The following is a 143,862-nucleotide window of genomic DNA, read 5'->3' on the forward strand; positions in this document are numbered from 1 at the left end:
TACATTAATTGACACCTATACATTAAATATATATATTTTTTTTTTGTAGTTTTACATTCATCATTTGGATATTGAACACTGCCACTCCAGCCTCAACATTTTGTTTAGTGAACAGATCGATGTCTAAGCTCACAGCCTCCTGCTCTTTTTCATTTCTTTTTTACTTTCGTTTTCTTTTATATTATTCTGCAGAACTACCTCCCTATTACCTTCTCCTAGTGCCAGGCGTTTTTATGGGTTTTAGTTTAAACAAATGACTAGACTTCCACTGGAAAATATATTTCCTAATGTATAGTGACAATGCAGCTGTAAAAAAGCTCTGTTTGATGCCTTTGGTTTGTTGTCATGTCAACATTCCTTTAATTCTATTTTGAATGTATTGGTGAGATATTTCTTTCAGCTCTGTCTTGGGTTGCTTTACTCAACGTGTTTGTTGGTGGTTATATCAATTAGCTTGAATTCACTAACTCAGACTCAAATACAAATACGTTTACTGGCAGTATTGTATATCAGTAAATCAAATCACACCCCATTAGGAAGCTACTGTATTCTGTGAAGTAAAGGTACTATAATACTCACCTAGCCTAAGTGATGTAACGATCAGCTTTGTCCCTTGGCCAAAGATGATCTGCTCCCCAAATCCCGCATTCACACACTGCTGTTTCTTCTGTCAAAAACTCTCAGTAGGACAAGTCACTGGACTTAACCGTAGGATGCGTCACAAGTGAATATGTTTTTTTGAATAGATTATTTATTTTATTTAATTAATGAATTACACAACATTTTTCTATTTCAGCGACCACCCAATGTCATGCAATTAAGGACAAACTAGGATTGAATAGGTTGCTAAAAACTGCACATAGCATGTATTCCTGAAGTCTCCTAATATGTATTCTTTAAGTTCTCGAAACGGAATTATTTTGAATTAGTTGATCAACTTCTAATTTAAATCCCAAAACCAACTGCTGAATATGGTCCTATGTGTGTAGATAGCATTCATGTCACGGACATGAATGTGTATTCACTATTTATACATTAAACACACCTCAGGAATCCTCCTTGTTTCAAATGGCTCTGAAACAAGGAAGTATTGCTGACAGTAAAGTCATTTTTAAGACATTTTAAGAGCATTTTAAAGGCACTTTCAAAATCCAAAAGCCATTTTTGCTCTATTACCAAAGGTGGGTCTAAGTTATCCTCATCCTCACATTCTCTCATGCACACTGCTTATTACATGTTTAAGATGAGAAAACCTGTTTAAAAACATGTTTTCTAGCTATTCCAACAGTCTATTAATTAATGTAATTTTTTGAAGAAAAACTATACTCACGTGACTCAACAACCAGCCTGGTTCCTTCACCAAATGTTACTTTATATTGTCCAGTGTTCACACACTATTGGCTCCCACTGCAAAAACCTCCTTTTTGCTCTTTCCCTTAGCTGAATTGAGGTACTGAAATGCGGTCTAAAAGTACGTTTATTTAACGTATGGCTGTATGTTAAAGATATGTCTGTTATCACTGACCACTTTGATTTTGATCTGACCAAATTCACCAACCAAATAATTTAACCAAAAATTTAAAACCCTGGAGGCCATTCTTCTTTCAAAATAGGGAAATTACTATGAATTCTTTCCCAATGTGTATCATATTGGGATAATATAGCAATATAGCAAGTACTTATGCATGAGCAATAGATATAAGATAATAAACAAATTGAATAAGGTTTCTCACTTGATTCCACAAAGAGATTTGTTCCAGCTCCAAATATCAGTTTTCTTCCCCCGTCATTCACACATTCATATAGAGCCCAGCAAAAACCAGGGCAGAATACTGACCTCCAGACAGAGTGAACAGCCTTTCTGTATGGATAACATACATCACAATGTACTAATATTTTTGTATGTATGTACTTACTGGAGCTAATGACTAAGGTAGTTCCATGTCCAAAAGTAAATGAACTTGCTCCGTATGTCACACATTGTTTCGTACCCAATCAAATATCCAAAGTGCCTCTTCAATTTTTACTCTGCTACTGAATTAGTAGTTCTTGTTCATAGAGAATTTAGAATGTATTCTGGCGTGTACAAATGTTTTATGAATGCTCATTAAAACGTGATACACTTGAATAATTGTTGGCATTCATAATAACACTTTTGCACAATCTGAATCATTCCCTATTTCTTGGTAGAAGTAATACATGCAGTGTTGACAATTTGAAACACTTACTTGATTCTACAATCAAACGTGATCCCTGTCCGAAGATTAGCTTCCAATTTCCAGTAGTCACACACTGAAGATTACCTTTACAAAAACCTGCATTCTCTACATGGAACTACGTATGTATAGGTGACACTGATATAAATGATGTTATGGTTTAAATGTAGACATTCTCAAGCTGTCTACAAGGCATTGTCATTACTTACAATTATATTATGAATCATAATTAATATTAGAATGTCGTTTGCGTACCTGTAGTAATTAATAGCTTGGTTCCATTTCCAAAAATCAGCTTCCCCACTCCCACTCCAGAATTCACACAGTGCTAATCAGCATGACAGAAAGCTAGTGTCTGAATAAGACCCCTCAGAAATAACAACACAGTTAGTCCTGAAACCAATCTTACTTTTAACATAATAATATACCTTGACTGAAGCCAGATGAGTTAATAAATTAATATCACTGATCAAACCATATCATTAATATTGCATCAAATGATTTAAGACAGTGTATCTCACACAAATACGCCTGATATAAGCTGAATTTTCTTTATAAAATTCTGGACAATCTTGGAAATGGACATTTCTAGCTAAAATGCAGCTCTGACATTTTTCCATGTTGTTTTCTCACCAGAGCTTATGATTAACGCTGTCCCCTTTCCAAAAATCAGCTTCTGTCCTCCTCCAGTATTCACACAGTGCTAATCACCCTGACAGAAAGGTAGTGTCTGACTGGGGTCCCTCAGAGTTACAAACACAGCTGTTATTCCCAAAATACTAATGGCTCTGACACAAGGAAAAGGTGTCTGACTGAGATCCCTAAATATACTGTAATATAAGCCCAGCTATTAGTCCTGAACCCCATATTACTCTGAAATCAGATTGGAGTTACATGAATATCATTAGCCCACTAACTGATTGAAAACAACCCAGGGTCCTCAGGCAAATGTTCATGTCTTCAGTCAACATTTTTCTTTACAGATATGAATATAATCAAAGGCAAAGTTTGTTTATTACTTAAATTCGGTTTTAGCATTTGTTTAGCATTGTTTGCTCACCTGGACTTACAAATAACTTTGTTCCCTTTCCAAAAATCAGCTTCAATCCACCTGCTCCAGTATTCACACAGTGTTAATTAGCATGACAGAAAGGTAGTGCCTGACTGGGATGCCCCCGTGATTACAAACACAGCTGTTATCCTTATTACCAAAGGTGGGTCTAAGTTCTCCTCATCCTCACATTCTCTCATGCACACTGCTTATTACATGTTTAAGATGAGAAAACCTGTTTAAAAACGTGTTTTCTAGCTATTCCAACAGTCCATTGATTAATGTAATTTTTTGAAGAAAAACTATACTCACGTGACTCAACAACCAGCCTGGTTCCTTCACCAAATGTTACTTTATATTGTCCAGTGTTCACACACTATTGGCTCCCACTGCAAAAACCTCCTTTTTGCTCTTTCCCTTAGCTGAATTGAAGTACTTGAAATGCGGTCTAAAAGTACGTTTATTTAACGTATGGCTGTATGTTAAAGATATGTCTGTTATCACTGACCACTTTGATTTTGATCTGACCAAATTCACCAACCAAATAATTTAACCAAAAATTTAAAACCCTGGAGGCCATTCTTCTTTCAGAATAGGGAAATTACTATGAATTCTTTCCCAATGTATATCATATTGGGATAATATAGCAATATAGCAAGTACTTATGCATGAGCAATAGATATAAGATAATAAACAAATTGAATAAGGTTTCTCACTTGATTCCACAAAGAGATTTGTTCCAGCTCCAAATATCAGTTTTCTTCCCCCGTCATTCACACATTCATATAGAGCCCAGCAAAAACCAGGGCAGAATACTGACCTCCAGACAGAGTGAACAGCCTTTCTGTATGGATAACATACATCACAATGTACTAATATTTTTGTATGTATGTACTTACTGGAGCTAATGACTAAGGTAGTTCCATGTCCAAAAGTAAATGAACTTGCTCCGTATGTCACACATTGTTTCGTACCCAATCAAATATCCAAAGTGCCTCTTCAATTTTTACTCTGCTACTGAATTAGTAGTTCTTGTTCATAGAGAATTTAAAATGTATTCTGGCGTGTACAAATGTTTTATGAATGCTCATCAAAACGTGATACACTTGAATAATTGTTGGCATTCATAATAACACTTTTGCACAATCTGAATCATTCCCTATTTCTTGGTAGAAGTAATACATGCAATGTTGACAATTTGAAACACTTACTTGATTCTACAATCAAACGTGTTCCCTGTCCGAAGATTAGCTTCCAATTTCCAGTAGTCACACACTGACGATTACCTTTACGAAAACCTGCATTCTCTACATGGAACTACCTATGTATAGGTGACACTGATATAAATGATGTTAGGGTTTAAATGTAGACATTCCCAAGCTGTCTACAAGGCATTGTCATTACTTACAATTATATTATGAATCATAATTAATATTAGAATGTCGTTTGCGTACCTGTAGTAATTAATAGCTTGGTTCCATTTCCAAAAATCAGCTTCCCCACTCCCACTCCAGAATTCACACAGTGCTAATCAGCATGACAGAAAGCTAGTGTCTGAATAAGACCCCTCAGAAATAACAACACAGTTAGTCCTGAAACCAATCTTACTTTTAACATAATAATATACCCTGACTGAAGCCAGATGAGTTAATAAATTAATTTCACTGATCAAACCATATCATTAATATTGCATCAAATGATTTAAGACAGTGTATCTCACACAAATACACCTGATATAAGCTGAATTTTCTTTATAAAATTCTGGACAATCTTGGAAATGGACATTTCTAGCTAAAATGCAGCTCTGACATTTTTCCATGTTGTTTTCTCACCAGAGCTTATGATTAACGCTGTCCCCTTTCCAAAAATCAGCTTCTGTCCTCCTCCAGCATTCACACAGTGCTAATCACCCTGACAGAAAGGTAGTGTCTGACTGGGGTCCCTCAGAGTTACAAACACAGCTGTTATTCCCAAAATACTAATGGCTCTGACACAAGGAAAAGGTGTCTGACTGAGATCCCTAAATATACTGTAATATAAGCCCAGCTATTAGTCCTGAACCCCGTATTACTCTGAAATCAGATTGGAGTTACATGAATATCATTAGCCCACTAACTGATTGAAAACAACCCAGGGTCCTCAGGCAAATATTCATGTCTTCAGTCAACATTTTTCTTTACAGATATGAATATAATCAAAGGCAAAGTTTGTTTATTACTTAAATTCGGTTTTAGCATTTGTTTAGCATTGTTTGCTCACCTGGACAATGCTTAATTAGCATGACAGACAGGTAGTGCCTGACTGGGATGCCCCCGTGATTACAAACACAGCTGTTATCCTTAAAACACTAATTGCTCTGACACAAGAATGCTCTCTGAGTAATATCAGATGGGAGTTAATTAGTAAAATAATAACAACAGCCCACCTGACTGACTTCAAACAATATTCTTTGGATGTATGGATCCAGATTAAATCATAAAAATGCTTCAAATTATTAAGATAATTATGGTCAAAGTTGCTTCTTGCTGTAATGTAGCTGTAGTTTATGATAGTATTGTTTGCTCACCTGGAGTGATGATTAAATTTGTGCCCCTTCCAAAAATCAGCTTCCATCCACCCGTGTCAGCATTCACACAGTGCTAATCACCATTACAGTAAAGTACTGCCTGTCTCCGAGTTTCTAAAAAATGATATAGACACTGTTCTCCAAGACTTTGGTCAGTCATTAAACTGAATCAGGTGGATGGGTTATTAGTTTAAATGAATGTAAGTTGAAATAAATTGAGACTGGAGTTAAAGAACACATTTGACCCACTAATCATCTGCAAACAGTAGACATCCAGACATTACCTGCAGCATTTTCAGGAATTGCTATTTAGCTCATAAACATAGACCAAAAAAAATAAAAGTCATATTTAAAATAAATTTTATATTTAAGATCTTGTATTTTGTATATGTGATGATTACTCTATAAACTACAGAAGGAATTTATTTAATAGCCTGATATCATTCACCAATGAAGATGACTGTCACACATTTCAACAAGCGTCCTTAGGAAGAAGCTCTCCTGTACTTGAATGCTGAGCTCACCCTTTCCCTGCTCTTTTTTTTACTATTTAAAATTCCATAAAACCAAAGACCATGGGTTCTAGATTTTTTACTAACTCAAGTCAATATTCTGTTCACTTTGATCCTCTCACAAATTTCAATTAAATTATGCTAAGCAGCAGAATCTATGGAATAGGCTTCACTTTACCATGCTACAGTATGCATCACCAATTGCAAACTCTAAACTTGGCAATTGAAATCAGTTCAGAGGTCATCCTCTGTTCCACGATAGAATTTTTAAATACAACATTGGCAATTTTTAACACTTACGTGATCCTACAATCAGACTCGTTCCCTCCCCAAAGAATAGCTTATAATTTCCAGTAGCAGTCACACACAGAAATTAACCTCCACAAAAACTTGCATTATCTACGTGTACTGAAAATTGTACAGGTGACACTAATACACTTGTGTTTAAACATACACACTATCAAACTCTACAATGAGTTGTCATTAAAATCATATGGTGTATAATAATTCATATTAAAATCTTTTTGCTTACCTGTACTAATTAATAACTTTGTTCCCTTTCCAAAAATCAGCTTCCCTACTCCCCCTCCAGCATTCACACAGTGTTAATCAGCATGACAGAAAGCTAGTGTCTGAATAAGACCTCTCAGAAATAGCAATACAGCTGTTAGTTATAAAACCCTACAAACACTTAACATAGTTATATCAGAGGAGTTCAATAATAAACTAATATCATCGGCACACCAACTGATTTCAAATGGTAAATCTCAAAAAATACCCTCACATTCCATCAAATAAATATTCCTTACAACAATTAGCATAATATGGAAAAGGTAATTTCTAACTAAAATATAGCTTTAACATATTACCATGTTTTTTCCTCACCTGGACTTATGATTAACTTTGTCCCCTCTCCAAAAATCAGCTTCTGTGCACCTCCTCCAGTATTCACACAGTGCTAATCACCATGACAGAAAAGTAGTGTCTGACTGGGGTCCCTCCAAATTACAAACACAGCCATTAGCCCCAGACTTTTAGAATAGTTCTGACATAGGGTGAAAGGTTCTGAATGAGATCCCAGATAAATATTATAATATAGACACAACTGTTCGTCCTGAACCCCTAATTACTCTAAAATAAAGATAAACTCTGGCTGAAATGAGACTGAAATTAAATGATTAACATTAGCCTACTAACTTATTACAAACAACGGAAAGCCCTCGGACAAATGTCCATGTTTTCATCTCCCACGTTTCCTTTTCAAATGTTAATATAATCAAGGGCAAAGTTAGCTTCTTACTAAAATGCAGTTTTAGCATTGAACCATAGTGTTTGCTCACCTGAACTTATGAATAACTTTGTTCCCTTTCCAAAAATCAGCTTGAATCCACCTCCTCCAGCATTCACACAGTGCTAATCACCATGGCAGAAAGGTAGTGTCTGACTGGGATCCCCCAGAAATACAAACATAGCTGTTATTCCCAAAATACTAATTGCTCTGACACAAGGATAAAATCTGCCAAATAATAGATGGGAGATAAATAATAAAATAAAAATAATGAAAATAACAGTGGCCCACCAACAGATTTCAAATAACATGCTTTGGATATATAACTCCAGATTAAATATTCATGCATGAAATTATGAATATTAACAGTGTCACAGTTGCTTTTTTCCATGATGTACATGTAGTTCATGATAGTATTGTTTGCTTACCCGGAATTATGATTAACTTTGTACCCCCTCCAAAAATCAGCTTGCTTGCACCTCCTCCAGTATTCACACAGTGCTAATCACCATGACAGAAAGGTAGTGTCTGGCTGGGGTCCCTCCGAATTACAAACAGAGCCATTAGCCCCAGACTTTTAGAATAGTTCTGACAGACGGTGAAAGGTTCTGAATGAGATCCCAGAGAAATATTATAATATAGACACAACTGTTCGTCCTGAACCCCTAATTACTCTAAAATAAAGATAAACTCTGGCTGAACTGAGACTGAAATTAAATGATTAACATTAACCTACTAACTTATTACAAACAACGGAAAGCCCTCGGACAAATGTCCATGTTTTCATCTCCCACGTTTCCTTTTCAAATGTTAATATAATCAAGGGCAAAGTTAGCTTCTTACTAAAATGCAGTTTTAGCATTGAACCATAGTGTTTGCTCACCTGAACTTATGAATAACTTTGTTCCCTTTCCAAAAATCATCTTGAATCCTCCTCCAGCATTCACACAGTGCTAATCACCATGGCAGAAAGGTAGTGTCTGACTGGGATCCCCCAGAAATACAAACATAGCTGTTATTCCCAAAATACTAATTGCTCTGACACAAGGATAGCATCTGCCAAATAATAGATGGGAGATAAATAATAAAATAAAAATAATGAAAATAACAGTGGCCCACCAACAGATTTCAAATAACATGCTTTGGATATATAACTCCAGATTAAATATTCATGCATGAAATTATGAATATTAACAGTGTCACAGTTGCTTTTTTCCATGAGGTACATGTATTGTTTGCTTACCCGGAATTATGATTAACTTTGTACCCCCTCCAAAAATCAGCTTGCTTCCACCCGTTCCAGTATTCACACAGTGCTATTCACCATAACAGTAAGGTAGTGTCTGATTCAGATCCCTCAAAAGCAATATTAACACTGTTATCCAACACTTTTGTCTGTCACGATGGACTCTCTGACTTGTTAGCTTAATAATTTCAAGATATATTATTATGTAAATTGAAATAATTTGAGACTGGACATAAATAGCACATATGACCCACTGATCAGTTGCAAACAGCAGACATCCAGATAATACTTGCCTTATTTTCTGGTATTTCTTAGTTGACTCATAAGAAATGCCTGATAATTTCAGTAACAGTGAAATACATAAAAACATGAACCAAAAAAAGATCATATGCTTATAATAAAAGTCATATTAAAAATAAATGTTGCATTTAAGATTTCTTATTTAGTAACTGTGGTCAGTGCTGTATAATCTGCAGAATAAATGTATTAAATGGGAGATCACTGTCACACCATTTCTATAAGTTTCCTTAAGAAGCTCTCCTGTTCTGAATGCTGAGCTCACCCTTTTCCTGCCCTTTTCTTTTAATATTTAAAATTTCATAAGGCCAAAGACCATGGGTTTCTAAATTTTTTACTAATTGAAGTCAATATACCGTTCATCAATTTGTGCTTGTTACAATGTTCAGTTAGCGTTGTGCTAAGCTGCTGACTATAGAATAGACTTCATTTTACTAAAAATGCCACACATCCCCAGTTACACAGAAAAACCTCCAGTAACTTCCACATAATTTCTAGTACAAATCATTTTCATGTGAAATGTATTTCACAATTTGATGATGATAATCTGAAAGAAAATTTACTTAAATTTACTAGCTCTACAATAATATGATGACTTCCAGCACCAAATGTAAGACGGCAGTGGAAATCATTCAAAAGGGCATAATCTGTTCCTTGGTAGAAGTTTTAAATGTAACTTTGGCAATTCGAAGCACTTACTTGACTCTACAGTCAGACTTGTTCCCTGCCCAAAGAATAGCTTCAAATTTCCAGCAGCAGTCACACACTGAAGATTACCTTCACAAAAACCTGCATCATCTCCAAATAATATAATTGCAATGACGACACATTGTTGACAGCTTAAGAATGTGTACTTTTAAACACAGGTACATTCGCATCACCAAAAAATGCAAAGGTGATACGAATATACCTGTGTTTAAAATAACATATTCTCAAGCTGTCAGAAATGTGTCATCATTGCAATTATATTATGTATCATAATTAAAATTAGAATGTTTTGCTTACCTGTAGTAATTAATAACTGTGTTCCCTTTCCAAAAAGCAGCTTCCCTGCTGCCCCTCCAGCATTCACACAGTGCTAATCAGCATGACAGAAAGCTAGTGACTGAATAAGACCCCTCAGAAATAACAAAAACTGAGTTGTTAATCTTGAAACCCTCCTTACTGTTAACGTAATGATAAACTCTGCCTGAAATCAGAGGAATGCAATAATTAATTGATAACGATGACACACCAACTGACGGCGTATTTCCAACAAATACCCCAAAATGTAATCACAATTTTCCTCACAAATATATGCATACTCTTTAGAAGGCCATTTATAAATATCATGTAGCTTCAACACATTACCATAATGTTTAGTCACCTGACGTATGATTAACCCTGTCTACTTTTGATTACAAGCAACACAATGTCCTTAGATGAATGTCCATGTCTTCAACCCACATTTCTCCTTTACAAAAGCGAATATAACAAAGGGCAAAGTATGTTTCTTACTAAAATGTAGACTTGGCATCTTACAATATCGTTTGCTCACCTGGACTTACGAATAACTTTGTTCCCTTTCCAAAAATCAGCTTATTTGCACCCCCTCCAGTATTCACACAGTGCTAATCACCATGGCAGAAAGGTAGTGTCTGACTGGGATCCCTCAGCAGTACAAACACAGCTGTTATTCCCAAAATACTAATTGCTCTGACACAAGGATACTCAGATGGAATATCAGATGGGAATTGAAATATAAAATAATAACAACGGCCCACTAACTGTTTTCAAATTAAATACTTTGGATATATGCCTCAAGATTAAATAATAAAAAAAAACTTTCAGTTATAAGATAATCAGGATCAAAACTGCTTCTTCCTATGATGTAGCGTTAGTTTTGACAATATTGTTTGCTCACCTGGAGTTATGATTAACTTTGTGCCTCTTCCAAAGATCAGCTTCTGTGCACCAGCATTCACACAGTGCTAATCACCATGACAATAAAGTAGTGTGATTCAGATCCCTCAAAAAAGATAAACATTAGGATGGATAGGTGCTCTGGTTTACTAGAATGATTTCAAGATATATTAATACATATTACGTAAACTGAAATACATTCAAACTGGAAATGAATAGCACGCCTGACCAATTGATCAGCTGCAGACAGCTGACATTCAGGTAATACCTCCAGTATTATCTAATGTTTCTTATTTGACTTGGAACAAATACCTGATAATTGCAGTGACAGTGAAATAAATAACAAAACACAGTCCAAAAAAGACTATATGCTTGTAATAAAACCCATGTTTAAAGTGGATGTAAGATTTTGTATTTAGTATCTGTGAGCAGTACTCCACAAACTGCAGACGAATGTATATAGCAATATCATTCACCATTGATTATCACTGTCACACCATTTCTATAAGTGTCCTTAAGAAGAAGCTCTCCTGTACTGAATGTTGATCTCACCTTCCCCTTTAAAATTATAATTCCATAAAGCTTAAAATGAAGGGTTTCTAGATTTGTCACTCAATTCAGCTCAATTTAATAAATACTCTTAATCAATTTGTGCCTCTTACAAAGTTCAATTATCATTGTACTAAGCTGCTGACACCATAGAACAGACTTCACTTTACTAGTAATGTCAAAAAAAAAAAAAATTAATTTCTAATGAATTAATTTCATGAAAAGATATGGTTAAAAATATCAAAATCTGAAAATAATAATAATAATAACTTACTGTTATCTGACTCCACAATTAAATGTGTCCCAGCACCAAATATAAGACGATTATTTCCTCCAGCATTCACACAGTAAGAAAACATTCCACAAAAACCTGACTCTGAGATTATCTGTATTCAATCGAATCAATCAATATTTGTCCTTAACCTCGTCTCATAATTATACTCAAGTGTTTGTTTTATTTCTTCAAAAACACACGTTGGCATGTTAAGGAAGAAAATGTAGTCCATGCAAAAATGTTAGGGACAATGTCGATTGAGTGTCTGAGCATTTATCAGTCAGTCAAACAAGGGCCAATCGTGACCAAGTCTCACAATTTACAAATCCCCAAAGGAATTAATTTTCTTTAATGAGGCAACATTCCTAATAGTCTTAAATTGGCACAGTCTTGAACTTTGATAAGTCTAATTATCTTAAATTCAGGCTCAGTCTGTGGCAATGCTGGATACTAGTTTAGAGCAGAATGTTAAGCATTAATTTCAGGAGTTCACAAGTCCAATTGGCAACAAAGGCAGTCCATCAGAATAAAAAAGTCACTATCAAAGTTGTTTCATAAATGAACAGTTTGCTGTGTTTTCACACAGTCCAGCATGGCAATACTCCATCTGATATAATTCCAATACCCCCTGAGATCATAATATCACTTACTGGTAAATAAACAGCCATACTGTGGGTACAGTGACCGTTCATAAATTGGGAGCGAAAGAAATTAAAAGTTAAAAATTGAGCATGAAATTAAAAGTTAAAAAATTTAATAGTTCTTTTTTTTTTACCTGACTCAACTACAACTTTTGTTCCTCTTCCAAAGTAGATTTGATTCGCAGTCACACAGTATAATCATCCATGTCAAATACCATGAGTCAGGTAGTGTGTAATTGATCATTCATTAAAGTTTTTCATCTGCAATTCTGATCACTTTCTGTCTATTCAATATTTTTTAATCCCTGCAGAATTCATATGTTGCTTGTAAATATTAACATTCCCAGCACAGAGTAGGCCAACAAATATTAATAGCAATAATAAGTCACTGAATATGCAAAATCCATGTATTTTTTAAAAATCACTGATTTAGCAAAGATCTTAGCAGGTATTTTATCATCAACAATTTTAAATTAGGTGAAGTTCCCAGCAGAAGAGAAAACTAAGAATAAACATATAACTCACTTGACTCCACAAGCAGCATTGTTCCAGTCCCAAATAGAACTGGATCAGCTGCACTATTCACACAGTGTGTACACTAGGCACAAAATATGTGACGCACAAAGAACATGACTGCTGTTACCTCACTGAGAATGCATTTAATGAAGATATAGATTAATGTCTAATACCAAGATGTGCACAAAACCCCTCATTAAAGCCAAGCACAAGAAGAAAATATCATCAAAATGCTGTATTCATATTGGAAACCAAGATTCCAAATCCATTATAAATGGCAATATATATTGTACCCCTACAGCAGATATAGTAAGGTTATACCATTACCATACACATTCAAATGGCCAGTATTATTTCGATGCTTGATAAACAACATTTGGTCCCACATTCCAGAGCGGGACCAAATGTTTTCTGTCAAGTGTTGCATTTACACTGTAAGAGTTGAATTAACACTGGACATTATACTGTGTACTATCACACCATTAAATGTATTGAATCCAAACAAATTGCAACATACCTGCAGTGACAAAAACCTTTGTCCCCTTTCCAAAGTAAAGTTTGTACCCGTCATTCACACAGTATTAATGCTCATATCAAATACCCCGTACGAGGTCTTCCTGTTTAAATGATAATAGTGTCAGGCCAGATCATCTCTCAATCATTTTCATCTAACTGGGCACCTAATAAGTTTACATAAAGGACATAACTAATAGAAGAATAAACACTTTTATCTCTAACTTTTAACTCTTAAAACTCATACCTGGAAGTTTTAAGTGTCTATTGCATTTTATTTAACTAAATGGGATCTGTTCATTATCAGTCCTCTGTGTGCTATTAGGTTCCGGAATGCCAAATTAATTTACAAGTTCTTCAATGTTCTTCAATGTCAATTTATGACGTAAACAGAAAAATACTCACAGTGTTGAATAATCAGTTGTGTGCCTTCGCCAAATATCAATTTTGAACCAGTAACACCCACACAGTATTACAGAGCAATGTAAAAACTCCAGTCATTAATAGGAAAAGCATTGCACTTTGCCACTATGATCTACAGCTATGCATGCAGACTCATTGCATCTAAATCAAGTTGTCTTAAGTTTGGCTAAATTCAAATCCTCTCAGTAGCTGTAATTATACTATAAAACTCAGAACGTGCCCAATTCATAATGTCAGTATGGAAGTAGTCTGTTAATTGCCTAAAATGAACAAAATGGCTAAATGTTTCCTGAATATTGATATCAGCAGTAAATCAGCTGAATTATTTCATTTCCAACGACTGATTTAGTTGTCTGCTTCTAATGAAGTTCATAAGTATAGATTTCCAGTTGTTATACCTTCCTGCAAAGCCTAAATAAATGCCCTTATTGCCTCACTCTTTCCATTAAAATATGGAATCCTACAATCAGCTGGGTGCCTGTACCTGAAGTAATTTAATAACAGTATTCACACTGTATTATAGTACAATGCAAACAGAACAAATCTAAAGTGAGAGAATGTACTGTCTTGTAGGGTTGCATATATCCATGTATGGCTATATTAGGAGGACTCAAGTCAAAATGAATTTCCCTAAAACATCATATGTACATGGAGTTATACAGCACAATAGAATAACAAATTGGAAAGATAATTGATTGATTTGCTTAAGGTGTTCACTTACTTGTTTGAATTAACAGCTGAGTTCCTTCCCCAAATATTATCTTGTCAGCACCACGATTCACACAGTGTTGCAAGCCATTATGTTAACATCCTCAGTTTAACCATTTACCAAGTATTTAACTAACACTGTCATTTGGGCATTTCACTTGGATTCAACCAGGATGCTCCCTTACTTTTGAATTACGACTAAATCTTTTCCTCTGTTTCATTGGTTTTGTTTCTCACAGTTGGCATGTTAATTTTACATTTGATCACTTGATTTTGCAAGCTGACTTTGTGAAGAAAGTAACCAAGAAATGCATTAAGAAATATTTCTCGAGGAATATTTCAAAGATAAGAACATTTGCTGATTTATCCCGACCATTTGTCTCTTATTCACTGGAAGCAATACCACATGAATGGACCAAACATTTTTTTTAAATATCTACACTTTCACACAAAAATGATTCATTGCAAAAATGCAAAATTATTTACTCTGATCACTTTTAACATAAGTTACGAAAATATGAGTTACTTACAGTACTGAATTACTAGCTTTGTGCCTCTGCCAAATATCAGTGGATCAGTGCCAGTCTTCACACAGTATTTTGGTGCAATGCAAAAACCAAATGGAGAATTGGGAGAATGCCTACACTTCTAGGAATATAGATCATAAACATGCAAGGTTAAATTACACAGATTCATAAAGTCTAAATGAATTTATCTAACGCTTGAATAAATTTCAGGGTTGATCGTAAACTTACTCTAAAAAAGTAACCGGTCTGAGAAAAGACAAGTAAAAAAATATTTCATTGGTTTGTGGAACGTGAACAAGCACTTAGCACTTACTTGTGTGAATTAACAGCCGAGTTCCTTCACCAAATGTCAATCTTCCACCACTGCTATACACACACTGTTATAGCCCAGTACATTTACAACCTCAGCTCAATAGTTTGGCATGCATTCGATAAACTCATCTGAGTTTATTTGCTCATTGCTGTTTTTCTACTAAATTTGCTCTAACCACTTAGTAGGACAACACAAAGTTTAATTTGTAATACCAAATTGATGGAGTACATCATATATATAAATTTCCTTCATAGGTAATAACATGCCACATGAGCATTTCACTAAAATGCATTTTGGGAATTTTGAGTGGGCAACTCCCCACATTGAACAATTATAGGGGTCAAATTGCACGTAAAAATTTAGAGATGAAACTTACTAGATTCCACATTCAACCGTGTTCCTTGTCCAAAGGTTATCTTCTGGTCATTACCATTCACACACTTAAGAACACCTCTACAAAAACCTGCACCATCTGCAGGAACTTACTAATGTACAGTACAAGTAACAATATTTTGCCTGACAATACTGATTTAATGTCCTCATTGCTCAAACGTGTTACACTCTGCTGTCAGTGCACTTTGTCATGAATTACATTTCTAGAATGTATTATAATTTGCCTGTATATTTCGATATTGTTTGCTCACCTGGACTTATGATTAACTTGGTTCCAGCTCCAAAAATTAACTTCCCTCCTGCCCCACCAGCATTCACACAATGTTAATTCCCCTAACAAAAATGTTTGAGATCACCCATAAATTATATAACCATAACTCCAACACATCCGTCAAGGCAGCTCCTACACCTGTTAATATGCTAAATAACTTTGGTATGATAGAGCACAGTTTTGAAATGGAGTAGAATAGTCTTGCATGGAGCATCTTATTATTCAAGGCAAACCTTGATAATAATGATCAGTTATGAGGACAATTCCCATACACGTTTCCATCAATTTGAAAACTACCGTGAGGGAGGCATTTTATGCTACTATAAGGGCTTTTCAAGATTTTTTTCAAGTGCAGCCAGCATATTAAATGCACAATAACACATTTTTTTAATTACTTTGATCTACTTATGTAATTATTTTACCTGTAGTTTCATTATGTATTATAATTTTACATGTTCACAGTTGATATTAAGATTCTGACAATGAAGTGCCATTGATGTTTTTTGTTTTTTGCTCTCTGTCTGTCTGAAGATGAATATTGACTGTTAATGCCATTGAGAAATTAAAAAACAAGAAAATCCAGGCATGGCCTCTTAGATACAGAAATGAAAATCTGGAAGAATTGATCAGCTAACTCACTTCCTCCTGACATAATGCAAAAGTGTCCCAGTTCCAAATATAAGAAGATAATCTCCTGCCCTCGCATTCACATAGTGTGAATACATTCTACTAAAACTTAACAATAATAAATGCCTCTAAATGTCAGATACACATGTATGTTATGCATAGATAGATCTACATAAAATCTTGCCATTCACACTTTTCAGGAAGGTTCCAGAAGTTGGAAACATGGATGACAGTCTGGCATATAATGACCTACAGCTACCCATTGTACAACAAGAGCCACAAGGGCCATTTTCTATTGCATAGATCCCCAGTATTACAATCTTTTAATGCTGAATGCAGAATGACCTACCTGCTGTGACAACAACTTTTGTCCCCTGTCCAAAGTATAGCTTATTCCCTGCACCTTCCACACAGTAGTAATACCCATGTCAAAAACCCTGTATCAGGTTTTCCTGTCTGATACTGTTTGCTTATATCACCTACCAAGCATTCAATCCTTTTAATGTCACTAGTCTCTCTTCGTCATCAATAATCTTTAGTTATCAGTGATAATTATGTTTTTTAAAAAAAACAGTGGCAGAAGCCTTTGTGTAGCACAGCTGTATTCCTATCTCAAATAGACAATGTTTTCAAAAATATTAATTTAATATTATAGCGAAGTTACTAAACAGAAATTTACTTCTTGCTTAATATGAATTAGTTTCCACGGGAAGCTCAAATCAGGTTTTACTCAATTTCAGTATGCCCTGTACAATATCAATATACACATATTGCACTTAAATGACTGAATTGTACAATTCTTATAAAAGTATGCATATTTAAATTTCATAATATGGCAAAATATGAGATATTGCAATAATGATAGTAAATCACTGTTTCTGAACCTTCGTGGGAATATAATGATTTTCATTTCAACTCCTTTCATTACAATTAGAAATTTCACATGTATCAGCCTTTAATCCACTGTAAAATTTTACTGTGTAAGGAGTTAACTGTAAGATACAAGTAAATACTGCCTTGCTATTTTCCAACAAAGAAGCATATTTATCATTTGGTTGAAAGTGAATTTCACTTACACTCATTTAAAAGGCGCAAACGATTAAAATCATTTAGAATAAATACATTTACTTTACTTACTTGTATGGATTAACAGCCGAGTTCCTGCACCAAAAACCATTTTACCACCAACTCCAGTATTCACACAGTGTTACAGATCATTACACTTACATCTTTAGCTTCACAATCATCAAAGCCTTTGTCTCTATATTCAAAACCTAATTGTACATTATCATAAATAATCACACTATGGAATGATAATTCCAAAAATACCAGACTATACTTACTGTGTTCGATTATCAGCTTGGTTCCACTGCCAAAGATCAACTTTGTACCACCACCATCCACACACTATTACAGTGCAATGTAAAAACCTATATCTAAAGGTGGAGAATTTCCTATTTGTAGGGTGGTATACATCCATGTACTGTATCATCCAGACTATTAAGATTATAATTGATCTAGGTAAAACTGGAATAACTGGAAAGTATTTGTTTCAGGATTATAATGTCATATGTTATTGAATTAGTATTATGTAAACTAACAAGTAAATGTCAAGTAAGTATTTCACTGCTTTGCTAAATCCGCGGAAAGCACCAAGCACTTACGTGTGTGAATTAACAGGCGAGTTCCTTCACCAAACGTCAATTTTCCAGCCCCAGTATTCACACAGTGTTACAACCCATTATATTTACATCCTCAGCTTTACAGTATTACACTGATCTAAAAACGTGATCATCTGAGCCTTTGTCTCTACACTGAAAAGAGGATAATTCCTCATTTTTTAATTAAATTTGTTACGACTATATTGTTTTGGGTTATCTTAATTGAAGTCTATGAAATCTAAAAAATTTCAGTGGAGAAACTTAATGTTTTTCAATGAAGGATTTTTTTTTTTCAGTGTACTTTGAAAATATCCTTACAAGAAAGTTACATATTATCATACATTCTGACACAACAATATGCAGGTAGTAATCCTGAAAATACCAGATCATACTTACTATGTTCGATTATCAGCTTAGTGCCTGCACCAAAGGTCAGCTTTGTGCCACTATTATACGCACAGTATTACAGTGCAATGTAAAAACCCCATATCTAAAAATGGAGTCTGTCCCATATTGTAGGCTGGTATATGATTTTGAACTCCATTATCCAGACTTATCAAATGTTAATTTAACTGCAATTCATTGGAGCTGGAATAAATAGCAAGTAAACATATAAGACTGCTTATTTCATACACAACCAGACCTCAGATCTCTATACAAATTGCTAAGTAAATGCAAGAAATAGCTGACTACTTTGCAGAATGTGTGGTAGAACTAAACACGTACCTGCGTGAATTAACAACTGGATCCCTTCACTAAATGTTAATTTTTCAGCCCGTGCCAATATTCACACTGTGTTACAGCCTAACATATATAAGTTTAACCAATGCCATGTGTCTAACAAACACATCATCTTATCACTTCCTGGCATATGCTATAATGTTATATAATTTCAGTGGACTTATCTAACTCAGACTCATCAAAATAGCTTCAGAGAATCAACCATTATGTCCAAAATGTTAAATATTAATATAATTTTTCCACCAAGCAGAAAGTATTCCAATGTAAAGAAAAGAAGTAGCTTCGATATAACACACACATTTTACTTCTCTGTTTAACAGGTTAACATGCAGTATTCACTTAATTCCCTGTCTATTTCCCCTCTAGCATTATGCTTTGTATTACACTTCACCAAAAAAGTGATACAAATAGAATTTGTTGATAAGCAGTTCCAGCTATATATATTAAGCATTTTAATTAATTTTTTCATTGTGTAAGTAGGTTATCTCGGAAACTATTGAAATCCATATATTAATACAAGTCAGAAAATATTGAATCTTAATATATGGCCAACACTCAAAAGACTTAAAAAGTATGTACCAACACTTACATGATTCCACAACCACTTTAATTCCACTTCCAAAGAGAAGCTTGTATCCCCCTTGAGTAGCCACACACACTTATGCTCCATACCGAATACTAGCTACACTCACAGTTATCTCTACTTTCATGGGTAATAAAATTACCTAGCGGAAGACTCATTCACTTATTTTTATTTCAATTAAAGTCATCTTAAGAGAGTTCCACTTGAGCCCAATCATTGATTTTTGTCTGCTCTGAACTGAAATCAGGACTACTTATAAATACAAAAAGATGACAATGTGATTCAACAAAATGCAAGGTGTCTTTAAAATGATAGGATACTTACTAGAATTTACAACCAGCAGGGTTCCAGATCCAAAAATGAGTTTGTACCCTGAGTTACTCGACCACAGTGGTACATATAATGACATAAATCTACTTACTCATTTGGGGACGTAGCCTTGCCAGAAATGCTGCTTTAGTTTGTTTGGTTTTACATTGCTCAAATAAGCTGATCACTGTCCATGTGGATTGCTTTTTGAACAAATAATGAATGAAATATTTTGCACATTATTTGGCAACGTTTTCTTAATTTGACATATCTGTATGTATAATACATCTAGAATGGTATCATCAATGATAAGTCATACTATGTGAATATTAGTTTTTAATCATCAACCATTACTTAATAAACCAAGACAGAATATTTCCCACTTTTTACTTACTTGATTGTACAATCAGACTTGTTCCCTGCCCAAAAGTTATCTTGTTATTTCCAGTCACACATTGACTTTTCCTTCACCAAAAAGTATCATCTACATGCACTCACTAGTATACATGGAAAAACGCAATGAATCACACTCGCACTTTAATGTTGAGATCATTTACATCTACAAATTATTATTTATATCATTTTCCATGATTTTGAGTTTTTTGCTTACCTGCAGTTATGATTACGTTAGTTCCCTTTCCAAAAATTAACTTCCCTACTCCTGTCCCAGTATTCACACAGTGCTAAGCACCATGACAGAAAGGTACAGTATGAATATAAATGTCAATGTACATTCATGCCCATATATTAATGGACTTTGTCCATTGGTAGAACTTTAGAAAGTGTTGGAAAATCCTGGAAACATTGTTATGGCTAAAATAGACTTAAAATGTTAATTCCTTAGACATACTAAATATATAAAGTATGCTACATTTTCATTGTTATACATACTGTACATACCAATACCTGTATTCAGTATTTGCTACCTAATATATCATAATTGGAAACATACTTACTGTGTTGTATTATGAGCTTGGTGCCTATGCCAAATATTAGTTTTCGGTTGCCACTAGCTTCCACACAGTATTTCAGAGCAATGTAAAAACCCCTAGATCTTTTTAGAGGTGTACGTACCAATGCATCATCAAGTCTAAATCGATTTATCTAACGCTTGACCTAATCTGTCTGTAGGTGTAATTATTGTAAACATGATCACATTTCAGTTGTCCAATAAGAGCGCATAAATAATAAGCACTTACTTGTGTTAATTATCAGCTGAGTTCCTTCGCCAAATGCCAGTTTTCCACTACCAGCATACACACACTGTTATAGCCCTGTATAATTACTTCCTTAGTTTATCAGTCTTGACTCTAACAAACAAATTCACTTGGGCCTGACTCTGCTTTTAAAACGTTTAGAGAAACAAATGAATTGTGCAGCACCATCAATGCTGAAAAATAGCTGAAAGCTTTTTTAAAGAAGCCTTGTATTCTTTGTACTTGAATACTCTTACAAGACCGTTCATATCTTTCAATATTGATTCGACAGTTCTAAAATATAGTTATCATAAATTTGTAGGTCTCAAATAAAATAAAAATGTTATCATCATCTTTGCACCAATGGGGTGATGATGCTTTCTGAGGTGACATACATATAACATACATACAGTAATTTAGCATATCACTATGAATTACTAGTTGTAACTACACTGTTGGTAATTTTATTATACTTACTTGGCAATATAAAAAGTCTGGTCCCCTGTCCAAAGATTAGCTTGTCGTATCCACCAGTCACACACTAAAGAATACCTCCACAAAAACCTGCACTGTTCACAGCTAACTACAAATATTATAATCATAAAAATGACCTGAAATTTAAGTACGATGATATTTGAATATCCGGAAAATTATCATTAAAATGAATATTCTGTTCATGTGTCAGGTTGTGAACCCAGCAGGCAATAAAGATACAACTCACTTGATTCCACAAGCAGCATTGTTCCAGTCCCAAATAGAACTGGATTAGCTGCACTTCCAGAATTCACACAGTGTGAACACATTGCACAAAAACACGAGTATAAAAGTGTTGATCATCTGTTCTTTGTAATGGGCAAGGATAATAACTGAATGAAATCCATACTTTAATACTTTAACAACTTGAAAGTCATATAAGCAAGTAATGTCAGCCAATAGGATAAATTGTGCATTTATGTTGAATTTATAGCACATTAAATATTTTACACAAACCAAAACATGACTTACCTGCTTCAACAATAACTTTTGTGCCCTGCCCAAAGTAGATTCTAAAACCTCCGTCATTCACACAGTATTAATACCCATGTCAAATATTTCATATGCGTCTTCCTGCCTGACAATTCAGATCACCTGCTATATTCTTCTAATTTCCCTTCTCTTCTAATTATCAAAACATTTTAAACACCAGGCAAAACATTTTTTAGGACTGTAAGTTGCCCTAAGTAGACAATTCTTTGTAAAATATGAAAAATGATCTTTTATTTCGCAGAAAGACACAAATAAAGTTATTTCCTATAGTTTAATAACACGTTTACTTGTATCTTTCTGTTGGTCCACAACCTTAAAAATGTTTCATTCGCAAAGGAATTTCTTCTTATTTTAGTTTGTATGCACAGTTTGGTTAAAATCTTGGTTTAAGTTTAAGTTTCATTATCTAAGTTCTATTAATTCTTTGAAAAAACATACAAGGGTATACTTCTACCATGATGATTGACTCTTTGTCACTGTTACTTAAGATTAGTCATAACATAGATATCAAAATGTTTTAAGCAGCATTGTCTGCAACACAAAATGCAACAAAAAATATGTATATATATATATGAAATAATTATGGCTTCAGCATGTTCATTATTTAAACATACTTCTGTGCAGTAATTTTAATAGAATTAAGTCCTAATTATTATCTATGTGTAAGATTCTCTCAAATTTTGAAGTGCAGAAAATCAAACTTGTTTTCTTTATCACTCTGAACATCATACGACTTAAATAAACGTGTACTTACAGTTTTGAATTACCAGCTTGGTGCCTCCGCCAAACATCAACTTATCATTGCCAGTATTCACACAGTATTAGAGCGCAATATAAAAACCCCAAATCTAAAGAGGCAGTCTTGTAGTCTATGGTTATGAACAATGTACAAAACAAATCAGTTTGTACCTTACAATATGAATAATTTAAGAAATGCCAATGATTAAAATAAGAAAAATATTTTAGAGTTTGAAAGTATACAATTTGCAGTTTTTCAGACTTACTTGATTCTAATATCAACTGTGTTCCTTTTCCAAAGGTGATCTTCCTGTTATCAGTATTCACACATTGACGAATTCCCCCACAATAACCTGTGCCTTCTGCATGCTCTTAAAAATATACCAGTAACAACATGACTCATTTACTGTATTTTCATTTGTACCAAAGCAAACTTTACCGGAAAAAAGCTGAGTATATGCTTAATAATGATGGTATTTGGAGCATTAATATTTTACGATGAGAGGCATTTCACAGAGCAACTGGTAAATACAAATATTTCTATTTAGATTTCTCCATTTCTACTTACCCGACTCAATTAACAGTTTTGTGCCATCGCCAAATATGAGTTTGTCTGCTGTAGTCCGCACAGTGATCCCATCCTTTACAAAAACCTGCCGTCCTACATTACCACTCTACATTACCTGGTTTATTCTGACCGAATCATTATCCAGTCTTACATAACTTCATCTTAAGTAAATATCTTATGCACCCAAGAAAGATTTAGTTAAAAGCCCATATCCAATATAAGCAGCTTTGATTTAGCACAATACATTTACTCCATTGCTTGATGAAATCTAAAACATTTACTGTTAACACTTGATTGACATGTTCAAAGTTGTACATACAATACAACCTGGTGTCTGATGAACATATATTTTGTCATAATACTAGCATCTTGTAAATTACACAGACAAATCATGAACACTTTCTTGACAGCATTTAATGTAGTTTTAAAAATGGACAGTACTTACATGATTCCACAACCACTTCAGTTCCTCTTCCAAAAAGAAGCTTATATCCCCCATCAGCCTTCACACAGGGTTACGCTCCATATCAAATACCTGCAGCACTTTCAGATGAAAGAAAATCATCTTTTCATGCTAATTTTTCACTTTAATTCTCCATTTCAGCCCAAAACATCTGTTATGCATTCACTGGCATTGTTTATTTTTATTAATTTGTTTTATCTGAACTGATATAATTACTATATTCAAAACAAATACAATAAATTCAACAAATATATCCTTAAAACTGTATGATACTTAGTAGAACTTATGTCTATCATGGTTCCACATCTGAAAGTAAGTTTATACCCAGAGCCAGATGTCTACAGCAGAGCAGATAGTGACATACAACTACTCATTCAGTGCAGTGCATCCCCACATATACTTTAGCCCTTTTTTCAGCCGGTTCCACTTTGCAAAGCAAATATTCCATTTAAATTAGCTTTATATGAATAAATCATGAATACAGGTTTATTATCATCTGCTTTCATAATAAAGCCCCTTTCCTTAGTACACCTACCTGCAGTAAGTCCAACACCAAGTCACTATTTAGCATATTCCTCATTTTAGGTCCTGTACTCTGCGGAAAACAGCCCATTTCTCCTAAAACAGCACAGACTACAGGTGCCCCAACGGCCCGCCCAGTAGCCTACATCTACAGCAGCTCTGTACTTGAGAACTATGCCTATCACAAATACACCTGTGCCCTCAAAAGAGTGATGCATTTTAGCACATGCACAGCATAAGCAGGGTAAAGCTTACTAGAACTCATAGTTGAAACACCCTTGCCTTGAGTTGTTTAAGACCAGACTTGACACCATATTGAGTACTCGTGACATTAGGTTAATTATTTGGAAATGTAAAAAATGTTAATTTAATTCAGTATACATTTATTGATTTAAATACAAAACTGGGATGTAATCTGAGTGAATTGGCAGTGATATATGCATATGTGGTGCACTTTAAAAAATAGTATGCACACTTTGGTATTGCTATGGATTAAATATGACCGTGTAAAAAAATAATGATATCACAATTATGATAATGGGCAAGTAAAATTTTCTAACAGATGGTTTCTGATTTATTACATGTGACTATAACGTTCAGGAGACACTACACTAAGTTAATACACAGAATCTTGGACATGGGACAACTGAAATATTCAGTATTTATTCAAATCACTGTTCTTATAGTACCTCCAGTTTGTAAAATGGTCTTGCCTCTCCTCTTGAAGTAAGTTCACAGACAGAGGGCGCTCTAGTTATAATATTGTTATTGTAATAAGGTATTGTATAATCTGTAGCAGTATAAGTATGTGAATGGATTCCATCTGGAATGATGTACTGCAGAACATCAGAGGTGACTAAACCGCAGATCGAGAGCTTCATCATAAGATGCCTGCACCGAAACAATGAGATAAGGAAGAGATCATGGTGTAAGTGGCTTGCACTGTAACTTCCATGTTCACTTTCATCTCTTCTACTCTGTCATTATTGTAAACACATGACCTAAGCAGGGAAGATTTTTGCTCTGAGTGGTTCCGATCCTCTCTGTATTCAGCCAGATATTCTTTTTCATTCGTGTAGATTCTCAGTAAAAATTTGAGGAAACTTCAGCAGTCATGTAAACAATATAAAAGTTCCACTTTTTATTTATTTATATATACAGTCTGTGTGTGTGTGTGTGTGTGTGTGTTTATTTATTTTCATACATTAATTTACTCTGTAAGCAACTAAGCTGAGCTATGCACCTGAGCCTTTTAGGTTTAGACTTAAAATTGGTGTTCTACTAGTTCATTCATACCAGTATTATTTCACATACTGTAGTTACACTACCTCAAGACAACCACAAGGGGGGACTAGATATTGTCCCCAAGAAGGGGAGTCAGCCTTGACTGTGTTGCAACATGACTGAATAGAATGTATCCATATTCCTGAAAAGGTTTCCCTTCATTGGTCTTCCTCAAACATATTTTTACCTCTTTTGAGTCATGGACTCAGGGGCATCTCAATTTATTTGCATTACATTTAGATTGTATACAAGTCATTCAGCTTATTTGACAGGGACAGTGCATTATCATTTTCAACAGATGTATCCAACAGATGTCCCAGATTTAGCTAAATGCATCATTTTTTACATGGCTTTTATTCGTTCCGATTTTATACAGATAATAAATATTCTTCCTACATTGTAAAACATCATGTACATCTTATGCTGACTTCTCAGCATTACAAAATCCCCACATGACTGGCTTATTAAAATGACTATGAATTAGAGTGTGTTTATACTGACATACACATAGGTGTCGTACGTGCATGCATTTGTGTACTTGGTTGGTGTATTTGGTACTGGCTCCTGACATGTGCAAATGCATCTCTATATGCATGCATGCATGTATTTGGTACTGGCTCCTGACATGTGCAAATGCATCTCTATATATATATGCATGCATGTAATTGGTACTGGCTCCTGACATGCATTCCTATATGCATGTATGCATGTACATATTTAGTGCTGGCTTGCACATATGGTGCAGCTGCTCATTTGCTTTGAGAAACTTAACCATAAATGTACTGTTATAATAAAGGGCTGTCATTTTTACTAAACAAAAGCAGTTTATTCATTTATTGGACTGATGAAACAGGTCGTATGTATTGTAATGCTGGGCCAATTCTGACACATTACGTAATGTGTAATACCATACCAATGCCAATGAAATTCAATATGTGAAAATAAATATGCTAATTGCTGCATGTGCAGTTTTAAAGATACAGTGTGAATAGACTGGCCTTTATCTATCGTTATAAGAAAAAAGCCCACCACTCTGCTCCATGTTGCTGCTTGTTTTCTTTAACACATAATTCATATTGTGTCCTTGGGGTTTAGAAAGATGCTATGCTGATTACATGTATATGTACATGTGCACTTAAACTATTTCCAAACTAAAAGCAAATGATTTGCTGATTGTGAAAAGTTCAACTTATTGCGTGAACTACCAGATTCAAAGTGGGTGTTTTGCAGAGAATGTTTCAGTTCTCTTTCACAAAATGGCTGTTTTTACCAGCCATACCGTACAACATCCATTTGTTTAAATGCTTTGGTATAGAGGTGTTGCAATGTGGTTTTACTGTAAATAGCGTGTGACTGCTTCAGGGCCCTGACTAAAGCTGAAACCACCACAGCAACGGCTGCCGCCTTTTCTAGGAAACCAAGATATGCTGCAAATGCTCCAACTGTGTCTCAGTTCTGCGACCCACACATACAGTTTACGCGCTCAACTGCCTACAAGACATCACTTTAAGACTGACGTTTTATGATGAAATGAAGGTTAAAATGCCATTTGCTTTATTGTAACACACATTAATATGTTCTGCACAGGCTCAGCAATACAAATACAGTGAAGCCATTCAACATATAATTCTGTAAACTGAATTGCAACTGCAATAACATTTAAATCATGCATTTGGTTAATCGTGGTCATTTTCATCTGGAACTTTTGTGTAAATACTATACGCTGAATTTTTTAATGAAAAAAAATCATTAGATTTCATTAGATTTTTCAATGAAATTTTTAAAGGGCTTTCATAAAACGTATTTTCCAGTACAGACCATGGGCAATCTGCAGCAATAAAAACAACATTTACTTTATAATTACGAATACAAATACATCCATTTGGACAAACCATACATTTTGAATTAAATCTGGTCATAAAAGTTGGCATGGAACTAATTCATACAGAATGCCACTCATTATTGTTTGTCCTCATCATTTTCAACTTTGTAAAATAAAAGTAGGCAAAAAAACATATTTATTTGTATATATGTGGTATATATATCCCAATGACTATTGTCGAATAGGAAGCACATTCAGCTAATTTTATAATAATTCTGGCCTTACCAGTAAAAAAAATATATATTTTAAAATTGTATGTACATGTTGGTGTTGGTATGAAAAAAAAGTTACATGATCACAATTAGGATTATGGAGAAGTAAAATAATCAAACAAAATACTTCTAAATGTACAAACTTATATGCAAAATTCGGGGGACACTACACTAAGTTAATTCCCAGAATTGCATTCATGGGACATCTGAAATACTGTGGACATATTCCAATCAGTCCTCTTATTGAAGCAACTTAAATGAACAGAACAATTACACACAGATGGATACAGTAATACCGCATTGCGCTGAAGAAAGCTTATGAATCGATATTGCTAAAGCGGTCATTTCAAACAGGCGCGGGCATATCCAATGGTTCTGCTTCAGAAAGCATCTGTGAGAAAGAAAAAGATAAATTTGCACATGCCTTTCTCGGAGACAAATGAATTTATCAGCGAATATTTCAGACAGATGGAATAAGCAGACAAATTTCAGGAAAAGAAAAAGGTCACTTCTGAATCCTCTTGTGAGGTCCTAATCACGCAAAACACCAGGTCTGAATATCTCTCTGAAAGTCATGTTGAGCACTAATTGCACACATCAAAACACACATTGAGACGCTCGCTCAAGACAAATATATGAATAACGAAAATATGCGATTAAAACGATATGAGAAGCGTGTCACACATACCCTTAGAACACCACAGCCTTCAGGGTCATCAGCATGTTGAAAGTCACAGTTTTAGCAAACAATATCCTCAAGCCATTTACTGCCAGTGACATGAAGTTCATCTTTGGGTAATCTGGAACACAAACACTCAGCATCAGCCACCACTGTAAACTGATTTATCGAGACACGTAGCCTTCGGATACTCAAAAACACTAACACTCAAAATCAGTCGCAATTCAAATTTTGTGGACATTGTTGCATCATTTTTTAAACTGTACTGTGAAAAAAAGACCAAGATAGGCCTTCTGGATAAAAAGAAGGCATTAATATGTTTTCTCAATTTTCATGTTCATGACACAAACAGCAAATATGGCAAGCTTTGTATGTTGCTAGTACACAAGGACCACTGCCATATTGAAATGCCATTTCCATCCACACACAACGTTCAGTGCAAAAAGCAGGTGATAGACATTTGTTTCATAATTACACATGAATAATTTCAGGTCAACTTTTAGATCAAATTTTGCCATTGTTTGCTATTGTTCGCTATACCTTTTGCTTATAAAGTAAAGGAGTGGATGCACACCCTATTCAGCTCAGTATCCCCAAACCCAGAGAAAAAAGAAAGGAGCCCCACCATTATGTTTGGTGCTGATTTCTGTAACATTTTCAGCTGTTGGCGGCACACACTGTCTCTCTTGGGTTTCTGTGTCGCTTTTCTTATCTGAAAGAAAAAAGAAAAGCCTAACTAGTTGGATTTGTATTGAGATTTTGTCACTAGTAAATCTGCCCATATATCTTTTAAATAAATCAGTAAGTTTAAAAAAGAATTCAATGTGAAGCAAAATGTAGCCATCGGATGACTGTCTTGGACTAGAAAGAAAGCTCATGCAACTCCAATATGCTCATCTCCGCATTGCTATTCCTATCTGTGCATTTTAGAATTAATTTTAGATTCCATTTGTTATTTTTAAAGTACAGATGGGTTTAGCACTGACATACATTTCTACTGTAATGTACTACACTGTTACCAGTCACAATGCTTAGTTCTCTGGCCATCCAATTGCAGTTGGCTCAGTGCTACATATATCAACTGCAAAAAAAAACTGGCGTCTATGGAACACCCTGCCATTAGATATTAGGGATATCTAATTTCCAAAAAAAATTTTTAAAGCAAGCTGAAAGCTGACTTTTTAGGGTGGATTTTTGAAGACTTGATTATAGTTCAGTATTGTATTGTTTTGTTGGTTTTATTTATTTTTTTAATATATTGTCTTCAATTTCCATACAGATTATGAACAAATTATCTCTTGATTTTGAAAAGCCTTGATTTTTAATAAGCTTCAAGCAACCTGTCTTTACTATTAATTATTTTATTTAATAATTGTATTCGGAATTATTATTACAATGTATAAATCTATAGTAATAAACAATATTATATCAATGGAAATCTGATTGCACATGAACAATGAGCATGCAATAAGATGTATGGCTTCGTTGTTAAAGGCATCCGTGTTCTTTGAGAGACATTTAGAATCTAAAAAACTCAAGTGACTCACATTGTAATGTAAATCTGATCACTTGTTAAACAAACAAAAATGTCCCCTTTTAATAGGATGTATGTAGGTACAGTAATGAAAGATCAGTAATAGAGATTAGATAATAGAGGCATCTTTGTTGTCTGTTATGGTTATAAATGATTGCAATATAATGCAATTGACTTTAGCAACTGTTCTGTGTAAGGATATATTAAATTCATAACAATTCTACCCTTTGGTGAGTTGTCAGGACTCAACAGGCTAACAGTAACTGTACATTTGGAAAAAGGCAAAATAATTGCTTTGTGAAGTTTGCACATTTAGCGACCAATAAAAATAATTTTAGTAGTAGGCAAGCTCCCAACTGCATCTGACATTTGTCTGCCACGTATTGTACTATACCGGAACATAACACAGTAATACTGGGTTCATTATGTTTGTGTAAAGATGCATACAAGTAAGATAAATTGGCAAGTGCTCCCACAGAAATTCTAAAACAATGATTAAGTACTAAACTCCCAACCTTCTTCAGTAATCCGTGGCACTTCCTTGTGTACAGTAACACCATGCAGGCTGCAGTTTTCGATGGGCCCTTCGGACAATCCCACAAAGAAGTATGTTTTGTCGGAGGACAGTGTGGCATTGTCTAAGGGAATCTGGCTTTTCTGGCCCTTATCAGACGTCAGATCCATTTGACCGTTTTTCGGGAAGAACCCCGTGGCCAGGCAAACGGGTCGGGCCGCAGGTTCTTTGCTCTCGAGGATCGACAACATCGGCTCCCTGTTATCTCCCTCTGAAAATATTGATTATGATATTAGTTATGTTACATTTATTAAAGCCTCAGTACATTAATTATTGGTCATTTGCAGACATGAAATTCAAGGTTCATGTCTTTCCACCAAAATCGCAATTGGATTAAATCCAAGTGAAGAAAGTCTTAACTTTTTGCAACGCAAAAATATTTACTTTTCTTTAATCATTAATTTTGGTGACCACTGAACTTGCCAAAATAACAATTGCCCTCAGCTGAGAGACAAAGCAATAAACTCTGAACTTCTTTAAGAAACTGAATAATCAACAATGGACATTTTTTAGCGATCCACAACACAAAACCAAAGCCTACAGGATACACCCATCAATCACATGCAATTTTTTACAGTGAGATTCAAGGCATTCAGTATCCAGTTTTAAAACATTGATCGCATAGGACACAGATCTTAACAGCGATCATATCACAGAGACATATCATATCACAGTGTCATGATCATTTGCACACAATAAATACAACAATTAAATGAATGTATAAAAAGAAAGGAGGTTTAGAGTTATGCATTCAACACCAGTGACACAAGCCTCATCAGATACAAATGTACACCTGTGTTTATTCCAACTGTTCTGTGGTTTCAATTCGCCTTTAAAACAGACTTCATTTAAACAGGTGTTGATGCTCCCTTGGACTGAAAATGAACTGCTAAGACCTGTACATAACTCAGAAACAAGTTAAAGCAAGTCAGTTTAATTCATCCATTTTTACCGACTATAATGCAGACTGTGTTTGCTGAAATAAAACAACAAACTTGCTGGAGAATGATAATATGGTATTAGGTTACTGAGACATGATCCAACTACATAAAATCACAAATGGTTGCAAGAGTACATAGTGCTGCTTAGAATGAAAGTGTTTCAGTCAAATTCCAAATTATGCTGGACTGTGCAATAGTCTTGAATAATAGGAAGCTATGAATAATTCTTGGAAGCAGTTTGAGTTTGTGTTTCCAATAAAATATTTGTTTCTATTTAAACTATTGTAATACCAATGATGATTATGATGATGGTGATTATTATCATTAATATAATAATAATAATTATTATTATTATTATTATTGTTATTATTATTATTATTAGTAGTAGTAGTAGTAGTAGTAGTATTTGTTTGAACAGGTTATATTTATACATTTAATGAAGCTACATTATTGTCCTTTTTAAAGTGACTAAAATCTGAAGGAGCATGCACATTTCATTTTGATCTGTTTTTCTAATCAGTTCACCTAATATTACTACTCATGAACTAACTTGTGGACTTTGAAACATTGTTGATGTGGCACTCACATTTTTCTACATATTTAAGAAAGATGAGTTACCAATAATTTGACTGATTATGCAATGCAAATTCAATTCACCATTTAAACTATATAATACAACTACATCAGTGCTTCTCAAACTTGGTCCTGGACCCCATTGTCTGCTGGTTTTCATTCCATCCACAATTGCAATTCTGGATTTTTAATGAGCTGTGTTATTTTTTCTTCATTACACAATGAGCACAATGTGAACATGGGATTTAAAACCAGCATACAACGGGCTCCCCCAGGATTGAGTTTGAGAACCACTGAATTACATCACTATAAGACTATTTTCTACTGTGTGACATTAACACATTAATCACATTTTTCAGTCTCCCCATCAAAAACAACATAGAAAATGAATAAAGGTAATATCTTACTTGGTTTCACGGATAAATCAGTCCCTTTTCCGAAAGTAAGGGCAGCTGATGTATCAAAGCTATCACAGCATTTTACTATTCGTCACAAACGTCTCAATAACGATATACGTCTTACAGCACCACTTTAAACCCGGGGCAGCTGATTTCAATACAAAGCTAATCACATTCAATGTAAAAAGAAGAGAAAATGATACTCCACGACCAAAACAATTTACCAAACATTGACAGGTTCACGTTCTCAGCCTGTTCAGAAAAAGATAGGATGTGTAAAAAGGTAATGTCTTACTTGGTTCCACTGATAAGTAGGTCCCTTTTCCGAAAGTAAGGGCAGCTGATCTATCAATGCTATCACAGCATTTTACTATTCGTCACAAACGTCTCAATAACGATATACATCTTGCAGCACCACTTTAAACCCGGGGCACATGATTTCAATACAAACCTAATCACATTCAATGTAAAAAAAAGAGAAAATGATACTCCACGGCCATAACAATTTACCAAACATTGACAGGTTCACGTTCTCAGCCTGTTCAGAAAAAGATAGGATGTGTACAAAGGTAATGTCTTACTTGGTTCCACTGATAAGTAGGTCCCTTGTCCAAAGGTAAGTGGAAGTGATCACAGTGTTTTAACATTCGACAGAAATTGCCTCATACTCATGTTTCATCTATGCACATATAGCAGTATTTTATGTACATTAACAATGTTTTACTTACTTGGTAGGACAGTGAGGCGGGTGCCAGTCCCAAAGGTTAACTTATCAGCATACACAATGAAAGTTCACACCTCAGAAACACTTTAATTTTAATTTAAGTCTAATTTAGATTTTTTTTTTTTTAATGACTGCTCTGTGCGGTTAACCCATACAAATTGTCAACACATCTGTTCTCTGAATGCATTTACGTATAAATTAAAACAAAAACACAGCCAAAGAGATAAACAAAATAGTGTTTACACTGTATTGATTCAATTTAAAAACATTTTACTCTGCGTATAAAGAAATATTTCAGATAAATTAAAAGAAGCATTTAAAATATTAAATTAGGAATTACTTACCAGACATGCATATTTTCTTTGGCAATTAATAAATCTATGCTTTTTTTAACAAAAAATCCAAGTGTTTGGTTTTTGTGCAGCCCTATATATACATTTTATCAAGGTGGTACCCCAAGAGCACAGTGATAAACTGCTGAACAAAAACCCTCCAGCATTATGTCTGAGACATTACTGAGCACTGTGGTGCCAATTGCATTACATCCTGTTCCACTTCCTGTCTGAGTCTCTAAGGGACAGGAGTAGTGGCTATCCCTACTTTTAAGCCTGAAGATGTAATTTCTGATAACACTTCTCAAATGTCCTCATCAATCCCAGAGTTTGCACAAAGGAGCCTGGCTTTTCTGTGACATCACATTCTGAGATGTCAAGAAAGCCTGAGGTTAATGCAAATCTTAATACAAAATTACCTTTAGTCACTTTTGTTTTATAGCAAATAGTGTATGTCTTGAGTTTGGGTGCCCCAAACATTATAGTGGCATGCGTTGGTATTGTATTAAAAGTACTGTAATTTCCTGGTACCACAGTGCCATAAAATATAAATATTTGATTTAAAGTTCTTCATTCATTCAGTGGAAGGTTTTTGTGCAGCGCTGAACAGACAGTTTATCACTGTGGTATCCCAGTTAGCACTATGATAAACCACTGAACAAAAACCCTCCGGCTGTATGTTGGTATGAAACAGCAGTTGTCTTTCCGTCCTGTTTGACTTTGAGCCTGTGAGTGCCAGGAAGCGTTTCCAAGTCTGTGGTTTTGCAGAAATACTGAGGAACATAAAACGTGTCTCAGCAAACTAGGCTAGTTTTTAGAGCAAATTATGAGCCAGATGTGGGTAGTATTATAACCCAGTAGCATGAGCAATTGATAACTCACCCTGACTGATGCTACTGACTTGAACGTCTTCTTCCATTGAAGGACAGTCGACAGGCCCGGCCTTAAGGCCTGCATGATAACCTGCTGTTCCCTTCTATTTGTTGGGTGTTATTTGTGCACAATTTCCTGAGAGTGAAAATATACTAAAACAAAATGATAAAATCAAAGCCATGGGCAAGAAAATCTCTGCTCTACAGATAGCACTGACTTTGCAACTTTAGCGACTCAAGTTACTTTCTATGAATATCACTCAAAAATAACTGTACTGGAGTTTTATATTCAAAGTGGACAAAACTGCCTGGAGCACTAAAATACATATCGACCACTCGTGCAAAAGTAATGATGAACAATACTTCTTTTGCAATAATGAAATTACTGTCAATGTTTTGTTTGTTTTTTCACACAGAGAGTAGTCAATGTGTAGAATAGCATGCCAGCTCATGTAGTAGAAGCAGAAACTCTGGGGGGTTTTCAAGACCAGGCTTGATACAGTGTTAGATATTATATAGCTTGTAGGTAATCAGAACACTAAGCACAATGTAGGCAATGACAAGCATTGGTGGGTTGAATGGCCTGTTCTCATCATTACATTGTGCTATCATCATATTAACCCTATCATGTCATATTCACCCTTCCATTTTAAGTCAAAACAACCCCACTTCGTGCTTGGTTTTCTGTGTATGGAAAACTATTGGGTTAAGAATGAGGTGGCAACAATTACCCCTAAACTATTGTCCCCGTTTTTCTCATTTGTGGAAATAAAATACATTTAACAAATCTTAATGGCTTCCGTCTCTCATGCTTATGCTAGCTAGCTCACTAAATATGAATTACCAAAAGATGAATACAATTGCTTTTTTAATTACTGCATAATCTCTGCACACAGGAAAACTATGTTTCTAAAATGAAGTTCCCATTATTTCATGTTTAAAACATTTTCTTGTGACTCCAACAAACCCCTCCCTAAAAGTTTTTGGTATATGCAGTGTGGAAATCCTTGGCATTTTCTTTATTGCGATTATTTTTATTTATGCAGATGCCTAGTTGGTGTACAATAATTCAACCATTCCAGTATATAAGCCAGTATAGAATGACAAGTCGGCTGCCATTTGGATGGATGTAGAAACAAGCTTCAAGTTACATGGACTAATGTAGAAAACAAGGGGTAGCATTGTGGTGATATTTAAAAAGTCATCCATTTAACAAGCGTAAGTAATGGCTTGGTTATCATATTGGTATGATTGCATGCCATTGTTTTGTCATTGACATATTTATGTATAAAACAAATAGGGTAATATATAAAATTTAAATTTATTTAGCACTGTTTTGTCAATGATGAATCTACTATTCTTAACTTAAGAATTTATTGTTTATAATAAAGATGATTTGTGCAACCATTTTTTGTATGAGCTTAAATGAGTTTTCATCACTGTGTCGCGTCCCACGTTGAAACACAGTTGTGCAAAAACTGTTCAGTTCAATTACAATAGTGTTTTGCTGAGGGAAGAGAGACGAGGAGTTGTGGGTACAAGCAGCAGCTAAGCCACAAACCACAAGAATACATCAAGATATTTCCTGTGTAAAAGATAAGGAGGTGTGTCAGTGTGTATGTGTGTGTGTGTGTGTGGGTGATTTAATAAAATAATTTTAAAAAACAATGATCCCATGGGTCCTGCAGCCAATTCATGAATTTGCATCTGAGGGTTAAATTTAAAAGTGAGTGACATAAAAATTGAAAATTAATTTCCACCCAGGTTGTTTTTGTTTTGCAGAATACTTGAAAATGGCCTTCAGATTGAACATTTACTTTTGTTGTTTATTATTTTATTGATTAACATTAACATTTGTGACAGCTGGAGTGTCTATAGAAAAGTGTAACATATTACACATATGTTATTTTGCATTGGAAGCTCACATATTAACTACTATTCGTCGGGGTGCGGGTGACCAACGCGAGTAAATGAAAATCAAATGGGAAAAGACTTAATAATAAGGGAACAAAGCTTAGCAATTAAACAAACCTCAAATTGAAACAATAACCAAACAGAACAGGCAGTAGGCACGCAGCAACAACAGTAGGAACGCAGACACGGTCCGAACAACGATGGTAGCAAAGCAAGATTCAGCGCTGAGTGGAGGAGACTTAATGAACCTAGACACCAGGGGCAGATGACTAAGCCACAGAGGGGAACCGGACAGACGCAATATATTGGATAATGGAACCATAACAATTACAGAACACAAACCGAGGCGCCATCTGCGGCAAGAACCACAGGAACCAAACCTTACAATTTCCTCATCGGTGTCCATTTCATTACTGTGGGAACACTTCTGAAGTCACTATTTCTGGTACCATTTTTTTAACCATTTTTTTTTACCAAGTCAAAGACTGATGGGAATCAAGAGGCTCCTAATTGGTGAAGGGGACACATGGCCACTAAAACTAACCATTTGGTAAGTAATGAAGAATTCAAAGGCAGAGCAAATTATAACGAGCCAAACCTGCATTGTGTTATTAAGTTTAAGGGAAAAATATGATTTACTTAAACACATAGTCAACAACCTAATAATGAGCCCATTTATTCCTGAATTTGATCAGTTTAAAATTTCCATTACCTCCTTTATGTAGCTCTTCGCAATACAGCACAATGTTAACATGGGGCTTCTATGGTAATAGCATGCAGCGATTTCTGACATAATCCCTCTAAAAATGAAAACCACCTCATTAAGAAAAATTAACAGCTTGTTGAAATTCTGGGATTGCAATTGAGGATCGCTGAAATTAAAACTAACATACACAGAGGGTCGCCAGGACAGAGTTTGAATCATAGACTGTATAACAAGACCACGTTAAAACCTAGCATATGGCTGGACCTAACACATATGATTCGGCCGACCAATGGTGTGACTTCATAACTCAGCCAACCAATGGTGTAACTTCATCAGTCACTCACTCAGTCAGTCACAGACAGGGCTGGCCCCGCTGTTGCGGTCCAGCCAAAAATTAGTTTGAATACATAGGAGGTACATCTCCGGCAGAGTGCGCTACAAAGAGTATGTGAACCTACTGACAGTTCACCATAGAAGGCAATCTCTGATATAGATTTGACAGCATTATTCCAAGATGGTGGTAAGTGATTTACTGTCACGTATACAATTAACCAGATATATTACAACGCAGCATAATATCGCACCTAACTGATTGTTTATTTTGTCGTTCAGAAATTTGGGTTGCAATTTAAAGCAACACTAGAGAATATCACAAACTTGCAACCAGTTGGGGACGACTTCCGCTGGTTTTTGAAGGTAAGTTTGCCAAATTCTGCAAGCAAATGTCTTGTCATTTAACTTGCAAGCTAAGGTAGGCTACCTAGCTAGCCTAACGAAAGTGGCCAGTGCAACGTTTTTTCGCATATAGCTAATGTAACGAAGTTGTCGATTAGCATCCATGTTGGGATCCATTTGCTAATGTGAGTTAGTTTGCCACCTAGCTAGTGTTATATAGCCATTTTTTGTGCTAAACTAACTCGGCCTAATGTTACCCACTAGCAGCTATTTGATTGAACAGCTTTCCGTGCAATCGACGTAGACTGCTGCTGTATGTACAGCTAGTAAAGTAGGTCGTTTTTGATTACTCCCAGGGGTGTTTAGCTGTCTACTTATATTGAAGCAGAAGCGCAACCTTTTGGGGAGATTAGGTGATTTTTGAAAATATAGCCTAATATGTGAGCTAAGATATCAAAGCCGTCAAAAATGGAAGAAATAGAGTTCAATTGAAATGAGTTTGAAACTAATTTGTGGAGAATGGCATTGTATTGGCCCTGGGTGCATGCAGTATCAACTTTGACAGCTACGAAAAATAACCTTTTATTTATTTCCCACATATCACAATATTGTTATCGACAATCCAGCATTCCAAATATTGGTTATTGTTTTAATTTGTAGTATTAGCCACAAGTTTTTATTTTTATTTTATTTTGGTGCAGTACCCTGCTTTAGCCCTTAAGTTCTAGCCTAATAGTGAGTAATTTCTAAAAGACTCATAAAAAAATATTTCACTGTGCGTTCTTTATTCATAAATTAGGCTTATTTTTATTCTTTGTACAGCTTAAATGTGGAAACTGTGGGGAAATCCCGGACAAATGGCAATACATCAACTTAATGGTGAGAATATCTATGAACTTTGCGTTGTCACGTTCTGCGTTGTTACGCAGCTAAAGGAGACACATTTAGGCCTGTTGTGATAGCATTGCCACATCTGAAAAATGTTTTTAACGTAAATTATTGTAGCCAATGTTATGCCTGCCACTGATCGTAATTGTTATGCTCTTGGTTAGCCTACATAAAATGTATACGTGTCCATTACTCATTTTTCTTTAAGCCAAAATATAATTTTATTTGACTTTAAATATTGAAGAAATGCAGCTTTACAAGAAAATGATGCTGTTCCAAAAGCTTTTCTACATGCTGCCATACTTACAGCCACCACAACCAGCTTCAGGGCAGGCGCCTGTGCCACTGAGTTACTGTCCTGCTTAAAAGTACCATTCCACCTGAACTGTTTCATATTTATGGTAAAATATTATTGAAGCTGTTCTGGCGTTGTCTGCTACACTGTGATTTTGCTTCATTGTTGACCCAAGAAGAAACCAACAATCTTTTGTTCCCCCAGTCCAGATTTTATAAAACGCGATGCAGTTCTCGAATAAACAAATGAAGTCTGCACACAATTCTGTTGTAATTCTGTTTAATGCAGCATTTCAGTCATAGACTTTATAGATTTCAGTCCGCAGGTACCTTGCAATTGTGTGCAGGAGGAATAATGCAGTTTGATGATCAAAATGTACACCCAGTTCTTCTGATCCTCTCTGACACTAGAGGAAACCCACTGTTTTCCATGGCGCTGATAAAGGCATTTTTGTCTGATTCGTTGAATATCCACCTATTCAACATACATTAAAAATGAATGCATGCAGATTTAATTAATCATTTTTGTTTTTGCAGGACAGTGTGCCTCTGAAAGGTGGAAGAGGAAGTGCCAGCATGGTGCAGAAGTGTAAACTGTGCTCCAGAGAGAACTCTATCGGTCAGTCCTTGTAGTGACTTGTAATAAGTGTTTGTGACTGTGTCCTTAGGCCTACATTACGCTGATAAATGTGACACTGTATTCATTTGGACATTAATGAATCAGTGTGTCGAACTGCCGCCAAAAAAAAAAAAAACTGATATGCATTTTCATTTTTGAATAGATATCCTAAGGGATACCATCACTCCATATAATGTAAGTCACAGCATGGTTTTATCTGGGTATCTACAATCAGCAGAGAACATTTATTTGCATGATTTTGAATCATGCAGTCTTTGCTCTCATTTATATTAAAAAGACATTCACTTCAGTCCAAGATACATTATTTCTTATTTCAGTTTAGTCTGAGCTGTTTGCCCACAGGAAGGGTGTTACAAACTGTAATCTGATAACCTGAATCCATTTGTCCATCTTGGTGATACAAGACACAAGACAACATCTTATAAGTGAGTGTTTATACTCCCCTGAGCCCTGTAGGAACACTTGGTAATCAGTATCTTATGTCTTTCTTGGGATTGTGTGCTGTGTTTGCCCTGAAGGCAGAAGACAGCGACAGATTCAAGACCATGGTGCAGTTTGAGTGCCGAGGCCTGGAACCAGTCTCGTTCCAACCTCAGGTGAAACCTTTCTCCTATATGTTTATGCACACTTTATAATGGAGCATTATAATGGAGCAGTGTTGAACACTGTAGTTGTGCACGAGCTTGAGTGTTTAGCTTTCAAAGTCCAGGTAAGGCTTTACTATAGAACTCAGAGTTCCATAGTAAATTTCAATTCTTGGGCCAATAAATATTCACCTGTTGTATATTGTCAAATTGATAAATGGCTCAACATTACATTACAGGCATTTACCAGATGCTCTTATCCAGAGCGACTTACTGAAGTTTTTGCATCCATTATACTACACTGCCACCCTTCACCTTCAACAAGGTGAAGCATTTGGGTCAGTACATCAGTGTTAGGATCTTATGACGCATAGTGTAACTGACTTCCAGCCTATGTAATGATGTGTGTTTATGATTGTGCGGCGTTTGGATCTTACTTTCCTGCTGCAGGCCGGATTTGCTGCCCAAGGAGCAGAATCCGGGACTATGTTCCCTGAAATCAACCTACTGGAAGGAGTGAGTCTTTATGCCATTAACATTCCTTCTTTTTCACTTCCATTAATATGAGTCATTACCTCTACCACTGCCCTCATGCTGTTTTATTAACCTCGAATCATTGGTGTCGTCAGTGGCTGTTTCACACAAGTGATCTGCTGAGAGCATGTGTAGTTCTACCTGTTTCTGGTATCACAAACTGCACTCCCCAGTACTAATTTGGGGCTTGATATTTTAAATAGCCGAAAAGTTCTGAAGAGGATACGAGCATGCGCTGATACACCTATATAATGGTATTAATCATTTTTCAGTCAGTATAACACAAAGTAGAATAACATGCAAATTCCAGTCAGACCTTTTTATTTTTGTTATCATGTTTTCTAAAAAGGTTGTGATTGCTGCACTGTGGCACTGCAAAGCTGCTCATGTTCATAAAAACTGGCACCTTTTTGTTTTAGGACTGGACCGACTATGATGAGAAAATCAACGAATCAGTTGGCATCTATGAAGTCACTCATCAGTTCATCAAGTGCTGAGCTGATGTAAACTCTATAAAGACTGTGGCTGATGCTCCAGTGAGTTGCCGGACCTTGAAGACACTGAAGCACTGGCTTTGAATTGCTCCAGATTCAAAATGGCAGTGTTGGTAAATGAGATTCATGACGTCCCATCCCTCTTGTCATACATGGAAAGGAACGGAACGGAATAGAACTGAATGACTGTGAGGTGTAGCGCCTCTGCTGTCAATAAAACTTGAGAGGAAAATGTCCAGTGTAATTGTCTTGTCTGCTGATATCTGAAAGATATCCATGTTTTTTCATCTTCAGCAGGAGTTATAAGTGACCATAGGCATTTCTGACAGTTACAGTATCGTACTCCTTGTGCAGCACTTTGGAAGGTGTAAATTAGTACAGAAGAAATGTGCCTGAATTAACTTTCTCTAATTTTAATGACATACAAAATCCCGACCACAAATTGTAGTCTTATCCCTATGGCATTACTTAATTTGTTACATGAATTTTCCATTATTGAAACACTCTGAGAGGTCTGATGTCTTCCATTCTTGTGACATGGCTAGAGATGATACTGATAATAGCCTCTTACTGAATATGTATCTACCTGCTTGATATCCCAGTTGGTCTGTAGAAGAAATTTCCAAATGGCTTTTCAACTTTAAAAATATTTTGGCAAAATATGAAAATTTGTATTTATATTTTTCTCATAAAAATCCATGATACATATATAGACCGATAAATCCCAAATTTGGACATGGTCTGGGCATAACAAAATATAACCACTCATTATGGAAACATTCTGTTACTGTTTTGGATGTCTCTCACTTCATTGTCAGTCACATATGCATGGCGGTATAATATAAAATGCAAGTTAATCTCATTCTTCCAAATAAAAAACTGTCTTCAAATGGTGATTTGGTACCTGTATAATTACTCTTCTTTCTGCTGTTGCATTTGATGTGGAAATCCCTTTGGACAATGGTATCAGGAGGGAAAGAAGCACAGTAATTGAAGACCTTTTTGAGAAAATTCTTAGAGGGCTTAATCTTTTTGTCATTTGAAAAGTAGCTTTCACATTGGTTTGGGAGAATGACAGTGTAAGCAAAGGCTTACAAAAAGTTTACACTGTACCCCAGTGGTATTTCCCTCACCTTACAGGTATATAAAGTGTTATGGATGAATGGTGAGAAGTGGCTTTTTACCTGCTGCTGGGAAGTCATAAAGCAGACTGGTCCTAAAAAAATCACCTTCACCTCCCTCCTCCCAAACTGCACTTTCTCTGCATCGACAGGGGAGGAACCTAGTCTGGAGTTGCAGGGTGGGGTCATGCTGTCCACTAAGAATTTCCACATCCGTGTGTTTAATCGCTGATCTCTCTCACAGAAACCACACCTGCTATACATGATGACTGCTAATCAATAATAATAACCAATCAAACCATATACAGCAAACAGCAGCACAACATGTTATTTATAAGAATGACCAATCAAATCACTTGCAGCTACCACAAATGCTATACCAAACAATGGAAATCATCAACAGTGCCTGATTACAGAACCAATGAAAAAAAAAAACATTTGTGAAGAACAGATTTTCATGTATGGTACATTATGATAATTATGTTGTTTTGTCTTTTGAATAAATCTATCAAATTATAGAACAATATACACTGTTCCTGTTGAACCTACAATAAAAATACCAGGTGGCCAGTCTCTGTGCAGTATTTTAAGTGAAGCAAGAGTTCAGCCAACCAAACACCCTGCCAAATTTGGTAAGAATAGCTGACTCTCACCAGTTTAGGCTACTGTTATTGAGAGTGTAAAGGAGAGAAAAGGTAAAAAAAATAATCATAAGTAAAACAAGGTATTTTCAAATGAAAACCTGCGTGCATTTTGCTCAATAGTCTGGACTTGCAAGAGCCTTTAAATGATTTAAAACATAGTTTGTGAACTGAATAATCACTTTGGAAACGTACGGTCGTTAGTCTGGTTACCTTTTATGCACAGTATTTGTGCCTCGTACATAAAGTTCAAATTCCTCAGTTGGGACCGCCTTTTTTACAGTCTCTGGTTGGGACCGCCTCATAGGAAACCCCTATACGGGAGGGTAGGATTAATGTTTACTGCGACTCTTTGCCGAATTGCCGATTGTTATTTGGACCTGTGGCTAATCTTAATCATGTGGCAGTTATACTCACTAAGTGAGTTTGATGTAAAGGGACTGTTGCTCTTCCTTTTCGTCTTTCTACTAATCACAGATGTTCTCAAGAACAGGAAACCCTCCAACTTTCCCCCAGGGCCGCGGGGTCTGCCGTTCGTGGGAAGCATTTTCAGTTTGGATGCGAAACTACCACACGTTTACCTGATCAAGGTGAGCTCATACGACTGCCGAGCACAGTTGTTGTATAGTGTTGATGTGTTATTCAAAACATGTATAACCTAGCTGAACGCTCGACATATCCGTACCTGGCTGGAAAAGTGTTAATATGAGTTAGATAAAACCATAGATTGTAACGGAAGGCTTTCCTGAAAAAAACGTTTTTTCTAAATGTATTTTTTCTTTGTGGAGTTCTAATCCCTGATCCATTTCGTAATAATTCTGTCCATGTAGAATTAATTATTATACTGTAAATAGCCATGCTAGCGTGTAGATTGAAAGTTACACGAAATGTTCCCGTGCAGCGGGTCCACTGTTGTCAGGTGGCTCTGGTGGCGGGGGTGTCACTTTATTTGGCATTCTGTTAAAACACGGCAGAATAACAAATCGTAAGTAGCTAGCTTCAACTTGTTACGTATTGTTTAAGTATGCGCGCTAAAATGTAAGGTACTTAAAACATACAGTAAGCAAAGTGCTTTGTGAATGTATGTGACATCTTATATTGTAAGTTTTTCCGAGTCACATTCAAGTCTGTAAGTGTTAATAACGGTGTCTATCAAGGAAGTAGTTTGAATATGACAGAAGTAAATGTTAATGATTTTCACTGTTGCGCTGTGTTGCCCTATGACAGTGAATTTTTGGGATTGAAAATGTGCCTTCGCTTAGATTTGGCTGTGCATATACAGATAATGGGATGGATAATCCACAACCACGAAAATTAGTGGCCTCACTCCATTCCAGTTTAATGTAATAGTACTTATATGCATGTGGGGTCTATTTAGAAAATCAGTGTCATTCTCTGCAGGTGGCCAAAGTCTTTGGTAATGTCCACAGTATCAATCTGGGTGGAGAGACAATGGTGTGTGTGGTCGGCTACAAAATGGTGAAGGAGGCCCTGGTCAGTCAGGCGGACTGCTTTGTGTCACGGCCTTCACATGCAGTCACAGACAGAATCTACTCTGGAAATGGCAAGTGTCTCCACTGATGTCTATCACATTGTACTAACTTGACATTTTTAGATGCTTAAAAATGTGTAACACGTGCTTGTACTTTGTGTCTGTTGGTCTGGCTGTGATACCTTTATAATATGAACAGAAATCACTTTTGGCATTCAAAGCAAGAAACTTATGAAAAATTGTCTGCAATCCATTATAGATCAAAAGAAAGTCCATGTTTATTATTTGTTCTATCTTTCAAAACTTTTTCCTCTCCAGATCGCCTTTTAAACCTGTAGAGCTACTGCTCTGCTAATATCCCCCAGTAGAGGGCACTGTAGATTTGCCCATCAGCCAGTGAGTGTTTTACACCCTGCAGGCCACCCTGTGTACTACAGGCAAGAGGTGGTCTCTTGGAGAGATGACAGTCATCTCCCATTATCAGCTGCTACCTGTGCATGCCTGATGTGTTGTTGGGGGGAACTAATGCAACTGTGGCCTAAAGATGCCTAGTGAACTTTACTGGTGGAGGCCAGTTGGGTTCCAGTGCTATAAACTTCAGGTTACAGTCTGCTAGTGTCATAGCTTCATACTAGGAATGTGGCAATAGAGCTTGGCCTGTATGAAAAGTGATTCTGTGGTAACTCTTTCCAGGCCTGTTTTTGAGCAATGGCCACCTGTGGAAGAGACAGAGGAGGTTTGCGCTCTCTACTCTCAGGAACTTTGGAATGGGGAAGCAGTCCCTGGAGTCATTCATCCTTGAGGAAAGCAAATTTGTCCAAGAAGAGATAGAGCTTCAGAAAGGTGCAGAACTAGTGTCTGAAAAAAGGATTTTAGCCCAAAGATTTGACATTTTACCATTGATTTTGGATGCACACAATACAGTTTAGCTGTTTGGGAGCTGTACTAGTGGTTTTGCATAATTATGCTATTGATGATATGGACAAATAATGACTATGGTTATTAATATTTAGTTAGATTAGCTATTGAGGAGTAAATAAATCCAGTTACTTCAGAAATTAGTGCATAAGAACACAGTTTCATTAGCAGTCACAATTTAGCCAATATGCAACATTGTTGTGTGGTTGGTGTACTTAAACAGATACCCCAACCCCAAAACTCACAGCTACTGTATCTGGAACTCTGTTAATAGAAATCCAAGCTAACCATTTGTTTATTCACACAATTTATGAGACAATGTGAAACTGAACATGAATCTCTGTTGCAATCACATACACCTTGTGTATTTAGTTACACTGCAATACCATTGTCAATTATTTTAATACATGAATACAATTAATACGTTAATAATTTGGACACTTTCTGTACTTTACCCTCAGCTAATACCTAGCTACATAAATGGTTAGGAATATCAGCTAAAAATCATGGGTCATAGTGGTTAGGTTGTCCAATAAAATAAATGCATTCCACAGGGTCTAGAGTCTAGGGCTAGTTTTTATAAGTGATCAGCGGTCCTTGTTTTATTTATTTAACTGTCCAAATCTTCTCTCAGGTAATCCTTTCGACCCCCACAATTTATTCAACCAAGCTGTCTCCAATGTCATCTGCATCTTAATATTTGGACACAGGTTTGACTACACCAACCACCAGTTCCAAACTTTGCTGAAGTTGCTGTCTGAAGTTATGTATCTGCAAGGGACCATATGGGCTCTGGTATAAAAACATTTACACCATTGCACATTATTTAAATGGCTATAGTATACTGAGAATCTTTAAAATATAACCATTGATTTCTGACTAATTTTTTACCTAATTCTTCCATTGTGTCCCGATTTGGAATGCTAAATTGCATATGTAATCTAATTTAATCACTGCAGTTCCCTTCCTTTATTCAGGTGAGCATAGACTAGCAATGGTTCAAGTGGGTAGTTGGAAATAAGAAGTAGAAATAAATATACAAAATAAGTTACAATCACTGGAAGGGCTTATCCTGAGTATTGCAAACCTCTTTTATCAAGATGGACAGATGGACCGCTTCACAGGATAATAAGATGAATGTTCTTTTTTCAGCTCTATGGAACATTCCCTAAACTGATGAAGATGCTACCTGGGCCTCACAATAGGATCTTCAGTCACTACAGAGTGCTCTCAGACTTTGTGATGGAGGACCTGGAGAGGCGTAAGGAGGAGATGGACTCCTCTACCCCGCAAGATTACATTGACTCCTACCTTGCAGAGATTGAGAAAGTAACAGCAGCGCAGCAGAACTTGGCTTATGGGTCTTATGTAAAATGAAATAGAACCTTTGGTTCAGCATCTGGTTCACTTACTGTACTTCCTCTTCATTTGTTATCATGTCAGTTGATGGATCGTATCATAGCCACAGTCTTACCACGGTGTGTCCCTGAAGTAAATAACTAATTTTGTCTCCTCTCCTTTCCATGGCAGAATACTGATGATCCGGCTGCTGGCTTTAACCATACAAACATGGCCCTCTGTGCTCTGGACTTGCTTATAGCTGGCAGTGAGACCACTTTTACCACCCTGCGCTGGGGTCTGCTATTCATGATCAAGTACCCAGACATACAGGGTAAATGGCCATGGGTCTGTGGTAGCGAGCCCAGTTATGACAAACATGATACACGAGATATACTGTGTGCAAAGGACTCAGGGAAAATCACACTTTTGGAGAGCCTTCTGTGATGTAATTACACATAATGTAATTTATGCTTTTTTTTTGCTAAAATAGTGGTTACTGTTTTCAAGATATAAAGATAGCCAGCTTGTTTCATCTACAGAGAAGGTGCAGGCTGAGATAGACCAAGTGGTTGGTCCGTCACGCCCACCCTGCATGGCAGACAGGGCTGACATGCCCTACTCCAACGCTGTGATCCATGAGGTGCAGAGGATGGGCAACATCCTCCCTCTTGGAGTTCCCCGCATGGCCACCTGTGACACCTCTCTGGGCGGGTACTTCATCCCAAAGGTGGGATACGATGAAACATAATGGTGCTTCCAAAGCTGTGGGCCATGACTCACTGGTGCATGGTGGGATGGTTGATGCGCGTCAGTGGGTGTGTGTGGAAAAAATAATTTCCTGTTTATATTGACATTCATATTAGTCAAATTAAATAGTGACTGCACTTGCTACACACACTTTGTACTTTGTACTACTGCACATTGCTTTCATCACCACAGCTATAAGGACCATTTTCAGCATTTATAATAATTCATATATAAATTTTTTTACTGGTAAATTTTATTTAGCAGTTTTATGAATCTTTATAAAATAATAGTATACTTTTTAGTATTAAATGGCTTGAAATTAGGAACCAACAAGCTGTTTCTGGCATTTTGTATCTTCGTGTGTAGGGTACTTCATTGTTGGTGAACTTAACTTCAGTGTTATTTGACGAGAATGAGTGGGAAACACCTGACACCTTTAACCCTGGACACTTCCTGGACTCGGAGGGAAACTTAGTGAGAAAGGATGCCTTCTTGCCCTTCTCAGCAGGTAGGAATTACAGTTGAAATTCCAGTTTTGATCAATTAATTATACATTCAATTTTTAACACAAGGACATCTCTTATTTTCTTTTTTACAAGGATGACTGACATGTATAAGCATGATGGACATTATGAAATAAGTGCAATACATGTTGTCTGACTCTCCTCAGGAAAGAGGGTGTGTCTGGGAGAGCAGCTGGCACGGATGGAGCTATTCCTATTCTTCACCAGTTTACTTCAAAAATTCAGCTTCTCCCCTCCCCAGGGGGTGGAGCCTAGTCTTAATACAGATGGTGGGGGCACCCAGGCTCCACTCCCCTTCAAAATCTGTGCCAGCCCTCGCTGACTGACATCACACAAAGGATTCTATTCCTTTAACTTAGATTCCCATCCAGAACCAGGTCTTCAGCCCATATACTGAATCAGAACCAGGCCTTCAGTCCATATACCGTATCAGAACCAGGCCTTCAGTCCATATACCGTATCAGAACAAGGCCTTCAACCCATATACTGAACCATAACCAGGCCATCAGCCCATATACCGAATCAGAACAAGGCCTTCAGCCCATATACTGAACCAAAACTAGGCCTTCAGCCCATATACCGAATCAGAACAAGGCCTTCAGACCATATACTGAACCATAACCAGGCTTTCAGCCCATACACTGAACCAAAACTAGGCCTTCAGGTCTTATACTGAATCAGAACCAGGCCTTTAGCCCATATAAATCAGAATCAGGCCTTCAGCCCATATATTGAATCAGAACCAGACCTCAGTCCTTATACAACTGAGGGATGTGTCAGTATAACGATACTGTATGAGCAGGTTCAATGATTTGTATTAGCTTTTATAATTGTATGCATATCTATCTGTATTGTACTTATTCTACTGGATCTTGCTAGGACCAGGACAGTCTTGAAAAAATTCATATTTAACCACAAGGCTGTATCTGATAAAATATATGATCGATTAAAAAAAGTAAAAATAAGCCAACTTAAAAGTTTCTGGTAGTATGCAATTGTGCAAAAAATAGAAGACAATTTCTATAGAAATAATTGAAGAGTTTGACCTTATTTCATTTATCAAAGATATGTCTGTTATTCCAGTGTTTGTAAAAATGAAATACAAGAAAAGCCAAACAACTGATGCCTTTCTTGGAATTAGTGATTCGGAACCTTTTTAAACAGTAAAATTGTATTCCGTTTTATGATATTTACCCATTTTGTCATATTATGGCTTCAATTGTGTTCAATTGATTCAGGATCAGGATTCAGGTTCAGGATTGAGCTATGGAATCCTAGGCCCTGCAAAAAGGCCTGACCAAGAGAAACCTCCCTCCCAATAATTCACTACTGAGGCTTCTGGAGTATTAAATACCCTGCCTTACACTGGATGTCTAGCGGGTATATTACACACCTGGGACATGTGCAGTCAGTGGTGGGATCATTTGGCATCTGGGTGCCTCTGTGGTGAACTAAGAGTAAGGTAACTGCCTTTGTGTTTCTTCATCTGTTTTACTCAGAGCTTTGTGCTTCAGACCAATCACACATTCAGTGGCCAGCATTCATTCTGTACCGTATTCACCCTTCTCCTCACTCCTCAAAAAAAAAAAAAACTTTTAATTTAAGTTCTACACCTAACACCAATGCATAAGAGCAGTCTCTGCTCAGCACTAACCATCTAGACAAGCTGAGGAGATATGGTGATGATTGTCCCGTACTGGAAAGAACAAAATAAACACATGTTAGGCTGCATTTATTGACTTTCACAATGCATTGCAAAATATATTAACTTAATGTAAGTTACTTCTCTGGACAAGACCTTATTTTAATGAAAACTCCAGTTGTGCTGTTCCTTCAATGAAATACAACACAGCCACTACCCCTTCACAAATGTTCATTAGTAAATAGATTTATTTTATTTATTTATTAAGGTGTAAAATTGGTTAAAGCTTCACTTTTTTCTAATGATATATACTGTACAACCTTTAAGGCCTTAATCTCACATCCACATGTTTCTGAAAGTTCATTTTCAGACCCAGTGCTGACCAGCCAGAAATATTACCTTTTAGAGTGCACCATAGGGATATACCCACACCTAATCCAGTGATCGTTTCTTAGTAGAGGGTCTTACACCGTGGTTTGCTTTTCCTAATTTATCAAACACTAAAGCACACTTCAACAGCAATAACCTGCCTATAGACACTAAAGCTCGCTGTTATCCAGCTCCTGGTGCCTCTGCATGTCAACAGGGTGAATACATGTGTATTCACCCTGTCGTGTCGGCGACCACACTTCCAGACCACAGAACACGCCTTCACACCTTCACGCCAGGCTTACTGAGGTCCCCATTGCCGTGAGTGACTCCTCCCTCCTCCTCATCCTCATCCTCATGCCCATTGGCATTCTTGTTGTAGCGCTCGTACAGAACCATAAGCACACCCATCACCCAGGCCGACACCGTGCCAGCAGAGAAGATGAGGAAACCAACAGAAGTGAGGAAGATATAATCCTGGTAGCCCAGTCTCTGGTGGCAATCCGTCCGCAACTGCATGCCCACTTCCGACAGCCACCGGCCTTCCATGTCCGGGGGCCCCTGGCACACCGTCTTCCCCTCGTCTGATACACACAAGGAGAAACACACCTCATTACAACAAAGAATGTTGGGGACATCCAGTGTGGGGTCAAAATAAAGGACGAGAACACTTTTATCGCAGGTCATGTGATGAGAGAAGCCAAAATTTACACAGCTTTCTTTTTAGACACCCAAGATGTGCAAGAAGTTATACAGCTACATCCTTCTCTCATCCCTTGAGGCTCAGCCCTCACAATGATCACTTCATATCTTGCTTGTAGATCCTACCAGGCGGCCTGGAAGGAGGTCTAGTTAACCCCCACTCCCTCTTGACCATGCCCCATAGGACTCAGTCCTAGTGCTTGGTCCTTAGCTCTTTGTTCTTAACTCCAAATCACTTGGTCCAGTCATCTCTGCTCGCGGCATATCATTGCTATGCTGTTGACACTCAACTCCTTATCTTCTCCCTCTGACACTCAAGTTCAGCTGTGTATCAAATAGTTGGTAAATGGCACATAAGCAAACTCCCAGCAGGGACAAACATGTGTCTTATGCAACTGATGTCCCTAGAACTCTTCATTAAAAACTAACAGAAGGCCCCTGCTGAATGAATAAATAAATGGAAAGATTAACCACCGTCTGAACACCTCAGCTTCTCATTTCAGCACTATCAATCAGTGTAATCTGAACTACGCTCCATTAACTTTCAACGGCAATTTGTTTTTCAAACAGGCTCTCAGTGCATCTGCAGCTTTGCCTTATTTCTGGGTTTATATGATAAATCTTCTTTTAGGGCAAGAAACAGGGGTGGAAAGAACTCCAGAGGGAGTCAATAGGGATGCTAAAACCGTGAGGAATATATTTATATATTTGCAAAACAACCGCCATTGGTTTAACTATGAGAGAAGGCACTTGGGGCACAGTCGCCCAGAGTACTGTGTAGCCTATGTCACATTATTATTATTATTATTATTATTGTTATTATTATTATTATTATGTGATACGGAAGATTTAGATTGCCATTTACCACATGTTCATACATTGCCTCAAAAAAACAAAAAAAGCCTTCCAAAAAAAGAAAAAAAGAAAAAACAAGGAAGATGGGGGGTACAAGCTTGGATGGCCAGGACATTTGCAATACTTGCAAAGCCAGATATGGTGATGAAAATGGTCCCAAAAAGACTGAGGATTGGATTATGTGCATTGTTTGCGAGAACTGGTTCCATGAGACATGTGGCGAGGAGAATGGCCTCATTGAAGACCGGGAGGCATTCACTTGCACTGGCTGTATTGACGTGTAGACTAACCTACCGTACAAAAAGCAGAAATGAAATTGATGTGTGAAATTAATTATAAGAAGAGATGTTCATGAAGGTTCCTCTTTTTTAAATTTAAATGAAATAAATTAAACCCAATATAAAATATTGTGGGTGGGCGAGGGAGGGGGTGGGAAGGGGGTGAATCTGCTGTACCTGCACCCCTCCTTTAAAAAAAGTGATGTTTATTATTATTATTGTTTGTATTATTATTGTGTATTTAATTAATTAGGCCTACACTTGAATAACAATTGAATGTGTTTTAAGTGTCCCAGTTTGCCAATAAAGGTTTTGGGTCAATGTGTGTTTGAGGAAGAGTCATCCATCCTGTGTTTAATGTTTCTTTCTTTTTTCTTCTGTATAGTATAGTAGAGCTCTTACGCTATTTAGTATGATGTGAGGGGCTAAGACTTTTGGATCATAATTTAAAATGACGCAGAAGGTAAGTTATCAGAAAGTGTCCCACTTTACCAGTATTCACCCTACATTGATTAGGCCTATAGTTAATGCAAATCATGCTCAGTGCAAAGCTTCAGAACGCCGCAGTCACAGGCCTCCTCTCAAACTGAAATATACGTCTTTAAATATGTTGAAATTAATAGTAAAATTATTTATAGCACTGAGATAGGAACACATTTGTATTAGGTTATTTCAGTAGCTTATCAAGATTTTGAAATAAACCGAATAGCAAAACACTCACTCGTCATAACAACACCTTCAAACAACATTTTTGCATAGACAGTAGGCTACTTACAAGGTTCATAGAGTCCTTTACTGGCTCTGTAGGGTACTCAGGAGTAGCCCAGCCTAGATGCGCACAATTAAAAATCCAGAAGCAGAGCGTATAGAAATCACACTCAACTAAAGAGGAGTGAAGAGACGAAAAAGAACCAAAGAGCGTAGATCACCTTGAAACCTGGACCCTTCGATCTGCATCCACAGACAAAGGTCCTCGGTGTCACAATCGCAGCGCCAGGGATTCCCGCTGAGGGCGATGGAGCGGAGGGATGGTAGCAAGATGAGGGAGCTGATGTTGAGAGACGTCAGGTTGTTCCGGCTGACGTCTAGTACCTGTAGCGCTGTGTTCTCCGACAAGGCGTCAGGGTGGATCTCGGACAGTCCAAGGTTGTCCGTCAACTTGAGCATCACAAGACTTACCAATGGTCCGAACGTCCTTCCATCGATTTGTGCCAGGGCGTTGAAGGAGAGATCCAGGTAAGCCAGTTTGCGGAGGTTTCCAAAGGTAGATTCTGAGATCTCAGAGAGAGTGTTGTTACTGCAGTCTAGAAACACCAAGTCGGACAAGTAGTTGAGTATTACCGCCGGCAACTCCGCAATACGGTTGTTGGAAAGGAGAAGCTGCCTGGTGGCGAGTGGAAAATCCGGAGGAAAGTAAGTTAGGTCCTGACCCACGCACTGAACCGCAAGCTGGTTGTCGCAAGAACATCGGTTTGGGCACTCCGCGGTTAAAGCAGGGGTCGGTGCAGCCCCCATGACAAATGCTCGCAGAAATACGAGCCACAGTGACTGCGCGCTGCGACCACGGGAAAAGCGCATGATTCTTTCGAAGTCTTCATTAACGCCGTGGGATCAGTGCCACAAAACAGTCACTCCGTGAAACTGACCTCGTCTAAAGCCGATAGACTACTGTTGTTCGGACAAATTAGTGTAATGTCAAGTTCCCCACTTATGCCCGTCCGGGGAACTTAGTTTAGCCTAATTCAGTTTACTGAATTTACATCTGGAAGTTTCAGAAAAATTGTAGGACCACGGAGTTATTGCGTGGTGTTGTCCACCAGGGCCCTTGTCTGGGCTAATGTGTGTGCATGCTTGCATGTGTGTGTGCGAGAGAGAGAGAGAGAGAGAGAGAGAGAGAGAGAGAGAGAGAGAGAGACCCCTGGTTAGAGAAACAGGCTGAGCTAATGCAAAATAAATTGTGGAGATCAGACTCATCAGTGTAACTTTCCTTCCAGGGTGACCTCCAGCCTCTCAGCTTGCAAGGGGAGGGGCAATGGTGAGGTGGTGGCCAGGAAGGGCAGCTACACCCTTTATTATTTAATGGCAGTGTCACCTGTCAGCGTATACAGCACGCTGGCATGTGCCCTTGCATCATAGTCTGTATCTCCTGTGGGGATGGCTGAAATCATTTGGTAATAATGTACTTTGTCAAGATGTAATATCGATAAGTTATTCTTTGTTAAAGCTTCACATGTACACTGTGGGACAAAATTGAGTTGAGGATGAATGGTCTCATAACCATTACTGAGCATGTGCAATATTAATACAAGTCGGGTAGTAATTCAAGCCATTGTACCAGAAGACTGGTGCAGGTAGACTGCAGGTGCTCAGTTGACCAAAGGAGTTTCTGTTACAACTTACAATACATTACAATAAAAAATATGTATTCTGCCCGTTTTACAAAAGTTTGACAGTGCTTCACCCCTTCCCCCATGTCTATCTCATTCTTTCTCTCTCTCCAAATACAAACCATATATATTGCCAACGATTTGTGAACACACTAACATACTATAGAGAACCATTTATTTGAGTGCTCTGACAGTAGAGTTCTTTGCTTCCATGGAATGCACCTTCTAGGAGGAAGGGAAGGTTTTAGACATTTGTCAGATTTGAGATAAATGATATGTAAAAAAAGAAAGAAAGAAAAAAGTTTTAACTTCCATAGTTGCATCTGTCACATGTTGCAAGGTGTGACTTACTCCTGATTCACTGATACCGAGACTGATACCGCAAATGATGCCGTCACTGACGCTGGCTCTGAGACTGGCACTGAGTATGACGTTGAGTTTTCGTATCCTTTCTGGCTCGATAACCATTTTTACTTTACACTCCCACCCGCAATCTTTTGTTTGAGATATGAGAATGCTCATCAACTCAATTGAAATGGTTGGCAACATGTTTTTACAAGCATAGGATTTTAAAATTACAATAAGATGTAAAAAAAAAAAAAAAAAACAGTCAGACAGATACAGAGGGATTGACAGAGTTGTGATTGTACTGGACACTAAGACATGTAGAGAGGCTAGCTCTGTACAGTAAAACAGCACTTCACAAAAATGTTGTAAATTAAGCCACATTTATGACAGTCTACCAACTCAAATGCCTCCCATGCATTAGGCATACACGAATTGCAGACGACTAAATCGTCGGATACCCTCTAATTGGCACAAGACAAAAATAATTTGTATTCCAGCGCCCTGATCAAGCTGTGGTTTCCCTCTAATGGTGAAAAAATCGTGTCGTGTGCATAAACTGCTAATTAAATGACTGTCTTTTGAATGTGCCACAGCTGATTGGTCCCCTGTATCACGTGCCTTATGGAAATTTCGGAAACTCTTCAAAATATAAATAAAACAACTTTAATAAATGAGGGGCTTATGAAGATTAGTACATAACTACGTATAGTCAGTGTAATATTTTGATTTGTGCTACTTAACGCACTACATTATCCAGCACAGGTGCCTTGCCGGGCACTTGTTAGCGGATAGCAGTGCCGACTGCAGGAGGGGATCTACGAAGCTGCTTGTTGGAGTGTGCCCAGTATTTTTTACAGTCTCTGTTTGAAACGCATCCCTCGCTTACAACTATATAAGTTAGCATTAACATATATTTGCAGCATGCGTCAGTACCTCTATTTGTGACCTTCTAGAAAATGTAATGCAGTGACAACAGAATTAAGGACAATCGAAATGGCAGCCCATGTTAGCGAACTCGAAGTTGCCAAGAAGAACTTAACAGAGGCCATTGGGGATAATGTGAAACAGTAAGTAAAGTACTTAATAATATTAATAATACAAATATTAGGCACACGCTGACAAGTTAACATTGCCTGGTTATAGTCCTGCCAATAACATGTAACCTAGCATCTCAAATTGTAGCTCAAAATTGATGCATCTTGCTCTCTAAGTTGATTGGCTAGCCAGGTAGCTGGTTCAGGCCGTAGAAGCCAGGGAGTTTCTTATCTACAAATCCGCTAGACAGCCGCTGGTTCCCGCAAATTGGCTGAGACCGCATGCTCGCTAACTTAGCATGCTAGGTTGATGCTCAACCAGGCTAGCTCGGGCTGTTTAACACAGGGCTCATTTAAATTCTTTAACTGGGTATATTGTTACAGTTCGCTTGCTGAGTTGTCCTAGCCTCTCCAAGTAGCTCATAAAAACACAAGCTAAGCATATCATACACTGTGACAGATATTGGTTAATATTGTGCAAATGTGTATCATAGTAGGCACCTTCTCATTCTGCTTCAGAGATCATGACTCCAAATATCTGGGGAAATCATCCGAACATGCACTTACGGAGCATGCAAAATAAGTGTTTTTGCAGAGAAGCTTTTGAATTCCGTGGCAGAGAATGTTGATATGTCAAGATACTTTGTTGTGAGGCCGCTAGAAAATTATTTTATGCATAAAAATGACGGTAGTGGTCTTGGCTTATGGTTGCCTTGTTCATACAATATTCCGGGCAATGTTGATGGTAACTTCACACAACTATGTGAATATCTTATGTCTTGAGAATGCTCATGTAACTTTGTGTTTTGCAGGTACTGGGCAAACCTAAAACTATGGTTCAAACAGAAGATCAGCAAGGAGGAGTTTGATATCGAGGCAAGGCGACTCCTCGCACAGGACAATGGTGAATGAGTTCATTAATGGGCATTAGTCAGTTTAGCTATGCCGACTCTCTCTATATATACTCTCAATAGGTTAAAAAAATCTTGTAATATCTCTAACGGCATGTAATATTGCAGCAGCTAGCATCTGCTCTCATTTCATTCAGTGACGAGACATAATATTGCATAAGCTAGCTTGTGCTCGCAATTTCCTGTGGATTCCAACCTCGTAAGGAATTGATTCATTCAGGACAGTAACCTCCATCTCTGGTAATACAAGCCTGTAATACGTGCTTGTTAAATGATGAAAATCCTCTTAGTTACAGACATAAAGCTGATTTAGTACAAACTATAATCTTTCTTGTAATATTGCTGTGTTGTCTGAGTTTTTGGACCTTAAGATTTGCTTTCCTTCAGCCCCTTACTGTACCTTCAACTTACCTGCTATCCTGAAAGTACTTCAACTCTGTGTTATGTCCCTGTAGCTGATCGGTGGCTTTATTTTGGCTTCTCTCCACAGTGCACGTTCATAATGACTTCTTGCTGGCCATTCTTACACGTTGCCAGATAATAGTGTCTGCACCAGGTAGGTCTCCCTTCATTGGTTTATTTAGGGCTGGTTTTGTTTGCTGCATGCCCGGAGTGGCAGATGTATAAATATTTAATTTACATGATTGGTTTATTGAAGCAGTTCATTGCTGACTTGCATGGTTTCTGTACATCCTCTAGAGGGTGCTGGATCCCTACAGTGGGCAGGAGGCTCTGCCTCAAAACCTGGCAAACCAAAAGGGAAGAAGAAGTTCTCCTCTGTCAGACAGAAGTTTGATGTGAGTTTTTGGGCACCATGTAACTCAGTTGTTTAACATTCCTCTCTAATAAAAGGGTAGATTTCCCGAGATTTATGTATCCAATGCTGTTACCTGTAAACACACTGTATATCTATGTCAGTGGTAGGTATCCTCTTCATACCTGTAACAGTCTTAAACTATCAATGTTGGTTCATGGTCCTGGCCGTGGGTGTGGAAGTTTGCATGACCCAGACCCCCCACCCATCGGTTCCCCTCAGCACCGCTTCCAGGCCCAGAACCCCCTAAGTGCGGCCCAGCCCTTCAGCCCCCGTGAGGCGGGGCTTGGTGAGGAGGAGGAGCTACGCCTGAGCGCCCACACCCTGCTCCTTCCCACGCGTGGCCAGCTAGAGGCCCGTACCATGGTGACCGCCTTTGAGCTGGGCCTGGACAACGTCAACGAGGACGCTGTGAGCATGCTGGTCTACGCTGTGGAGGTAAGCTTTCAACACCGCAAAGAACAAATTCAGCATGTCGGTATATGCTGTGGAGGTGAGTATTCAGCACCGCGAGAATGCTTTTAGCATGCTGGTATACGCCATGGAGATGTAAATTGTCATAGAAAAGCAAGGGAGATGAGTTATTTATCATTTTCTCAATGTCAATTTACTGTTGTCACTGGCAAGACACATTTTTGGTGACAACAGAAGTATTATAACTCCGAACTGAACAATTATCTTTTTACAGGGACTACCCCACCTGTTTGTTCTTGACTTGTATTCAGTTTAATATTGTCAACCATATTCATATCTCTAAAACTATAGTACCCAGATATAGCGTAGCTTACTGTCAGCCTGTCACAGAAGAGGATGTTGATGTGGGTGCTGTCAGTCAAACGGCTCCTCTCCTCTCTAATACATGTGGCCACTCCCCCAACGCAGGTTCACCTAAAGGACGTCCTGACAGCGGTCATCTCCCGCAGGAAGGCCTACCGCCTGCGGGATGGGCTCTTCCCCTACGCCTTCGGCAGTGACATCACGCCTCAGCCCTACCTGAAGAACAGCGTAGCGGCTTACCACGCCGTCACAGAGTGGTGAGGATTCCCCCCCCAACCCCCCAAACAAATTTACACAATTCAAAGTCAAAGTTTCTCTTATTTAAAGTGCATTATCACCAACATAGGTCTCAAAACACTTTACAGCAAAACAAAGAAAACATAAAATAACATGTATGCCTAAACGCATGTAGTAAACACAGCTATACACATATAAAACAATTCAGTAAATTCATACAGAAAATTTTTTTATTTTAATGTAAATTGTAACATTTCATATGTAATTTAGTTTAATTTCTGTATTGGATTGTTCAGCTGTCCAGTATCCCAGCGCAATTCAGTTGTATGTCTACGCCCCCCTGCCCCTTCTCCCACCAGTCCACCTCCCAGTGCGTCTCTCCCGGCTGGCCCGCCCCCCCAGGTGTCCCCTGACGAGGCCGAGCAGCAGGCCGCGCTCCTGCTGGCGTGCTGTGGTCACTCCCTCCCTGCCCCACTGCCCCCCATCAGCATTGCCGATCTGCTGGAGGCCCTACAGGTAACCCATAACACACCTGCTCTACAGCTCTACAGGTAAACATGACGCTCCTGCTTTAGGCTCTACAGGTAAGCCACATTACACACCTGCTATTGGCTGTACAGGTAAACCACATAACACACATGCTATAGGCTCTACAGGTAAACCACATAACACACATGCTATAGGCTCTACAGGTAAACCACATAACACACATGCTACAGGCTCTACAGGTAAGCCACATAACACCCTTGTTACAGGCTCTACAGGTAAAGTATGTTCTCTTTGCAATTAGGAGACTCAGTTTGCCGTGCTTGTGTAATATGCATAAGCAGTGCAGTTCTGTATGGATATCAAGTCTTTGTGTCTCTGGCATGTCTGTGTAAGTCTTTGCTGTTGACAGGTTTTGATATGTGGGTCTTGTCATTGGCAGGTACATCGGCGAGTAGTTCCCTCGCACACTGTTTACGCCCTCAGCATCGAGCGCATCCTGGCCAGACTCTGGCACCCCAGCCACGAGGAGCTGGAGCAGGACCAGGTACACCGCCAGCACCTCGCCAACAAGGAGGGCCTACTCATCTACTGAACACAGCCATCACCTGCCCAACAAGGAAGGCTCACAGATCTACTGAACAAAAAAGCCTTTGATCTCCTGAGCACGGCTGTGGGGGTCTAAGATACTGACTGAGAGAACTTGTTTCACACCCAGCCCGCCTCCACCTGTGGGACCCAGCAACGCGTTTACACTTTAACACTTCCACCGGATGCACATCACCCTGGGAACAGCGCCACCGTGTGGCGATTTTGCTGCCCGCCACTCCCAGCTATAGAGACTGGGGACTTTTGTGTATTCCAGGGAGGCGTGCATGGCTGAAATGATTTTGGCTGAGCACATGCTACAGATTATGAACGTCATCTGAGGTAATCCTGCCTCCTCTGTGGGAATTGAACAGGCGGTGAGGGCTCCTCTAGTGGACTGAAGAGCGCACAGTTGGGTATAGCCAGATTCAGAACTGGGGGGGGATCTCCTTGAAACTCCTGTTATAGGTGTGTGTTCACAAGGGAAACACTTCATAGGGGAAGCATTTTTGAGTTCTCTTTGTCCGTTTTCTTTTCTATTTTCTCTGTTTAGCAGGACCATTGCTGGTGTATCACAGTGCTTATGCTGGCTTCCATGGGTCATGTTCAAAGTAGCTCTTTTAAAGATGTCTCGTCATGGATGCTCTTATAGGATATTTTTCTCACAAGTACCAAATCCTTTCAGATGCTCTTTGACCTCACCCAGAAAATGTAAATTTTATATGCAAATCTGAGTACAATAACAGTGGTAGCCTATAAAATAAAAAATATGCAGAATAACAAAATGTAGGCTTTCTGTCTTTCAGGCTAGGAAGTCAAAGAATAACCTTTTGAGCACACCCAAATTTGATGACGTGCTCACTAAGGGTGCGTACCGAAAGAAAAAGAAAGTTTCACACTCCTTAGTGTAATCACATTTATTATTTTACAAATATTCGACATTACATGACTTTATTAGGATGTAACACCAGACCATTCAGTGATACCACTGTTATAAACAAAACAATTACAAAGGTTCTAAATATAACTGAATAAATTAAATATTCCCAAACATTAAAAAAATGTATTTACTCGACTAGGAGGAACTGTGCAGAGGATATTTTGTCTGCCCTTTTATGTCCAGGAAAAGCTTTGTTTGCTGAAGGAAAGTACTGAGTAAAGTTTCTTATTATAAAAAGGCATAGTAATCATTCCATAAAAATCCAGCTGCAGTGGCTCAGTTGGGAAAGGCACGGGTTCCTATAGTTGCAGGTTAGAGCCTTGCCATGGCCGTGTGGGCTACTGTGCCCAGGATCCCACAGTGGCTGGGAAAAACTGGCCTTGTCCCACCAGGTGTGGGGTGGGTTTAATTCGGCCATGTTTGCTTCTGCCAAACATGCGCCAAGTAGTGACATCATACCATTTGTACCTCTCCTCCCACTGGCGCTAGCAGAAAAATAAAAAGTGTCACTAAACCATAGAGACAAAGTGACCTAGAATATCTTTTCCAAGACGTGCTTTCTGTCTCAGCAATTGGACAAAGTTTCCTGTGTGCCCTCCTCCTTCTGCGTCAGAGCACCCAGCTCTGCGTCTGTGCTTTTCCATTCGCTCCTCGCGGCATCCGGATCCACATTCCCTGTGCTCTGCATGTGCTGTAGAGCCCTGGTGAGAGAGGGAGTCCCAGGGTCAGCTCATAGCATGGCTTCACAAAGTCATATCGTGATGTTACAATCGGCACACTTTAACAATGAGCTCTTGTACAGAGGGGGGTCTGGTCTTACTCTACTGACGGCTCCAGTCCCTCAAATGTCTTGAGCAGACGTGCAATGGCTGCCTCCTGACAAAAGAAAAAAGAAATGCAACTGATTGAGGAGCAGTATGTAACAAAACCTGATTGTCAGAATGCAGAAGGATAGTCTGTCAGTTAATGTAACAGCATGTGAGAATGTTCACCAGAGCATGGAGTACTGTTAATAAAATAATAAAAGCATAAAATACCACTACTGCCCAATACAACAGTCTGGCGCAGTCTAATGTTGCACCGAATATGGCTCTTGGCACTGTACGGTCAAGTGTAGGGCAGGCTAGCAAAATCAAGGACACCAGCTTTCTGCCACTATTGATAATTCCATTAATTTCCCATATCCACCATATCCATAGTTTTTGTCGGACCGCTTAGCATACGTACGCTGGAGGAAACCCAGGACTGCAAGATGTTGACGTCAGTGCTGAAATCCTGGAGCTCCATCTGCAGGAGCTCCACCTCCTGGCTGGAGCCCTCCATCTTGCGCTGCAGAGCCTGAGGAGAACCCAGCCAGTCTATCATATACTCAGCTCCCCCAAACCACACACCTAACGCGCTGAGATGGCCTGCATCAAACCCCAAATCTCTCCTCTCTACTCATTCTGCACGTTCGGGAAAACAATGTTTGACTGTCAATATCCATAACCGTAGCAATAACTATAACCCCTTCCACAGACCTAGACTCAACGAGGCACATTTGGGCTATTGACAGTGAAGTAGTCTGAGATGAATATGGGAGGGAGGGAGGGACACACCTGATTGCCTGACTGCATGGAGTATAGCTCATCCCTCAGGTCCAGGTTCTCCTTCTCTGTGGTCTCCTTCTCCTTCATCAGAGCAGACAGGATTTCCTCAGTGTTGCTCACTCTCTTTCGGGCAAACTGGAGCTCCTTTTGTGCTCGGTTTGCCGAATGCTGCAGATTCCTGGGCACGCAGAAGCAAGTCAGGGACTCCGTTTAGTGCATTAGGTTTCGCAGAATAACGATCCCCTCTTCAGTGGTGCTACTATAACAATCAGCACGTCTTAATGATGAGGACCTGCACCCACAGGTCAGCACTTACTTCACTGATGTCTCCAGCTCCTTAACTGTGAGCTGCAGGTTTTCAGTGACTTCCTCCTGAAATTCAATGAAATAATGTATGTTGTTCTCTGGGTATTCATTTCAGTGGAGCACAGCGCAGTGATGGCAGCAGTATAAGGCAGCACAGAATAAAAGTACTGTATGCTTTATACAGTGTTAAAGTATAGCACAGTATAAAGTAGCCTTCTAATCCAGTACTCAGCTGCAAAGCAGTATAGAACATTACTGTACCCTATTAATGTATTAGCATTACTGCATTACTGTGTGTTCTAGTGTAGTGTAATAGTGAGCAATACCGTAATAACAGGATACATGTGTTTACACAATCCGGACAATATGTCTAAGTGTTTAGTATCCATAAATCTTTCCATTGTTGATCTGAACTTACTCTGAGGGACAGCTGTTCATTCATACTGGACGTTTTAGAAATGGAGTCCTGGAGTTTCTTCTGCAGGAGCTCCATTTCCTGGCTGGATCCTTCCACCTTGCTCTGCAGAGACTGAGGAGAGCCCAGCCAGCCTGTTAGATACCACGCACAACTGAAACATCATTCTACTGTAAGAAGCCCTCTCGGTTCTGTGAGACGTGAGCACTGTTCCCCTGAATCTCACACCTAATGCACTGAGACATCTCTCCTATCAAACTATTTTGTCTCGTGCAAGGACCTGGCTTTCGGTACACCCGATACTATTTGCCGCTAAAGATATTTCGTTTAGCGAATATCCACTTAAGTGCAAAAATGGAAGCCAAATAAGCAAATAATAAATTATTTCCACCTCCCTAATTCTTCCCGGATTGATCCTGGCTGGGGATATGAATGAATGGCTCATTTCCTAAATTTGAATTGTTATTATCCGGGGTGTTGATTAAGGGACTGGATTATTAAACAGAGTTAGCTATAGCTTCAGTTTCCAGGTGAGCATTTTACTGGAACGTCAGCAGTACGAGGAAAAAACTGTAATGTTATGTACCTTCTTCTCACTCACCTGGTTATCAAGCTGGATCTTTTCAAGGGTGTCACGGAGGTCAGCATTGGCTTTAAGCACCGAGTCCTTCTCCCTTATGACAGAAACCAGGTTCTCTTCTGTGTCAGTTAGTTTCCTCTGGAGGTCGTTGCTTCCCCTGCTCACTTCCTGTTGGACATTCCTGGGCAGGCAAAGGGAGTCACGGCTTCAGCGTATTGCATGTACAGCAGTCTAACAAAGCAGCATCTCGCTCTTCAGGACTGACGGTACTACCATCAGCGCGTTTTTATCAATGAAGACCTGCACACACGGAGAAGTTCTTACTTAGTCTCCAGTTTCGTAACTGTGTGCCGCAAGCTTGCAATGGCTTCCTCCTGAAATGCAGTTAACATATAAATGGAATTTCACTTCAGAGATTTGAAGGGGCAACATAGTAAGTAATGAATTACTGTCACTGTGACTGTACTCAAGATGCATATTGTTTAAAAGCCCCCATTCATAAAGAAGTGGTGAAGGGCAGTTTTATAACAGCAAAAGTAGAACAACACTAGACATTTATGCCCCATTAATACAGAAAAGCACACTAATCCAATTTAAAAAAACAAAAAAATAGCAGTTTAGAGCAAGACTACAGTTCAACATTAAACAACAAATAGAAGTACAATATAATGCAATTAATCTCTGTCCATACTCATACTCTTTCTGCAGAAATAAAGACTCTTATAACTGGATCAAAAGCTAAATGTTTTCCTGACTGGATTATGATGTGTCTCCATTATAAGACAAGGGTTCCTTTAAAACCGAACAAGGCATTGACCCTTACCTTAGAGGATAACAATATATTGTTTTTGGAGTTCTGAGTCGTGTAGTTCTGGAGTTTCCTCTGCAGGAGCTCCACTTCCTGGTTGGATCCTTCCACCTTGCGCTGCAGAGACTGAGGAGAGTCCAGCCAGTCTGTTAGATACTGCACACGACTGATACATCATTCTATTGTAAGAAGCCCTCTCGGTTCTGTGAGACGTGAGCACTGTTCCCCTGAATCTCACACCTAATGCACTGAGACGTCTCTCCTATCAAACAGTTTGTCTCGTGCAAAGACCTGGCTTTCGGCATTCCCAATGCTATTTGTTGCTAAAGATATGTGGTTTAACGAATATCCACTTGTAAAAAATTGGTTGTGCGTAAAAATGGAAGCCAAATAAGCAAATAATTAAGCATTTCCACCTCCCCATTCTTCCCTGATTGAGCCTGGTTGGGGATATGAATGAATGGCTCATTTCCTAAACTTGAATTGTTATTATCCGGGGTGTTGATTAAAGGACTGGATTATTAAACAGAGTTAGTTATTGGTTCAGTTTCCAGGTGAGCATTTTACTGGAACGTCAGCAGTATGAGCAAAAAAAATGTGTAATGTTATGTACCTTCTTCTCACTCACCTGGTTATCGAGCTGGATCTTTTCAAGGGTGTCACGGAGGTCAGCATTGGCTTTAAGCACCGAGTCCTTCTCCCTTATGACAGAAACCAGGTTCTCTTCTGTGTCAGTTAGTTTCCTCTGGAGGTCGTTGCTTCCCCTGCTCACTTCCTGTTGGACATTCCTGGGCAGGCAAAGGGAGTCACGGCTTCAGCGTATTGCATGTACAGCAGTCTAACAAAGCAGCATCTCGCTCTTCAGGACTGACGGTACTACCATCAGCGCGTTTTTATCAATGAAGACCTGCACACACGGAGAAGTTCTTACTTAGTCTCCAGTTTCGTAACTGTGTGCCGCAAGCTTGCAATGGCTTCCTCCTGAAATGCAGTTAACATATAAATGGAATTTCACGTCAGAGATTGCTTCTGCAAGATAGTAAGTAATGAATTACTGTCACTTGTACTCAAGATGCATATATTGTTTAAAAGCCCCTATTCATAAAGAAGAACAGTAGTGGAGGGCAGTTTCATAAGAGCAAAAGTAGAACCACAACACATGTATGCCCCATTAATACAGGAAAGTACACTAATCCAATAAAACAAAACAGAGAAAAATACAGCAGTTTAGAGCAAGACCAACAGAATATACTTCAACGTTAAACAACTAATAGAAGTACAGTATAACACAATTAATCTCTGTCCATACTCTTAGTATGTGCAAAGTGTTTTCCTGGCTGGATTATAAAATGTGTCTCCATTGTAAGACAAGGGTTCTTTCTGAACCGAACAAGACATTGACCCTTACCTTAGAGGACAACAATATATTGTTTTGGGAGATTTCAGTCATGTAGTCCTGGAGTTTCCTCTGCAGGAGCTCCACTTCCTGGCTGGATCCTTCCACCTTGCGCTGCAAAGCCTGAGGAGAGTCCAGCCAGTCTGTTAGATACTGCACATGACTGCTGCTGTCTGTTACACAGCACTCATTTACAAACCTTCCAGTTCTGTAACACTACACTGTTTCGATGAACAACTGACTTGATGAACTTGTAATGAGGGAACTTGAAATAAGTTTTCCAGAGAAGACACAGAGGTGACTGTAACACAGCACTCAACCACAAGAAGCCGTCTCCTTTCTATCATATATTGCACTTTTCCCCTACAACACACACAGCTAATGTATGTACTGACGTGGTTTGTATCGAAAATCTTTTTTTAAGTCATGGCCCAAAAATGGTGCAGATCTGGACCACCCAAGGACCATCATTCATTTCCGTATGCAGGCCGAGTGAAAGTGAGTATGTGGGCTGTCACAAGGCCAGACCACTGCCAAGTAGGCAGTCTTTACTTTCAGGCATCTGGTAGCTGAAATATCACAGACTATTACTAACAGAAGAAACAATGGACCATATTTTTATATGCTCGATCTGAAATTATCCAGGGGTTAGCAGTGTTGGATTGTGATTAAGGGAAAGGACTTCTAAACAGAGGCTTGCAGGTTCCATTCCTAGGGTGGTATGTGCAGAAATCTAAATCGGTTTCAGGGTCTATCAGCATAAATTGGGGATTAGCATACTTGTGAAATAGGGGATTAGCGTATTTGTGAAAACACAGGCCATGTGGCCTCTCCTCTCTCCGCCACTCACCTCGTTATCCAGCCGGAGCTTGTCAAAGTCGATCCGGACGCGGTTATTTGCCTGAAGCATGGCCTTTTTCTCCATCACTACGAAATCCAGCTTCTTTTCCGTGTCTATTAGCTTCTTCTGCACAGCGTCCAGCTCCCCGTCTCGCTCACTCACTGCCTGCTGCAGGTTCCTGGGTATGCAGGGGCAGTCAAGGGGTTCAGCTTATTGCTTGCAGCTTCGCAGAAATGGCATCCCGCTCAGCAGTACCACTACCATGACAATCAGCACACTTTAGCAAAGAGGAACTGTATACACACCGATCGGTTACATTTACACTGAGCTGTCATTGCTATTCAGAGAAACAAAGAAACATAAATCACCAACATCCCAATAAGCCATTAATGAGGAGTGCAACAGTAGGGCCATTACACCCCAACAATAACTAAGCCTTTGTCACTCAAATTAACATCTGGAAAGGAAAGATAGAGAATTTTATTTAATTAATTTTCTCTTTTTTTTCGGGTGGGAGGGGGGTAGGGGTTGGGGGGAAGATGTGGAAGATCTTACTTTGCTGAAGTATCCAGTTCCTGTATCCTGAGATGCATACGTTCATTGATATCTTCCTTAAATACAAACAAAGCAAAAGTGGATTTTTTACTCCAGAGAATATGCAGCACAGTTTTAGAGCATCTATGTAACTGTTTTTGTTGTGCAGATTGTAGATTGTGATTACAGAGCAGCACACAGTAATCCAATAAAACAGAAAACAAAGAAAAATACTGAACAAGCCAAATTTAATGCAGGTGCGTGCGTGAGATTTAAAAATCAGCCTGTCATGGACGTGCCAAGGATCCTGTAGAAGGGGAACCACTAGGTCCTGGGTAAGTAAAGAATCATTTTATTTTATTGCAGCCTGTGATCACAATTCCCCTTGATAGCAATTTACGTTAACCCCCCCCACCACCACCACCACCACCACCAATGACAGCACATCCCTGATTTAGAGTAAGACTGACCAACAAACAGAGGAATGTAGTTCATTATTAAACAGCACAGAGCAATAAAAAAGTACAGCATAGTTAACATTAACAGCAGTCAGCAGTCAGACAATCACAACAGTGGAGTGCACTGAACATCAGATTGGTACTGTAGAGTACAGCACAGTCCAATAAAAACAGTCACTCCACGACACCTTTACTTATCCATATAAATATCCATAGGTTTTTATACCCATAGAATAATTGATGACTACCTTAGAGGACAACAGTATCTTTGTGTGGGTGCCTTCGGTCATGTAGTCCTGAAGGGTCTTCCGCAGGAGCTCCACTTCCTGGCTGGATCCTTCCACCTTGCGCTGCAGAGCCTGAGGAGAGTCCAGCCGACCTGTCAGATACTGCCCTTGGTACAACTCTCAACCACCAACTACGTGTGTATTAGGATACGTGACAGCCTACACACAAATAAACATAAAAATGCGATCCAACATACTCAAAGTCAAGAGTAAAGATGAGTCCTGAATTAAATTTAATAGTACTTCAGTGAAAGAAAAGGAAATGGTTGGTGGTGTTGTCTTAGAAGGTAGAAATGAGGTGTTTAGCGTTGCACAGTTGTATTTTACCTACAGTCATGCACAGGTGAGGCTGATTGGCATTTACTTTTATTTATGCCCCAAAATGACAATGAAATGCCAAATTACTCTCTTTTTCCTGTACTTGACTATCCACTCACCACACAGCATGGTGGCCAAACATTTCCCGGTACATTTTAAATAGCACTGAAAATGTGACAATAATGTGGGCTATATAGTATTAAAGCTACATGTACCTATTCTGAATTGCCTTTGTGAATTTCCCCTTGGGCAACCGGAGATTTAGCTCTGACTCTGAATTTAACCCACTCACCCGGTTATCAAGATTAATCTTGTCAAGCTGACCTTGGAGGTCAACCTGTTCTTTAAACATGGCCTCTTTCTCCCCCACCAGAGTATCCAGGCTCTTCTCGGTGTCTCTTAGCTTCTTCTGCGCAGCGTCCAGCTCGCTGTTCCCCCTGTTCACTGCCTGCTGCAGACTCCTGGACGCGCAAAGGGAGTGAAGAGCACCACTGACAGCATGTAGTTTTACAACGTAACATCATCCTCTGCAGTACTGCCACTCTTATCTGCACATTTAACAATGAGGACCTGTACACACACTTAGCTCTTACTTTGCTGATTCTTCCAGTTCCGCGACGGTCAGCCGCAGACGTGCAATGGCTTCATCCTGTAATACAATTCAAGAAAAATACAATTTTTCGTCCACACATTGATTATAATATGCAGCGTAGTGTCCATCCATCTATTTTCTAAACTGCTTATTCCTGGTCAGGGTTGCTGGAGTGTATCCCAGAATGCAGTGGACGAACGGCAGGAATACACCCGGGACAGGTCACCAATCCATCACTGGGCCCACACACCATTCACACCTATGGGCAATTTAGAGTCTCCAGTTAGCCTAATCCATGTCTTTGAGCTGTGGGAGTACCCACAGAAAACCCATGTGGACATGGGGAGGACATGCAAACTCCACACAGAAAGGTCCTCGGTCAGGATTCAAACTGGGCTGCAGCACAGTGTGCTGGCCTGTATATATTTATTTAAAAACCAAATCTGATCTGAACATGTAGCCTCTGTTAAAGTGGGACGAACACAACAGAACAGCAAAAGCAGAAAAATACTGACCAAGTAAACAGTATAGTGCAGTCACAGCACTGAATGGCACATGCGATTCTGCCGATCGGTAGGGTTTTCCATGTATGCCTAGGCCACCACCTACCTTAGAGGACAGTAATATTCCAGTGCTGAGACTCTCATTCATGCTCTCCTGGAGCTTCTTCTGCAGGAGCTCCACCTCCGGATTAGATTCTTCCACCATGCGCTGCAGAGACTGAGGAAAGTCCAGCTGGTCTGTTAGATACTGCACACAAGTGCTGCTGACTGTTACACAGCACTCATTTATTCTTCCAGTCGTGATGCCTGGCCATACCGGCCCCACATCTGACTTATCAGGAAGGCACCTGTTGTTACCTCTGCCCCACTCACCTGGTTCTCAAGCTGGACCTTGGTGAGGACACCTTTAAGGTCGGAATTGTCTTTAAGCACTACTTCTTTCTCCTTCAGCACAGTATCCAGATTCTCCTTGGCGTCCCTCAGTTTCCTATGCGTGGCGTCCAGCTCACTGTTGTCCTTGCTAACTTCCTGCTGCAGACTCCTGGACGCACAGAGGCAGTCAGGGGTTCAGTTTATTCAATTTCACTGCTGTTACAATCAATGAATTTTACCAGTGGCAACTTGCATACACACTGATCAGCTCTTACTTTGCCCTCAGCTCCTTAACAGTGGCCTGAAGGTGTTCAATCACATCCTCCTGGAATACAATTAGTACAGTGCAGTGCATTAAAAGTACAAAGCTGTACTGAGGGGCACAAAACAGTACGAGAGTATAATGCAGTTAGCAGCAGTTGGCACTGATCACAGCTATATAATCCAATTGCGTAGCAATGACATATATCAGTATTATGTAGTGCAGGGGAGTACATTTAACTAAATTAAGGTGTTTCGACTGTAAATGTAATTATTTTATAGCTGCAGCTGAATGTCCACTTACCTTAGAAGACATCAATATCTTTAAGTAGGAGCTCTCAGTCATACTCTCCTGGAGTTTCCTCTGCAGTCCATCCTGGCTGGATCCTTCCATCTTGCGCTGCAGAGCCTGAGGAGAGTCCAGCCAGTCTGTTAGATACTGCACACGACTGCTGCTGACTGTCACACAGCACTCATTTACAAACAAACCCTCTTAGTTCTGTAACGTTACACTGTTTCTCTGAAATACAGACCTGATGCACTTGTAACGAGGGCAGGGTTGCCAGAGAAGACATGGAGTTATCAAATCAAATCAAAATCTATTTGTATAGCGCATTGCACTATCAATTGTCACAACACGCTTCACAGACAACCCTGGCCTAAGCCCCCACAGGAGCAAGCCTAAGGCTACAGTGGCAAGGCAAAAACTCCTAGTAACAGATAGGAAGAGACCTCAAAAGGAACCAGACTCAAGGGGGGAACCCATCCTCCTCTGGTGAGCTCAGGGTGTAAGATTGTGACCAACACGGTCAGTAAGGCAATGTACACACTGATCAAATTAGTGGCAGCTAGGTGACAATCCTAAAGTGGCGGCTCATATGATGGGCGGGGCCGGGTGGCAATGGTGGGGGAGACTCAGTAGAAGATCCAGCTAAGATTAATGATACTCCAACTGTTTCTCCAAGAGTCACTTCACGTTCTTTATTGGATGTTCATGCTAACTCACATCTCTGAACCCTGCTACAGGCTGCATTTGCAATTAAGTTTACAGTGCCTTACTGTCGATCAGGTAAAAGATGTACGCACAGACTTACTGCTTCTACTATCAGGCCTAAACACAATTCATTTGTAGTTCATTTTTTCAGGTGTTCAGAAAGTGCCAACAAAGTCGGTGACATGCAATTTATGAATTTGGAATAGAGTAAGCAGCACTACCAATTACCTGGTTATCGAGCTGGACCTTGCTGAGGTCTTCTCGTAGGGCTGCTTTTGCTTGACGCATGGCCTCTTTCTCCTTCTCCATGCAGTCCAGCTCCTTTTCTGTGTCGGCAACTTTCTTGCGCACAGATTCCAGCTCACAGTCTCTCTCACGCAGTGCCTGCTGCAGACTCCTGGGCACACAGAGGGAGCCAAGGATTCAGCCTATTGCACATTAACCTCCTGAACGCTTCTGCTAATGCAATCATCGCACTTCACGACTGAGGACGTCTACACACGTTACACATCTCTTACTTCACTGAAGACTCCAGTTCCTGTATTTTGAGACGCAGGGCTTCAATGACTTCTTCCTGAAATGAAATTAAACCACAGATGCATTGTTTTAAGCCAGCTGTATTACGCAGTTTGTTTATATTCAGCTATAGTGCTACTAGCTATCATACTACACTCAGCTTCAAGAAGGCCTCTCAGTTCTGTGATATACTGCACTTCCCCTGTACAGCAAAGTCACTGTATGCACTGCCATAAATTAATAGTCAGATCTCTAAGATGCTACACTACCAGCATCTTATGTCTTGTGGGGGAGTTTAAATAAATTGCGTTGTTAATGGACAGGATGCATCACATTACATCCATGCATTAAGATGGGGCACAACTCGTGTATGCTGTGGTAATGTACTAATAACAATGGATGATAAATTCAAATGTTGGTCATATAGGCAAATATGTGCACAATATAAATACTTTAAAATAGTTCTATGTATCTGGTACCATGCCATCCTCATGAGTACTGAGGCATGACTTTCCTGCTTCCTAATGTTCCCCTTCTCCACTCACCGGGTTATCACGCTGGATCCTGTACAAGCCGCCCTGGAGGTCAGTGTTCGCTTTAAGCAGGGCCTCCTTCTCCCTTGTCACTGCGTTCAGTTGCCTCTCCTTGTCCGTTAGTTTCCTCTTCATGGCGTCCAGGTCCCTGTCCCCTCTGCTCACTTCCTGGTGCAGATTCCTTAGCAAACAGAGGTTCGGGTTATCGCATGTACTCTAATGTTCAAAAAGGACAGCCCCCCGTCATCACGCTGATCAGCTCTCACTTTGTCGAGGTCTCCAGTTCCTCAACTGTGAGCTCTAGATCTTCAATGATATCCTCCTGAAATACAGTTAAATGGAATTTTACTATTCATTTTAATGTATAGAACAGTCTGTTAATGTTAATATTACTGTATTCTATAGATGCTGAATCTTCTAAAAGTACCCCCAGCTAAACTGAACTGTACTGAGCAATTTAGAACTAGAGGGTAAAAAAATTGTTCAGATATTTTATCCTGCATGTCTGACAAATGCCTGTTGTATTTTAAAACTAAAAGCCCATTGTAGGGTTTAGCTGTAGCAACAAATACAGTCAGCTAGCTAACTGGCCAGATATTACTTTCACATGGATTTAACACGTGAAAGCAATATAAAAGGCTAACTTGCTAGCAAACTGGGGAGGATAGGTAAAGATGGTAGATAGTAGATTATAACTCGCTTTATAAAATACCTTGCAACCTATGTGGTTTTCATTTGCTGCCTAGCAGACAATTAAATATGCTACTTCTATATAATGTCTAACAGTGTAAAACAGAATTTCCAGAAATCAACTATTTCAAAAGCTAGTTTGGTAAATACAATTCAAGCACAGCACAACTGCCAAGCAGACTGTTAGATATGTAACTATTTTACATTTTAAAAATACATTGTTTTTACCAGGGATTCAATTAACACAATCACAAAGTTCACATCGGCCATGATGAAGAAACTGATATTTTTGAATAGCAAAACCACAAAGAGATGGAAAAGCCCTATGGAATATTTGCAATTGAACTGAACGATTGGGGGGCTTGTGCATTCTAAGCATCTCTTCTGTTGCAAAGATTTGTTCAGATTTATTGTGTTTTGCTCCCATATCAAATACATACAAAGGGAAACATCCAACATCAGAGGGAAGAGGAAGAGGGAAATGTATCAATGTACAGATGTGTTTGGATTACTAGCTGCCTTGCGCTGGGCCAATAAATGAGCCCAATGTTCTTCTATTCATTCTGCACATTAGTTTAACACTCACTTTAGACCACAACAACATTTCCATGTGGGAGCTCTCAGTCATGTAATCCTGCAGTCTCCTCTGCAACAGCTCCACCTCCTGGCTGTATCCTTCACCCCTGCTCTCCACGCCCTTAGGAGAGTTCAGTCAGTCTGTCAGATACCGCACAGGAGTGCATCGAATACACTCAGGTGGACTATGTCAAAATTTCCTGCTTGTCCTTTGTCCCACTACTTTGTGTCAAATATCCAATACCCATCTGTTCAAAATGGTTGGCGTGTAAAAAATATAAGCCATTTGAGTTTTGCTAATTAATAACACAGTGAAAACTTGCTTTGGTGGTGACCTCTGTATGGCGATCTCCTGCACATGCCAGCTACTTTTTGGCGCTCACTTTCACTTTTCTCCCTATCAGGGTGTCCAATCTTATCCAAAAAGGGCCAGCGTGGGTGCAGATTTTTGCTTTAGCCCAGCACTACGACATCCGATTCAACTAATTAGCTAGTCCTGGTCTTCAATCAAGACCATGATAAGCAGAGTCACGTGTCTTTGTGCTAGGCTAAAACAAAAACCTGCACCCACACCGGCCCTTTTCAGATAAGACTGGACACCCTTGCTCTTTTTTTATTACTTTTGCATCATGTTCACCTGTTATTTTATTGTTTTTGTGCTTTTTTTTTTTTTTTTACTTGTAAAAAATGTCATTGTTCAGTAACGGTGACGCTGGCTTTATCATCTTACGTTCTTAGATTTTTTCAAAATGTCTCGCCTGTTTATCAGCCTTGGTCCTGTAACGGCCACTTTGGAGGTCAGAATTTGCTTTAAGCAGGGCCTCTTTCTCCCTCGTCACATTGTTCAGTTGTTGGTCCTTGTCTGTTAGTTTCCTCTGAATGGCATCCAGCTCGCTGTTCCCCCTGTTCACTTCCTGCTGCAGACTCCTAGACACGCAGACACAGCCAGGGGTTCAGCTTCTACAGTGTAATAGCCCCCTCTTCAGCAGCACTACTACTATAATCATCTGTCTTTCTTCTTAAACCGCTTATTCTCGGTAAGGGACGGGGACGGGGACGGGGGGGGGGGGCTGAAGCCTACGCAGGGACAGGCCGCCAATCTATCACAGGGTCCACCCACCACTCACTCATACATTCATTACCACAGGCAATTTAGAGTCTTCAATAACATAACTGCATGTGTTTGGACTGTGGGAGGACACACGGACATACAAACTCCACAGAGAAAGGTTAGGATTCGAACACGGTGCCTTCTTGCTGTGAGGTGACAGTGCTATTACAATCAGCATCTTAATAACCTGCAAGCATGCTGTAGATCAGCTCTTACTTTACTGATGTCTCCAGTTCCTTAACGGCAAACTTCAGCTTATCTATGACTTCATCCTGAAATGTAATTAAACCATAAATGGAATTTTACTCCAGAGATTTTCCACTAAGGGGAGACTGATGTCCCACATGAAACAATGATATACAGAAATACATGGGAATGACAGATATTTTAATAATATTTTCAAATGTATTTATTACACATAGATTTTAACATAATATATTTACATACATTTCAGATATATTGTGAAAATATATTTAAATATTCAAATTGGTTTCTTTTGCATATTTCTGACGTGTATTTACATCTATGCAATAATTCTGTGAGGCATATGTGCATTTTATATATATATTTTAAAATATGATTATATATAATTACAAGTTGTTAATTTCTGCAATTCATACATATATTGCACAATGTATTTACATATAGTTTCATATAATCTTCCCAGCGAGCAAGAAATCTGAAATCAGTGTTATTTACTTTCTTGCTAATATTTGTTAAGTTGGTTACTCCTTGATAGACAAGGTAACTTGTATCAGAAAGAAAACATTGAATTAGATCAGTTGGATCGACACTTACTTTGGATGACAACAACATCTTTGAGCAGGAACTCTCAGTCATGAAGTCCTGGACTTTCCTCTGTAGGACCTCCATTTCCTGGCTGGATCCTTCCACCTTGCGCTGCAGAGACTGAGGAGAGTCCAGCCAGTCTGTCAGATACTCCACACAGCACTCATTTACAAACAAGCCTTCCAGTTCTGTAATATGACACTGTTTCTCTGAACTACAGACCTGATGAACTTGCAACGAGGGCAGGGCTGCCAGACAAGACATAAGAGCTGACTGTTATATAGCACTAAATTACAAGAAGCTCTTTCAGTTCTGTCATATACTGCACTTTTCCCCTGTACAAAACACACAGCTAATGCACTGACACAGAGAATGTGTATTTACTGGCAAAGATGCCTGTGAGATTTATCTTTTTGGAATAAGTTTTTATTATGCAGTTGTGGTCCAGCTTCATCTTCAGTTGGCTACCCTCTTTTTCCCTCTCCCACTCACCAGGTTATCGAGGTGGACCTTGTCAAGGTCATCTTGGAGGTCAGTATTTGCTTGAAACATGACATCCTTCTCCCTCAGCACAGCGTTCAGCTGCTCTTTGGTGTCAGTTAGTTTCCTCTGCATGGCGTCCAGCTCCTTGTTCCCTCTGCTCACTTCCTCGTGCAGACTCCTGTGCACACAGGAGGAGTCAGGGGCTCCAGAGTCTCGAATAGTTTCACACACTAACATCCCCTTCTTCAGGACTACAGCTATTACAATCAGCACACTTTCACAAAGAGGACTGGTACGCAGTGATCAGCTCTTACTTTGCGGAAGTCTCCAGTTTCTCAACCTTAACACTCAGACTTCCGTTTAGTTTATCCTGCAATTCAAATGAAACAAATACATTTTTTTCACTCATAGTAACACCAATGTGGAATAATTTGCTGTCATTCAAGGAATATAATTAAATTTGTGAAAATGTCCTGCAATACAGAATAGTACTGATGTTTTACATTTATTATTATTGCAAATATTATATTTATTAAACTACTATGGCCAAACTTCTGCAGTCATTGTTTATTTCACAAAGCACTACCTCTTTGACGGTTAACTTTAGTGAACATCCATGGCAAACAGAAAACAGTTGACTATGTCTGTGAACATTATTGTTCACCTTGTAGGATGCGTATCAGAGCAGTATAGCATGAAACTGCTGTCAACAACAGACCAGTGTAGTATTGTGCAAAACAGCAGTGAACAGTGGATAGTATTGTGAAAAGCAGGTTTACAGTATTGGCACCTTTTTATCCAGTTCTTCTTGGAGTGCCTCTTTGCCTTTATTGAGCTGGAATGTCATTGACTGCAGGCTGTAAAGCCCGTTTCTTACATCATTCAACTGCTCAAACAAAGAGTCTGAAACCGCACATTGCATATGAATAAGAATAAACTCAGCATTCTTTCATAATGAGTCAAACAGGGTGTGATGAGATTTGTAAGTTAGGAGCATGCGTCGTGTGAAATTTGGGCTTTTGGAATTTGTAGTTTTCATGCAAAGCTGGTGCAGATGGGTGTTGTAATTAGGTACATTCTGTGTGAAACTTTAGTTGATAGCCTGTGCTGTGTGAAGATGCTGCTGGAGGCATTTGTGGGAAGAAGCACATATTGGAATAGCTCACCACTCTTCTGCTCCAGCTGCTCATTCCTTTCAAGAACATTCTGAAGTTCCCTCACCTTGGCCTTAAGTTTGCTTTGGGTGTCACTGAGAGCATTCTCCGACTTTGTCTTAAGCTCCCTGTGAATCAGTACAGACACCTGTCAGACACATCTCAGTCTCACATTGACTCACAGTGAAATCAGCTGGCTGAGTTAATGGGTGGAAGAAACATGTGGCAGGACTTCTACTTTTTGACCCCTGGACCCCCTCCACATCTGGTGATAATCACAATGACTTAAAATAACTCAACTTACCAAATTTGTTTGGAAACAAAAAATTATGCCTTCAATAAGGCAAACAGACATGGGCGTGAGCCTCATCTGGTCGGCACCCTGAATCATGCTTTAGTTCACACTTTGTTCAATAGACAAACCACCTGGCCCACCAAAATAATAGTTATCTCCGATCAAAGTATTGTCCAAACCTGTCGTCAGCCATCTGGAAAAGCATGTCTGCTGATCGGCATGTATTGTGTGTGTCTGTGTGTTTGTGTGTCTGTGTGTCTGTCTAGTAGTTTATCTGTGTGACAGTGCATCCCTGTCTCACTTCTGTGAGTTGCATTCTGTCTGTGACTTTTTAAGCTCCTCTTCAGTCACGTCCAACTTGCAGCTGTAGGTGTGGATCTGCTTCTCCAGGTCCAGGATTTGCCCTGCCTTAATGGATTGCTTGCTATTAAGATCACACCGCTCCTCGTCCAGCTGAAAGCACAGGGATGGGGGCAGTAGTCATCACTAGGGGGTCAGAGGTCAGAACTGAGTGAATGCAGCCATACAGGAAATCAGAAAAGAATCCAAAAGAATTACGCAGGTACACATACAGGTATCACAATTACTGCAAAAACACATAAAGGCATATCATTCACAGAAAAAGAAATCCCATTTGTAGACTATGCTTGTGTTCAGTTGGAAGTCCCCAAATTGATCGGTTGGCTGCATTTGACAGGTGTGACCTCACCTGAAAGATGGTGGCCTGCAAGTCCTTCACCCTCTGCAACAGGTACATCTGCTCACTCTTAGCCTGTTCCTGTGAAACCTGCACACATATGCCAAACAAACAAAAAACGGCAAACATACATTCAGAAATCCCTGCCGAAGAAAACATGTCAACTTCCTGCTCATTCAAAGCTCCTGACGTTAAGTGGGACAAGTCATCTTTACCCAAGGCTAGTCCAGAGTAAATTAAGACAGGAATGCAGCTATTGGAATGACAAACTGGCCATAAGCAATCTAACTGCAATAAACGGATCGGCTTTTATATCCGTAGCATACAAATCTAGCAGTGAAACATTCTGTTCAGTCTGGGAAGTCTCAAGATCATAAGGTAGGCAGACTTTTATGTCGGCTAAAGTTTTTGTCATGTGAGAGTGAGGCAAAAACTGAAGTAGTTAATCATTGCAATAAAATATTTAATTTAACCCTGATCCAAGACGTTTAACTGAACACTGATCTAATTTCACATGTCAATGGGCAGACAGTCCCAGAGATGAAGCTAAAACATTAAACTGTGGCCAAATACTAGCACTGTGGTATTTCCTGTTGTAGTTATCTGAGCAAACAGCTTTGCTGTATGGTCCTGTCGGGGTTACCTAAGCAAACACCAAGGGTACATGGTTGTATTATGATTATCTGAGCAAACTGCAAGGCTCGTTTCTACCCTCAGCTGCTCTGCCAGGTTGTCCCTCTCAGTGGACATGTTGTGCAAGTTGGCCAGGGCTTCATCCAGCTCTATCTCCAAACACTTCTGCTCTTGGGGCAACTTCTCCTTCAACAACCCCTGATTCAGGAGGGCCATCTCATCCTGTCCAGACAAGTGGCCAGGGTGAGCACAGTACACAGCTGTTCTCCGTCGCTTTATAGTTGAACCCCAAAACCCCCAAACCCATCCTGTCACCCTCCCCTTTGTTTTCCAGTGCTGCAAGTGCTCACCAGGGGGTTCTGCATGCCTCTCCTGTTCATGTTTCTGAGAAACCTAGGGGCATCTACACCCTTTCCTGGCAGAAAGGGTACAAGTTTATCCTTCCTCATCTGTGCAAAGTCGTGGGTGAGCCCCTTACCACAGAAGGACACAAAACAAGTCAAAGAGTGTTAATTGAATTGAATTGAGAGAGTGTTAATTACAAAATAGCAGTACTGAGCAAATCTTCAAGCCCAGTGACCACTGTAAATGGGTTATTTCCAATGAGCACAATTTTTAACTGGACAATAAGAAGACATCAGACTCCTAAAGTTTCACTGCACTTTTCCGTCAGTTTTATATTATTAACATTGCTGGTATTCCACCCTGTACTTTGTCAAGGGGCTGCTTGAGGTCACTGCTCTTGAAAAGGTCCCTGGAGGGGCTGTCAGTGGTCACTTCCTGTTTATAGGTCCACTCTTTGTCCATGCTCCTCTTCCTCTCTGCACGGACAGGACAATAACAGCACCACATCCTAATTACAGTGCACTACATCTGCACATGCACAACATTCAGATTTTTTCTCAGTACGTGGCCATGCAAGGAAAGTGGTGACCAGACTTGAAAGACCATGGCAAAATATCAAACTACTTCAGATGCAAGAGCAATTACTGTGTCTTTAACATTTAATCTATAATGAACCACTTTGTCTGTAACAGCTTCTGATAATGGCAATCGTTGACACAGTGCAACTGTGGTGTCCACTGTACTACCTTATGTGTAAGAGACATACCAGAGAAGTCCAGATTGTGGCGATTCTGCATGTCAATGTCGGTCTTGTCCAGACTGGTGAGGAGCATCCTTCGTTCCTGAGGCACAGGAGAGTGAAATGAATGAGGGTCAATTCTTTCCTAGAATCAATGAGAGGACCTACTGATCCCACACTGATCCCACAGGACCACACCGTATTCATTCTAGAAAATGACGCTTCTTTCTCAAAGAAACTCTCTCTCCACCCCACCATTCCCAAAGAATGAGATATTTATTGAGTCACTAATTTATTGAGAAGCTCTGGCTATTCCCACAACGTTGTGACACTAAAACAACAATATAATTTCACTAAGAAATCTCTGCAACTTTATGGATGGTTATGTGTGTGTGTGTGTGTGTGTAGCGTGAACATGCTCCCCCGATGAGCTGGTTTCTTCATCAGCCCTGAATTCTGATTCTGAGTAAATACGCTCCTCGCCTAAGCGTCACAATCTCACCGTGGTCCTATCTGGTTTGCAGTCTCGTGTCCAGAGAAGTATCCCTGTGTCTTTCCTACAGCTAGCTGCATAGAGACATACACAAGAGTGATGGCCGGTGATTGTGCCGAACGTTATCTGCTGTCGATAGCAGATAGCTAATAGTAGGAAGAAAGCCGTTATCGGTACAAGGAACGGGCTTCTAAAAACGAACTTGATAACGTACAATAGTTAAAAATAACAGAATAGACTACCTTTAAAACGATTAAAAAGACATTTGTCTCACTATTAATAATATTGGCTACCTTCGGACAAATATTAGACGTGACATTTAGGCTGACCTACCTCTTGGATTCATGCCTGGATTTTACAGCCAACAATTTTTAAATGTAACTAAAAGCCTACAATATTGGTCAAACTATCAACCGCTCTGTGACTGAATTTCCCTCGTTGAATGCACTCACTCAACGCATTGACAGAACGGTTATCTTGAAGCGGTATGTGCTCAAATGTCATAACACCTTAGGTCATTAAACAGAATTTCAATAGCCTATCCTATCTGTAGGATCGGTTTTCATGATTCTCTCGTGGTTTATCTGTGTTCACTAACATATTACCATGGCAACATAGACCTATTGAACCAAAACAATAGTCTACTACTAGTATATAAAACATAGAATAGCTATCTATCATTTTACTTACCAGATTATAGTACCCGTAGTACTTTTACGTAAAATATACTGTTAAGCCAGAAAGGATAGCCTAGCTCTTTGTAAAGAATGTTCTGTAGGCTATAATGTGCCACATGAAAATGAACCATTGCTTTATTTGAAATTAATATGGAATATAAGACGTGAACAATGATTTAAAACATGTATTATTTGGAATGACACAAATTATCCATGCTTAATATTCACTTATACAATGAGAAAAGTAAATATTTACTGTAGCATACTGAAAAAGAAATGAGAGCTACTCTTTTTATGTTCACTGAACATAGATGATCTTTGCCAGAGCAGACAAGCTGAACTTGTTTCTGCCCAGCATTTTATAGCATCCATTTATAAAGCTCTAAACTGTTTACGTGACGTGGCACACAACCAGCGCGATGGAATCATGGAATATTTCAAGATTCGAATATTGCTTTCAAACAATGCTTATTTGTTGTTCAAGTAACTTTAAAACATGGAATGACATTTAGAAATATGTTTAAAAATAAATAATAATAATAATTATTATTATAATTATTATTTACAGAATATTAGCTAAAAGCATATTTGATAAACTGCTTTCCGAATGCAATAATCAATTCAGCATGATGTCGCACTGATCTTTGCAAAACAGCAGCTATGACAGTGATGTTTTGCTGTGAAAAGCTAGCAAAAGGTCTAGAGGTGATTATAGGTGCGGTACTTCCAATGTGAAGTACTTTTGCTGCTCTCTCTCAACATTAGGACCAAAGTGCCAGTGCACAACATTAGGCCAGTGCCAGTAAAGCAGGCCATCATGAGACTGAAAAAACTGAATGAAACAGACATACCCAAAACAATGAGTGTGTCAAAATAAACTGTTCGACTAAATCATACTTTCAATCGTGAATGAAAAAAAAGCGTTTTAACTTCCTGGCAGTCTTAAAGACTACAATAAAGGGGTGTAAAAATGTAAACATTAAACATTTTACATTAAAGGAGAAAGAACTCGCATTCAGATGAAAAGCATGATTACCCACATACATACACATTCACGCATGTGCTGTAGATAATAAACAGACCAAATTTTGAAATATATTTGTTTGTCTCCCCCTGCTGTTCTCACGCTGAATGAGGTTTACGGACGCCGCAGTTTCTAAAAGAAGAAACACTGGTTCAGATGAAGTATGTCCCAATATGAACACCGTAAAATCAATTGCATTTGTGACGTCGGTGTTACCGTGTTTACAGTGCACTCTGGCACAGTTTTGCTCTGTTCTACTTTGCTGTAAGAGCTGTTAATGTACCTTTCTTGCTTCTGACGCTGCGTTGTTACACTACAGATCGCCAAACAATGTCTCCGAAAAACCGTGTTTTTGTGGTCGGAGTTGGGATGACAAAGGTACAAGGAAGGAGTTTTGTTGTCCAAGGGTTTGAAAGAAATGCATTACCGAAAAGCAGTGACAGTTGCGATAGTGTAACGTTATGTTTATTGAAACACCTTGCTAACTGTTTGACGTGCCTAACTAACGTGATGGTAGATAACCTCTGATTTTTACTACAGATTTAACAGTAGCTAACTGGTAGGGGAATCATGCGTTGATTCCTAGCTAGTGGTATTTCAATTTAAACATTAAGGTAATGCATTTGCTTAAAGTTTATTCATCCTCGTAAAATTGAACGATACATAGCCGTAGATGTTACAGACAATTTGTAGGGCTGTGTAGTGCTGTCGACAAGTAGAACCAAGCTGACGTTAATTTCATAGCAGTTAGCAACTGGACTTTGACCAGTGACCGATAAGTTGCTGTTAAAGCATTGGGTCTCTTTCGTAGTTGTTGCCTTTTATTAAACGATTGCTTATCAGAACACTATGTCCAATAGTTCACTGTCAGTCATGGTATGGCATTTAATTGTAATTATGGAGCTGTCACATGCTGCCAGAACAAAGCACACATTCATCAGTGTTCCCCCTGTGTAATGTCGTGGTATTCTCCATTCTGGATATATGCCTGGTGTCATTGCACATACCAGTGTGCAGTGGATAGGAGAAAATAATCATGACCTTGGCTTGGAGTTTTTTGACCAGGGAAAACCTGCACTGTTTGTCTTGGCAGTTTGAGAAGCCGGGCGCCAGAGATGAGTTTGATTACCCTGATATGGCCAAAGAAGCAGGTAAACAAAAGTAAAGCAGTTTTCCACATGTCTACATGGTCTATTGTACTTCTTACATCTTCTGTTCTCACATCTTAATGAAAAGGATACAGACACATAATTTAGGCTAATAGACAAGCATTTATAAATGTTGGCCTGTTAATAGGTCACATTGAATTGTGCAGTATTAGCACTGTGATTGCCAATAAATTCATTTTAATTAAACCCCAACTGAAAATCCTTTAAGTTCAAAAATATAAAATAAAATAATTGACTAAAGTTCTTGATAACATTGCGACAGCGTCACTCTAGCTGATACCTTCAAGGCCATTTTGAATTGTTTCACTGATGGTTGGAATGCTAGTGATATGTATAGTTTACAGCTTGCGTGGATGCTTGAATTGACAGTTCCAGAAGCGGAAAGTTCCGTACCTAAATTTTTAAGGACTTTGAATTGAATGGACTGCATAGGTAAATATGTGACCCTGACAACTCCCCGTGAGTTTTGAGTCTTTGTTCTAACTATCCAGTTTCTCTCCTTACATCAGGACAGAAGGCCTTGGCAGATGCAGGAGTCCCTTACTCGGCTATAGAGCAGGCTTGTGTGGGCTATGTGTATGGTGAGTAGTCGCATTTCCCTCAGGCTGATATCGGCATGAGATTCTGAGTAAATGTTCAGCGACCTCAGTTAGTACTTTCATTACAGGATGTGATGTCTACCCCTGGAGAAGCAATTAGTGTAGAAGTAATTGGTACACTTGGTCTTGAAACCCTGGTCTTTAGCTCAACAACCTGCAAAGGCTTCACTTTAGTTCAAAACCCTCATTATGACTGAAGTATTGATGATCGGGAGGGTTTGATTCTGACAGTGGACGCTGGGCATTAAAGCCATTGGCTTCTCATTCTTCAACACTTTTTGAACAGGACCACTGACCTCAGCCTGTGTTTCTCAGGGGACTCGACCTGTGGACAGAGGGCCATCTACCACAGCCTTGGCCTTACGGGCATCCCCATCATCAACGTCAACAACAACTGCTCCACGGGCTCCACCGCCCTCTTCATGGCTCGCCAGCTGGTGCAGGGAGGTGAGCGTTTTGGGGTTAAACCGCCTACATGCTTTCCCTGTCCACCCTGTCTCACCGTGGCTGCCCTGTCTGCTCAGACAAAATGACGTAATTTGTTGCCTTCATTTTTTTTTGTTCCAAAATGGGCCCCTCAGGTCTGGCCGACTGTGTTCTCGCCCTGGGGTTTGAAAAGATGGAGAGAGGCTCCCTGTCATCGAAGGTACGGAACTTTCCGCTGCTGGAACTGTCATCAGAACGTCTACAGTTGGCGGGTAAAAAATAAGTTGATACACATATTTTTGAGGTGGGTAATATCGGATCCGCTTGGTTTTGCAGTACATGGACAGGACCAATCCCATGGACAAGCACATGGAGGTGGTGATCAATCGTTACGGCCTTGCTGCCGCCCCGGCTGCTCCTCAGCTGTTTGGCAATGCTGGTCGTGAGCACATGGAGAAATACGGTAAACTTGGTCCTTGGTCGCATAGATCCTTACCACTTTTGACTTTGTGCTACAGGAGTTACGCTTCCAGCATTTAGATCTATCTGTTGTATAGATTCCTTCTGGCACATTGGTTGTGCAAATGTCTCCTGTTCTGTCATCTGTCTTTGGCATGTTTGTTCTTTATAGCAAACACGGTTGATTTTCTTGCATTATATGTTTTCAACTGTAGTGGTAGGACGTGCTCCATTGTCTAATTGTCTAATTTGATCATAAAGAGCTTAATTTTGATTAAATGCTACTCCTGGTCACCCCCCCCCCCCGCCCAGTCAGTTTGACCAGCCAGTTCGTAACTCCATACACATTCCACTAAAAACTCAGTTGTTCATTCAAATAGATGAGTAATTTGTCTTGATGGAGTTATGGCTATATTTAGATTCCATATTCTGATTCCAAATTCTGTATTAAATCTTGTTTTTAGGGACTAAAACTGAGCATTTCGCTAAAATCGCCTGGAAGAACCATAAACATTCTACCAACAACCCGTAAGTCTTCACAAATTTAATTGGTCTGAGCATTCATTTATTACAGCATGGTGTTGTCTGTTTGGCGTTTACATGAAATGAACATGAATATTTATTACTATCACATCATTTTAATTTCATATCGAAACTATAGGATGTATACAATTCTCTTCATGTCACACAGCTGCATTGCTGTATAACTGTGTCCTGTATCAGTTTGACTTAGTCATAGACAGGAGAATGAGAAATATATGAGTGCAATTAATTGTTTGATTTGCTTGTCAGATACTCTCAGTTCCAGAATGAATACAGTCTGGACCAGGTGCTGAAGTCAAAAAAGGTCTTTGAGTTCCTGACTCTGTTGCAGTGCTGGTAAGGAGCCAGTTCTGATGCTGGCACTAAGTGATTACTATTAATAAAGAATCAAACCATCATGGCTAACAGTGGATCAGGCTCTCATCAATAGAATACACCATATCAAAGTCATGCTTTTAGTTTGTTTAGCACTCTATTGCAATGGTAAAGACACAGATGGAACATCAGCATTGTGTGTGTGTGTGTGTGTGTTTCTGTGTCGCTGGCTTCAGCCCTACCTCAGACGGTGCGGGGGCAGCAGTTCTGGCCAGCGAGGACTTCGTGAGGAGCCATGGACTCGAGGAGAAGGCCGTGGAGATCGTGGCTCAGGAGATGGTGACCGACCTGTCGTCTACGTTCCAGGACAACAGCTGCATAAAGGCGGTAAGGAGGGCGGGGCGGTATGGGGCAGCCGCCTGGGTACAATAATCCAGGTAGGCTTGCTGCGAGTTTCAAACTACAGTTCCTGAGGGCCGATCTGTATTACAAAGACCCCCCCCCCCCCCTTTTACTCAGAGGGGTCAGCATACAGCTCAGTGACAATTCCATAACATTCAATGCCAAACCCAGCATATATCAGCTAGTAAAATCCATGCTGAGTCAGGTGACATTTTCTTTTTTCTTTCTTTGCCCGTCAGGGTTTACACACCTCCTGCTTGATACAAAGCAGAATTTTGTGTGTATGCATACATTTTTTTTATGTATACACATAAATTTTTATGCATGCACGTGTCAGGTGGGACATCAGTGATTGCCGAGCTGTCATGCTGATAAGATTAAGAAACATTGAATCAAAATGACATATTGAGCTAGGATCTTAAATTTAATGGTTGGTTGTTACTTTCCCCAGATTAGCCTAGGTGCCCTTTAGAGTCCGTGCATTCCTGACACTCTTTCTTCCAGGTGGGCTATGACATGACTAAGCTGGCTGCCAGAAAGTGCTTTGATACGGCGGGCCTGAAGCCGACTGACGTTGATGTCATCGAGCTGCATGACTGCTTCTCGGCCAATGAGCTCATCACGTACGAGGCTCTGGGACTTTGTTCTGAGGGTAAGTCTGTGACTGAGTTCAACTTTTAAGACTTTAGTGTAAGATTAATCTAACTCTTCTCGATCCCTGTCAGCACAGCTGAGGAGGATTTTGTGGTTGGTTGATCAACATCGCTGTGCTTTGCTGATGCACATCCCTGCGTGCATTTAAATCTGTTCTTGTTGTCTGTGTAGGGATTTAGAAAGCATAGCAATTTGTCTGTCTACCAGCCCCTGAGTTCTTTTAGCTTGAGTTTCTGAACTTGTCCGGCTGTACCCATCCCTAGGTGAAGCAGGGGAGCTGATTGACAGAGGAGACAATACGTACGGGGGGAAGTGGGTGGTCAACCCGAGTGGGGGCCTCATCTCAAAAGGACACCCGCTGGGAGCCACTGGTAAGAGTGCTTCACACAGACACCGGACCCCCCCCCCCCCATGTATATGGTCATCATCACACCTTCATTCCGTGGTCGGCCCCTCTCGTGGCCTAATCCATCTCCATAGTCCACGTAAGGACCAAGACAAGGCAAAAAAACCCCTGGAGGGGGAGCAAACCCTGCTGAAGTCCCAGCCACTGTGATGACCCCCTAGCACCCAGGCTGAGCTGGACGCGGAGTTCCGTCAATAAGATGTTCCAACGTTATTCTTGCAATTAATAACAATGCTAAATATTGCTGATAAGACGGCTATATTGTATGGCTACATATGTCCTTCTGGCCTGTTCACCCACCCAGAATCCTATTTAGAGAAAACGTACAAATTTGGCATGCTATATGTGTAATTTAGTAGTGATTATGACAAGGTAGTAGGATATGACTGGATCGTAAGAGTAAAACATAGTGAAGGAAGGGAGGAAGTGGCATGTCCTGTCCTAGTGAATGGATCCTGTCATGCCAGTTCAGCAGTGATCCCAAGCTTACCACAGGACCAAGCAAGAAAGGGTTAACTGGCCCCAGCTGTAGTTTTGCAGCAGCCATCTCCAGACTTGAACCCCATCAAAAATGTCTCTTTTGAAATGAACAGGGCTATATTACACGCTCATTTTTTGAGTTTACCTGTATCGTTTATTTTATGCAACCTTGTTGGCTCATCATTATCAAGGTTGTGAAACATTTTGGAGGGCACTGTATTTTCTTATTGTAAATCATGTAGTTTTGATTTTTAGATAGACAGGTGAACGATAAAGGCTTTAGTTGAGTTATTGAGGTGAGAGGTCTTCAACCACACAGTGGTCAGTTTTTGGGGGGCCTTTTGTTAAAAAAACGACCTGTGAAATAACAAACTGGCTTTGCATTATTTCTTAATGCCTGTCTAGTCTTATCCTTACCCTAGTGTTTAACTCCATTAGAAAGGTTTGTAAATTATTCACTGATAGAGAAAACACCTCGGCTGACATACAGCGTCTGATTTATGTTCATGTTGGTGCATGCGCCTGCAGACATTAATGAGGGCAGCAGAGGGCAGCAGCGCACAAGATAACCTGATCTGCTTTGGATTTCACATGGGGGCTGTAGCATTGGCAGGCCTCTCTTAGCCAGTGTATCAGGATATTAATTGAGATGAAGTGAGAGAGTAATCTAGCCTTCCTGAGTGAGATGTTCACTCTGCTGCCTCGCCGCCCCTCCTCCGGCCCTCTCACACCAGCAGCTGCTCTGCCCCGGAAATGGAGCTCAGGCCGGGAGGGTAAGAAGGTGAAAGTTCGCGCCCTCCATTAGGCTGATGAGTTTCTCTCATATGCGCTCCCCAATCCCGTTCCCAGCGCTGTATAGAAAGAGATTTCTGCCTCCGTCTTTCAGTTTCTCTGGTTCTTCCTCATGCTCCCTCCTTTCTCACGTGTTGACCCCAGGTTGCCGTTCTGTTCATTGAGTTGAGACTCCCTGCCACTTCCTGAGTGAAGCGCAGATGAACTAACAATTATCAGGAGGTGTAAGCTTTCTGGATAAGCTTCCATTACATTACATTACATTTATTTGGCAGACGCTTTTATCCAAAGCGACGTACAAAAAGTGCATTTCATGGTCATAGACAACTACTAAACACAGGTCCAGTAAGATACAATACTTATTTTGTACAGCTATTTCTAGCCAAGAACACAGTTTAGTTCACACAGTGAACACTATTCAGACCTAATGGTGTCTCAGTTTACTCCTGATTTACTTTAAGTACCTGATACCAAGAATGATAGAGGAGCACTGAACTTCTTGCTTATGTCTTGGACTGGTTGGGATTCCATTTTCATTTTCCTTCTGTTTTGATGCCAAAATGTGATTTTTACCCACCGTTTCCCATGTCTCTAAATGTTATCTTGAGAATTTAAGGAAAGGATTTGGTAGAAAACAAATACAAGTGTAGCAAATTAATTGTAAATAACAATCGTTGCTCTAATTATCCATTCAGATTGTATTGACCATGAAGGGGTCTTTCCATTTCATCTATAAGAGGAACAACATTATGTTCATAGTGTTTACAAGTTAAACACCTCAACTTTCCCCAGAATCTGTGGGTTGTATTGGTAATATTCCTGCAGAGGGGTCCTGCCCTGTTATTTCAACATATGGCACATTACACGCCAGAAAAATATCAGGCAACCTGGTTAGCTTGAGTTGTTTCCTAATTGGACCTTTGAGGTTTCATGAATTTGAAATTTAAGGAAGCTTCGAAAATTTTCTGAAGAGAGTTTCTGAGTTAAAACTCCAATCCCTTCTGTGTGATCCTCTGGATTATCTCTTCTGGTGTACTTTTGAGTGGGAGGTCACTATCCTGGCTCCTTGGGTCAGTCCAGTGCTGAATAATCAGCAGACCCTATGGCTCCCAAGACCAGAGTTCATGACCGCTGTTATAAGTCTTGCTCTAAAAATCTGTCGAAAAAACGATTTGAAATATGTTTTCACATTTACTTGAAGCGTATTATTGCAGGTCTTCAGTTAAGAGAGCCGAACCACCTGCAGAAACCTGAATACAGACCGTTTCTGCAAAGGGCCAGCCTGGGCTTGACTGTAATGGCTTTACTCTGAGGAAAAATCCCATTACCCAAATGAGATGAATGCATAGCTTTAACGCTAACACAGGAGGCTCGTCACTGCAGATTAGCCAGGGGGGTGGTGGGGGAAGGCATACATGCATGCTAAATTGCTACATTTTATAATGTTGAAAGGCGCACACATCCAGGACAGTGGGATGCAAAGACACTGATTGGTCAATGAAAGCAAATGCAGGGACAAATTCATGCTAAGCAACTTCGTACTAAAATTGACCTGTCTGTTGACAATGACCTATTTTGCATTGGTATTAAGTGTGTAATTCTAAACTGCGTCATACTGCAGTTAGCTTGTGTGCGTGTCAGATCTTTTTCACACTGCACGATAAAGTAACAACATCAGCCTCTAATGCATGCTGGGTGGTAGTTGCATTGGGGGTTGTGTGATTTATTAAATATTTGTAGAGTTAACGTTAGCAGCATAATGTTAATTTAGAAATGTGGCATTGCAGGGTAGCTATGGTCGCCTAGTTAACAAGCACAAAACCGTCCAGACCCATGGCGCAACTTGGCAAACTATATAGCTAGCTAGCTATGGCATGTCCTCACCTCTGTAACGTTATTTGTTGTCGTCTATGTGTCCATACATCTGTATCGGTGGTTGTAGCTGTGTGTCCTTAGCTCCTACTCATGCGTGCAGGATAGCATCCATACACGCTAACTAGGTTAACTAAAGTAGGCGAAATGCTAACATGTTAGGGTTAGCTAAAGTAACGTTAGGTGATAAAGCTGTGCTTTAAAATCTTGCCGTTCGAAGTGGTGATTTTGGGAGATTCACCTGCGCATGTGTCCTACTAAAAGAAGCACCACCTGCGCATGCGTCCTACAAAATGTCCGTGAGTGAGTGAGTGACCACAATTTGCCATGCACAGAAAAAGTAGTTATCAGTTAGGGGTGGGCGATATGACGATATTAGATCGCGAACGATTAAAATGTCTCCACGATCTGCCTTTCCAGAGAGATCGCGAGTATCAGGTTACAGTGAAACTGCACATTCTATCAGTTGCACTAACATCGCTCATACATGGCATCCAACGTTGTTCTCAGCCAAACATAAAATCACACTTCGCCAGTCCGTGTTGCGCCTCCCCTAACAGACACACCAATAAACCAATAATAGCAAACAGTACGTAGCGCCTTGGATTTATTTTCCTCCCCCTTTTTTATTTGACAACATAGCGGCATAGCTGACACCAGGGAGGAGTTGGTCCCTAAAAAAAATTGACGTCCGTGATATGGAACTGGTTTGGGTTTTCCAAAACCGACCAAAAACGCCGTTATTTGCAAAGTTTGCAAAGAAAATGTTCGCACATCGGATGGCAACACGACGAACCTTTTTAATCACCTCAAGAGAAAGCCAAACAATCAGGGGATCTAACGTGAGTGCATCAGGCACAGCCACACAGCTAGAGGCTAGCGGTAGCGGTACAAACTTAAACTTTGCAGAATTGCACAATCTGGTAGGCCTACTTTGGCCCAAATTGTCTCTGTTATTCTTTTTCTTTTAGGTTTTGTTTCCTTGAAGGGCAATATTTTCTTAAATATGGATATTAATTTGATTTCACTGTTCATTAACTTGCAAAATAGTCTTAAAAACCAACATGAAAAAGAATCGTGATCATACGTGGATCGTGATCATGCCTGAAAAAAATTGTGATATGATATTTTTGCCATATCGCCCACCCCATACAGGTGCAGCAGTGTATTTGAACCGTTTTCACCGTTTTCAGAAAATTGATACATCTGGCGTGAAGAAGTCATTATGTTGCGCCAGTTTCTATACGACCGGTAACATTACCTACCGGACCAAATCGCAGTGTTGGTGCAATGCAGAACCATCTGTGCTAACATAACGTGCATAACGTGGTCTGTCGTCTCGTTAACAAGGTAGCTAATGTTAAACTCTGACAGTGTAACTGTCTAAAGTGTGGGTGTATTTTATTTGGATCCCATTAACATATGCGTTTCCCACAAAGATTTTACCGATAAACAATAATTTAAATGTTTTATTTTTAGTTAACCAGCAAGCCAGTGTAATGAGTTCGAGATTTGCTTGAGTCCAAGGGGGATTTTAACCAAGGTTTGACACTCGTCCAAAAAGTTCTCCAGGCACACGTGCTACCCAGTGATTACCCAGGTCTAGATTAATATAGCCAATGCTTGCTCTAGCAGAAAAAAATGTCATTTTTTTCAAAGCATTACGCTGAATCTTAATGAGAATTTTGGATATCGAATAGAAATGAAGATAATTTATTAAAGTTTAATTTACTGAATAATGTTGAGTGCAGATCTTTTAATGAATGTAGTGACCGCAAAAAAAGAATGAAAAACGTGGCCTTGGGCTGAAAGCACATAGTGTTTATTGTCAGTGTGAAGGGCCTTGCTTGTGAAACCTGCGTAACATCAGGCAGTGGCCTTTGTTCCTAACAGTATTTTTAATGTTAAAAAGCCCAGGAGTGCAGAGATTGATTCAGAAAGGAGGACTACACCCTGAAAGAAGGTGCTTCTGAAATGTAATCTTTCTTTCTGAAATGTGAGTGACGGGTGACCATACCTAGTATTGTCAGAATGATTGAATATGTTCATGTCCATTGTTGGTGCGAGTGCATGTGTGCGTTTGACCTAAATGAAATTCTGTTTCTCCAGCCTGGGTACAGCTGTCTGCCGGGTTGCCCATCTGGCCGGCATTAGCACATTGTGGTCTGGTGGCCGGGGCTGGGGTTGCATGACTGTCTGGGGGGAGTGTTAAGGTGCTTAGCAAAGACTGTAGTGGTTGACCACCCACCACGTCCCCTTTATGGATAAGATTGAGGACTTCTGCCCAAAAACATGAACGCACCTAATCAAGAAAAATTAACAGCTTGTTAAAATTCTGGAATTGCAATTGTGGTTGGCATGAAAACCAGCATACACAGGGGTCCCCAGGACTGAGTTTGAGAACCACTGGGCTAGCCTATGATTACATCTTCACCAGTAGTAACCAACTGTGTTCCTGGAGATCTACAATCCTGTAGGTTTTAATTTCAACCCTAATTTGGCGCAGCTGGTTCTACTAATTAGCAGCTCAGCTAGATCTGGTGCGTGTTCAGCCCCGACAAAACGTTTATTTAAACGGAAACGGTGGTGAGTTGAACACCCTGTTGTGTTAGGCAAGCGTTGCAACGATGGCAGCTGAGAAAGCCATTCTTTGCGTTCTTTTCGAAGAATTTTCGGACCCTGATCAAATCGGTTTAAATACGTGTTTAATACTATAAAATACTTACGACAATCATGTCTTCTAATGTCTTCAATTGTTGCATACACCAAGCTGCAGTGGACGCATTTGTGAAGGACTTCAGTTGGATCCATTGTGCGCTGTGCCTTTTTAATACGGCGGGGTTTATATACATGTCGCTGCTGATTGGGTAACACCTCTGACACACCCACAGAGGTGTTACCCAATCAGCAGCGACATGTATATAAACCCCGCCGTATTAAAAAGGCACAGCGCACAATGGATCCAACTGAGGTCCTTCACAAATGCGTCCACTGCAGCTTGGTGTATGTGTATATATGTATATATGTATATAAACCCCGACAAAAACATACCTTAAGGCCCGTTGCCCACCGTTTCACACCGTTTAACAGTAAACATGTCGTTCAACCCAGAAACCGTAGCAAAACGGTGCACCCCGTTTTCAGATTGAACGTGCCCCTGTTGAATGACGCGTTTGTAGGGTTGCAGTGAAAACCTACAGGGCGATAGATCTTCAGGAATAGGGTTGGTCACCACTGATCTTGACTGCTTACCATATCTTTGCGTTGTTAAACTTCAGCTTGGTATCTTAACGCGCGTTACAAATACAAACAGAACGTACAACGCCAAGAGGTTTAACCTTGTAACGACCCTGTTGTTTATGAAAAATAATATTTTGTGGCCAAAAATCTTTTTCGCTACGCCTCTCTCTGTGCTCAACTCATCAGGCCTGGCGCAGTGTTCGGAGCTCTGCTGGCAGCTTCGAGGGGAAGCAGGAAATAGGCAGGTTCCTGGTGCAAAGGTCGCCTTGCAGCACAACCTCGGCCTTGGTGGAGCAGTGGTGGTCACTCTGTACAGAATGGGCTTCCCACAGATTGAAAGGTAAGGAGACATTTATTTATACAAAACCGAAACCATAATGATAATATAGGGCGCGCCGCAGTTCTGTCCTCACCACTCGGGTGTGTCATTCTTGTATCTTTTATGCGCGAAAAAGTAACCTGAGCCTTGCAAACCTTCGAGTTAGCCATGTTCTAACACTAACTGCAAGCTAACACGTAAACTTGTCTTTCCAGTTCTTTATTATGACCTGTCGTGCTAACGATCAAAACTGCTAAAACAGTTTCGAATCAATAAAAACAACAAGTGACTCCCTTAAGTGTTCTATTGCAAATGATGCCTTTATAGCTAAACGGATTGCATTCTTGAATTCATTGAAGTAGCTACATACTGACGGGTGAAATAGGTCGGGTCCTAGCGGCTGAAACACTAACTCGCTGAATCTAAAACAGCTGTGGGAAAAGTGAAGTTGAAAGCAAACTCACACATAACCGACCTACGGGATTATCTGATGCCTTAATTTAAATGCAATGCGGCTTTAACATCAATGCAGTACGTTAATGGTACGTTTCGTCTTGAACAAGGCGAGCTATGCCTTCTGGAATTCCTCCACCGTATGTGATTGATTAAAAAAAATCTAAATAATGAATATTTTAAATTACAGAACGCCAATGTATTGAATTCCAAACGGTACACTAATTCACATCATATACCGTGACAACCTCAAATATATTGCTTGCTTATCGCATTTCAAATCAAATAAAATTTCATTTATGTAGCGCATTTCACAAATAATTGTCACAGTACGCTTCATAGACAACCCTGGCCTACCCGAGACCTAATACTGAAACATCGATGTAAATGAATTGAAGGAGCTTTTATTTAAATAAATATAAAGGCATGTCATATTGACAAATACTTATTCATACAGTAACTAGTGAAATCCAATATTTTGGGCATACATATTATCAAAATGGTCAGTTGAATTTGTTTTTGCATATTCACATTTTCACTGTTGTCAGATGCTGTGCTTGTGTTTTTATGGGTTTATCCAACCTTTTCATGTATCTGTCTCCTATGTGGTCCAGTTGAGGTTGGTTATGTGAGAGCCTGTGTGTAGTTTTAGGAAAAAATGTGGAATAACTTACTGTTATTTGCATTAATTGATCAAGAGATTTGCTACCAAAAAATATATAAATATATTAAAAAAACAGCACTCAACGTGGGAATAGGACTGAATTTGAGAACCCCAGGATTAAGTTAAATCTGGGATGAAATCCACTAGGGTCCTAATTTCTGAAAAGCCTGGACACCTGGTCGTGGACTGTAATCCATTTTAAGGTAAATATTTGTGAGATGACGCACATGTGGGTCCTTGGGACTGAGTTTGAAAACCCCTGTGCAAGGCTGTCTATGGTGTGTTTTCACCTGAGCATTAGCCAGGCTGTATGTCAATACACAAATTGGCTTTGTCTGTGAAGGCTGATGCCTGTAGAAATGTGTAATTGAGTGTTAGCCTATAAGCTCAGTGAAACACCATGTGGTAACAACCTATTCCAGTGGGAATCGCTTTGTCCTGTTGCTACAGGTTTTCCTCTGAATTGTTCAATTTATTTATTCAATAATTCTAAAAGGCAGAACAAGCAGAAACTGAAGTCATATGTCAATTAAAATGATTTAGGATAACTCCGTTAGTAACTTATTTCCATTGTGGTCTTCGTATAGCTTGTTTCTATCTGTTAATTTTGATGTTTTTGCTGATGTTGTTCAAAAATTTTTTTGGATGCACTACAGCAGTGCAGAAAGATAACATGTCCTCGAGTGTCTTTGCGGTACAGAGTTTGGACCCTGAACTTTGAGTTTACTTCGAAGCTCTGTTTGAAATGCAACCTGACCATTTCACTGTTACATCACCTTCCATTGCTTTTCCTCAGTCTTCCCTGAACCAAGTGCACTATTGTCATAAGTGACTTAGCCAAGAAGGGTAATTTCATGTTTAAGTACACATTTTAGCACCTAATAACACTATATGGTCTATAACCACATAAAAGATTGCCGCTGAAAGTCTAACGGGGGGAAAAAAGGAGTTGAACTCTGTTCTGTTATGCACACAAGCAGTATGTAACTTGTGTCCATGTTTGGATGGGAAGTTTTCACCGGGACAAAAGCCAAGGCAGTCTTGTATGTGCGCCATGTCAACATGCTTTAGGACTGTAACGGGGACTTCAGAATCCTTTCTAACGTACAGAATTCATTTAAAGCTCTCCTTTGTATGCCACCTAACATACATATGAAGTTACTGTCTTTTGTCTGTATCAAGACCCTTCCATCTCACACCATATGTATTTTTTGCATTTTGATGGTCAGTTTTACAGCTAAAATGGACATTCTGACCACCACTGTAGGAACAGAGTTACAGACTTCACAACCATGCAAGTCACGTCCGTGTCATTTTGCAGTTTGGTACATTTTAAGACCATGTGCCAACAGTCTAATTGCCTCTGTAACCTAAGGGCAGAGCTTTCCGTCTCATCAGCCTGCTTTTTCTCCCCCTTGTGTCTGCTCTTCAGGTCTCAGCGGGTACAGGCTGTGCCCACCAGTGCCCCCAGTGGTTTGGAGGGGTTCAAGGCACACGCAGTCTTCCAGGAAATTGAAAAGAAGCTGCAGGAGGTAAGCACTGAAATCTGTGGCGTCTGTCAGTTTGATGGGCCTTTCTGGTCCCTGTCCCAGGCCCACTGTATGCTGGATTGTGATGACCTGTTAATGTGTTAACAGGTTGGCTTTGCTCTGAGAAGGGACTGTATTGCGTACACTTGATGGATTGAAGATTTAGATGAGACTGGAGAAAAATAGGAAAAAAATAGCCTGCTGTATATAATATTCTTTCCATTAACTTGTACACCTCTAAAATTACACACTGCACGTTAACTATATTACAGTAGTTAGTTGACGTGCAGTTGATTTGATATGTTTAAAAGCATTTCCATGTCAAACTTGGGTTAGTCATCCTACAAAGGCACTGCTGCAGTGTGCAAGTGCACCCACTGGTCGTGTATCCGGTTTTGACTGACAGCACCGTCTGTGACCAGCAGCTCTGCATAATTAGCCTTTCTGTTGCCTAGTGAGGGAGGGAGCTAGTCTGCAGGTGTGTTAAAGGCCTATGTTTTACCAGGGTCGGCTGTGTCTGCAGCATAGCTGCTGGCGGTTGGCCTGAACTGCTGAAGGAGGACATTATAGCGATGAGACTGAATGACCAGTGTTTGCAGCAGAGGCAGGAGAGGAAAGCAAAAACAGGTTTAAACATTGGTACATGTACACAAGCACTTTGGTGATGACTGCTGACTCCCAAATGCTCCCTTGTTCCTCTGCACAGGATGGGGAGGAGTATGTGAAGAAGATTGGCGGCGTGTTTGCTTTTAAGGTGAAGGACGGGCCTGAGGGGAAGGAAGCTCTCTGGGTGGTGGATGTGAAGAATGGCAAGGGCTCTGTGGACAATGACGCAGGTCAGTTGTCTGTCACCAACGGTACAGGTCAGTTGTCCACCATGAACAGCGCAGGTCAGTTATCAGTCACCAAGTACACACGTCTGTGATCCATAAGCAGTGCAGGTCAGTCATCCGTCACCGAACGGCGCTGGTCAGTTATCCACCACAAACGGTGCAGGTCAGTTATCTGTTACCAAGAGTGGAAGTTGTGATCCATCAACAGTGCCGGTCTGTGGTCCGTCACCAACAGTGCAAGTCGGTTATCCACCACCAAAAGCGCTGGTCTGTGATCCTTGGTCTGTCACCACACAGCTCCGGTCAGTGGTCTGTCACCAACTGCGCTGGCAAATTGCAGTTTTCAGCTGCCTCCATAACCAGCACAGCTGGTCAAATGCTCTGTAGCTAAAGTGAGAAGACAAGTGAAGACTGTGCTTTAGTGTGTGCAGTTTTCCTGTATCCAAGTCATGCTGCTTTGAAAATGAAAAACCATGAGGTAAAGCTACATAGACAGGGCTCTATGTGTTTGCATTTTCATCCAGATTCATTATTCATTACATTAGTGGGGTGTGTGTGTGTGTGTGTGTGTGTGTGTGTGTGGTGTCTGTTTTCTCTCCCCTCAAGTCTGAGTCAAGTCTCTGCGGGGTGTGTATATATATTCATACTTTTATGTATGCTGGTTATCATTCTAGTCTCTCTTGATCAATTACACTGACTGAGAACATGTTTTTGCTGCAGGATTTCCCGCAGAGCATTTTGCAATCAAATTAACCCCCACCCCCCAAGACTACATGCTCCCCCTAGCAACCATTGTAATGTTGACCACGCAGTCTTAGAACTAAGTGGAAATGTAACTTGCATGTAACATCTGCAGAATAAACATTACTGAAAGTGAGAACCAAGATACTATAATTAATTTTGCCAATGAATCACCCTACCCTGTTTAAATTCAAACAACCTGCTGAAAAGTACTGTTTGTGGAACACAAAGGACACTGCTACATAGGACACAGCATGGGGTTTATCCAGACGTTCTTTGCATCTGTGGGATAACTAAAGCTCAACACATTTCAATGAAGTTTATTATTTATTTTTCTTTGTTAATCATAAGCTGCAGCATGATAATGGCAGCAAACCTCATCTTTTCGAGAGCCAGTGTAGAAAAAAAAAGGGGTTCTAATGCAGTCTGGCACCTTCAGCACATAGACTCCGCTGATTTCAGCTTTTAATTATTGCACTTAATTAAAAACCTCTTAAAGCAGGGCTGACCAGCTCTGCTCCTGGAGTTCTATTGTCCTGTAGGTTTTCACTTCATCCCTAATTTGGCACTCCTGATTCTCCTAATTAGCAGCTGAAATTGATCTGTTGCTTTAGAACCAGGCGCTTTGTTAGGGTGTTACGACCAGGTCTAGGTCAGACCATAACGAGGAAAAAAATAATAAAAGGAAAATGAATGTGAAATGGGTGCTGTAAATGGGCAAGCAACTCTGGTCCCTAGCTACCTAACTAAAAACTAAGGTTTGAGGTAACTTAACACAGAACCTCAGGACAATGAATCTGCTGAATGAGAGCACCAGTCCGAATAGCTTACCCCTGCAGTGATTTAGAATTCCACTCAGTCACTTTCAGAAACAATAAAGGAAAAATAAGAAATCCCAAATAACAAATATAGTCTCCCAATAGAAGGACTCGTAATGTAGCGGGGCACATCTAACTAACTGGAGTTACTATTGGGCGAATGGAGGGTGTCATGGTCGATTTAAATGGAACGGGGTGAAATGCACAAAATCCACTGGACAAATCAACAAAGTAAAAGCGCACTTGTTTCCTCTTCTTTTAAATTTTTTTAATATAGATTTTTAATGTTGGTTTTTTCTGATGCTTTGTTCCAGAGAAAAAGACAGACTGCACCGTCTGCATGTCAGATGCTGATTTACTGGCAATGATGACTGGGAAAATGAACCCACAGACGGTAAGCTGGTGACATGGAATTTTTTTGTTGCTATTTAATTTAATGAAATTTTGTGACGACCGTGAAGGATTTGTTGAGGCTGTAAAGGGCCCCAAAATGATGGTCAGTTGGATGCGCGGGCACACGGTTAAATTCAAGGAGGGAGTGAAAATATTAACTTGGTGGCATTTGAAAAAAAATCATTTTTCCGTCCCAAATATAACTTGTTACCGGGACTCCCTGTTATTCTTTGGAGGCATTCATCGACATTCATTATTCATCACATTCAATATTTGCAGTTTTGTTGGAACCCATCCTTCATTCTGCAAGGACTTTCTAATACAGATTGGCTTCAGACCATTTATGCGCCGTACACTGTTCGCACAAGGTCCAGTGCTGTACCGTAAAACATTTGGAGGTTGGGGTGGTACCAGAGGCAAGGTTAATACTAGTTTTTTTTGCTCATTTCTAAAAAGCATATGGTAACACCTGACTTCCGAAATACTGCTCACTGCTGGAGGATTTGGTCTTGATGGTTGAAGACCTTGTTTGTGACGTCATTGCGTTAGCATTGTCATACTGGTATCAGGAGCGCACAGCCCCAGATGCAGCTTCTCTGGGAAGCACAACCATGTATTTTTAATTTGATGGTGCCTGCTGATCTTTGCAAGGGTAAACGCATAATGCTTAACGAGTAACATCCTATGTAATGATAGGATGTATCATATATTTCTGATGATCAGTGGGTTCACGGAGTCCTGAAGTTCTGTATTTCTGGAAAGCTGCCAGTATTGAAAGGTCTTGGCTACCTTCTGTGGGGAACCTTAAAAAATATCTGCCACTGTGATTAGTTTGATCTTTTACTGAGGTTGCAACTAAGGATAAAGCCTGAAATGTCAGCAGTTTAACTTTGCAGGAATTCTTAGAATTTTGAAGGTTTTTATTTATTTATTACATTATTTCGTTTTTTTTACTCAAGTCAGGGTGTATTTTTGGGAAATTTCCAAGTAGTGAACAGTTATCTTGTGCTTCACCCTGAAGAACACCTATTTTATTTTATTTATTTGTTTAAGAGAGGCACAACTGCAGCAATATGACATTGATTCTCTTTTACTATAATTTTTACTTCATAAGTTTAACACTGAAACTACTGTAGTGGAGTTTAGAGATATAGAACTAGAAATCTAGAGTGTGGAACTATACAGTTGTATTTTTTTTTTTCTTTCTTGCTTTTTTGCCCTGGTCTAGAAATGTAAGGGAACTTGTAGGTATGCATGTATTTTAATTTAAATTCAATTGACTGTTACCCAGAGTTGTTAATAGTGGTATGGCATTTAGGCCTGCAAGAAACGGAAGCCTTTGTAGATACTCAAGACCAGGCTTGAGGCAGTACTGCATGCTCTCGGCGAATGACAGGCCATACGTTGCATAGCCTGTCCTCCTATGTGCTTCCTGTGCTCTGAACTTGGTTTTTTGTGTCTTGATTCTGCCCTGAAGGCCTTCTTCCAGGGCAAGCTGAAGATCACTGGGAACATGGGCATGGCCATGAAGCTCCAGAACCTGCAGCTGCAGCCTGGCAAAGCGAAACTGTGAGGGGTTGACTGTGCCTCAGTCTCTCCAGGAGTCCACAGGACGGGGGGAGTTCCCTCTGCCTATCTGTAGGGAGATGGACACCCCCCCCTCACCTCCCCCGCACCCACCTTGTTCTAACTCAGAGTAATTGGAGCAATTCTAGGTTTGCACAGACTTTGGAATATTAACGCATCTTGATTAAAATGATCTTTCTGTAAATGATTAATAATTGCATAAGCTGTCTTGGATCTTTTTTTTTGTTTTGACTTCCTGAGCAGGTAATGTCCTAACCCTGTGGAATTCCATTTCTGTGTGTTAAGGGGATAGTAATATACATTTTCGGGGTTGGGTGAATCTTGCAAGGTTGTACGATTTGTTCTGCAATTATGACAAGTTTTTGCCCTTCGGTTAACTTCTACCAAATGACTGGTGTGTTTTTGGGAAGAGGTCCATACTGAGGAGGTGCATTGAATTTATTCATCTGCACGGTTATTGGCCACTCATGCATTAAGAGGCTTAATAAGGCCTTCTTAAAGCATACATAGCATCGACTTGCCTGGTGTTGTACTGCTACCATGTGAAGCATTTGTTAAAAAAAAAAAAAAAAATGCAATGGTTTTTTTTAATGGTTGATGTAAACTGAAGCCTGTGCAGCATAAGGAAGAGAACCACAAATTATGTATGAAAGTGAGCAGTATGTCCCTGTGGCAGATCTCATAGAGCACTGCATGTGCTTATATCTGTTTATGAAAGGTAAGTCAATGCTCTGAAATGCATTCTGGTTGCTTTAATAAGGCCCAGTGTAAAAGGAGTCTCTGTCCATGTTTAAATGGGGTCTTTTTAAAAGACCTTTAAATGTGCCTATACCTGTCTTGGAGTTGTAGTCACTATATCTCTCTAGACTGGCAATACGTTTTGCAGATTGATCCAGTATAAATCATTTAGATGTATTGGAGTAAAAAAAAAATAATTTAAAAAGAGTAAAGAGAGTCAGAATTTTGATGACAAATGCAAAAAGTCCCGATTTTCCTAAATAAACCTTTCAATAAAGAAAGTCTCTGGCTGAGAGTTGTTATTGTCACTGCCTTGGTGTTGAAGGGAGGGCTGTGTGAGTCACATCCCGATTCTACTATTAAAGCTGTGCTAACACACCCTGAGCACAGTTCATGGATTTTTAAAGTATTTTATCTTTTGTTTTGTCTGATTAGTGTCATTTTTAAAAGCTACACACAAGTGAATAATATATGCCGTCTTGTCAATAACACAATGTTATCGTTTTGATTTATTTAACTAGGACCAGGGATTATACACAATTTTCACCAATGGTCACCTGACACAATTGCAGATAGTGAAAAATAATGTCCCTCCACCAATGTACTTGTATGTAATTTTTTATTTTTTTTACTTTTGGGTCAGAAATGTGCTGCTAATAGCAAACCCCATGCCAACATATTCCCAGGATTTCCACCTGAGCCAGGACCAAATGAGATGCTTTGCATTTTCAACACTTAAAAAAAAAAGTAATAGTGAAGAATTCTGAGTACAGTAAATGCAGCCAAATCCTCCGTCTCTGCATTTTGGTGATCATAGAAAAAAAGGTGACCATCTTCTGTTAATGGGATCTGAAAACAGTGAAAGCTTTGGAGTGAAATTGTGTGCTGTGGGTAGGAAAAGCCTCCACAGGTCCTGTCTCTCTGTTTGGAGGGTCCCGGCTCAGGCCTGGAGGGACCTTGCTCTGCCAGGACGAGCCCCCTGTCCCCGCCATCTGGCTGGTCCTGCTCTGATGGAGCGTGCCCTAGCAAGAACCCACTGACCCCTTTCCCAGTGGCTTGTTTATCCTCTGAAAATGTGAGAGGCTAAAACCTAATTTAGTGAATGGGCTCTGATGTGAAAGCATGAGATCTCTGCCTAAAACAGGCATATTACAGTGCCTGTCCCTTTTCCCCACTGTTGCTGGAAAAAGCCAAGAGACAAAGATCTTCCTGTCTTCAGCTGAAACCAGTTTAATGTCGGTGGTTTCAACGATGAAAGGGTGTCATTATGAATGATAGCACTGAACTTATTTAATTTTGCACATGAACTATTTATACACGGTACATTCATCCTTCATTTAAATAGTATTAATATGTCCCAAACATTTTGGCCCCCTAAAATTCTGGCTGGCTATGCATTAAGTTCCTGTAATTTCTGCATGAAAGCAAAGTGTATGAACATACCCTTAAATAAGAGCCGAGGATGTCCAATTTAACCTCGTGAACTGTTTGATCACAAATGTAAAATTGTGGAGTACAGAGCCAAATCAAGAAAAAAAAATATGTCTTGGTCCCGACCATCACGTATATTATTTATAATGGCAGGTAAGTGCTCAAAATGGGATTCAAAATCAGTCTGCACAGATGAAGTCTGTCCATTCGGTGAGTGGTCTGTTTTTAGAAACTCGACATTCAATTTGATTTCTTTCTTGGAAGAAATAGAAAAATTCTAGCCAGTTAGCATTTAAAAAAAATTATATTTGGAATTTATTTGGGCCAGTTAATGACTGATTTGTTTGCTTGATAAAAGTGAGCATTATATGGGAAATTACACTAGTAATTTTAGGCTGGAATTAACTCAGTGGCCCTGGTTTAAATTTTTTTATTCGGTACAAATATAGCGGATTAGGAGGCCATCAGTTTTCTTCCTCATTTTAGCCTCTTAATTTTATTTATGTTTTTTTTTTTTTACAATGTTTTGTGCACATGCTGCTGAGTTAGTTCAGTGTGATTTTTATTTGGAAAATCATACTGCTATTACCACTACCACTGCATTTCAGAGACTGAATTGTTTTAGTTTTTCTGTACAGTATTATTTATATCTTTTGTTTTGTGATCAGTGTTTCTAATTAAATATAAAAGTTTTGCCCCAATACAATTTTACCCTTTTAAAAAGCTGAAAACATCAGCGCATAGGGTGTAGCGTTAACAGCCACTGTAATATGTATGTTATTTCAATAGTTTGTTTAATTTCTGCCAGAAGGGCCTGTACACGTATAAAGACTCTACATTATATATTTCACCCATTTTAACACTTTGCACTTGAGACCCCACATTAAAATCGTGCACTAACTCGCACAATGTTGCATATGTCCTATTTTGTAATGTCACATTGCAGCAGTTAAAAAAAATAGGCATCCTCAGCATTAATGCTAATGATAATCAGGGATTTGTCCACAACATTTTGGTCCCATGAGATATTTTATTGTGTTGTTTTAGTAATAACCTTTCCTCCACCCTAGACAGTTACCAGCATGTGGCACTTCAGTTCTTCCCTTGTTGCATGTGGTTGGTAGCGTTGGTGAACTTCTGTCTGAGCCAGACTCTGCTTTCAATATCTCACTGAATACCTGTGCCAACATATGGAATTGCAGCCTGCTCCATTTGGAATTATGGCCTGTCATGCATTGGTGGGGTGGCAGCTCTGGTGCTCTTTAAGCCCATTTAAGTATCACTGTACATGAGGAATCTCAGAATGTGGATTTTAAAATGCCCCCCCCCCCCAACTTTGTACCATGTAGATTGCCTTTGATAAATCAGCATCAACCAACTTGATTCTACCTGTTACTGAACCTGCAGGTATAACTGTAATGCTGGGGGCATGGCTTTGATACTGAGGGGTGGTCAGCAGGCAGTTTTTTCAATATTGCCCTTACTTTTTGCTGTGCAGCTGTTTCAGACAAAACAGCTGGACTTCTTCACAGTTGTTAAGAGCCCAATTAGGCAGTTCGTTGCTGGCTCTGCAGGGTCTGCGACCTGAGTCATAGTTTCATGCAGTTTCACTCTGCAGTCCGTGCCAGCTGAACTGTGCAGTAACTGCACGAGAGGTTTACATCAACCAAGATAATACTCCAAATAAATTAAATAAAGCAGCAAAAGAATTTGAAACCTGAAGTAACACATGCCTTATCACTATATATTATCAGGTATGCAGAAGACCTAGCATTAAACCACAATGAGGCACATTCTTGCAAAAGAATGGCTGAAAGTACTGTCATATTCACAAAAGAAGCCAAAGAAAGTGAATCACTGGAACAGAGATTTCACATTCAGGAGTAAAGACTATGGTTAGTTTTGTAAAGTGGCCTATTAGAAAAGATGACAGCAACAGTCCCAACCAATAAGGAGTTCTTTCAGCTGGTGTATTTTGATGTTGCTTTCAAAGTTAAGAGCATTTCAGAATTTTGAATGACGTCTCTGAGTCATCTATGAGTCTCAGCTCTATCTATACTGTCTGTGTATGCTTTTAAGTTATTTAAGTCTAATAAAAGGCCTACCCATGCAGTGAAGTGCACCAATGAAGTTAGTAGGTAACATCACTTCAAGAATATATTGCCACTTACAATGTTTCGGAAATGAGAACTTACTGGCTTTGTGTTTATAATTGTAAGACAGTTACAATAATTACCATAAAATCCATGAATAAACCATTTCCACCTCATGGTGATTCACATCAGATTGTTTTTGCATGTCCCAGTCAAGGTCCTGCTTGTTATTCATACTGTGAGCATTAAGGTTTTAAGATAAGAAAAGTTATGTACCGCCATCCCGTTATGAATTGCAAATTTATGTGAGAGGAAGACAAGTCAGTTTCCTACCAGCCATGTGTTACGTAAGATGACTTACCAAGAGATGAACAAAGTGATGAAGGAAAAAATCCATGATCAAAAGCATGACCACCTTGGGTATCAGCGCAAGATTTGCCCGTAGTTGTCTTCATTTAATTAACTGTTGGGTTTTTTGTTCATGTCGGCAAAGAAATAATTTAAATGATGTGCACTTTGAAGTAATGGCGGCAAACAAGTGCTTCTCATGCAAATGGCTATTGCAATACCACACAGGATTATTGAAGTGTAGGAGTGGAGACCAGATGCATGAGCACACATGTGAAAATCAACTCTCCCCTTGAATTGCTGGAAATGAGAGATTGCAGCAATGAGAAAGGCCTTCAGTGGGTCTCATATGAATTAAATTTCTCCACTTTTTAGCCTTGTATAATTGAAGCTGGGATAATAACTATTAAGATCGATTCTTAAGACCGAAGTGTAATTTTTGTTGAAATAATACAGTATTTTCAATGGCATTTGCAGAATTAATTAATGCCTTTCATTCGGCATGTAATTTATTAGGAAAATATCCGGAGCGGACCAAGACATGTATGATCATAGAAAGCACACACTGCACACTGATCAGTTGCGTATGTATATTTTGTCAGCAATACACATACATCTTTTTTTTTCAATTGATAAAAAAGTTGTGAAATGAACTGGAAGAGACAATATAAATGTTTTTTTGTTGTTGTTGTTGCTGAGAAAATCAATTGATTTTGTTTGATAAGATGATAAATTCTCTGGTCAGACATTACAAATTACAGACAGCTTCTTACAATTAATATGTATAAATATATGTAGTAAGTATAGTGTGTACATATGTGTGTACATGTTTGGGGAAAAGCCATATTTTTTCTTGATTTGGCTCTCTATTTCTAATTAAACAATTATTGTCTGGTTAATGTGCAGGTAGAGTCTCCGCTTTTATTAAAGGGTATTTTAATTCAGTTTGGTTTTACCATAAAAATAATAATGCACTTTTTATACATAGCCAGACCACCCCCCGATTTCAGGGTGCCATACTGTTTGGCACAAATGGCTTCACGGGTGTTTCTGATTAGTCAGGTGTGTTCAATTGCTTCTGTAAGACAGCTTTCAGTATCTAGTCTTCATTCTAGGCTTTTGATTGCTTTTGGATTTTGTTATTGCTGTTTGTCAGCATAAGGACCAGAGTTGTGCCAATTAAAGTCAGGGAAGCCATTATGGGAAATATGAAAAAAACAGAGAAACAGGCCAAACCTTAGGCTTACCAAAATCAAACTTGTGAGCTCAGTAATCGCAAAGGGCCATATGCATGTTTGATTGCAAATCTAAAATTGTGGAGTACAGAGCCAAATAATTTTAAGAAAACATGTCTTTGTCCCAAACACTATGGAGCTCAGTGTGTGTATGTATATATATATATTCCTATGAGGGAATGGGAAATATGGAGAGAGAGAAAGAGGAAGAAAGAGGGAGAGGGAGAGAGAGGCAGAGAGAGAGATTACTAGTTGTCCTTCAGTGGGCAGGGTATTTGCCTAGCTTTGCTGTGCTTTGGGCTGGTGTTCCTGCACCTTGGGGTACCTTTTTGTTTGTGCTGTCTTTAAGGCAAACAATAATTAAGGGATGCTTGGAGCTCAACACAGCTGAGATGGTTGATGAGAAACAGAGATAATGCATAGTAATGTTTAGTGTAAAGTCCGATACAGTACATTTTTATCCTTACTGGATGTACATACTCTGTTCAGAGTTAAATTGATATTGCACATTTACTGTGCATAAAATTGCCAGTAGTAGGGGGTTTGTTTTTAAGACTGGCAGAAAATGCAGCCTGCTGAGTGTATTATGTTTTTACTGTGTTGCTCCAACTCACTTTGAAAGTGTGGCTTATACAGTATGACTTCATATGTTTCAGGGCTCAGTGTAAGAAGATAATTACACATTTTGTTGACAATATTTTGGACACAGACAAAGGTTGTGCAAGGGCTTTGTACATTGAAATAGATAGAAAAGTGACTAGAGCTGTTAATAAAAACTTTTCATTCTACACAGTGCATCGTCTTGAGTTCTTGCCACAAGGAGGTCCAGGAAGTTCCTTGTCTGTGCTGTTGCAGGAATGCAAAAAGATTTCCCAGATACATATCAGAGCAACGAGGACAAAATGGGCGCCCCCTTCTTCATCCACAAGGGCAAATGTAAACCTGCTGTTAATACAGATGTGCTCTATGTCACATACAAACAGAGAGGACACATCTTCCACACTGATGACTAAGGGCGGTGACCCTGAGCCAAAGCAGTGCAGCACAACCAGAAAACAGGACGTGTCGGCAATCAAAGCAACCTGAGCAGGACCAACATCCTTTCTGCAGAGTCTCAGAATGTCAGTCTTGGGTGTCAGTCACAGGTATTGACCTGTGCACCCCCCCCCCCTTCCCCACCATTTTCTTTGTTTCAATCCCAGCTCATCAGTCACTTTCCTAGAGCTGAAAAAATCCTCTGGAAAGTGTGGTGCGCATCCTTTGCATATGCTCACAGACATATAACCTTACACTCACACTCACGGTTTCGCAAATCCTTACCGCCTCCGGAAAAATGGTACCTTAGTCTTTTTGCTCCAGTTTCATCATCCATGGGGGTGGGGTGTGAGTTCTGCTCTGAGTTCTGAGCTCTAGTCCGGGCCCCTGCAGCAGCCTATACGTTAGTCTCCAGGCCGTTCATGTCAATGGAGCAGTGGTCTTTGTCCTTCTCCATCCTCCTGTGCGATGATGACGGCTTCTTCCTTTCCACCGGGCGTACCCCCTCCTCCAGCTGGATGAGCCGGGCCACGTCGGGCGGGATTTGATCCAGTCTCCCACCGGCAGCTGGGGGCTGGTAGCATCCATTCTTCTGGTAGGTCATCATCTGCTGGATGCTGATCATGGGCTTCGTCTCACAGATAAGCGGAATCTACAGAGATAAATGGTAGGAGTGGGACAGGATGGGGTGGGAGCTTAGCTCTTACTTAACTTTTTATTAACGTTTTATTTTTTACAGTGAGGCACTGATGCAGTTATGGTACTATCAATTTTGTCTATGCATTTACAGTCAGGTTATCACGATGATGCACATCCATGCAAAGTGTCCTCCAAGCCTCTAGAGGAAGCAATGTCCTGGCTGCACTTCTAAGAAACTAGGGGTCTTGTAATCTGGGAAATTTGGGCGCTCACCTCTTCTCCCTCCTTCACAAAGTCTTTTCTGCAGATGTGCGCCATGATGCCTGTGGCCAGAGCGTCCCCCATCACGTTCACCATGGTCCTGAACCTGTCCCTACACCATGGGCACATGAGAAGAGCCTATGTCAGCCTGGTCGATGTCACCACAGATTCTCTATAGCAACCAAATGGTTGGTTCTTGCATTCCTTCAATCCTTCCTTATTCAGATATTGTCAGTGGTAAGGAGTAAGACGTTTCCTGTGCTCCATTATGGCTTGTGGATATTCACTATGAGGACTGCCCAAGGAAGAGATTCCATGGCCACTTTTGTAGTCCATGTTAGTTTATGACTATTTATAGGATCACACTGGTTTGGAGCTACCATTCTGGTTCTTCTGGAGAACTTGAGATTGTTGCTGAACAGTCCTCACCTGCACTACCTGGTCATGTGATTTCAGGTCATAGAAAAAGCACCTGAATACACACCCTCTAATTTAAGCCAATGAGACATTCAGGCATTTTGTGATGGTAGGAAAATAGATATCCACTCTGTCTTTGCATTATGGTAAATGGTAAATGGTAAATGGACTGCATTTATATAGCGCTTTTATCCAAAACGCTTTACAATTGATGCCTCTCATTCGCCAGAGCAGTTAGAGGTTAGGGGTTAGGTGTCTTGCTCAAGGACACTTCGACATGCCCAGGGCGGGGTTTGAACCGGCAACCCTCCGACTGCCAGACAATCGGTCTTACCTCCTGAGGTATATTATATAACAAATATTCAACTAATGAGGAAAACAGGCGATGAACCACCCTGAGCATTTACTTACAGTGCCCAATCCACGGCAATAATAAGAGTGATGTCATCAGTGGGCAATCCAACAGATGTTAACACAATCACCATGGTAACCAGGCCAGCCTGTGGAATTCCTGCCGCACCGATACTGGCTGCAGTGGCTGTGATGCTGTCAATAATACAAAAAAAATCTGTTACTGAGAGAATGAGAACTCAGGATTTATCAGATATCAGTCAATACACCCAGTTGCCTCAAAGTAACATTTTTACCGTGACTTGTCTGTATGGGTACACATAGGCACTTAGTGTGGGTGCCAGTTGAGGGCTCAGTGTGATTTCCCATGGATTTACTCCATGTAGATGCCAATTAGCTTCTCAGTGTGGGTGCCTGTGAGGTGTTCAAGCGCTGCACTGCCTGAGATAGGAAGGAGGCAAACATACGTATGGAGGGCCAATGCTAACAGTATCAAAAGAAAAAAATATTGAAAACATAATTCTGCCATTACAGAGAGAGGCATATACTATAAAAGGGGTCATGTGGGATTTAAACAGAGCGGTTACTGAACCGACCTTTCCATCTTCGACGATGCTTCGGCTAGATGTTATTACACACTTTTGTGTCCTTCCAGAGCCATATTTTTACATAACTGCTTTTATAAAAAACTTATAAAAGATACATTTTTGTCCTGGTGAAAGCCCATTACCACTCACATTATTGCATCTCAGGATGATGTCATGGCAGTTTACTGTTTAAAAAGCAGAATGATTGAGGTCACAAGATTTGAATTCAGGAAACATTTACTGGATGACTCTTTTGTTGGACAGAACAATATGCAGAGAAGCCTACTTTGAAGGTTAAATATCACATGAGGTAGCTTCCACTTCAAATCAGTCAATATTTAATCATGTTATTTGGCAGTTTCATGAAGAAACCTTAGAGAAGTTAGAACACATTCATCCATAGGTATTACAAGAGTGTATGTCAAATGCAACCCTGTAATTGTGGGCCACTAATTAGTCGACATTCATGGATTTTGTGTTAAACACAAACAAGAACAGCCAGAAAGAAAAACAGTCTGATTGCATGACTGTTTTGTTCAAGTGTAACTAATGATGCATTGTTTTAAAACTGCCTCTTCTCTAGCCCAATTGAATTTACATTCATGAGTAAAATTTGCCTGTCTCGAACATGAAAACAACCTCACAAAAGGAGCATGTTCAGGAAATGCTGCAGAAAAAACGTCTAGAATGAGATCTATTTTACTTTATTTCCTTATTAGTCATTTTCAAACAACTCTTATGCAACATATAATAAGACACCACTGACACAATTACAGTTACATTCAGTAATACACAGTATAAAGCAAAACTGTGAGTTAACATAAAGAAGGCTTTATATGACAAACAGACAAACTTTGTTATCCCAACCCTAGGGCAGTAGGCAACAATAAATAAGCGTAAACACCTAGTTAGACGGGGCACTATTGACATCTTTGAGTTTAACATTTCTTCTTCTTAAAAAGGTCTCTGACAACTGTGATTTTTTCTTTCAGCTGACATGATATCAGTTACAATACACTATATTACCTGGACACCCCTTTGTCTGGGGCTGTCCAGGCGCCTTAGTTCTAACGAAGGCAAATCTTAATGCTACAGCATACAGTCACATTCTAGACAATTCTGTGCTTCTCCAACATTTTGGGGAAGGCCCTTTCCTGTTTCATCATGACAATGCCCCCAGGCACACAGCAAGGTCCATATCGAAATGGTTTTGTTGAGAACAGTGTGGAAGAACTTGACTGGCCTGCACAGCCCTGACCTTGACCCCATCCAACACTTTTGGGATCAATTGGAAAGCCAACTGCGAACCAGGCCTAATCGCCATAATCAGTGCCCAACCTCACTAATGCTCTTCAGGCTGAATGGAAGCAAATCCCTGCAGCAATGCTCCATCATCTAGTACAAAGCCTTCCCAGAAGAGTGGAGGCTATTATAGCAGCAAAGGTTGGACTAACTCCATATTAATGCAGATAATTTTGGATGAGATGTTGGATGTCAACCATCCACATACTTTTGGCCATGTATTGTACATGGCTTTAGCTGTCCTGTTTACCTGATGGTGATGATTTGCCCAAAGTCCAGCTCATAGTTGTTGACCTGAGCGATGAAAATGGCGGCCACTGCCTCGTAGAGTGCCGTTCCGTCCATGTTGATGGTGGCGCCAACAGGCAGGACAAAGCGAATGATGCGTCGGTCAATGTGGTTGTTTTCCAGCAGGCACTTGAAGGTGATAGGCAGCGTGGCTGAGCTGCAGGCAAAAAACAACAGGGACGCCCAACCCCACATACACATAATGTTACCATGACAACCTTGACTAGTTCAATCACCTACTTTGTTACTGTACACATCAGAATTCTGATAAAACAAACTCAGCTGAATGTTGTATTATTCCAGATGTCCTTGATGAACAGTACATTCTGTGTTCATTCGTGAGCAGTTTTTGATAAAAATACCTGACCTGGCCTTCGGGCCCAATCCCCTTTATAAAATCTTCTTGAATATTGCACATTCTTCAGAATCTCACTGTTATCAAAATGTGGTAAAATAGGTGGCATGTATGTTTTCAATATATGTGCATGTATCAACAGTACTTGCAAATAGAATAGAATTTTACACTAATGTAAATATGGATCGCTCATTTAATTTTTTAAACTTGGCTTTGGTAAACAATGTTGATTAGTTCTTCTAATGTTTGTGTACTATGGTTGGATAATATTTGAAGTTTCAATGTTAGCAAAATTCTGCGTGACTCAGAACTCTGATTAACAGTTTACAAGTTTTGATGATTTAATTGATTTAATTTGATTAAAAAGACTTGAAAATAGCAAAACCATGATTTTTGACAAGAACTTTTCCTTCAGAATTGAGTTTGGGCTTAGATAGGTTTCTGGACAACAGTATACCTGAAGTTTAATACCTAGTATAAGTGTAAGTCTGATTGGTCATAGCTTCGGAGGAGGTTTTTTTTTTGTGTTTCTCAAAAAAAATAAATAAATAAATAAATAAAATAAAATTTAATGGTGGAAAATCCTATATGGCAGAAGTTATGGGTCTTTTGGGAATAATAATAATAATAATAATCATAATAATAATAATAATAATAATAATAATTTTTAAAAGTGGTGTGAGGGGGTGGGGCCAGTACCTGGAGGAGGTGGCCAATGAGATGAGTAGGGCTTGCAGGATGCCACGGATGTAGACAATAGGGCTCTTCTTGGTAATGAAGAAGTACATGGCAGGCAGGATGAAGAGGCCATGCAGCACCAGGCCCAGCACCACAGTGATGGCGTAGAACCCCAGCTTCTTCCCCATGGAGGAGGGGTCATCCATCTCCAGGATCTTCCCTGCTACCAGAAACACGATGCCGAAAGGGAAGTACCTAGGGTGGGACAAACAGGGGGATGAGCTACTGCAATCCTGAGCCATCAATAGTCCTCAGCTGGTTGTAATCACCACCAAATCTGAGCAAGCTCTAACCATCTTTGCAAGCTGCCTCCATGCTGTTTGCTAACGGCATACTCTCCCTTTAGCAGAAAATCTGCTGCCTCTTCCTCACTGGTGGGGTATCTATCTCTACTTGCCGCTTCACTTTGCACTACAAGAAGTTGTAACCAACTGCTGTGTTAAAAAAAGAAAAGAAAAAAGAAAAGAAAAAATAGAAATCTGTTCCATTGTCCACTGGCTTTTGTTCGAGACAGTCAGAAGGTGAAGTAGCACATTTGAATCTTCCACCAAAGCACAAGCCATAAACCATATACACTAATGGGTCATATTATCTTTAAGATGCAAATATGGACTTGCCTGTTTATGGTTCAAGGTTTGGCAACAGCAGCAGATTTGCTACAATAGTGTTAGCTTGCTGTAAGCATTAGCTGCACAGTGCAGCGATTATATATATTTTTAAAACTCACCAGATAACAATGGCAACGATCTTCAAGACAGCCTCATTCAAACTCTGGCAAAAGTTGACCATGGCAGTTCCATTTGGTCCCATCCTCCCAAGCATTATCCCTGAGAATATGGACATGGAGCAAACTTTTTTCAGCAAACTTACTGAGAGTTATACTCAGGTCAACTCATTGAGGTCAAAACGCTGCCAGCACTGCTATTGCCAGTGAAAGATTATCCTCTCTACTGCCAGCTCTATGCTGCTTTATTTTAGGGTGTATAATATGTGGAACAGAGAGTGTACTGGCAGCCACTCAAGAGGCATAACTAGTGACTTGGTAAAATAGAGGAACTTTCCACTGATAGTGAGTGAGCATCTAGGCCCCATCCCATAAGACAGCCCTACCCATGGTGGCGGAGAAGATGACGATGCCCAGGACATTCATGCCTTCACTGGTGCCTGGCAGTGTGCGGAAGATGACGTCAGGCGGTGGGGTCAGGTCCAGGGAAAAGTTCTGGATATCGGAGCCATTGTCATCCTGAATACCGTAGATGAAGACGCGCCGGGTGGTGGGCTCCGTAAGATCCTGGCTGACGGTGGGCTTGGGCGACTTCATGATGGGGATGCTCCTTGTCCGATACTGTGTGAAGAATGTTAGCAAGCACAGAATGACCTTGTTAGATGGAGTTGCAGTACATTGTAGGTCTACGGAGCTGGACTAGAAATTTAGAGGTTAAAGATTCAACTCCAAGTTGAATCTTATATCTTATTATATCTTATAGCAAGGCTATTCTAGCCTTGTCCAAGCTGCTTAACCTAAATTGCTTTGTGAAAAAATTGAGCTGGAAGGATGTCATTGAGAAATAATCTCACCTGTTGAAAAGTGGCTTGGACCAAATTAGCGGGAAACATATTGCTGGAAGAGAAGAAAAAAATATGACTTTCACAGGAACAACTATCATTCAATTTTTGATTTTTACAAGAATATGGCATACCTGTAGTTATACCCAACAAACCAGGACGTGTTTCACACATCATACCAGCAATTATACCCAGTTAGCCAGGATGTATATCATATAGTGTACCATATCATTCTGGATCATACCGTATGTCCACTGTTACACCCAGTAACAAAGATACAAAGTACTGCTTTACACAGTGTGCCATCACTTACATCCAGCTAACTAGGGTGTGGGTGAGTGATGAGATTCTTGGGGAATAGAATGCTGGTCCAAGGACATTACTTAATTGACAAAATGTCAGGCAAGGCAGATTGTCCTGCTACAATGCTCTTCTTTAAAAGACTTCAGACTTCAATTTAGGTTCATTTGAATTAACCTGAAAATTTTAATCTGAGAAAACCGGAAAAATATAAGTGTACCAAACTGAAGCAAAATCTTTGGTTTATCCAATGAAGCATTTTTTCCAGGTTATTCTCCGACAGTTCCCATGGACACAGCTCTGTAAGATAACCTGTGTAATGTAAGCACTCCGAAATTCTAAATTTAATAGGTACCTAAAGAATTCTGGAGCTATTTCACAGACTCCAATGAGCCTCAGATTTAGGGCTAAATTAATTGAAATGCATGTTTTAGTCACAGTTCAGGGGTTAATCCGGTCCCACATATAGGAATACCCCTCTGAGGTATTTAGTCCATTGCACAATTTGTTCATTAGTTTCACAATGTTTGTTTAGAGCAAATCCAGAATATGGCTCTGGCACCCCTTTTCATTGGCTACAGATGACCTTTTGGCTCTTTTGTATCCTGAGCTTGGGTGTCAAGGAAACACTCTGCAGTAATGTCCAATTAGCTGGCAGCTTGATCGCACCTCCCCTTGCAATGGTGTTCAGTCAGGGGAGGGAATAGGAGCTTGCTCGTGCCATACATTTCAGGAGCAGGTGGGGGGAGGAAAGCAAGTCGTAACCAAAGCAAGCACCTTATCTGTGCTTTATAATTTGGCCTTTGACATAAGTGGTTACAGCAGTTAAGCCTCATTAACCTGTCTACCCAGCTGGGCAAAGCATTACGTTGAGGAGACACCAGAGAGCACGAGCCAAAATCAACAGCACACACACACACACACACACAATCCCAAACTTGCACGTGGATGCCTGCACGCACCTCTGCCACTCCTCTTCAGGTAGAAGGACAGTGAATAATAATATTCGGCACTTTTTAAAACTTGGCAAAGGAAAAGAGAAATATTTGCGCGATGTGGTTAGATAATTTTGCAGTCCTGCATCCGGGTACAACTTGCTTTCCTCTTTTAAAGCAAGGTCTTCAAATTTATTAACTTAGATTTAAAAGTTCATAAAAATATAAAAATGTGTAACACCCTCGATATGGGCATCTGCTTAAAAATAATTAAATAATAAAAATACTGTTTCCAGCCCAAACTCCAAGCAACATAAACTGAATTAAAGGTTGTGTTTTAAATATTGCTGGTATAATTGTAAGCACTTGGTAGAATTTCATCCTAACAGCGTGTATAATAAAGGAAAATGTTACATAGGATATTGTTTTTTTCCTGCTTACATTCAGAGAGCTGTCTGAAACAATAATACTACAAGAATACTAAAGCCCTAAAAAGATATTTTAACATTTAAAAAAAAAATGTTATATGCACTGTTTGTAAGATTTAAAAACAGCAAGCTAATAACACAGCCTAGAACTCTGACCTCAATGCTCCTAATTAAATCTGGGGATATAACACGCACAATGAAAGGAGGACCCAATGGAGATTTACTGTCAATCCTGAGCCCAGCTGCGCACAGGGGGAAAAGAACACAGCAACAGTGGGCGTGTGGCCCCTCACCTTGCCTGCACTTCCAGCTCACTGGCTGATGGTCCATTGCTGATTGTGGAACAGAGAGCAGAATGCAGACAGAAGATTGCTTTTTGTAAAGCAATGATCCTGCGAGCGTGACCATTTTTCAGGGGCCCCTATCTTTGTATGGGCGACCACATTTTGTTTGCTATACTGAACAACAAGGACAGTGACCAGCAGTTTGCTCCGTTATTATCAGGTCAACCTTCGTAGTTCTTTGCTCCAGGTTCAGAGTAGCACTTCCTGCTCCAGTGGACAGCGCCCACTCAAAAATAATTCACTTGATAATGCAGGAATGTTTATAAGACTGGAATAGTTGTTGGGTTTTGAGAAGAACATATTGATCATTAAAATGAAATTTTTTCATGTTGAATCTTGTTCAGCTTGACACAAGCCTGGACTAAATCATATAAAAGAAATATGATGACATAAAAATTCTAGCACTGAAACAAAGAAAGTGACAAAGCAAAAATGTACATATCAAACTGTGTGAAGAAAAGAACAGTCATTGGGAAGCATAGTACTGGAGTCTTGACCTATGTGCTGTTGAATGTACCCTACTGACCCACTGAGACCAAAAGATACTTCCTCCTCCCCTAGCAGGGGCTAATTCGAGGGAACTCACGCCTGTCCCTTGCACGCTAATGCACACTAAGCTAATGAACTTAGCTTATTTGCAGGTATTATGCACAGGCTTTGTTGAAACTTGTTAGAGGTACACTCTGTGAGACAGCAGTCATGGAATGTGGGTATATTTCATTTTCCAGCCGCACCCTCCAAAGACCACAGTGTGATACAGTGATAGATTCAATCCAACAAACATTAAACCCTTAAAGCCCAATGGCAAAGAAATTCACCAAGCTATAACCCATATACCATTTTGAAGTGTGGACTCTTCGCAGAGAAAACTACTACTAATAAGAAGACAGTTCCCACTCCCAAAGGTGGGCTGAAATTGAGACCTCAGGTTGATGATTACAATATTTTATCATCCAAAAAAGAACAAAACAAATGACTGTTAATCCTTCTCTACTGGGATTTATGCATACAAATTACCCCCTGAGCCAAAACAAATGAATTCACTCTTTGTACATAGGCTAGGAAAAGTTGATGTATTATTTTCCATCGAGCTGAATTAAAATGAGAATTTCTGTAAACGTAAATACAATTTCATACACAAAAAGTGGCTTCTCTAAATAAGCAACTTCTTACTTTAAGAAGAGTGAAAAAATGATCTCAAACAGATATTCCAGCGCTTGGTAAATCACCTGAAAGCCATCCCCTTCCTGGAAAAATCAACCCACTCTATGATCTACCCATCATGACTCTAGCCCTTGCTGGAAACCCTGTTATATATTTGTAACCCGTGTAGAAACTGGTTAAAGTTGGTTAGGAACGCACAGGGTTAAATTCTGGTCCCCAATGTGTTTTTTTTTTTCATAATCAGAGTGAAGTTCGGATGTCGCTGTCTCGTTTCCATCCGGGGAAGACTTAAATTTAAATACTGGTTAAGAATTTGTTTTTTTACCTCTGCGGGTACAAAGTCCCGTGAGGCAGGTGTTACATATTGTAGTCATCTGACAGCCTTATATTCTTAGAGATAATTTCTGTAGCTTTAGTTTATGGTGAAATTAGTTCATGGCTTCTAAAATGATCGTTGAGATATTCTATTGCATTACCAGCAACTTGCAGAAGGGAAGTTTGCAGAACACGTGAAGTCCAGCTTTGCACAGACACCATCTATTTTTTTATAAGGGCTTTCTTCATCAGTGTATGCCTACAAAAGCCAAATGGCAAGCAAGTATAAGAGGAAGACTCAGAAGGAAGTATTGAAGAAATTAGAGAGTGACAGGAGCGACGGTGGCAGATTTTCTACTTGGTAGAAGCAGCAGGGTAGGAAGACGACTTGGATCCTCCTTAGGACTTGTGACTCTAAACTGTTCATATTAGCTGTTCACGTATTTTACAATTAGTTGTGTAATATAATTTAATTTGTATTAGTATTTCAGTCATCTTCTAGGTTTTAGGCTCACAAAGTAGGTCATTATTGCAGTTATGCTCAGTTTGTTTATTTGGCTTCTGTATGCGCCAGCCATAAATAGGTGCTTTATGGAGCTAATGTGTGTGATGAAGATAAATCACTGCAATAGCGATAAAGGACTCTATTATCGTAAATTGTTTGTGATTTGATGATGTCACCTTGTTGTGACCTCCATGACGCAGTGAGCTATGCCAATGGGAGCGATCTCCTGGCAGGTTTTTGCCATACTGGACAGGTCTAAGGTGAGAGGTCAGACTACACACAGTCCAATCAACTGTGGAGATCACTGCCTACTGACATAGGCATACTGTGTGTGCGTGTGTGTGTGTGAGCATGCGCGTGTGCACATGCACGTGCATGTCCCTGCATGTGACAACAAGACAAGACAAGTTGCAGTTAGAGAAAGACATGAACTGCCTCACTTCGCACTTCCCTGTGAAATCACTTTTATCACCCCTTCAATGTATCACCCTTGATAGAATTAGCTTCTGGAAGTGGAAGATGGCTGAGAAAAAAGATATTCACTTGTTCCAATTTGGAGAGGATTCTGCCATTTGGAGAGGTTTTGGGGTCACTTGGGCCCACCTTCGGTGAAACACATTAAATTTCACTGCTTTGTCAGTTGACTCCAAATTTTTTTCTTGGTGTTGTAGACGTCCTAGGGTACAATTGGAAAAAGAAATCTGGTTTTGTCCAACATCAGAAAAAAGTTATATCTACTGATAACCGAAGAATTAACCATTCAATTGTTATTGGGTTACAGTATTCCATACAATTAGTTAATAACTTGGCACATGTTTGGTGGTATTCTGACGTGTTGAATGATGATTAAGAAGTTCAAGTTTTTAGCAAATGCCATACACAAAGTCATGTAGCGTAGTGCATGTGTATGTAATCAAATAAAACCAACCAAACAAAATTAATTACCTTCTTAATTTGTTTTTATTAGATTACCAGAATGCTAGAAAGTTGCAATGATATTCTTTTCTTACTGTTTGATATCATGAGCACACTCTTTTTGCTCCAAAATATTATTCATTTACCAAATTACCCGATGAAAGCACCATGTGCTGAAATGTTGCTGAAGGCTTGGTGAGTAAAATAATTTCTGGAGCAAAAAGAGACTTTCTTTTTCTCGTTAATAATTTGACCGCCGTCAGTCAGCACCTTCTGAAGTCACTGGGTGTGTGCCTTCTCATTTTACATTTGCCTCTGCTTGATATATTCATTGGGCTATGGAGAACAGGAAACTTAATTTAGCACGCTTGAAAAACTACGACCCAAACTGAGCATTCAGCATGAAAAAGCAATAATTTTACAGAGCTGCCTGACCAATAAATCACAAGCCTGGCAAGATTCACTGGCATTCACTGGCAAGAAACTTTTTTCCATTGCTGTATCTCAGTACAGAAAGAAAAGTAGTCTCTTTGGAGAAAAGCCACCAGAGTAACCCATAGGATCTGAATAAATTGCATATGTCCTGAACAGCGTAAGTGCATTTGATTGAATCTGGCCCGGTGTGTAAAATCACTGTCAGAGTGATTACCATGGAAAATAATGCACACTGTTTTTGCCACTGTATGTGAATATAAAGTCTGTCTATTCTAGTGTATAAATTAAGAACTTGATATTGTATACCACTGTATTGTACGAGGGGGGGGGGGGGGGGCTGTACAGTACACCACAGTGTGAGAAGTTCATTTTGCCTCTTGTGTGACTGCGCAGAGCATCAACCTGCCCACGACTGATGGGGATGAAGAGCAATACTCCTCACAGACTGTACCAGCCCGAACCAAACTGCGGGAACTAGGGAATAGGCTTGCCAATAATAAGCCCTTGACTGGCCACCAGCTTTCCCTTGACAACAGCTGGTGAGCAAAACAAGGGACAGGGACTATAAGCCATCTTGCACGTTATGCAATTTTCCCCATTAAAACCCTGTTGTATTCAAATCCTGAGACCTGATTGGTGGAAGCAGAATGGCATAGAGGATGCATGACACAAAAAGGTGTACAGAAAGCATGTGAAAAATAGTGCACTCCTTTATTCCATTCCCATCTTAGAAATAGAATAATGCAAATTTAGCACTTTTTTGTACATACAGACACTACGTGTACATTTTAAGCATGTCGCATAACTAATGCATCACTAATGCAAAATGATATACATAGAACAATTTACATGCATTATCTCTATATTAAATACTCCAGCAGTGAGGATACAAGCACTAGCTCTCCCCCAAAGCTCAAGCTTCCAGAAGTTCCTTCTACCCGAGATGGAGGAGTATGCTTTTTGCACAGCTGCCAGAGCCTGACCAACCAGGGGAGGCGCTCTTGTGTGATGAGATGGGAAATACCCTGCAGATTGCCGTATCAATTATGCTTGACTATTGAGGGCTGGTGGCCACACTCAGCAACAGCACAACAGGAATTAGTTTCAAGACTGAAGGGTGAATCGCTACACTAATACTGATGTTTGAGACCCACCAATCAAATGACCAACACTTTCATCTTCTGCATGGCACCCAGGACAGTAAATGCGCAGACAAACTTTAAAAAAAGCTTTCATTTTTTGTTGGTAGGTGAGTTTACTGATCACAGAAAAGGCATTTGCCAAACTGTGTTTGCAAAAAGACAAAACAAGCACAACTAAAGCAACTAAAGCAAATGCTATGGCTTAAAGTTCTACCACTGAAACAAAGTGAAGGCATTTACTTGACCTACAATTACTTGCAATATCTTGTAGTAGAATTAAGAATTAAGAATTAAGCAATAGAACCAAATTTAACCATGTGAAGAGCAAAACCAAACATTCGCTAAGCATAATCCTAGAGTTCTGACCCACATACTGGTGAACCTGCCCTACTGACCCACTGAGACAAAAGATCATGTCCCCCAGCCTTGGCAGGGGCTAATTTAGTGGGACTCACCCCTGTCCCTTGCATGCTAATTAGCTTAGCTTATTTGAAGAGGCACTATATACAGACTTGGTTGAAAATTGTTACAGCTAACGGTGCTTTAGACCCACAAGCACTGCCGATCACTGCCAAACTGTTTTTTAAATTCTTCTTTTTAAAATTTGCATGTTCTCTATTACTATGTTGTGCACAACAAACACTTTCTGTCATGAATCAACTTAACTTAAGCAGATGTTGATTGCAAATCTTGGCCCAAATTAAGATTTGGTCTTAAGCTCTCTGTAATGTCTGTGGAAACCCTTTCTGGATACCACCAGAGCTCAGGGGTGTCAGAGTCCAGACCTGCAGGCAGCAATGTCTGAAAGCTTTAGGTGAGATTAGGTCACTGATTGGCTAAAAAAGGCCATGTACCTTTTACCGAAAGTGTAAACTGGAAAAACCTGCAGACACTTCGGCCCTCCAGGACTTGACCTTGATACCCCATGCCATAGCCAATCTGCTGCCCTGCAGGGCTGCAAGTCACAGTAATTGCTAGCAGTTTGGTTTCATTGTCAGACTGTGAGGTTCCTGCACACGATGGAACCCAGCATCTCCGCAGCACAAGCCAGCAGGCAGGCTCGAGCACCGTCTTTGTGAAAGGCGTATAGCTGCCAGAGCATGAGGGTGTTTGAGGTCACATGGGAGGCTCAATGATGAGGCTACGTCTTGGACGCTCCGATGCTTCTGACGTGTAAAAGGGGCGGGGCTTACCGAATGAGGTCGAGCAGGGCGTCAGCCGAGCTCATGATTGGCTTGCTGCTGTCCTCCGAGTCCTCTTTCTGCGCAGCTCCGCCTGGGTGGATGATGGACACCATCACGATGCCCACCACCACCGCCACAAAGGTGGTCCACAGGTAGTATGAGATGGTCATGATGCCCAGCCGGCTCGAGCACTTGGCATCCAGAGCAGCTAGCCCCGACATCAAACTGCAAATAAATGCCAGAAACACTTTGGTCAGGTCGTATTTATACAACTATGTATGTCAATTTATGCCGTCAGCAGTGTTTTCAGAAAGCATTGTCAACACACACTGTACCTGACCCCTTATAAGTTTCTACTTATTAATTAGTTTACTTTTTGTGGCGTAGTAGTACAGTATTTACAGAGCTGGTAGTGAAAATGTAATAATTATGTGTGATGCCTCAAAAATAAATGTTTAAAATGAAAGGTTATGATCAGCAACATCATCATCATAACACATCTGGGACCTCACAGTGCATCAAATAGACAATTAAGATGTCACAATAAAAAATGAGTAAGATAAAATAGGTGTCTCTCACAATGGACATTTGAATTGTGGAATATATACCAGCAACAGACAGAAGCCTTTCGAAGACCAAATATTGATTCTGTACATGACCCAGTGCGAGAAAAGAGATAGGTCTCGAGGCATGGCTGTTTACCATCTGCCTGGAGGACACAGGAAATAGGAAATGTCACACTGACCTCAATCCAATCAGTGGTCTCAATCCAATCAACACTCCTCCGTAGCCTGTTCATTGCAGTGTACGCTAAATTCAATGAACTGTGTTTGTGAAATCGCCATTAAAAACGAGTGTTTATCAGAATTCAGCAAGCACCAAAATAAACTTTGACCCTGTTTGTCAAGAAATAAAAATTTTTGTTTGCAAAAATGGGTTTGCAAAGAGAAAAACATTTTTCTATAAATAGTAGAACAGACAAAGGACTGGACTGACTGCGTGCACTCCAAAGACACCAGATACAAAAGGCAGCAGAGAAAGCTTGGCTGTATGAAAGGCCATAATTTCCAGGGGAAATTACAGGTGAACACGACTCACAAGGCAAACTTTAACATTAAAAAAAACATTATGGGCGTTAGCGTTTGCTTTTGAGAGTGAATTTCCAACGGCAAGAGAGGTTACTTCGGTCTCTTGCTACTTTACCCACAAAACATTTGGCCAACCACCAAGCATTTCAAAAAACAAAGAAACCAAAGTGGCCTGGGACCCTGACCGGCCTGAGATTTTCTCCCAGTGGTGCCTACATACCCAAGCACTCATCTGATTGTCACGCTGTACACATGTCCTGATCTCTGAAAGTGAGCTCTGTGGGTAATCTCCCCACAGCCAGTTATGATACAGTGCTGGGATTTGGCATTCATTAAGAAAACATCCACTCCTTATTTAATCTGGCTTCCACCAATTCCAGTGCTTCAGCATATGGCCTGTCATAGCCAGTCAGTCAATGGCAGCCGGCCCCTACCACTTCAGCACATCTCAAATGCATATAAAGCATTCACCTCTTGCATCTCCATAAGGACAACATAGATAATAAGAGAAAATTGCAATATCTAAGGTGCTACCAAATTACATAATCTAAAAACAGTTTTTAAATCCCATGCTGTTACTGTTGAATGATCTTTTGTGGCATTTGAACATGATCGAATCAGGTATAAAACACATAAAAGCATGACATAGGCTACAATAGTCTGATTAATTACTCCTTGTGGCATAAAACGTAATAACTCTTCCTTCACGGCCATGAATGGCCCTGGAGAATTTTACATTGTGTGATTTACAATGTACGTGGCATAAAATTAACACTGTAATACAAAGAAACAAAATGATTAAATGGGACAATCCTGAAACAATATCAAGATCAAGGTACATTTTCTGCATTTGACTGATATAAAGAAAATTTTGTTATACAAATCTGTCACACATTTCAGATAGCAATAGGGTCCATCACAACACAATTACTGGCAACAAATGATGCAAGCCTTTTTGTTATTGTTATTTGCTAATTCGGTGCTTCAATGCAGAGAGAATGGCTCAATGAAAAGTAACCAAGCAGTGCAAATACTGCACATACAGAGCTGTGAAAAGCATTTGTCCCCTTCCTGATTTCCTCTATTATTGCATATTTGTCTCGCAGGATGGTTTCTGATCTTTAGACAAAATGTAATATTATACAATGGGAAATTAAGTGGTGTTGATGACTTTTGATGACTTCATTAAATAAATGAAATAATAATTTTAAAAATGTGTTTTTTGTTTACTCAGGTTTTCTTTGTCAAATATTACAAATGGGAAAGGCGGCAAATACTTTTTCACGGCACGGTACTAAGCTATAATTAATGTGCATGGGGAAATATATCACATCAATTGTGTGATTACTCCGAATTAAGCATTAAAATTAATTGTGATAAATTACCTTTTAATTTCCATAAATTCCCATAATTTTTGAGCAAGAAAATTGGGCACAACATTAAGAACAGGCACATTATGCAAACAAAAATTGACCTCCTGCAAATATTTGGCTGTGTAACTGAATGAAATGCATAATACATGCTCTGTAGCCTCAGGTTGGACTGCCTAAAAACAGGCTCCATCCTCCATGCAAGACAGATGTGGTGTATTAACTAAATACAGGATCCGTTCTCTATCCCCAGTGGTGCTCTGAGCTCTCTGTCACCATGGCTTCTTCACAGGGATCAGAAGGCCAGTGCCTGTGGTAGCAAGGAGGTCATTGCAGCTTAGCGGAATTACAGCCTGATCTTCAGTCAAACATACGCACAGCAGACTTCACACCACTTATCACATGAGTCACCAAAGAGCCCAGGCCCAGACAGGAATGCTTTCTGTGGAAGCCTGAGAGAGAATCTCGGTACAGACCCAGAACTTTCTCAGTGGACAACCGACAGGGAGTCCTAGCCCAGACAGGAACTTCCTGTAGATTCCTCAGAGACCGCCTGGTAATGTAAACAAGTAGTAAACAGGTAGCGGTCAAAGGGTTGGATGACACCTCAGCAATTATACTGTGTAGTCTGTAAGTATGTGAACGGAACTGGTTATTTTGTTCTGTACTCAAACACACTGAATTTGAAATGAAATGAATATGAGGTCCTATTTGAGTCAGTGAATCTGCAGCAGAAGTGGTTCTCTCTCAGTTCACTGTTTGTTAATGTAAACTTTTAGAGGGGAAAAAAAAACAAACAACAGACGAGCTGGAAAAGCATGTTCAGATCATCCAGTCAAATCACTAAGCAATGATTTGTTCCAGGCTGTTTGATGGCAGGTTGAATATGCAAAACTTTTCTGTGAGCCGCATACTCTGAGCTCTACTTCCTATCAGATCTGCAGTTTGAGTAAACCTCGCAGTTTGCACTCTCCATGAGTGCCAGAACCCCATCCACATTCACCCCCACCAACTGCACCAAAACATCACGTCCACCAGCCGAGCCAGAGCATCACCTTCCCCAGCACAACATCAACATTTGATCGATTTGATGGATGTGCTGTCAAGTTGAATGTTATATGTAGCAAATTTGGCAAAAAAGCGGAGTATACTGAAGAGGTGGAATAATTTGAATGGTTGAATTTGTTGAATAGTTTGTACATGTTCATTTGGATAGGATGCGACTACTTCCTGCTGCAGTGTTACAAGCTTTAAGTGTTAATTAGCTCAATTCTGTACTTTTAGTTGTATATCCGTATTGTTACGGCTGGCTCGACTGGCCGCAACAAACAAAGTCCAGATGCATCTAAAACACGACAGAAACTGATCTAAAAACAAACCCAGACATGTATTAATCTAAATAACAAACAAAAACACACAAAGTTCACAAAACAAAAGCTCTCCACACAAATCACAAACCCCAAAAGAAAACCTCCACAAATCACAAGACCCAAAAGAAAATCTCCCCTGCCTCATACTACTGGGCTTATATATTGGGCCATAGGCAGGTGGAGGCAATCAGCCAATTAGGTAATTAAGCAACTACCTCCACCTGCACTACCCAGGCAAGCAGAGGCAGGGGACGTAACACCCCCACCCTTAAGACAAAAAAAAGACAAACTAAAAGGTCTTTTTTTTTTTTTCTTCAAATTACTATACAAAACAAAAAAAATAAATACCAAATGTCCACAAATTGTCCAGAGGAATCTGCCACCGTAGGGAAGTGTGTGTCTGCGCGCAGCCTCCTCGCCGCCGCAGGGACCTGTGTGTCTGCGCGCGTCGTCCTCGACGCCGCAGGGACCTGTGTGTCTGCGCGCGTCGTCCTCGACGCCGCAGGGACCTGTGTGTCTGCGCGCGTCGCACTCGACGCCGCAGGGACCTGTGTGTCTGCGCGCGTCGCACTCGACGCCGCAGGGACCTGTGTGTCTGCGCGCGTCGCACTCGACGCCGCAGGGACCTGTGTGTCTGCGCGCGTCGCACTCGACGCCGCAGGGACCTGTGTGTCTGCGCGCGTCGCACTCGACGCCGCAGGGAAGTGTGTGTCTGCGCGCGTCGTCCTCGACGCCGCAGGGAAGTGTGTGTCTGCGCCCATCGTCCTCGACGCCGCAGGGAAGTGTGTGTCTGCGCGCGTCGTCCTCGACGCCGCAGGGAAGTGTGTGTCTGCGCGCGTCGTCCTCGACGCCGCAGGGAAGTGTGTGTCTGCGCGCGTCGTCCTCGACGCCGCAGGGAACTGTGTCTGCGCGCAGCCTCCTCGCCGCCGCAGGGAAGTGTGATGGCAGATCCCGGACGAGCCCCCATTTTGTTACGGCTGGCTCGACTGGCCGCAACAAACAAAGTCCGGATGGATCACAACACGACAGAAACTGATCTAAAAACAAACCCAGACATGTATTAATCTAAATAACAAACAAAAACACACAAAGTTCACAAAACAAAAGCTCTCCACACAAATCACAAACCCCAAAAGAAAACCTCCACAAATCACAAGACCCAAAAGAAAATCTCCCCTGCCTCATACTACTGGGCTTATATATTGGGCCATAGGCAGGTGGAGGCAATCAGCCAATTAGGTAATTAAGCAACTACCTCCACCTGCACTACCCAGGCAAGCAGAGGCAGGGGACGTAACACGTATTTATGTACTTAGCATTATAAGTTGCATAAGAGCATCGGCTAAATGATTATAATGTAAGTGAATGTAAGCGCTGTGTGCATCTGGAGCTCTCTTCTCTGATTAAAGTGCTATTAAGGCTTGTCAAAGCTGAAAAGGAATTCAAATTCATGTATTCTGATGGCATTCAATCTTTACTGATATTATGGCAATGTTTTCCAATACACATGTTTTCAAAATGTACTGTACGGTATGTAACTTCATTTCAGACAAAATGTGCGCACCACTCAGTTCAGAAGGGTGGGTTTCTGAGAAGCGTAACATATTATTTTCAGGACAGCAGCATACACGCTGTGTCACTTGTACATACTGTGCTATACTAGAGTTGCTATATGTCTACCAGGTCTCCCTGATGGTGAAATGAGCTTACCTCAGTAATCAGTGCAGAATAGGTGCTGCACTGGCCATTTTCCTACACAGACTGACTGACCTCTTTCGACTGCACCTCGACTCCTCCATCCCAAGCCCTAAAACCTGATTATGTGTAAATTATTTTCCTGCTTTCTTGTTTTGTTTTTGTTTGTATAAAGGACTTTCGTGTTCAGTAGGGCAGTTGAGTCGACACTTCTTGTTCTTGTTGCATCTTTTGGGACAATACTTTCCCCCTCAAGGGAATTACTGGACTTCAATCTTTGCACTTGTGCTTGCATTGTAAGCTTCCCAAGGTAAGAGAGTCTGTTAACTGGCATAATGAAATGTAATGTAAAACCCCCCAAAGCATTTGACAGAAGTTTAAAAAGCAGATTTACTATTTTCAGGTAGAGGGAAGCCCTGGTGCAGAAATGAACTGAACCGATAATAGTGCCTGAATCCTTCACTGCAAATGCTCAGGGAGAACAGGCTGACATGCAGATGTGCTTAGCGTCCCTCGCTAAGCAGCCTGCTAGCATATGGCCATCTTCCCCTGGTCTTCTGTCAAATTACTTCTCTGCTTGCTGGTCTGTTGCCTGCCTGCTGGACCTCATCCAGTCTCCCTTCTTCCACAATCCCACAATTCCACAATCCCAACCTGCTTTCCCTCCTTAAATACTTTCTCACCTCTTTGTGGTTTCCTGTATGCATCATCTGAAAAAATAGATAAATAAACAATTCTTCTGCCTTCTGTTTTGCAAAACACTGACCTTTCTTTACTTTTTTATCTCTAAAACTTCTTACACATTTATGAAAGGTTAAATATAGGCTGCTCTCTGAGGACACCCTATCCAGTCTGGTCTCAAGACTGGAAACCAGCATACCTGTGTACAATCTTCCTTTTCAACAACACTGCAAAAACATTGGAAAACACTAAATTCCTCTGTCTAAGCCAGTGGGATTGAGATCGTCAGCCTCAAACAGGTTTTCTCAGCTACTTTCCATTCTCACATTCATTTAAATTCATTCATTATGTTTATCCGGAAGACCATTTTTCCAGAGTAATTGACTAATTAAATAGTCGCACTCTGTAGAAAAACAAAATTAAAGCTTAGAGCTAGTAATAGTATAGTAAAAAAAAAACACTAGCCTGTGAGTGATAAATAGTGAATAGTGTCCTTATTTACATGCACTCAGCTAAAATGACAAATTAGCTCTTGTTCTGTGCTCACCTCCTAATATTCTCTTTTTATGCAAAATCATGCAGATCTATTATTTTTGCTTCAGGCCTTTTCACCAGTTCCTGTGTACTTTTATTGCCACTGTTTCCTACTATTGTTATGTTCAAGAAACTCAACTCTCAACTTCTTGTCTTTCTCCTGTTCCTTTCTGGTCTGCCCATTACCACACATTTTTCTCAGAGCTCTGCACAGAAGTCAACCCATTATCTTAACCTGCTCAAATACACAGAACATTTTCCCAAAGCTTCAAATAATATTCAATTATTAAATTAAATTTATATTAAAACTATAGACCCAGTGGTCATATCATGAGAACTGAAGTTTAAAGGTTGCAGAATTGTTCATCAAATATAGTCTAGATTATTTTTGTGATTTTTGTTTGTTAAAGCATATCTCTTGTAGTCAACACCAGTCATTTGTTGATGAAGCTAAATTCAAGACACATTCCCCAGACTGCAGTCAAGCTCTTTGTAAAATCTGAAGATGATTCAACAAAGAATTAATTAACTAGAAGGACTTTAGTGGATGGAGACAGGCTGTACCCTAAGTAGGTGCATGATGTCATCACAGTACAAAGAAAGCCAGGGGGTAACTCATGGTAGTCTCCAAAATATTAGCCAAAAAACAAATAAAAATCTATAAAAGCATTTGTATTCTTATTAACTGTTACAGCAGAGCTGGTTTATAAATGAATGAACACAGACCTATTGATTTAATCAGAACTATTTGTTTGCTGTACAACACCTCTTGCAGTGTGCACTGTTGGAAATCTTTGATGGAGGCCTTCAGAAATATTACAATAAAAAACCTCTGATGGCCGTAAATAAAACTGTCTTGAAAAATATGAAAAGTCAACAAATGAAACCAATAAAATACAGTGATTTTTAATAAAATAACGTGCACATTCCTGGGGCTGATTGGTCAGGGCTAACAAATTCCTCAGGTTGATTGGACAGGGCAAGCACGTTGCTTCTGTAGATTGGACAGCTGCAGATACAAGATAAGTCCTGTTTCAGACACAGAGGATGGGGCTACAGTTTGATATCAACTCAGTCACTGCATCATCAATTCTCAGCCACTGTGACCTCAATCCGAGTTGTTGTATACCAACAGGCCCGTTTAGCTGTCAGGAAAAAGAGTTCTGAGCCAAAGCAATTACGCTAAAACACACCGCGAGTGTTCACTGCATGCTCTGCAGCATCCTAGCTTTGCATGTCAGAGTAGAACATGAGAAACCCATCCAAGTTTACCAGGAAAACCAAGAAAATTAACAGCACGAGGAAAGAAAAATACTGTATTTTTGTTTGGTGTGTATAACTGAGTTTGTGAGCTCTAGTTTTGTGCAAACTTCCATTAGACTGCTTAATTCAGTATTTTGTGCACTGGATGAATCAGATCAGCAAGCTTGTATTTACATATTATTATTATTATTATTATTATTATTATTATTATTATTATTATTATTATTCTTATTATAACATTATATTCCGTTTAATTCTGTTGGCACGTACCTATGACTACACAGGTCATGAGGCAGAATAAATAGTTTTATTTAAATAGGAGGTATACAGGCAATGTGTCTTCAACTGGTGCAAGAGTCAATTGGAAGGGTAGTAATCTGAATGGGTAAAAGCAGGGTAGATGCACAAGTGAGTGTATCCATTTAGGAGAAGCCCCTATACAAAATCCTCCACCATGTAATCAATACTGAGGCAGGGAGGGAGAACAAGCTAGTTTCCTTTCCTTGATCAAACAGCAGCTTCGCAGGTCACATCAAAGTGGTACCTGCCACTGTACACTGTCACTAGTTTCTGAGTTCTGGCGTCCTTTGATCTTGTGAAAAGAAAAATACAGTGCGATGCGCCGAGGCAAAGAATAAAAATCCATTAACGTTCTTACATGGAAATCTGTGAACGTGCAACCTGCTGAGCCATATATAATAGTATCACAGGCAAGTATGCTATCTAATGATCATTTAGAGGCATGTCAATGCTAGCAGTGCGGCAGCCATGGAGCATTCCATAACTGCCCCTTCAATCAACAGGAGGACTCCATAGGAACAATATGACATCATGGTGTTCTGATTTCTGATTTCAGTTGCATTGGCCAGCAACCCCGACAGGTATGCTGCAAAACTGGAATTAAAGATTAAATGAGAATAAAAAAGGCCCAGACAAACCATTGTAATAATATGAAAGATGACAAGATTATCAAAGAGGTAACCAATTTGCCTGAATAAAAACTGAATATAAACAGTGCATCTGCATCAGAATTGGCTGAACAACTAGAACACTAAATCCTGTTTGGGGTTGTCATGTCATCCAAGGTGTCCATGCCAGTTTCAGTCCATCTGAAGCACTGTTTCGATGATGTATATACACAGTGCAATCCCTGGACACTGACTCTGGCTCTGTACTCCAGCACATTGGATTAGAAATTAAACACCAAATACGAGGTTAAACTGCAGAATGTCAGGTTATTTACATGCACTATGGGTAAATCATGTAGGAATTTCAATCATTTTATACATAGTTTTCCCTTTTTGGGAACTACGAGTATCTGGAAAAATTATCATAATGATAAATAAAGTTGTTGTATTTAGTCCTTGGTTGCAGATCCTTTTCTAAAGTTTTTTTTCTTCTTATTTCTCAGCCTCATAGCTTTTTTCCCCTTGTTTTTCTTGATTTTCATTTGCACTATTCTGATCCTCATGTAGGCAAATGCCAATGGACTCCAAAGGCAATTAAAAGCCTTGAATCAAGACTAGATATGGAAAGCTCTCTTACACATGCACTAAGGAAGTAACTATACACACCTGACTAATCACAAACACCTGTGAAGCCATTTGTCCCAAACATTATGGTGCCATGAAATGGCAGGCTATGTATAAAAAGTGCCATCGTTTTTACCCTTTAATAAAAGCTGGGAATCTGCACTTTCACTTCATGTAGATTGTTTGATTACAAATCTAACATTGTGAGCCAGCATACAGAGCCAGTTCAAGAAAAAATATGTCTTTGTCATAAAACACTATGGAGCTAATTGCATTTACAAAGAGCCATTATTTATTGAAATTAATTTTACAAAATAATTTACGGCAAGCAGTAATTGCAAAGAAATCACACAGAAAGAAAATAATATGGCCTTGCAAAATCAAAAGTGCATACCCCCTCCCCTCTCAGCCCTTGAAGTGATTGTCTTTTCTTGAAAGCATGAACACAGAGTGCTACAGTAAGTGCCACTACACAGATTAATCACTTTACAAGAGTGGGCACTGTCAGACCATCGGATGTTTATTTAGTTTGATAATGTTATCACATAAGTTGTACGCCAATGTCACAACACATATTTTGTTCATTTGTTTTCTGCCAGTTCCATGCTACACTGTTTTAAAGGAACATTAGCTGAATCAGCACCATTTTGCTCGGCTTAGTCTAACATATTGTGACTTTTAACAAGCCAGATGGCCTTTATTTTTAGAGTCCTCTTTGTCAAGGAACACAGGAATCCTGAAAATCATTATCTTCATCATATGTTCATCCAGAGATAAGATGAGCCTATTACAGTATATTAAGAAAGCAGCTGAGGAGATTAGCTAATGCAAGATATAGCCAATATGGTCATAGTTGATGATTTAATAGTCGTTCAACAATACAGCACAATGTCATATATGTTTGGACTTGCATCATAAATTATGCTTTTTTTTTTTATGAGGAAGAGACTTAAACATGACAAACACCAGATACTTGTCAACATTACTTCAGTACGAAACCAAAAGTTTTCATAAACAATGCATATGCCATCAAAAGCAAATTTATGCTTCCCAACTCATTTGTCTTTTCCATCAGCAGAACACAAGCACTGCTCTCTTGTTCGTAGTTCATGTCTTTTTCGTTCACTCAGGTTTATTGGGCACAAAGCAGCCAATAGGTGTAGGACCAGAGAAGGAAAAATCTGTCAAGCAATTCATCATTATAAAATGGCTTTATATCATGACACAAACATATTTAATGCATTATTTACATGCATTTATTTTTGTAAATCAGCTGAAGATGCTACTCCAGTCCATGTCTATTTCCATCTCCAAGTGCCACATTTTCCAGCTGTCTTTCTGACGAGGCTAAGGGGCTGATCCCACCAAACGTCTTAGATGAAATGTCTTGGCTGTGCTGTTTGAACTCTTGTGCATGTGAAGTGTCCCGGCAGCAGAATGTTTGGGCCATCTGGAGCTTACAGCGCCGGACCAGCAGAATATGTGCAAGAGCATTACAATAATCCCCCCATTCCCCCACCCCCTACATACTCTTCCACGGCCAGAGTCCGATGAATGGTGCACACAGTACGCTCCCACTCCCAGAACTGCCACTGCACAAATATGTACCAGGGAGGTGAGGAATGTATATTTAAGAATAATATAAAACAGGAAATCAGTGTATGAAAAGGTGATCCTTACAAATCTCCATGCTTGCTAATAATGAATCACAAATCAGGCTCTGCATGAGTATCAGGTTAACTGCAAGTTCTCCGGCTCCCACAGACTACCACTTCAACCAACATGAATATGCATAATACAACCAGATCAGTCAGACCACTCAGCTAACAATACACAAAGTCACTGGCTGTGCTGCCGCCACACCAAAATAAATAAATAATTAGCATGGGACAGAATAGAAGGCTTTCATGGTAAATAAAATAAATAAATAAATAAATAAATAAATAAATAAATACATAAAATTTCTTTTTGAACCATAGATACAAAACATTGCATGGCATGTTTGTGTTTCTTGGAGGTTTGCATGTTTTGGGTAATCAGCTTGTAACTATGAACCATTTGTAGTGTATTCCTGCCTTCACACCTTCTCTGCTAACCTAACAGAATTGTTCTACTGTAGGAAAGGCTAAACGTTGCTTAATGTGACAGAGGTAGACAGGGTCACCATTTGGAAGTAGCAAGGTATAGCAGTTGCCATAGCTTAGCTTCATGGTCAAATAACGGAGCTTTCTTTCACACACTTATTATAATTAAGTGCAGGTTTTGGAAGTCAGTACAGACACTCTAAAATTAAGTAAATGTCATGATAATGGACAAAGTCATTTTTCTGTAACTTCTCTTTTTTCTGCTTGAAAAACAGAATCCTCTGTCAACCCGACCTCTTCCGTGGGTCACTTTGAAACTCCGTTACTCAGTCATAATTTAGTCATGCTTTTGATAACATACAGTACAGCATCACCACATACAATTTTCACAAATATCACTTGTCAATCGTCTTTAACTGGGTGCATTTCATGTAACATACATTCGGTTTTGTCAAAATGAAGCCAGTGGTGGAAAACATAATCTTGAGTGCAACATTTCTGTGACCGTGGGCCCACATGGATTTCTTCTGACATTTCTTAACATTTCAATTCATTTACAATGAAAGAGCAAGGAACTTCACAAATGTCAGAACTGATAACTGGATGTGAATGTCATCATCTTGCTTTGGAAATATAAACAACACATGACTGAAAAATCAGCAGAAGTCCAGAACATAAAAATAGACTGGTGTTTTTTAGCACTTGTTTTTCGACACTCGTAAGTTGTCGAACAAGAAATCACTTGAGATGTAATAACTGCGGTCGCTGATGTATGAAGCGCAAGTATGCATGACTTCAGTCTTTGTAGCACTGTTACAGACCTACATACGTCACTGCGGATTGTAAACCTACTAAGGTACAGCATCATATCACCCACCCTTTCCGGGACCCAGTGATCACCTGTGTCACAACACATGATGCTCAATGAACACTGAACATTAAACAACATGGTTTCCTGAGGAAAACCAAGGCTGGGATTCTGTCAACATTTGTCCTTTATTTTGACTAACAATTAAAAGCAAGAATTATCACTTTTTCTTCACAAACTGCATTTGATTGTGATGGAGAATGCACTAAATACCAATGCAGAAATTTCTGTGAAAATATTGACGTGCAGAGACAACAACAACAGACCCTCTCAAGAGGAATAATACCCTCAGCTTGGTCAATACTTCCCTCCAAGTCTGTTGCCCAGATTACTGAAATACTCATCTCTCTAGTCAATTCTGTAATGCATTCACATTTTACTTCCAATGTCAAAACCAGTATGTTTTTTTCTACTATCCTCAGCTTTTAACTTGGCAGGACAATTCTGGATTTATGTATAAGAATTATAATGGCTGTAAGTTGACAACCATGATGGTCATTCACAACAGCTTTCATTTTAATAGGCATGTCATTATTGCCTGTGTTTTTTTTTCCGTGCTTCACAATGTTCGCCTCATGCGTGATGATCCCACAAAATAAGCGGTTGCTTGTTAAGTGCTGAATTGGGCATGCTTGATGTGCATATAATAACACTCATGTCTTTTCCACATTACCCCTGGTTCTTGTGTTAAATAAACAGCTTTTGTCACATCGATTCGTTCATATTTGTCATGCTGTAAATTTACACGCTGCTCTTCAGACGTCTTTTGGTTTTAGTTTGAGGGCGCACTCACCGTCTGTTAACACCAATCATCCATTATCATATTCTTAGAAATATTAATAAAAATACGAGTAAGAACAAGGAGAAAACGCTGATAGAAATACGACAGAATGGTAACTGGTAAATGATAATGATAACCAGGTAACTGTCAGTCATGGTATTGGGTGGACGTTCTGCGCACCTTTTTTACGTGTGCATAATTGCATTTCCTTTAAATCAACAGTGGATTGCTACAAAAAAAATGTCTAAACCACCTGGCTCTCAGCATATGAACCAGAGGACGGCAACAAATAAGTAAAATACTTTTTTTTAGCGTTTACTAAAATCTAAAGCAGATCCTAAATCTGTAATAACGAACTCATATTACAGAGTAGTTAGTCGTTAGTAGCATTTAGAATTTTATGCGAAACATGCAACATCATGTTTGGTTTCTTGTGGCAGTGAAACAGCGTGGAAAAAATTTCCTTTCAGCAGAAAGGCTGGCTAGTAGAATACATAGCGCAAGGTATTGGAACAGCTTCCAAGACAGCTGCAATTTGAAATAAAAGAACGTTTGGAAATTCGTGCCATCTCATTTATTCATTTTCATTTTTTGCTGCTAGTATAGCCAATTGTTGCAGGTTTCCTAATTTCACTGTATGTATGAGTCTGTCTGCGACTTCCGAGACAAATCTATGGTTGTTGCACATCTATTTCACTGTTCTTGTTATTTTAAAAAATATGTTATTTATCATTTTCATTATGTGGACCGTCAAAATAGGGGAGAGAGAGGTACAAGCAGATATCCCCTTATAAGCCGACAGATTCCAAAATAAATGCAAACACAAGAGAAATGGAAAGATCTCCACTCCTGAATTTTTCTTAGGACAAAAACATGCTCTCTCTGTCTCTCTCTCTCTCTCTCTCTCTCTCTCAGTGGTGATAGTAGTGAATGTTTCCAACAGGAGTGCACCATTCTCTATTTGCTTAATTTTAACGCTGAATTACCGTGCCTGATGTTCTCTAGCTGAACCCTAACGTGAACTGCTGCACTTGCTTCACTGCAACATTAGCTGGCAGGGAGAGGAAGTGCTAACAGGGCCTTCTGTCCATCAACAGGGGGTCTGCTCTCACTCTGTCCCCTGGCAAGATGTAAGTAGCTCATTCTACGCAGTATTCCACTGTAACAATTCCATTTCACAAGTATAATCATCAGCCAGAGCTGAGGGCCACATCATTAAATGCATAAACCTGAGCATGAGCAATTCTTCTGCCTGAGAATCATTTCATTTAAGCCTTATTGCAGGTTCATACTTCAAAACGGTGTTTTGTTTTGTTCACCATTTATACTGAATGCAGAATGCATGTATTTTAAAGGTTTACTGCCCTCCCCCCTGCCCCATTTACCCCCAAATTTGGAATGCTTAATTAGAACATCTACGAGATCTACTTTCCTCATTTTGGAAGAGTGCATTTTCTCAGGCACAGGAATGATTAATTGTACCCTGTCTTCCACAATGCATCTCATAAATGAATACAAAATGGGTGGGGAGTACATTGAAATAATCCTAAATTAAATTTGAAAATGAAAAATACAAACTGCTCGATAAGTGCCTGTTTTTAAGATTGTCACACAGAATAACATCCAGGACCACATCACTTCCATTTTCTATTGACTGTGCATTACACATTGCCCAAACTGAACAAAATGTATTTCATGTTTTATCTAGGTTTTCTGTTCCTTTCTATTTCCTTAATTGTGTCCCATTCTATAATTATGCTGTCTCTGATGATCGGGTTAAATCATTGTGGCCTTGTTGGGAAAGTTAAATGCTGAGAAGTTACCGAATGTTAACAGTGGGCTATTTTCCCTGCCAAGTTGAGTTTGCTGTGCTTAGTGCCTGGGGGTAAGTGAGGGTAAGTGCCGATATTAGTGACCTGCATTAGTGAAGGAACCATGCAGCTGTGGCATAATGCAGCACATTAGGGGCCTACCTGGACACGACAAGCGGCAGAATGAGCATTTTCAACATCCTCATGAGCAGCTCTCCTGGGAACTGGAAATACTTCACCTCCTGAGGAGAATAAGGAAACAGAGGCAACGTGTGAGAGACAGATGGGTGAAGGGCTCCATACCTATAGAGCAGAGGGTTCCACACCAGCACTGTGTTCCATATAAGCAGAGAGTTCTATATGAAGAGAGAGTTCCATAGGGGTGCAGTGTTTCATATAAGCAGAGAGTTCTATATGAAGAGAGAGTTCCATAGGAGTGCAGTGTTTCATATGAGCAGAGAGTTCTATGTGAGCAGGGAGTACCACAGGAGTAGAGTGTACCATAGAGCAGGGGGTTCCACACAAGTGGAGTGTTTCATATGAGCAGAGAGTTCTATGTGAGCAGGGAGTACCACAGGAGTAGAGTGTACCATAGAGCAGAGAGTTCCACGCAAGTGGAGTGTTTCATATGAGCAGAGAGTCCTATGTGAGCAGGGAGTTCCACAAAAGTGGAGTGTACCATAAAGCAGAGTTCTGCATGGGCAGAGGGATCCACAAGAGTGGAGTGTACTATATCACTGTCCCCATATCTCGCCACTCCACTCTTGGTGATCGGGCTTTCTCCTGTGCAGCACCCAAACTCTGGAACACACTCCCTCCCCACATCTGTAATGCTGAGACTCTCTCCACTTTTAAGAAACATTTAAAAATTCACCTCTTCACACTAGCTTTTGCCTGAACAGGACATAGCTATCCACTCCCCCATGGCACTTTTATTGATTTTATTACTATTATTTTATTTTATTTTATGTTTTTATTATTTATTTATTTATTTATTTATTTATTTTTATTTTTTTTCAAACTGTTGTTAATATCATGTGTGTATCTGTAGTGTCTTGTCATTCTTCTATCCATTTTAATACCATGTAAGGTGACCTTGAGTGTTCAGAAAGGCGCCTGATAAATAAAATGTATTATTATTAATATTATTTGAACAGATGAACCCTACACATGTTACACATGTACCTCATGTGCCAATCATGTCACATGTACCTCCATCCAGCACTTATTGTGCCTATTATCATTGTCTTGATGTTGTAGCTTATAATGCCTCTTTGTTTGAGCATAGGTTAGGTCAGAGTAATTTTCACTGTGCAAACTGGACTGAATGTGTTCATGGCTATGAATAACTGTACAAAATAAGTATTGTACCATATCGGACCTGTGTTTTGTAGTTGTTCCAATGACCTTCACTATGCACGTATTGTACTTCGCTTTGGAAAAGTGTGTCTGAAAAATAAATGTAATGTAATGTAACAGATTCTATCCCTGCTTCAGACCCGTCACATATTTATTATTCTACCTAGTGCCTCAGCCCATTTTCCTTGGATTCAGAATTCAAGTGGAATAGCACACCTGTAGACTGAATAGTTGTTATTTTTCATCCAGTGAAGTAAACCAGTGATACATTACCACACACACACACACACACATATTCTGTGTGTGTGCATGTGTGCGTGTGTCTGTTTGTGTGTGTGTTTTAAGTGTTATGTTGCCTCTGAAGTAGAGAGAAAGATAGGTATAGGAGATTAAGAGAGAGGAAAATTATATGGGAGAAAGAGAGGGAGTGTAGGAAAGTGAGCGACAGTAAGAGAAAGAGAAGAATGGGTGTATCAGAGTAATAGAGATGATGATAGCTGCTAAAGAGCTTTTCTGTTCAGCATTATAGAAAGTGAGAGCTTAGCTTGTTGTTTTAGAGCAGGATCAGTGCTTCCAAATGGCTGATGGCAGAGGGAGATATGGGTGCTGGCATATAAGTTCGAACATCTGTTTTAGGGAGTAGCGAGCAAAATTGTTCATTTAGGAGATTAGATCTGACAGTGTTCTGGCCTCCCTCTCACCAGCATTAGCCTGGAGAAGGAAGCTGCCGTAGTCTGTCTGTGCTCAACCTTGCACCCGTCAGTTTATATTTGAATGCCCAGCCCCAGCCACTACAGCGCTCGTGCTCTTACCAGGTGAGCGAATTCAGCTGCCATCTGAGAGGATAGCCATATCCACCACACTTTCTCCCGAGGAGCCAGAGCTGCTCATTACTGACTGCATCCTTTACCGAGTTCTCCCCGTACTCCTGCCTTCGTCATTCCTCCAGTACTTTCCCTCCTCTTAGCAAAAAGGTGCAAACTCGGCAGCAGATATTGGTCACAGACACTGGATGACTCATCTCCTGCAGAGGTTCTGCACTATTTGTCCTCCTCACAGTGCATCGCTGTATAGGTGTAAAATCTCCAGATTTCATGCATGTATTAACATTGCCAGACATCCACTAAAAATTTTTTTTTTTAAAGTTGTCTGAAAAAAATAAACATTGCCTGTCTAAAACCACTGAAAAGCCATGGTTGCTTTCATTGGACTGTGTGGCAGTTTTGGAGCTCATACCTGAGCCTCACTTCAGAGACTATAATAAAGTTTAACTGCAGTTATTTCAAAAACAAATCAAAATCGGTACAGCCCAGCTTTCTGAAATGATATGGACATGACATGGCTTGAATATCATAATAATACATTTATTGAATACAAATATGGATCAATGAATAATGCAAGATTTATTAAACATGGACAAATGATTGATAACAATGAAATTATTGATTAACTAGGGCACTAAAAGTGATCAGCATGGGCTGTTACTAATGGTAATTGGGTGACAGGGGAATATAGGTTAGTACCTCTGCTGTAACAGATGATGACCAGCTCATAATACGAGCGAGCCGCAGCTAAGACCATACTATGCGGCTAGTGCCTTAATTCCACTAATCTGGAAACAGGAAATGTACAATTTCAACATTAAATTGAAACTAGGCCAACTAGGGACACACACATGCAGAAAATGAAATCACAGTTGTCCTAAAAAAACATTGTGTGACAAAAGGGAAGCTGTTCACCTGGTTCAATGTCCAGACATTATGAATACATGGACACCCGAGCGCTTACTGGCTACAGGTTAGCAGAAGGTGCTGCACAATGCTGGTTCCAGTCGGTTCACGTGGATATAAATCTCCACTAGGGCTGCAACCAAGGTCCAAACGACCAGACATGTCAAAGTTCCTTTTGACCACGACAGCTATTTTAAGTTTATCAACATGACGGTCCAGTCTTTGGTGGCAGGCCACCTCTGGCTCAGTGATCAGGCTTCTCGAAAAGCCTTTGAAGTTGCATCTGTTATGGTCAGGCTGAGCCGTTCCTATGCTCACACGGTGTGAAAGATTTAGGGGTTCATATTGATGGAAAGGGATGACGTGATGGACCCACACGGGAGCCCGGGATTGGGGTCAATAGGTGATGGTTTCGGTGGCACACATGCATGTAATTGGCCCCTTCAAACACAACTGTCAATCAGACGTGGATGAGGCCCCACTGACACATTGACACAAACCAGTGTTTGATGGGGGAGTTTGTGACCAACTCACACAAACCGTGTGTCATGACAGTGGTGCACACAGACTGAGGTAAGACTGACTGGTTTTTACTCCAATTTATACAATTGTAAAATCACTTAAAATATTGTCTAGTCTGAGGTCAGCATTAGACACAACGTCAGTGACTGCATGGATGTACAGTATGGCTGTGTGACAGCATGGACATTTCACAACTTCCACAGAGGTTGTGGGTTTGAATGCAAGTGGATCAGCAAGGTTCAGCAAGGTACATAAGTAAGGTACTTGATCTGAATAGTAACTTTAAATGTCCAACTGCACAAATATTTCATGCTAACTTGATGACATGAATTAATTATGTACTAGTAAATAAATTTGAAAAAAAATCTTCATGGAAGGCAGATGGAAATGGCACGATGCTGAAATTTAAAAATGTTATATACTTTTATATGTCCTAGAGCTCATTTTAATTACTTAAAATTCCTATATGTAACTGAATTATAGTGATATCTACTCCAAACTGTTTTAGTTTTAACACTCGACTGTGGCTGTAATATCACTGGGAGTCCACTGACCGCAGTGTGCTAGTACCATTAATCCAGGATTTGGACACTCCCTAAAGCCATAACCAAGCACCTTAACGCAGTGGATAAATTCTTCAAGTAAGCTGAAAGACATGACTATTGCCAACAGTCATCCTTAAGACCACCATGTCACCCAGTAACACAGTTAAGGCCAGATAAGGTGAGTCACAGAATTCCAAGGTAAGATGTGGACATGCTTACTCTATGTACAGTGCCCTTGGACCCTGAGAAGCTGTCTGTAAATATATAGTTGAATTACCACTATTATACTGTAGTAACACATGCACTATTAAATACTGTCTCACACACTGATACATGTCTGTATCACTGCAACATTGTCTTAATGTGTAAACCATATGTCATTGTCATTTGTTTTTATTTTGAAAGTGAATACTGGTTATCCATAATTTTTCTTCAGTAGATTGAAGGGTTCATCGTGGGTAAACAGCATGCGTATTCAAAATTCTATTGAAAAGAGATGAATAGGGATCCACTCATTATAAGGATTATAAACAAAATGTTTCACAGCATATCACCGGAAGAGAGTTGGGTAACATTTCATTATAAGCACAATACCCCTGACAAAACCCTGCATACAAAAACAAGTGTGATACTGGTATTAGACTAATAAGTACAGTTGTAAAATAAATGGGCGGGGAGGCAGAAACCATTCAAGTAACTTTTTTTAGAGAAGTAAAAACAAAACATTTTCAGTACAATCCCTTGCAGCCCAGTGGTTCAAAGTGACCATAGTTCAACCATTTACTCGACTTTGCATCAGGAAGTAGTAGCCTGCCCTTGTTTTGAAGATGAAGAGGTAATAAGAGACCCCAAGAGCCTCTGGAGTTGTGCCATACGATGGCAACCTCACCTCACGGCCACAGAGATGGCAACCAGCACACATGCTCCCATAACTGCCAATTACACGTGTCCCAACCTCCAATTTTAAAACAAACAGTGAACACATCTTATCCTATTCAGACACTAGCACAAATGATGCATGATGGTGCCCAAGGAAACCACAACCTAGAGGGAAGACAAATTTTTCAGCTCAGTTTTGAACTTATGCTTAATGCTTTGCTCATCTAAAAAGCCAATGTGTCAGAACAGCGCAATAAAGTCTATCTCAGACATATGTGAAGAAATAAACTGGAAATAACAAAATGATTTTCAGGCTTGCTGGTAAGCTCACTTACATAAGGAGAATTGACTTATCGGTGTTCGTGTTTGGATGGAATTGGATGAATGTTCGGATTAAATTACCACAAGAATATTATACAAGTTATTTGAGACCCTATTTGCAGCTAGATCTGGGTTTAAGTATCCACTTATTTTCTCATTTTTAAAATGCATTGTATTATTTTTAACAGAAAAAGGAAATGATCATATATATATATATATATATATATATATATAGTCTCCAGATTTGGGACCAATTTTAACAGGAAATATATCTGACTATTTACAATTCAATACATGCTGCTGTAGATATTTATACTTGACTAATGGTCTTCAGTGATTGTTGTGATTGCTTTATTCCCACAAACCCAAAAAATACAGAAAGACGGGGCATTCCAATTCCTGTGATAACACGGCCCTGCTTTTTTGATGTTATGTAAAGGAAGAAAGCTAAGAGCTGTCTTTCTCTCGTGGCTAAATTGCTCTGAGAATCTATGTGATTACGCAGTAATCATACTCCCCTTTATTTTCTTGTTTTTATTTTTTTAGAAATATGCCACCATTTGGCAACGAGTGGGGACTGCGGGGGCCATTCTTTCCGAAGAGTACACATTTCTCAGAGGTATATTGTGCACTTCTCTTTGATCACTCTCAGTTATGCGGTGGGTGGTTTCGGGCAGAGCACATGATGGGCTGTGTTCTTCCTTTATTCCCGGGTATGTTGGCGAATAGGAAGGAGAATGGCTGTTTTGAAGGATATCCCCAGCTGGCTCTCACCAGCGATTAAGAGAAAAGCCAGGACTGTGTCAACAGCAGACAGCTGATCCCTGAGATAAGAGAAGCCTAATGCTTCTCCACAACTGACACCCTTTCCACCGCTGCCATCCCTCCATCCAACGCAAAGTCAAGAAAACAAGATGTGGGAGATGCAGCGAGGAACGGGGGCGCAGTGCTCAATTGCCATTCACTTAAGACGGCACCGCAGCTGGGGGAGGGGGAGGGGGAGGGCGGGCTGCACACTGACCTGCTCTGAGAGGTGTCTCGCCCGAAGGAAGAATCCCAGCAGGCAGCCGATGATGACGGCGAGCACGGAGAGGATGAGGAGCCCGTTCTGCTTGCAGACGTTCTTCACCCTCGCCCACACCTCGCCCAGAGCCATAGCTACAGCGAGTCCGCGGCCCGTCCACAATCACAACCCCATATATATCAGACAGCGCAGTCCAAATTGAGCGAGGGGAAAGCAGAAAGTAACCAAAAGAAGAGGAAAGTGACAGATAAAAAAAGAGCGCGATGGGCATGAAAAAGTCAATTTGCGGTAAAAGGCAGTCCAGGAATTGCCCTCCACAAAAAGCCCTTCGCAACCCAAACGGCTCAGTGCCTGCATGGGGAACAAAAATCACTGCACTTTCCAGGCATCATCTCTCGTGCCGCCCACCCTCCCTGGCCATGACCCCACCCAGCTGGGCAGCCTGGCCAATGGGAGACCAGCGACAGCTGGTGGTATTGTCCATGGGGTTAATGCCACCAATCCTATTAGGAGGCACTGTATTATGGGGATCTGAGGCAGGATTACAAATCTCTGAACAATTGGTCAGGACTACATAGAGGTATGAGCAGGACAACATGGGAGAAAACATGTCAGCACATTAAATTAATTTAATATGTACAGTAGATGAGCCTAGGCATGAGGAAGAAAAAAATATGAACCAAGCTTGCTACTCTGACCACCCCCAAACACAACTTCATCCAAGGCACACATTATGAGAACAGACTGCTGCAGTTGAGCATCATGGGATATGCCTGAGCTGTTTCTCTTTTTTTATCATTCAACAGACCTGTATGTACTACGTGACTGATAGATCACAGCAATGTACACATCAGTTTTCACAGCCTTATTGTGTTCCTTAGATACTTATGGAATCTATAAAACTTATATTTATTATTATTATTACTATTATTACTATTATTATTATTATTATTATTATTATTATTATTATTAATATTATTAATAATAATAATAATAATAATAATAATAATAATAATAATAATAATAATAATAGTAATAATAATAATAATGCTACCACTACACTACACAAAAATAGAATTTATAATTTTTTCAGTGTATTTTTAATGCTGGAACTGAAACATTCAT

The 143,862-nt window shown here is 39.7% G+C and overlaps 8 protein-coding genes across 21 annotated transcripts; 4 read left to right on the forward strand and 4 right to left on the reverse strand.

Moving 5' to 3' along the window:
* Positions 1-27,455: 27,455 nt before the first annotated feature.
* On the reverse strand, positions 27,456-33,944 carry LOC135256540 (uncharacterized). Of its 5 annotated transcripts, none has more exons than XM_064338407.1 (5): positions 33,786-33,944; positions 30,747-31,016; positions 29,323-29,409; positions 28,707-28,818; positions 27,456-28,409 (listed from the first exon to the last, which is right to left on the reverse strand). In XM_064338407.1, the coding sequence occupies exons 1-4, from the start codon at positions 33,790-33,792 to the stop codon at positions 28,709-28,711; spliced, it is 474 nt and encodes a 157-aa protein (XP_064194477.1). In that variant the 5' UTR covers positions 33,793-33,944; the 3' UTR covers positions 27,456-28,409; positions 28,707-28,708. The 5 variants fall into 5 exon arrangements, with proteins under 5 accessions (XP_064194477.1, XP_064194480.1, XP_064194481.1 ...); XM_064338410.1 differs by lacking the exon at positions 33,786-33,944 and adding an exon at positions 33,446-33,680; XM_064338411.1 differs by lacking the exon at positions 33,786-33,944 and adding an exon at positions 33,299-33,402.
* A 3,107-nt stretch (positions 33,945-37,051) lies between these two features.
* czib (CXXC motif containing zinc binding protein) lies at positions 37,052-42,270 on the forward strand. 3 transcript variants are annotated; one of them, XR_010330452.1, is made up of 9 exons: positions 37,052-37,109; positions 37,878-37,961; positions 38,763-38,819; positions 39,660-39,741; positions 39,905-39,936; positions 40,281-40,358; positions 40,586-40,684; positions 40,797-40,862; positions 41,300-41,370. XR_010330452.1 is itself a non-coding variant. In XM_064338425.1 (8 exons), exons 1-8 carry the CDS (start codon positions 37,086-37,088, stop codon positions 41,375-41,377), a joined length of 501 nt encoding a protein of 166 aa, XP_064194495.1. In that variant the 5' UTR covers positions 37,071-37,085; the 3' UTR covers positions 41,378-42,270. The 3 variants fall into 3 exon arrangements, 2 of the variants coding, with proteins under 2 accessions (XP_064194495.1, XP_064194496.1); XM_064338425.1 differs by lacking the exon at positions 40,586-40,684 and having other exon boundaries at positions 37,071-37,109; positions 41,300-42,270; XM_064338426.1 differs by lacking the exons at positions 37,052-37,109; positions 40,586-40,684 and adding an exon at positions 37,630-37,785 and having other exon boundaries at positions 41,300-42,270.
* A 1,160-nt stretch (positions 42,271-43,430) lies between these two features.
* Positions 43,431-49,295, forward strand: LOC135256542 (cytochrome P450 2J2-like). Of its 4 annotated transcripts, none has more exons than XM_064338415.1 (9): positions 43,431-43,726; positions 44,523-44,700; positions 45,322-45,471; positions 46,181-46,341; positions 46,699-46,875; positions 47,077-47,218; positions 47,427-47,614; positions 48,001-48,142; positions 48,305-49,295. In XM_064338415.1, the coding sequence occupies exons 1-9, from the start codon at positions 43,472-43,474 to the stop codon at positions 48,478-48,480; spliced, it is 1,569 nt and encodes a 522-aa protein (XP_064194485.1). In that variant the 5' UTR covers positions 43,431-43,471; the 3' UTR covers positions 48,481-49,295. The 4 variants fall into 4 exon arrangements, with proteins under 4 accessions (XP_064194485.1, XP_064194486.1, XP_064194487.1 ...); XM_064338416.1 differs by having other exon boundaries at positions 43,432-43,726; positions 44,538-44,700; XM_064338417.1 differs by having other exon boundaries at positions 43,432-43,726; positions 44,567-44,700.
* A 596-nt stretch (positions 49,296-49,891) lies between these two features.
* LOC135256546 (leucine-rich repeat-containing protein 52-like) lies at positions 49,892-53,872 on the reverse strand. Its single transcript, XM_064338424.1, has 2 exons — positions 52,934-53,872; positions 49,892-50,753 (listed from the first exon to the last, which is right to left on the reverse strand). Exons 1-2 carry the CDS (start codon positions 53,580-53,582, stop codon positions 50,452-50,454), a joined length of 951 nt encoding a protein of 316 aa, XP_064194494.1. The 5' UTR covers positions 53,583-53,872; the 3' UTR covers positions 49,892-50,451.
* Positions 53,873-55,349: 1,477 nt separating this feature from the next.
* On the forward strand, positions 55,350-60,451 carry tada1 (transcriptional adaptor 1). 2 transcript variants are annotated; one of them, XM_064338423.1, is made up of 9 exons: positions 55,350-55,583; positions 55,693-55,806; positions 56,586-56,677; positions 57,175-57,240; positions 57,384-57,481; positions 57,721-57,936; positions 58,381-58,532; positions 58,872-59,028; positions 59,441-60,451. In XM_064338423.1, exons 2-9 carry the CDS (start codon positions 55,733-55,735, stop codon positions 59,591-59,593), a joined length of 1,008 nt encoding a protein of 335 aa, XP_064194493.1. In that variant the 5' UTR covers positions 55,350-55,583; positions 55,693-55,732; the 3' UTR covers positions 59,594-60,451. The 2 variants fall into 2 exon arrangements, with proteins under 2 accessions (XP_064194493.1, XP_064194492.1); XM_064338422.1 differs by lacking the exon at positions 55,350-55,583 and having other exon boundaries at positions 55,590-55,806.
* A 37-nt stretch (positions 60,452-60,488) lies between these two features.
* Positions 60,489-92,532, reverse strand: LOC135256541 (myosin-2 heavy chain-like). Of its 3 annotated transcripts, XM_064338412.1 has the most exons (40): positions 92,379-92,532; positions 79,369-79,444; positions 78,969-79,078; positions 78,608-78,730; positions 78,336-78,479; positions 77,637-77,714; positions 77,229-77,380; positions 76,645-76,760; positions 76,269-76,381; positions 75,793-75,848; positions 75,488-75,656; positions 75,005-75,115; positions 74,423-74,478; positions 73,854-74,022; positions 73,106-73,216; positions 72,096-72,151; positions 71,842-72,010; positions 71,299-71,354; positions 71,009-71,177; positions 70,091-70,195; positions 69,801-69,850; positions 69,526-69,694; positions 69,260-69,370; positions 68,652-68,707; positions 68,351-68,519; positions 67,702-67,812; positions 67,017-67,072; positions 66,471-66,639; positions 65,633-65,743; positions 65,156-65,205; positions 64,853-65,012; positions 64,240-64,350; positions 63,741-63,790; positions 63,438-63,597; positions 62,840-62,950; positions 62,432-62,487; positions 62,125-62,293; positions 61,754-61,864; positions 61,347-61,402; positions 60,489-61,227 (listed from the first exon to the last, which is right to left on the reverse strand). In XM_064338412.1, the coding sequence occupies exons 1-40, from the start codon at positions 92,502-92,504 to the stop codon at positions 61,092-61,094; spliced, it is 4,437 nt and encodes a 1,478-aa protein (XP_064194482.1). In that variant the 5' UTR covers positions 92,505-92,532; the 3' UTR covers positions 60,489-61,091. The 3 variants fall into 3 exon arrangements, with proteins under 3 accessions (XP_064194482.1, XP_064194483.1, XP_064194484.1); XM_064338413.1 differs by lacking the exons at positions 64,853-65,012; positions 65,156-65,205; positions 65,633-65,743; XM_064338414.1 differs by lacking the exons at positions 63,438-63,597; positions 63,741-63,790; positions 64,240-64,350.
* Positions 81,748-101,248, forward strand: scp2a (sterol carrier protein 2a). Of its 2 annotated transcripts, none has more exons than XM_064338419.1 (16): positions 81,748-81,913; positions 82,629-82,686; positions 83,214-83,285; positions 83,619-83,750; positions 83,885-83,949; positions 84,066-84,192; positions 84,653-84,716; positions 84,981-85,067; positions 85,283-85,433; positions 85,953-86,100; positions 86,366-86,473; positions 93,079-93,232; positions 95,761-95,860; positions 96,564-96,720; positions 98,564-98,643; positions 100,120-101,248. In XM_064338419.1, the coding sequence occupies exons 1-16, from the start codon at positions 81,866-81,868 to the stop codon at positions 100,213-100,215; spliced, it is 1,647 nt and encodes a 548-aa protein (XP_064194489.1). In that variant the 5' UTR covers positions 81,748-81,865; the 3' UTR covers positions 100,216-101,248. The 2 variants fall into 2 exon arrangements, with proteins under 2 accessions (XP_064194489.1, XP_064194490.1); XM_064338420.1 differs by having other exon boundaries at positions 81,751-81,913; positions 96,564-96,693.
* A 4,094-nt stretch (positions 101,249-105,342) lies between these two features.
* slc1a7a (solute carrier family 1 member 7a) lies at positions 105,343-143,082 on the reverse strand. The gene is made up of 11 exons (XM_064338427.1): positions 142,735-143,082; positions 136,520-136,599; positions 121,290-121,505; positions 113,626-113,668; positions 113,158-113,392; positions 112,775-112,874; positions 112,009-112,242; positions 110,917-111,111; positions 108,838-108,972; positions 108,022-108,121; positions 105,343-107,761 (listed from the first exon to the last, which is right to left on the reverse strand). Exons 1-11 carry the CDS (start codon positions 142,867-142,869, stop codon positions 107,507-107,509), a joined length of 1,728 nt encoding a protein of 575 aa, XP_064194497.1. The 5' UTR covers positions 142,870-143,082; the 3' UTR covers positions 105,343-107,506.
* Positions 143,083-143,862: the final 780 nt, after the last annotated feature.

This window comes from Anguilla rostrata, chromosome 6 (genome assembly GCF_018555375.3).
Source record: "Anguilla rostrata isolate EN2019 chromosome 6, ASM1855537v3, whole genome shotgun sequence".
Taxonomy (NCBI): domain Eukaryota; kingdom Metazoa; phylum Chordata; class Actinopteri; order Anguilliformes; family Anguillidae; genus Anguilla; species Anguilla rostrata.

Excerpts from the sequence above, each read along its gene's own strand:
- LOC135256540 (XM_064338407.1), bottom strand. Across the intron at positions 29,410-30,746 it reads GCCACGGATTACTGAAGAAG|ATAAGAAAAGCGACACAGAA; the intron begins GTTGGGAGTTTA and ends TTTTTCTTTCAG. Across the intron at positions 28,819-29,322 it reads AATCAGCACCAAACATAATG|ATTACCCAAAGATGAACTTC; the intron begins GTGGGGCTCCTT and ends TTTGTGTTCCAG.
- czib (XM_064338425.1), top strand. The coding sequence starts at position 37,086 with ATGGCCACTAAAACTAACCATTTG. Across the intron at positions 39,937-40,280 it reads ATACCATCACTCCATATAAT|GCAGAAGACAGCGACAGATT; the intron begins GTAAGTCACAGC and ends TTTGCCCTGAAG. Across the intron at positions 40,359-40,796 it reads CAGTCTCGTTCCAACCTCAG|GCCGGATTTGCTGCCCAAGG; the intron begins GTGAAACCTTTC and ends TTCCTGCTGCAG.
- LOC135256542 (XM_064338415.1), top strand. The coding sequence starts at position 43,472 with ATGTTTACTGCGACTCTTTGCCGAATTGCCGATTGTTATTTGGACCTG. Across the intron at positions 44,701-45,321 it reads CAGAATCTACTCTGGAAATG|GCCTGTTTTTGAGCAATGGC; the intron begins GCAAGTGTCTCC and ends AACTCTTTCCAG. Across the intron at positions 46,876-47,076 it reads ACCTTGCAGAGATTGAGAAA|AATACTGATGATCCGGCTGC; the intron begins GTAACAGCAGCG and ends TTTCCATGGCAG.
- LOC135256546 (XM_064338424.1), bottom strand. The coding sequence starts at position 53,582 with ATGCGCTTTTCCCGTGGTCGCAGCGCGCAGTCACTGTGGCTCGTATTT. Across the intron at positions 50,754-52,933 it reads CGAAGGGTCCAGGTTTCAAG|ACGAGGGGAAGACGGTGTGC; the intron begins GTGATCTACGCT and ends TGTGTGTATCAG.
- tada1 (XM_064338423.1), top strand. The coding sequence starts at position 55,733 with ATGGCAGCCCATGTTAGCGAACTCGAAGTTGCCAAGAAGAACTTAACA. Across the intron at positions 58,533-58,871 it reads TACCACGCCGTCACAGAGTG|TCCACCTCCCAGTGCGTCTC; the intron begins GTGAGGATTCCC and ends TTCTCCCACCAG. Across the intron at positions 59,029-59,440 it reads ATCTGCTGGAGGCCCTACAG|GTACATCGGCGAGTAGTTCC; the intron begins GTAACCCATAAC and ends TGTCATTGGCAG.
- scp2a (XM_064338419.1), top strand. The coding sequence starts at position 81,866 with ATGTCTCCGAAAAACCGTGTTTTTGTGGTCGGAGTTGGGATGACAAAG. Across the intron at positions 85,434-85,952 it reads ACAACAGCTGCATAAAGGCG|GTGGGCTATGACATGACTAA; the intron begins GTAAGGAGGGCG and ends TCTTTCTTCCAG. Across the intron at positions 95,861-96,563 it reads TTGAAAAGAAGCTGCAGGAG|GATGGGGAGGAGTATGTGAA; the intron begins GTAAGCACTGAA and ends TCCTCTGCACAG.
- LOC135256541 (XM_064338412.1), bottom strand. The coding sequence starts at position 92,504 with ATGTATATAAACCCCGCCGTATTAAAAAGGCACAGCGCACAATGGATC. Across the intron at positions 74,023-74,422 it reads GAACTGGAGACATCAGTAAA|GAGTCTGCAGCAGGAAGTGA; the intron begins GTAAGAGCTGAT and ends CTGCGTGTCTAG. Across the intron at positions 63,791-64,239 it reads ATATATTGTTATCCTCTAAG|GAGGAAGCCATTGCAAGCTT; the intron begins GTAAGGGTCAAT and ends ACTGCATTTCAG.
- slc1a7a (XM_064338427.1), bottom strand. The coding sequence starts at position 142,869 with ATGGCTCTGGGCGAGGTGTGGGCGAGGGTGAAGAACGTCTGCAAGCAG. Across the intron at positions 113,669-121,289 it reads GCCCTGCTCGACCTCATTCG|CAATATGTTTCCCGCTAATT; the intron begins GTAAGCCCCGCC and ends CTTCTCTTCCAG. Across the intron at positions 111,112-112,008 it reads TCATTGGCCACCTCCTCCAG|CTCAGCCACGCTGCCTATCA; the intron begins GTACTGGCCCCA and ends TTTTGCCTGCAG.